The sequence below is a fragment of the Euleptes europaea genome, chromosome 1, assembly GCF_029931775.1.
Source record: "Euleptes europaea isolate rEulEur1 chromosome 1, rEulEur1.hap1, whole genome shotgun sequence".
Taxonomy (NCBI): domain Eukaryota; kingdom Metazoa; phylum Chordata; class Lepidosauria; order Squamata; family Sphaerodactylidae; genus Euleptes; species Euleptes europaea.
Window position 1 is genome coordinate 80727569 of NC_079312.1, and position 144179 is coordinate 80871747.

At 42.1% G+C, this 144179-nt stretch overlaps 2 protein-coding genes across 2 annotated transcripts; one reads left to right on the top strand and one right to left on the bottom strand.

The window, feature by feature from the left end:
• Positions 1-12625: 12625 nt before the first annotated feature.
• UBLCP1 (ubiquitin like domain containing CTD phosphatase 1) lies at positions 12626-30679 on the bottom strand. The gene is made up of 10 exons (XM_056857082.1): positions 30503-30679; positions 27808-27899; positions 25947-26032; positions 25751-25866; positions 24924-25022; positions 23048-23085; positions 21340-21438; positions 20167-20283; positions 14847-14974; positions 12626-12895 (listed from the first exon to the last, which is right to left on the bottom strand). Exons 1-10 carry the CDS (start codon positions 30654-30656, stop codon positions 12868-12870), a joined length of 957 nt encoding a protein of 318 aa, XP_056713060.1. The 5' UTR covers positions 30657-30679; the 3' UTR covers positions 12626-12867.
• Positions 30680-40148: 9469 nt separating this feature from the next.
• On the top strand, positions 40149-120507 carry RNF145 (ring finger protein 145). Its single transcript, XM_056860785.1, has 11 exons — positions 40149-40186; positions 59706-59919; positions 81462-81570; positions 91006-91097; positions 107544-107779; positions 111137-111312; positions 113038-113178; positions 114616-114798; positions 117181-117328; positions 118311-118667; positions 119892-120507. The coding sequence occupies exons 2-11, from the start codon at positions 59736-59738 to the stop codon at positions 120324-120326; spliced, it is 2061 nt and encodes a 686-aa protein (XP_056716763.1). The 5' UTR covers positions 40149-40186; positions 59706-59735; the 3' UTR covers positions 120327-120507.
• Positions 120508-144179: the final 23672 nt, after the last annotated feature.

The following is a 144179-nucleotide window of genomic DNA, read 5'->3' on the forward strand; positions in this document are numbered from 1 at the left end:
TTGTGTCTGTACCCTTGTTTATGCTTGGGTCTGTTTGCTTCTGTAATAGAGTTCATTAGTACTTTCATACTTATTTGGCCACGGTGCTGTTCATTCTTTTTTGCTTAGCCTGTTTAGCACAAATATTGCTTTTATTGTGTGTGTGTGTAAAGTGCCGTCAAGTCACAGCCAACTTATGGCAACCCCTTTTTGGGGTTTTCACGGCAAGAGACTAACAGAGGTGGTTTGCCAGTGCCTTCCTCTGCACAGTAACCCTGGTATTCCTTGGTGGTCTCCAATGCAAATACTAACCAGGGCTGACCCTGCTTAGCTTCTGAGATCTGACGAGATCAGGCTAGCCTGGGCCATCCAGGTCAGGGCTCACTGCTTTTATTACCTTGAGTGTATATGCAAACATACTGGCTCAGTTCAAACATAATGCCAAACCATGGCTTGTTGTCTCTACCTGAGCAAGCCTGGCTTCTCACAGTCCTACCTTCCCTTTCGCTACCCCCTGTGCACTATCATTTTCTCCTTCCATTTTTGTTGCATCATAGTTTACCTAGAAATGATCACTGGAAACCACAACCAATGCAAGATATTGTAATGCAGGATGCAAGACAGCCATCACCCTCATCCTCTGCTTCTGAGTCTCCGATCAAATGGTCCACTAATAATGTTAATGATCTCTTGCCATTAATGAACTACCACTTTTTATTTAGAAGAGTAAGTCTCTAAGCCCTTTATGTTGTCAAGAAATAAGAGACAAGCTGTACATCTACATTAAGAAGGGCTAGAAAATAACTTTGCTCTTTTTAATGAATGTTGGTAATTTAAAGGAACTGGTAAATCATGGCAATAGATTATTATAATGTTATTGTATTATAGAAACTGCTGATTCAGTACAAAAAAATGAACAGCCCTCCAACAGTAGGGAGAATTGCAGCCATTGGGTAGGGGCAAGGGAAAAGGCACCAGTGTAGATAGGATTTTTAAAATGTATATCTTCCTGTCCACACACCATGCAAAGTTACTTTGACTACGATGGTTCCAAAAATTTCATATCAAACTAGGTTTCGGAAAGATCACAAAAAGGACAGCAAAAATCCAGAAAGTGGACAATTAGGGGAGGACATTGTGTGGATACTTCCAAAGAAACCCTGCTCTATTTTGGGTGCCACACAGAAGAAAAGTCTCCATGTGGAAGCAACCTGAATGAACCTTTGGTCTGATCCAGCAAACATTCTTTTGCAATGTATTAGCTCTGCTCACAAACATCTTTAAGCTGTTCCGAGACAGTTTTCTCTAAACAGAAAAACAAGTTTTGATCTAATTTAAAATTTGTAGAGCCAAAGGGGGGGATCTTTTTAAAAACCTATATTAAAAAAGCATTACTGTCTTGTAGATTGACTGCAGTTATTACAAGAGGCTTTCTGAGAGGGGCGATCCTAGAAGATGCACCTTGGAGTATTTTCCAGTATGTGGTTCCAATGGCCAAACATACACCAACAAATGTCTGTTCTGCAATGCAGTCATGTAAGTATAGAAGTGTTACTGTTGAATAACTGAAACTGAGATAAATTGTACTTTCTAAAGGGCATCCTCCTCCTAAAGAGACTAAGGGTTCGTTTGCATGGTCATTTGCTAGCTTCTATAAGCTGTGCATGATGCTTCCCACCATGCATGAAAGTAAATGTACAAACTATAACTAGAGTTGCCAGGTCGCTCTTCGCAACCAGTGGGAGGTTTTTGGAGTGGAGCCTGAGGAGGGCGGGGTTTGGGGTGCGGAGGGACTTCAATGGCATAGAGCCCAATTGCCAGGCAAACTGATCTCTATCGGCTGGAGATCAGTTGTAATAGCAGGAGATCTCCAGCTAGGACCTGGAGGTTGGCAACCCTAATGATAACACATTTCAAAAGAGAGCGCCTCTGAGCCCACTGGTCTTTCCTCACATCCTTAAAACCAATGGGCAGTTTCAAGCCAGAACAGGTCTGCATGCAGAAATCCAAGGACCAGCAAAAGCATTTAATGTAGATTTGTTACTGCCAATCTGAGATGCTATTTTTGGTTTCTCATTCTTTCTCCAGGGCAAGTCAAGGGAAGATTCGTTTTAAGAATTATGGAACTTGCTGAACAGTTGCTGCCCATGATATATGTAATATCTGCTTTGCTGATTTTACCCGACCCTGTCCACTTCTAATCCACTGCACCCCATATTCTCTTCAAAGTTCTCCTGATCTGCTGGTTTAAATAAAGATTGCTCAGTAATATATTTGCTTACGAGGAAAGGTTCTTCTGGAAGTATCTGTAATGACCCTCAAGTCGAGTCCTGCATGTAACGTGAAATGCATGAACAACCACTTCCTATCAGAATTGACTGAAAATAAGTACCCACGGGGTTCTGACATTCAGGCCATTTATGCATGGGTTGTTTCTGCTGGATATGCTACTCTCTCAATGCACAGTATTTGCAGTCGTATTCTCAAATCACTCTGCACAGTGGCTTTCTCTATCAAATAAATTCCCCGAATACTTGAGATTGCTCAGAGTAAATTTCTGTATGTGGCCAGCAAAAATACAGGGCTTCTGAACCAATGGGAGCGGTCACAGATGTTGTTGTTGTTATGTAGCTCCTTTTTTAATCATGCATGCGTTCTAGTGTTAGATTGGTAGCGAAAATGGCATTTACATCGGCATACACATGACTCCCTCCCTCCTGCAAATACTGCTTTTTAATTGGCTGTGATTTTTTCGAAACACGTCACCAGCCCTGCAGTGGGATTCTCTCAATTTCACTTAACCAAGTAGCCACTTAACTGATGGAGGTGTGAATTAAATCGAAAAAAGGGTCCTATTCCACATGGCACCCAAAATGACCAAAAAGGAGAAATGTTCAACAATCCACCATTCAATTAATTTTTTTCTCACTATCTGAATGCAGGGGACATAAGAATACTCGCCTGGTCATTTGTATTATTTCATCGTTCTGTCGCTAGACTTATACTCGCAAACACAAAAAATTAAAATGATTTTTTTTTTAAAAAGGACAAGTTAAATGGTAAATGGAGAAATAAGCAGCCTCTCCAGATTGTTTGTGATTATTCCAGCATTCTCTCACTAGTCTTGCCCTCGCAAACAAACAAAAAATGGCTTCAAGGGGAGGGGTTAGTTGAAGGGGAAAGACAAAAAAGGAGGTGGAAAGAATGTGTGTGTGGGAAGAGAAACCTGAATGAACAACTATGCACACAAACGGCAATCGGTTTGGAATCAATGCAGACATTTAACTCGGGCTAAAACAGCATTCAGAAAAGGCAGAGGAAACACGAGAGAGTGAGTTGACTTCTAAAGGTCGGAGAAAACATGCATAATTAAAACAAAGCCCCAAAGTAGTCAGGGAGTGATGGCAACAGAAACAACCCATGCATAAAAGTTGTGTTTTATATAAGGCTAAGTCTGAAGAGGATTCCCCAGTACAGCCACTTTGATCACAAAGAGGCCAAACAAGGATGAGAAAGTAGAATCAGATCATGTGCAAATAGTTCCAGCACAACAGTGCTACTATCACATGAAGCTGCCTTATACTGAATCAGACCATCGGTCCATCAAGGTCAGTATGAACTACTCACTGGCAGCGGGTCACCAGAGTCTCAGGCTGAGGTCTTTCATATCACCTACTGCCCAGTTCTTTTAGCTGGAGATGCCAGTAATTGAACCTGGGACCTTCTGCATTCAAAGCAGAGGCTCTTCCACTGGGCCACAGTCCCTCCCCATTCAATATCTGATGCTCACTATATATAGGTAGCTCCTCTCTCCCTTCTATTTCCAGTGTGGCTTAGGAAGTAATCTATTTCAATAAAGGAGAACTGTTGTCATATTAGGATCAGTCTCTTAAGTTATTCCTTTTGCGGGGGGCTTCTGTATTCTAACTCTTCTGGCAGTTGCAATGTCCATTATGGCTAAGCATATGGATCTGCATGATCATACAGTTCCACACCAGCAACAATGCCTCCAGGAAACTGGTTTTTATTGTATTGTGCACTGCTTTGAGTACTGCTTTGGTTTCAGAGGATGCGATATAAAAATGGTAACACATTAAATACAACATTAAATACTGTAAAGGAGACTTTAAAAAATACACTCGGGGGAAATGTCTACAGATTCGGCTATCAAAATGTCTCTCAACCCACAGAAAGCCTTTTCCTTGAACAAGTCAATTGCTCAAGAGGGTAGTGAAGAAAGGTGAACAGACTATGGAAATGAGTAGTTTTAGTCATTGTAACCAAGCACAACATGGTAACTAATTGTTGGTGACAGAGCAGGACTTTCAAAAGACAAAGCCCCAGTGTCTCGAACTAACCAGCCCTTTCTTCATTGCCCTGCTTCCCCCTCAAATTAATAAAACTAGCCTGGGTGGTAATTATGGAATAAAATTCTTCAGTTGTTACTGAGGCTAGTTAGAAGGCACCTTCTGCCATCTGGTGGAATTCTATGAAGAGAAACCCTTATTGGGCAAATGGTGTGAAATACAGCAATTGTCAGATGCCTCTTACTCTCTGCAATAAGTGAAAACTATATTGCATTTGCTTATTATATAGTCTGGCTGCCCACATGAACATCTCCATTTCAGAGAGCTGATCTACAGGTCAGGCTTGCTACAAATTCCAGAGGCCCCAATTTACCTTTCAAATCTTCCAACTGAGGTAAGTGCTTCACTTTGTCCAAGAGTTCTTAGGGAGATCATTGCAACTGTTGTCCTTTGACATAGGCTGTTACCGCACTAGGTATTCCCAGCGATGTATCAACAGTTTGAAAATGTTATAAAAAACATCGCTTTAAAAGGGTTTTTGGATGCCACGGCTAAAAAATAGTTGGAAGACATCTTCACAGCTAAAGGGGCCAAACTAGGGGCGAAAACGCACGGTCGCTTTATCCTCCTTTAATCCCTGTTTTAGCCGGGATCGAACGCGCATTAGGTGAAGCACACGCAATCGATCCAGGCTGAACCCTGGATGAAACAGGGATCAAAGGAGGATAAAGCAACCGTGCGTTTTCGCCCAACGTGCGAACAGTATTTTTTATAACAGTTTCAAACTCTTAATACATCGGTGGGAATACATTGAAAGTGCGAACCAAATTTTTTATAACATTTCCAAACTATTGATATATCGCTGGGAATACCTAGTGCGGTAACAGCCTAAGTCTTTCCCAGCAGAGATGCAATGCACAGTGGAGTATATGCAATTACATGATAATGCTGACAAAGGAAAGTTTGTTCATTTACCATGAATTTCCATTTTCAGTAGTAGAGGAAGGGGGTAGTCTCTTCTCATGGGAACAGAGACTTCAGTGGTCTCAGTAGTCACAGGCAGCGTCATAGCTCTTTGATGACCCCATGGGAATTTCCTGAGGATCCCAGTATTTCTTCTGTAAAGCCCATCATTGAAAACGATGTTAACATTAAACAGAAACACTCCAACAACCTTCAAAAGATCAATATTAGATAGTGTGAAAAGGAAGAAGAGAACATCCTGCCAGACTCAGCCTAAGCCTGCAACCACTGGTGCTGGCTATTTCAATAGAAGCCACCTTGAGGTTCATAGACCCAGAAGACTGCATTCACTTTACACAAGCATCACAGGTAGGATGGGGAGACTGCCCCACCCCTTTACCATAATTAATGGAAAGGTATGGTAAGTGAAAAAATGTTCCTGTCTCCAGTAGTTGGGGTGGGGCAGTCTCTTCTCATGAGTTGTAGAAAAGCAGTGTATCCCTAGGGTGGAACCATGAGTAGAATTAAGTGAGGGTTGCAGCCTGAAGAATTTTAAGTCCATTGGCTGTATCCAATGAAGACAGAGTGTCTGTCTGGTAGCGTCAAGTAGATATGTGCACAAATTTTCATGTAGCTGAACTGTGTGTACTGAAGGAACAGACCTATATGCCACTAAGATAGCTGCTCCCCTCTGGTAGTGGGTTGTGATTCCCTCCACAGGTTGACAGCCCATGGTCTGATATGCCAGGGGTATACATCCCTTGAACTTCAGAGGAAGACATTCGAGACCCTAAGGATTTTCCCGAAAGGAAGAAAACAACAATAGAGACTCTGTTATTTCTAGAGTTTCCTGTTCTGCCCATGGATTCCCAACTTGGAAACTGAACATGGTATTTTATAATGGACAAGGGATTTTCTTCAAATGGAGAACATTCAAACATGAAAGACCATAAATTAGCTAGGTAAAGGTAGTCCCTTGTGCAAGCACTGGGTCATTACTGACCCATGGGGTGAGGTCACATCCCGACGTTTACTAGCAGACAATGTTTACGGAGTGGTTTGCCATTGCCTTCCCCAGCCGTCTACACTTTACCCCCAGCAAGCTGGGTACTCATTTTACCAACCTCATAAGGATGGAAGGCTGCATCAACCTTGAGCCACCTACCTGAAACCGACTTCCGTTGGGATCGAACTCAGGCCGTGCTTTTGACGGCAGTTATTGCAGCTTATCACTCTGCACCACGAGGCTCATAAATTAACTAGCGGACTACATTATGTATTTCTGTCTTTTCAGGCCAAACAAAACACTTTGTTCTGCAGGTTTGTCTAGAGTTTGGGATATTTTAGGTAACTTTCTCTGCTAACTGAGAGCACAGAAAGTTGCTTGGGGGTTGTTATGCTCCACAGAAAGCAAAGATGACACTAGAACAAAAGGTGAGGACAAACACATTTTATGCAGAGAGGGGAAAGTGATATTTAGAAAAGCTTGGAAGCAATGGCAGACTGCCAAGCCTTAAAATGCCTTCCTATTAGCCCAAAAGAGAAAGGCAAAAGATCAACTGTAAAGCCTCTGTGGTGTGTCAAACCCCTTCCAAGTGTGTTCCGTTTACTGCTACAGGAACACACATATACAGCTATTGCAGCCCCTTCTGCACTCAATCCTACCATTCAGGGAGTTAGATGCTGAATTTAATAAACAGGCATTGGCAGAAAAACAGCAGAAGCAGATTTTCCCCTTCTTCCAGCACTCCCTGTGGCACCCTGAAAAGCTTCTGCTGAGGTTCAGGAGGCCCACCTAAACAAATTGCCATGCAGCATGGAAAGGCAAGAGAGGATTTCACCCAATGCCCCCTTCTGCCTGCAGTGCCCCTCCCCCTCTCTGGGCATTTGGCCACAGCAGAGACCCATCTTATTGAGCGCACATTGTTTCTTTGCTAGGTTGTAATCTCCTGCACCATTTCAGATCTGCTACCTTGTTCCCTGGGAGAACCTCTGCACTTTTTACAGAGGTATATGGCAGACAGAAATTCAACAAGTATATCGTCAATGGGGAAAATTGCATGTCCTGAAGCTATGAAGGCCATCGAGGAAAAAGGGACAGGTCACTCTAACTGCATTCTCAATAATAGTAACTGAACCTCAGCCAGGTTTCGGCCAGGGAGGGAGGGCTAGAAGTGCAATAAATAAATAAATTAAATAAGCCTTTACAAAACTACGGCCACATCATCACAGTACTGTATGATATTCTTACGTCTGGCAGTTGTACAAGCTTCTTGCATATATAGGTGCAGTATAACCAATTGATGGGTGAAGTGGGAGTTGCCACCGTACCTACTGACAGGGCTCCTGAGCCTTTAATAGGTACATGATGGGTCAAAATTAAAGTGACACTTTCACTATCGTTGTGAGATTTTCTTCTGCAGACACAAGACTTTGAATACCTTTATCATACACTTAGTTCACACTAACTGACATCTGTGCAATTCTAGCTCCTAACTCATCTACAAGAGGGACCCAATATGCAACTTGTCACAACACGAATGTACATGATGCTCATCTATTGCTCAGCATATTCCTAGCCAATGGACTGAGAAATGATCAAAAGTGCAGGACTGAACCAGAAATATCTACTTCAACATTTATAGCTCTGTAAGTGCTGCATCCATGTACTTGAACTCCCCCATAGAAATTGTAAACGTTTGTAACTAAGGTACCCTGGAATTGGTGCGGCCAGCCCCCCCCCCCCCCGCAAAATGCAGCAAGGAGGTTTATGAGATAACATAACAAGTTGTTTACAATTGAGGCCTATATGAGAATGCCACCATTCAGAACTGGTGACTTAAAAAAAAAAAAGCAGAATTCATGTGTAGCATGACTGGCCCTGTAGGTGTACTCAAGACATATTCAGATGTTGTCCCTGATAAAGGCAGCATAATTAGATTGAAGGAAGCACAGGGCTCCTATAAATGTGTAGAAGAGGATTTTTGGGGGGGGGCAGGTACAGCTGTTCATCTCTGCTATGACCAACTACTGCCTCAGAAATACCTGGTTCTTAACATTTTTAAAATGTCTCAATTTCTGCTGCATCTGGTCCATCTGCTCAGTAACAGATGCCAGTGTGGTGTAGTGGTTAAGAGCGGTGGACTCTAATCTGGAGAACTGGCTTGGGTCCACATGAGTGGCAGACTCTAATCTGGTGAACCGGGTTGGTTTCCCCACTCCTACACATGAAGCCTTCTGAGTGACCTTGGGCTAGTCACAGTTCTCTCAGATGTCTCTCAGCCCTGCCTACCTCACAAGGTGTCTGTTGTGGGGAGAGGAAGAGAAGGTGATTGTAAGCCGGTTTGAGACTCTTAAAGATAGAGAAAATCAGGGTCTAGAAACCAACTCTTCTTCTAACATTGGAGCCCTTCCACATACTTACTGCACACTTTGTCTTCCCAGTGATCAAGCTCAACAAAAATTATACAGATCAATATCTATTTATAGCATTTCCAAAATGCCTTTCCACCAATGGAAGCATGCAAGGCAATTAAGCATATAATTGAAGAGGAACAGAAGTGGGAATGATGAGCTGCCAGAGGTGATAACCTTGCTCTAGCCTTTCCTTCATAAATCTGTATTATCAGTCACTTCTGCATAGATCCGTGCCAGCCACTACTTGGAGCCTCTTAACCATGAAGGAACCTTTGAAGTAAGACACCCTCTAAGATTGTCTGCATTTATAATTAGGCATCTCCTTTATGTCTTTTTCCGAGTAATGGTTCAGAACTAATAGACAAGGTAAGCTAGGCTGATATTTTATAGCCACATAAAGCTGTATCTGGGTAGGTTAGCAATTCATATTTGTCAGAAGCTGCTGCAATAAGCACTTAAATTCCAACATTCATATTCTTGCCTCTTGCATTAGGGCTGATTAGAGTCTGCCAGAATGCCTGTAATAATTTCCTTCTTGGTTCTGAACTTAAATCTCTACATCCTTTTAAGAAGTCAGGCATTTCTCAGTTCTCAGATGAGTTATATAATAATTTCAGAAACAACACTATGGATGCATCATGACAAAGATTCTCATTTAGGAACCTTTAGAGTCAGAGGTTATCACCAATTGTAAGCCAGTTCCTGACTTCTCTGTCACACTGGCAAATCAAGAAACTGAAGCCAGGATTAAGCTATGCAAATAGAATTAGATTTGATTTTCAGCTGTTCCTATTAAGCTCAGTTGGACAAAGAAAATAATAAAACTATGGGGAAGAGAGATTGAAAAGGCATGGTTATACAAATGTCAAACTATTGAGAGTTCCTTGTACATTTACACCCCAATATTAATAGTAAATTTTAATATTAGGATGCACATTAAAGGAACACTTATGGGAGAATTATTTCACTTCAATGAGGAATCAAGATGTCCATATGTGGGGAACTGCTTCCAAAAGAAAAGAAAAAGGACAGCCCAAATGGCTCAAAATGGCACCATGGGGGGGGGGGGAGGAAAGCTCCCTCCCAAAGTCATTTTCTAGCACAAAAACTCTGTTGATGGGGAGTTACTTCACCAATTTTTGTTGCTCCATAGGAAGTATCTCTGTGGCTGCAGGGAACATGGACAAACTAGTGTAAACAATGAAGAAATGTCTCATGTTGTTTGCCTCTTATATAAAGTAGATTAATCAGTTGGTTAAAAGGCAAACACCTTAGCCCTAGTAAAATTTGCAGACATTTCTGAAGATGAACGTATTAATACAGTTTCTATAATGGGAAGCCAAAACAGTATACCCTTTCCTTTATGCTATCTGTTAGGTAAGAATGATACGTTACGAAGTTGCATCTTTGATGTTTAGAATTCAAATTTTAATGAGTATGCACTATTATTTACCCTTGTCTTAAAACTTTCTGAAAGCAGATATTTTTTTATTCCAAAAGATTTTCCTTTCTACACATTTAGCTCTGGTAACATAGTCAGCATATAGTAAGCAATAAAATGTGTTTTAATTTTTCTGTTGCATTTTCATAGAATCATAGAATTGCCAGGGTCATGTAGTCCAATGCTAGTAAACTGCAATGATAAAACAAATCATAAATATCACCAACCTTGTTTTAATGCAATATGCTACAGCTTCATTAACCATTATTGCTTTTTGCTAATATTTACAGATTTTTCAAGGCTCCTTGGCAGCTCAGAATATGTATTTTAATTACAGGTGCGCCCTCTAGTGTCTTTAAAATACCATAATCTTTTAACACACCAATGCACATTTCACCATGTATGTTAACTTTCCCCCCTCTCCCACCTTGTGCACTCATTTCTCCATCCACTCCGAAACATCAGAAATATACAGAAGGCTAGCTGCATGAGGTAGCATGGAGCTGGTGATCTCAAGGAGAAAGTAGTGCCTTCAGAGATGCTGTGCTGCCAAAGACCCAATAAGTGAATAAAGATTTAGAAGCTGCCAGATTTGCACCAAGGAATTCAATGGCAAATTTGCGATTATGTAGATAGGAGAACAGCTCTTAGACAGACAGGAAAGTATCTCTTATGTTTTGTTCCAAATCCTGAATACTCAGCAAAGTTGTTCATAATTGCTAAAGTGATATTAGAATGGCACTAAAATGCCTTGAAAAATCCTTATTCAGCAGTTGTAAAGAATAGGGCAATATCATAGAATAAGTGTTTACTTAAAAGCACATAGGGCAGTCATGGTATCTGATCTCTGTAGGAAGCATGACAGACTTGAACCATTAATACCACTTAATGGCACACAAGGCCTCACAGTTGTCTTCCACATGGGTTATCTGCCCCGAATTCAATGCTTTTGGAAGTGTTTTCCCCCAGTTTCCCTGCAGCATCATAGTGCATTCCTGCACTTCTGGGAGTTTCCCCGGCTTTCTCAAACCTCCTTACCTCTGAAATTTTTGGAAAGATCACATTGAAGCCTGGACGGCTGCTATATGGGTAGGAAAATGCGGATTCTGTCCCACAGGACAGCCATTTCCTATCCTGATGCTAAGGGTATTTAATTTTTTTTAATCAGCAGTTAAATATGATTGTATCAATATACGATTGTACCAACAGGTGTGGCAGTTTCTCTTAATTCCAGCTTTCGTTTTTTAAAAAGCCTCTAGCAGAAATATAAGGAAGTATCTCCAAAGAAATTGGGCTAGAGGCCTACTTTAAAAAACGTGAAAGCTGGGAATTCAGAAAATGATACACTTATTGTCACAACAGCATATTGATATAGCAATATTCTAATAACAATATTCTAGTGCCAATTAAAAACAACTGTAAAAGGCCTCCAGGCCCAGGAGAGTGGCTGCTTCTGGGGAATTGGGGCAGGCAGACTGAGGAAACCTACCACGTGGAAGTCCCACTGCGCTTTATCTGCGATTGCATCAGAAAGGGGAAACCACAAAATCCTGTCCCTGTATGGAAGACACCAGTGTGTAATGCTGTACATCTACTTAATCACTACAGCAATAGCCTTACATCTGTCAGATTCTCTGGGTTGATCTTACCACTCCTTCCAGGAGACTTTCACTGGAAGAACCTCTTTTGCAAGAGGGCTACACATTTAGCTGAGTAGAGTGGTAGGAGTCAACACAATGTGAACAATAAGTCAAAGCGTGGATCTACCAAACACAGACACAGCCTGCTATTTTATCAATATGTTCAAGAATGACCACACACGTTTTAAGAAAAGGCATTTATTATTAGCAAACCTGCTATAGTTCCTTAAGAACAATATATGCAATCTTTATTCGAAAGGGGCAGTCTGCTTTCAAATACAAGAATGACATGACGAGGAACTGTCAAGTAATGTGAGGCAATGGTCACATCAAACTTCCACAGTACAGGCTGAAGCAGCAGCACAAATTATCATTTTTGAACAGCTGTGGCTGAATACGGCCATTCAAAGAGGCTGTACCCTCACAAAATTAACAAGAACAGAAGAACTAATATTCATGCTTTAAGGAATTAGTACTCTGCTCTCTTCAGGTTTAAATCTTTCCTCTGACCAGAAGTATTTTTTTGTAAAAAAGAAATGCTTTTCAACCAAGCATTGTTATATCCTTTAAAAAAATCCTCCTATTCTCCAGTCATATGCAATCCAAGTTTTATCATCAAGATCTACACACAAAGGCGCTTTTGCCCTCTAGTGATGCTTTCTGCCATAAAACTGTCTTGCACAAAGGAACACTTGACATACTAATACATAATTATAGACAGTGTACAGTTCATAGACTTAAATACCATAACAGGGAGGGAAGCGATTTCTATAACCGAGAATGGCAAAACTGGATCCACAGTATACTTCTGGGTTTGTATGGGGTTTTTTCCCCCAGTCTAACCCCTCCACCAGTTTCAGAACAGTGTGGCTTTAAATCTTGGGAATACTAGAGTAGCAGTACAGATGATATTATTTCAAATGGTAACACCAGAGAAAAACACAAGAGCAATTGTTTTCATTTTCTGCTGTTTGCTGTAATCTTCAGACAGAGCAAACCAATAGTAAGACCATGTGTAAAGAGTCACTCTGGTGGCTAAGTCAGTGTCCAGCACTATTTATTCTAGCTTACACAGGAGGAAAGGTCAAAGGATCTCTACATTCTGCTTCACAAATTAAAGCTATTGGCTTTGTTTCTTTGAAAGGTACCTAGAGAAAAAAGACAAACAGAAGATGAGATCAGATGTATGTGTAACACGCTGTTAACAAAGAAAGCATAAACAAATATTTATAAAAAGTCATTCTCTAATGAAAGTGCTTAAATACAAAGTGGTATTTTCTCTACCCCAAAACTGTATGACAAATTTTTTTTTAAGGAACAGCACGATATAATAATCTGGCAGGACAAGCAGCAATTCAAATTAATGTATTATTTGTTGTCAATCCCAACAAGCTAAATAACCTGTAAAAAGGTTTCAGGAAACTTGCCTTTGAGAAGTCAAAAAATGGCATGTTTAAACCCAAATATAAATATGGGGGGACAGTCTTTGGAATTTACATAGGAAAAAGAACATTATCTGTTAGTCATCCTTCCAATCAGCTTTAAGAACATAAGAAAAGCCATGCTGGATCAGACCAAGGCCCTCAAGTTCAGCAGTCTGTTCACACAGTGGCCAACCAGGTGCCTCTAGGAAGCCCACAAACAAGACGACTGCAGCAACACCATCCTGCCTGTGTTCCACAGCACCTAATATAATAGGCATGCTCCTCTGATACTAGAGAGAATAGGTATGCATCATGACTAGTATTCATTTTGACCAATAGCCATGGATAGCCCCATCCTCCATGAACATGTCCACTCCCCTCTTAAAGCCTTCCAAGTTGGCAGCCACCACCACATCCTGGGGCAGAGAGTTCTACAATTTAACTATGTGATGTGTGAAGAAATACTTCCATTTATCTGTTTTTAATCTCTCACCCTCCAGCTTCAGCAGATGACCCCACGTTCTAGTATTATGAGAGATAATTCCTTTATTCCTTTAGTAACCAGTAACTTATTCCTTTAGTAACCAGACTGCCTATTTTCGCTTGCAGAAACCAAGGTGTTTATATTTTGAAATTCCATAAATATGCTAGTCAATATAATGTTATATGCTAACAAATTTATAAATGATGCAATTTATGTTGTTAAAGCAGTAAAATGGTTTTGGTTTGACAGGAAAATGTTGCAAATATTTTAATTTTCCTCAAATAGGAAAAGGGTTTTTTTCTCAGGACTTCACCACTTTTGCACAGTATATCAATCTTTTCTAAAAGCCTGCAATGTAAATCTAGATCACCACACAACCTTTCAGCATATTGGAAGGCTATGTGCAGAGAAAGACACTGGCAAACCACCTCTGTTAGTCTCTTGCCACGAAAACCCCCAAAAGGGGTCGCCATAAGTCATCTGCGACTTGACGGCACTTCACACACACACACGGAATTGAGAAGGAAGCTTGCATCCAAATGCTTCATCTAACAAGAGAAAGGGGTGCAAACGCCTATAATGGTTGAAAGAGTTCATGCTGTCAACCAGAAATAGGAAAAGTAGGCAGCGGCTCAACTCTCAAGAAAAATGTTTTTAACGGTAGCTCCTTTCCTGTTAAACTAAAACACCAGTATGCATTTCTACCAAGTGAACTGCAGTTAAATATCAAGCAAGATGTTAAATATCAAGCAAGATGCCAAGCCACGTACAGCATATGCAGCTGGCAGAACCTGAGAGGTGCACAGCATTACAGCCTGAATCAGCAAAAACGTTTTGTTATCAGTAGATGCCACCAAGGTCACTCTTCATCGTGCAACTATATTCTGAGGAAAACCCTGCTTGTACATGTTTCGGCTGCTGCAATTTTATTGTGATCTAACAACATGCCATGACTTATTCCCCACCCCATATTAAAAAGCAAAGTACTACTAAATTGGCACTTTAAGAACATATTCAAGCTTCCTGAAGGCCAAAGCTGCAGATGACAGGCAAATCACTCAATTTTGGCAACAGATGCACATCTCCCGACTCCTGCTGATGGAACAGACATCAATTCTAATTGGGCCAGAAGGCAGGGCAGGCTGACATTGCCATAATACAGTACTGGGCAAGAACAATATTAATCCTTACCTTTCCCAGTGCTTGTGGTTCAGCTCTAAAAAGTCATCTAATTTTGCTATTTCCTTGAGGTACTGAGTAAGTTTTAAAAGCTCTTTATCTTTATCTCTGTTTAAATGTGCCTTCATGAAGGGCTTTATCTGTTAAGACAGAACACAGGCATGAATGACTTGAATTTTCAGAAAACGCGTACAAAATTTTCATTACGACATTGCGACCTTCACAGTCTGAGCCTAGGGCTAAAGCTGGCTACTGCTACCTCTACAATCTGGTCTATTGCCTGGCACTAAATAGCTGTCTTGCCAGGCAGCCTCCACCCATCATTTAAAAGTCAACACCAGCACCTTGCATTGGGCCCAGAAACAGTAAACATAGGCCAAGGCTGGACTGTTATGGTCTCTACAACCCACTCCAGTCAACATCCTGGCTGCAGCATTCTGCACCAACTGAAGTTTCCAAACACCTTTCAAGAGCAGCCTCATGTTGAGCTTGTTATAGTGCATATAGTGATCTAATCTAGATGTAACTAGGACATGCACCATGCTGGCCAGATCTTTGCTGATCAGGAAAGACGGTAGCTGGCTAACCAGTTTAAGCTAGTAAAAGCCACTCCTGGTCACAGCTGCCACCTGCTTATTCAGCTGTAGGACCGGGTCCAGCAGAACCCCCAAGCTATGGACTTGCTCTTTCAGGGGGGAGTGCAATCCCATCAAGAAAAGGGGGCAGCCTCAGTTCCCAGGTCAGTCCTTCTGCTCACCTGCAGCACTCCCATCTTGCCATGACTGAACTTCAATTAGCCTACACAACCATCTCAGGCACCGGGTCAGGGTTTCTATAGTCTCCTTGGGATCAAATGTAAGTGGAAGACAGAGTTGACTGTCACCTACATATTGGCGACAGCCCACCCAAATGTCCAGATGACCTCATCCAGTGGTTTTATCTAGACGTTAAAGAGCATGGAGGACAAGATGGAATGCTGCAGGTCCACCCAGGTCAGAGGCCAAGAAGTTGAGCAGCAATTTCCCAGAACCACATTCTGAAACCTACCAGTTAGGACCAAAACCACTGCAAGACAGTACCTCCCACTCCCAACTCCAAAGGGCCCTCATATTCAGGAGTAAAGCAAACCATTTTTCTAGCTGCAACCAGGTGCTTTAGAGCAGCCTAACCACACAACCAGGGGGTAGTAATTCCATTGCCTATTCCACTTTTCTGAGCACTTCTCTTTTTTGCTAGAACCACAAATTAAGAAAAATGTAGACTAGCTGGAATACGTCCAGAGGCAGGCAACAAAGATAGAGAGGGGTCTGGAGACTAAGTCCTATGAGGAAAGGTTGAAGGAGATTGGTATGTTTGGCCTGGAGAGGAGACGGCTGAGAAGTCATATGACAACCATCTTAGAGTACTTGAAGGGCTGTTATATAGAGGATGGTGCCAAGTTGTTTTCTGTTGCCCCAGGTCAGACCAGAACCCACTGGGTTGAAATTAAATTAAAAGAGTTTTTGTAGCCCTTTCTTACATGCCCAGGGTAATGCCGATTGCCACTTTGGGGTCAGGAAACAATTTTCCTCCAGGCCAGATTGGCCAGGGATCCTGGAGGGGTGTTTGTTTTTTTGGCCATCTGCTGGGCATGGAGCAGGAAAGTATAAGCACTGCAGGTGTGGAGGGAGAGATAGTAGTGAATTTCTTGCATTGTACAGGGGGTTGGACTAGATGACCCCGGTGTGGTCCCTTCTATTATTCTACTTTCTCACGCCCTCCCCCACTGCTGCTAGCTCTTTCTGCTCTCCCTACGATAATTAGCATTATGCTGCATTTCTACAGAGTGGCGCTGGTAGTGGATGCTTCCCTCCTTTCCAATTTCCAGGAAGAAAGAGAAAGATACCCTCACTGCTCAGTCCCCAAACACAGCCCTTCATCTTGGAGATTATGCACAGAGCAATTTTTCTTCCAGCTTTGGAACTAAAGGCTCTGGTTTCAGAAGGCAAGGCGAAAGTACCCTGCAGGCACCATCCATAATTCAACCTGCATGGAGCTGTCAGTTGCTGTCTCACCAGATAAACCAAATGTGCTTGGCCAACTGGAGATGATTTTTTACTTGCCACATATGGTCAAATGAGTAACCAGTGGAGGCCTGCTTTGTGATTAACTCACCTCTAAAGCTGTCAAAGTACACAGTAAACTCGAAAGCTATTTTGGGCAGCCCAATCCTGAAGGGGGAGCAGATCTGCAGCAGCCATGAGGGGCATGGCCACCGCCTCCTCAGAGGCTTCCCGGCCACCATGGAGGCAAAAAAAAGGTTAAAAAAATAAAAATAGAGGAAATGGGGGAAATCCCCCATTGCCTCCAACGGGGCAGTGCCACCAAAAAAAGTGTTGCAACACCACCACAGTGCGAGGGCGCATTCCTGGGGTGAAGAAGCTGCCTAACGGCAGCTCCTCCCCCAGGAACATCCCTCCAAGCCCTGTTGGTGTGGCTGCGCTAGCAGCGGGGGACTGTTGCACCCGGATGCCAGTGTGTTTGCCCCCCTGCGTCGGTGCACTGTATTCTATTATAAGGTGGGACCTATGCCGGCGCTGGGTCACGCCAGCTTCTAAGGAGCTTCGCCTCCCCTTCAGAAATGGGCTCTTAAGTCGATATATATTTAGACATTTTTTATGCTGCCTGTCCACATAATCTGCCCATGATGGCTTACAAAATAAAACGTAACATAAAATATTAAAAGTTATTAAAACACAGCATTAAAAAGCCAGCCAAGCATAAAAACAAATAATTGAGTAACTTTAAATGAATTTAACTGTTTTCAGGCAAAATGACCCTATACAAATAAGAGTTAAAAGATCAGGCCATCAACTGAAGATTTAGATGATAAAAAAAAAATTGGCCTGGCACCTGAAAGAGAGTAGCTTAGGCACCAGGCAAGGCTCAAGGGACAGGGCATTCCACAGCCATTACCACTACTGAAAAAGCCCCATCTCCCGTTGCCACCCACCTCACCCATGAAGGTGGGGACATAGACTGTGAGGAAGATCTTGGCTTGTTTTGCATGCAGAAGGCCCCAGGTTCAACACTGAGCATCTTTCTTTTTCTACTTTAAGGGGTTTTCAGATGAGAGGGTGGAAAAAGTCTCCAGCCTGAGTACATGGAAAGTATAAGCATATATGGCAGAGTATATGGGCAGTATAAAAAAAAAGCTTCATTTGCTTTCGTTTAGCTCTAATCCAATACCATGTTCTTTGACTGGCAGTGGCTCCTATACAGACCACCATCTGAAATGCTTTCAACTGGAGCTGCCAGGGACTGAACCAGGAGCTTCCCACATGCTCTACTCCCAACCAGATATGTTATTTCAGATTTTGGTTTACAGATCCTTGCAAGTTTGTGACATTATACTGATATTTTCTTTTACAAGGAAAATTACTGTTCTACAAAAACATAAACAACATTGACAAGAGACTTGTTACAGTCTTCGTTGCAGTCATCTCTGAGGGTGACTATGTCCTTCTGAGAGTCTTACAAAACTCATTCCATGCACTGCTTGTCACATTTATCAAAAGCTTGTGGACAATAAGCTAATCCCGCACAGAATGGCTTATTAAATTCTGTTGCCTCTGGTAGAACATCTGATCTCAATTCCTTCTACAGCAACATTGCTCATCAGTGGTCACCTCCAATTTGTCTTGCTGTCAATGAAGTCTGAGCTGTAGTGCACCAGCTCTGTTTTCCCACAGGGAGGCAATGATACCGTTCTGTCAGCATTGCACTCCATCAAGTCTCCATCCAGATGAGTAGTGTTTTAAGGCAATTTGCGCTCAAAACTGGATCGGCTTTACAAAGGGCAATACTGGTATCATGAGAGTCAGATATCTCTTCTGGGACAGTGACGTGGGAGGAAAGAAGTCACTAAAATTTAACTGTTGACACCCATTTTATGACTTGTATAGGCTGCACCTTAGCTTCATTCAAACCCTATTCTGTTAAATCCTGACAGAACTGCCACCAATTTGATTATAGCAAAAATAGAATTTATTCTGCTGCTAACCCCTAACTCTGTTTTTCAAATGGAACCAATGGCAGGTATGAAAGAGAGCAACTATAGCATAGTGACCAACAAACCAGTGTATGAACCTGGTTCCTGAAGTCTACCATGAACTCACTGACTGGCTTTAGGGGTTGTGGGTAAAATAACAGTTTGCCTAATCAGCAATACAGGGATAATATTATGGAACTACTGTTAAAGATTACTGATATAACATATGGGAAGTGCTTTGAACATGCAAGATTGCTTGCATGCGAGACATAGCTGAATCCAGCGAAGCTGAAGCTGAATCCAACAAAGACGGAGGTAGTGTGGCTAGGTCTGGGTGGCTTGGGGTCGGGTGCCGGCTCAAAGCTCTTGACTGCATGCAACTAACCTCTGCACCTGCCGTCAAGAGTTTGGGTGTGATCCTGGATGCCTCCTTATCTATGTAGGCCCAGGTCGCAGCAGTGGTCAAGGTGCCATTTTTCCATCTCCGCCAGGCCCACCAGCTGGTACCCTACCTCTCCCACCTTGATCTAGCCACGGTGATCCATGCGATGGTCACCTCTAGGCTAGATTACTGTAACTTGCTCTACGTAGGGCTGCCCTTGAGACTGACCTGGCAGCTCCAGCTGGTACAGAATGCGGCAGCGAGACTCCTTACAGAGGTCTTGCCCCGAGAGCATATACAGCCAGTGCTCCTCCAACTGCACTGGCTCCAGCTGGAGTATCAGATCAGGTTCAAGGTGCTGGCTTGGACTTTAAAGCCTTATATGGCCAGGACCTTTGTAACTTCGGGACTGCCTCTCCTGGTATACCCTCCAAAGATCACTACAATCATCAATTAATATTTTGTGCAACCTCATTAAATCTTTGGATTAAGATGTATAATTTAAAGGAAAACGTAGCACGCTGTTAATCCAAAAGTCCAAATATGAACATGTTCTTGGGACAGCCAGTTCTATATAAGAAGAGGGACGGTCAACATGTGCAACAGAAAAGTTCCTTTGCTTTGGTCTGAACCTCGTGATTCCTACTGGCTATACTATGATGGAAGAGGGAGATGCAAAGACACTGGCCATGATAGCCCAACAGTGACTTGCCACCCAACAAAACTAGATCAAAGGCTTGTAGGGATTCATTTTCCCCCCCCCAAATGATAGTTTCCACATTTTCTTTACTAATACATAAAACTAAAGGTGTTTTTTTGTATGTAGCCCTTTAACTAGTAAAATCACTTATCAGTTTAGAACCTAGTCAGGCTTGTGTCTTTTACACAGTTTGTATCTCCCCAATAATGTTAAAAATTACCTTCAGTCCATTTTGTGGATTCATCAGAAAATTTCGTCCAATGTCATCAAACATGATCGTATTTTTCTTATTGTAAAACTCTGAAAATTTGCCCCATATAACACCCAGAGGTTTCACCTGCAGAAGGAACATTGGAGAAATCCCTCAGTTAGACCCCAGTTATTCATATGTTACTTTCATTCTGCAAAGTTCTTTAGCAACCCTCTCATTCAGACCTCAAAGCAATCCATTTTACAAACAACTTTTCTTCTTCAATGTTTTCATCCAACCTTTCCGCAGGAAAGTCAGGATAACAAACCTGGATGAGGCAATTCCATTTCCCCCCCACCCACAACCTTATGTGGTAGATCAGGCTGAGAGAAAATCTTTACCTGAGTCTGACAAGTTCAATTCCCGTTCTCTAATCACTTGTTCCCAAGTCACCCAGAAGCCACCCCAATATTTTATGTATGTGTGTACGCATTTTAAATCATGTCTTTCATTCATTTGTGCAACTGGTAACTTTATCCTCTATTCATGTTTATTCTGTACAAAATCAGAGGCACCTACTGAATTCATTTACTATGGAGAAGCACAAAACCCATTAACCATTAAAAACATTAAAAAGAGCCTATTTCATGGGGAAAATAGGACATATAATTTAGATTGAAGAACACTGATTTCAGAAGCTACAGGAAGTATAAAGCAGCAGAATGTCTCCCTTGCTTCCTCTGAGCATTCCATATTCGTTATTTCAGATACATTCAGGCAAAGAAATTCTCTAACATTTCATAGCTACCTACCATTAAGCAACCTGAGCTTCTAAGAGGCAGCATGCCCTGTACAGAGATATTAAATTTATACACGCGGTATCAGACATTCCACAATAAGGTGACAACACAGCAACCGTGTGTCAAGCCCTATGCTATAAATGAAACACACATGACCTGCTTCTTTGAGTCATTTGTAAATACAGACACCATATTGTTTGCCATTTGTGTCATACTAGGTCTGAACTGTATACACTGACATTTCAATCAAAATGTTGGAGGGTGGTTGTTCTTGCCTTACAGGGAGAGGCTGGCCTCCTGGACCCTTTCCACTTCCTAATTTCTCAAACTTAAAGAATGGATTTTGCTGCTTCCAAACATAAACAATCATGTTTAGCAAAAAATAAAAATAAAAAATTCTTACATCAATTAATCCTCGCCTTGGAGTATGCACGGTTATCATGGCAGCACTGTCCAACATGAAGGTTATCTTGTAGTTTGCATTGGTGCTCACTCCCAGCTCCTGCATTGTGAAGACAAGTGATGATATTTCACACAAGGGTTATTTCAGTGGCTGTGATTTACAAACCTCTCACAATTTGCTTATCAAGTAACGAGCAGTAAAGGATGACCCAAGCAGTGCTAAAAATAGAGGCTTACTTCTCTCTCCAAGGAGAATTTTTTTTATTATGGAATCAAAGCTACTCTTAAAAGCTGTTATGAGTCTGCACTGACCATACACAGTGCAAGCATAAAACTGTTTTATGGAGAAGACAAGTTTGGCTCTGACTCACTGCTTGGGGTCGTGCTCTTCTGGCGAGAGAAGAGGACTGTGACATTGTTACCCACACAGAACCAATTGAACCAGTTGCTCTAATAAGCCATCAATTAAAATTCAGCCACTAGAGCAGGGGTCCTCAAACTTCTTGAACCTGTGGGCACCTTCTGAATTGTAGCAATGGGTTCAACCACAAAATGACTGCCACAAGAGGCAGAACCAACCAAAAAATGTCAGGGGAGTGAGATTATGCATAACTTTAATAGTAACTCCAACATTTCAGGCAAAAGCTCTGTTTAACAGGATGCTTTTTAAAATTTAACATACTGTTTAAAAATATTTTCCTGCATACACAACAGCTTTCCTTCATTCATGCAGTGAAGATCCTTGTGCTGTGATGGCAGCTATTGCTGAAGCAACATTTTAAAAACCTGCACAGCCACGGCCAGTCAGAAGCCCTGCTGGGCAAAAGTGCCACCTGGCCTCACCCACTTTTTGAAAACACTTTGAGGGCACCAGGAAATATGCTGGCAGGTACCATGGTACCCACAGGCACCTGCACTAGACAGTACTCAGGATTTTATTATTTGCCACTTCATTTGTGTTACATTCAAGCACAGAAAGCATGAAAAATTAGTTACCCTAGAAAGGGCATTCAAAAGATCAAAACAGGTTGTTCCTAACATTAGCTTTGGGACAGAGTGGCTGTTTCTGCAAAAAGCCTGCTGAAGGAGAACAAGCCATTTCAAAGGGTAAGAAAACATCTCCATGGTGAAACAATCCTGTATTTCTCCCTCTCACTCTTTTTACATAAATTATTTCTAAAATGCAACACTAAGGTCGCCAGACATACTATAATGCAGAGACTGTTTTTGTAACAGTATTAAGATTCAAAGCAAGCACAAATAAATGGGTACAACCAGATGTTATATGCAGAACCTGGAATGCATGGCTCCTGGAAGATTGCCTTTCATGTTAGATCAGACTAGAGTGGATAGATTCACTTTAATTATTAGGGAAGGAGGTGAAAGAATCCAGATAGACTGGAAGCTCTGGGTATCTTGGATCCAACTATGTGAGAATCTAGGGCATCAGAACATGCCAGTATGTCTGTCTGCTTCTTTCTCCATCCTACCTCTGTCTCCAAGGACCACATAGTGCTTTTGCATTTGTAACATACATTCCACATATGGACATAAAAGCTGCCTGTTACAGAGTCAGATCACTATCTACTAAGGGTGAACACTCTCTATTCTGACTGGCAGCGGCTCTCCAGAGTCTGAAGTCTTCCACATCACCTGCTGCCAGATCCAAGCACTAGCAGAAGTACAGGTGTGCACACACAAAGGATTACCTTCATTTTAGCTTCAATCCACTTCATATTAGTAGCAGCTGAAAGAAAAAGACAGACTTTCCAAGTAAGTGAAACGAACAAAGATGATTAAAACAGTTTTTACCAAGATCATATCTAGGGTGCAAAGTGAGAGCCAGTATAGTATAGTGGTTAACAGTATCAGGAAAATATCTCGGAGACCTGAGTCCAAATCCCCATTTGTGCCATGGAAGCTCACTGGGTGACCATGGGCCAGTCACACATTCTCAGCCTAACCTACCTCACAGGATTGTTGTGAGGATAAAATAAAGAGGAGAATGGTGCAAGCCACTCTGGATCCCCATGGGGGAGAAAGGCAGGGTACAAATGAATTTAATAAATAAAACTAAGTCATGAAACCTATTTTTTTTTATCAAAGTACTTATACTACCTAGAACTGTGTTTTATCAAGCCGTTTCAAAGGTCTTATTTCCATTTGACTAGGTCAGGGGTCTGCAAACTGCGGCTCCCGAGCCGCATGTGGCTCTTTGGCCCGTTGAGTGCGGCTCTCCGAACTTGGTTCGGAGCCCCTGTTCTTGCGCCCGCTCGCACCGGCAGCCGGGCTGCGGAGCCGGCACGCCTGAGAGAGAGAGAGAGAGAGAGAGCGAGCAGGCGCGCTGTCTCTCCCCCCCTCCCCGCCGTGGAGAATGGCCAGGTCCCCCTTTCCCTTGCCCTCAATGGTTGGGAGGCTAAAGCCTTCCCTCCCCTCTAGCCGCATGATTGCTGGGCGGGCGGCTCGGCGGTTCCTGCCATCCTCCCGCCCGCCTATCAGCTGTTGGGCGGGGTAGGCTTCCTTTGGTAGACCTGGCCTCCGGCTGAGTCCCATTAGGAGGCCATGTCTACCCACTGGCTTTCTTGGCGGTAGACCTGGACTCCGAGGAGGGGAAAAAGTCCCCCTTCAGAGGCCAGGTCTACCAATTGGCTTCTATGGGCCTCCGGAGGCCAGGTCTACTGCCAAGAAAGCCAATGGGTAGACCGGGCCTCCCAATGGGACTCAGCCGGAGGCCAGGTCTGCCAATAGGCTTTTATGGCGGTAGACAAGGCCTCCAGATGGGGACGGGGAAATGGCAGGGACTTACAATTTAATTTTTATCAATAAATAAGATCACTATTAAGTATGATATCAAGTTTTATTCAGTGTAAGGTAAAGGTAAAGGTCCCCTGTGCAAGCACCGGGTCATTCCTGACCCATGGGGTGACATCACATCCCGACGTTTTCTAGGCAGACTTTGTTTGCGGGGTGGTTTGCCAGTGCCTTCCCCAGTCATCTTCCCTTTACCCCCAGCAAGCTGGGTACTCATTTCACCGACCTCGGAAGGATGGAAGGCTGAGTCAACCTTGAGCCGGCTACCTGAAACCAACTTCCGTTGGGATCGAACTCAGGTCGTGAGCAGAGCTTTGGACTGCAGTACTGCAGCTTAACACTCTGTGCCACGGGGCTCCTTTTTATTCAGTGTACCTATAGTTTAATTAAGACCTAAAGCTTTAATTAAAGTTTATTAAGTTAATAAACAGTGTACCTACCTATATAGTTTAAGTTTAAGAAATCTGGCTCTCAAAAGAAATCTCAATCGTTGTACTGTTGATATTTGGCTCTTTTGACTAATGAGTTTGCCGACCCCCGGACTAGGTATTCTGTGCTGACTGTCCAACAGGACCTAAATCTTTAAAATATCTTCTCTTTCACAACTAACGAACAAACTGTTTGCTCAAGGTATTGAATGCACTAGAAGGATTTCGCATCAAGCACTGCGCAAAACAACAAAGATGCAAGCCTAGTCTTCAGCAGATTGCTACACTGCAAATGACAACAGCAACCCAATAAAAACACTTTCAGTTTGCAAAGTAAACAACTTACACCAAATTACAATATCATAGTCTTCATACGCAGATGTCAGGAACTCATGCAAGTATGGCCTCATCAGTTCAACTCCAGTCTCTGCACATGACCTATGGTCTGAGAAGACAGGTGGCAGATTTACTTCAGTAGCCTAAAATCTCCTTTGAACAGCAGCATCTTTTCTTTACTTGTGACTTGCACAGGGCAGTGCCTCTCCGCAAAGGAGCTCAAGAACCAACTCACAAGTTCCTAGAATCTAGGCAGGGTGGTGGTGGTTTGCTTTTAAAGGTAAAGGTAGTCCCCTGTGCAAGCACCAGGTCATTCCTGACCCATGGGGTGACGTCACATCTCGACGTTTACTAGGCAGACGATGTTTGCGAAGTGGTTTGCCGTTGCTTTCCCCAGTCATCTACACTTTACCCCCAGCAAGCTGGGTACTCATTTTACCGACCTCAGAAGGATGGAAGACTGAGTCAACCTTGAGCCGGTTACCTGAAACTGACTCCCGTCGGGATCAAACTCAGGTCGTGAGCAGAACTTTTGACTGCAGTACTGCAGCTTACCATTCTGCGTCACAGGGCTCTGGTTTGCTTTTACATAACTATAATACCTACATCCCCCTAGTGGTGCCCTGCAGGTGAGACTGAGATTGAACATTTGGGGGAAAGCTGACTTTTAAAGAAAAACTATAGTTTTGTTTCATTTTTTTTGTAGCAAAACCAAGATCAAGCACACAAGTGTCACTGCACTGCAATAATTTCAAAGAGATTGAAGGGCTAGGGAATGCTGGGGAAGATGGCCATGCAGGGTATACACAGTTTTTGAAAAAGAGGCACACTACTCACCAAATAGGGTGTAGTCAACATCCAAAACCAATAACTTCTTCCCTTCCCTTGGAGGATTCAATATTTCCACTTTGTACTCTTTAACTCTGCGAGAGATTTTTAGAAGATTCTCTTCCCTAAGAACAAACAATTTAAACAGCAAGTATGTATAAACAGTTGTATATATAATTTATTTTTCTAAGTAGCTACATCTCACCTATTCTCCACTTCAACAACTTCCTCTTCAATATCAAAATCATTGACCACATCTTCATTGTCAGGGGGTGGCCCAAGGACATCTTCCTATAAGAAAGGGGTTTTTTTTTGGGGGGGGGAAGGAAGAATGAAAAGAAACTTGCTTTCTACTCAGGATGTTGTACAGAAAAATGATACACAATGCATTACTCATTTTTCCCACCAAACACTATTTTTAATTAAGGCATTCTCTCACTTAAGAGCAGTATACATAAATAAACTGTTATCATGCTGCATTAAATAGTGCCTTAGATTATTTCTTAAAAAGGAACAATTCCATAAATAGATCACATATAAACACAAAAATGTGTGTGTGTTAAGTGCCATCAAGTCACTTCTGACTCATGGCAACCCTACGAATTAATTTCCTCCAAAACGTCCTATCGTTAACAGCCTTGCTCAGGTCTTGTAAACTGAGGCTTGTGGCTTCCTTTATAGAGTCAATCCATCTCATGTTGTGTCTTCCTCTTTTCCTGCTGTCTTCAACTTTTCCTAGCATTATTGTCTTTTCCAGTGACTCATGTCTTCTCATAATGTGACCGAAGTACGATAGCCTCGGTTGAGTCATTTTAGCTTCTAGGGACAATTCAGGTTTGATTTGATCTAGAACCCACTTATTTGTCTTTTCGGCAGCCCACAGTATCTGTAAAACTCTCCTCCAACTTATTTCAAAGGAATCTACTTTCTTCCTGTCAGCTTTCTTCATTGTCCAACTTTCACACCCATACATAGTAATGGGGAATATCATGGCATGCATTAATTTGATCTTGGTTGCCAATGACATACCCTTACATTTCAGAATCTTTTCTAGCTCCTTCATGGCTGCCCTTCCCTGTCTCAATATCTGGATTTCTTGGTTGCAGTCTCCCTTTTGGTTGATGATGGAGCCAAGGAATCCCATTAATAGAGCGAGCAATATAGTAAAAGGCAATTGTTTGGAATTCTGGATGTTTACAGCGTTTATTAACATACCTGTACTGCAAACAAATATTTTCTTTAAAAGCATCCTTGACTTCAGAAAATAAGTGAGGAATGGGTTGCACAGAGGGATTTCTAGATTTGCCTGAAATGGGACCACTTTTAAAATGCATGAGCTGAGAAGAACAGTACAATCCTATGCAGATTTACTCCAGCCCAAGTTTGTTGATTTCAATAGTTTGGCTGTAGTAACTCAGCACAGGATTGCTGTGTTACTAGTCTTATGAAATCCACTCTTTCTCAGCCTCAGCCCACCATCTGCAATTAGGGGTAATACTACTACATACTTTACAGGGCTGTTGTAAAGACTTATCACAGGTTAACACGTGTGAACTGTTCTGAACACAGAAAGCGCTGTATAGGGGATTATTAACACTGCTGTCATTAGTCTATGGTCAGCCTATGGGATATGTCAGGGTATAAAGTAAAATAATTACATCTTGTTTTCCAAACAACATACTCCACCATGGGTCGGACCCAGTCAGCTCTGCAACTGGTGAAAAAGGGATAAGGGGTCCCTTCTGACCACCCAAAACAATGCTATGCTGGAGGTGATGGGATCTGCATGGATAAAAATCATGTGGGATGGGGGCTGTGGTAAGCAGGGGAATTGGGCAGGATTAAGTGAAAAAGCTGGCTGGATTCAACCCCATATATACAACCTGTATTATGAACTAACTTTCCCTTTATATCAATTGAAAAATTTCACATACGCTAATGACACTGCATGCTCTCATTTATGGGTATAAAAGCAGACCCTTCAGTCATTAATGAGCAACTGTGTATTGATAGATTGTAGTTAGAACACAACCAAGATTCCTTTTATACATGAAGAAATATTTTACCAAGCTTTCCTCACGTGTCCCCATCATCATAATTTTAGTATTTGGTTTTAGTTTTAGTGTTCCAAGCTTAACATCATTCTCTGCTTGCTTGCCTGTAAAATAAACAGATAACAGCTTCCTCAGTGAAAATAAGCAATTTCCTCTGCTGGCATTCTTTTCTTTTTGTACCTGCAACATGCATCCTCTTTAAAACACGCATATTGATTTAATAACATACTGTAACCAGGGAATACTCTATTTTCTCTGACACTGCCTGGCTATTTATTTAGTTACACTTACAACCCACCTTTACTTCCCAATTGTTGAAGTCAGTACATATACAAATATATAATCAAGAAAAAGCAGTCAAATCATTAATGAAATCAGCAAAACACAGAACCGGCTTGTTAAAACCATTTTTACAATAAAACCAACATAGCAGATCTCGTTCAAACCAAACAGAAAGTAATCAGATCTCTTTAGAGCAGAACTGCATTGCAGAGTTTTCTAAAAATGAACAGGGAGGGCTCCTCCAGCAGGGCATTCCATAGGGACAGGATAACACACTGTGCTTGGGCAAAAGTAGATTCCATAGTCCAAATGGAAGGCACAGAGAGCAGAAGCTGTTGGAAGGGGTATAACTGGCACATGGGAAAGATAGCCTTCAGATACACAGGCCCTGTGAAGAGTTTTAAAGGTAGGAACCTTAAATTGAGCCTAGAAATAGGCAGAACTCTCTCTAGAACAGCTGCAATATATTCAAACCTTCCCGCTGCCATTAGAAGACAAGTTCCCTCATTTTAAAGGAACGGAAGTTTCCAAGGTGTCTTTAAGGGCAGCCCTATAGTAAACCAACCTCAAGGTTATAGTAGCATGAATCAGGATGGCCAGAATAGCTGGATGCATCAAGAAGGCAAGACAATTTACAAGATGGCACTCTTAACAGCTATACCAAGCCATACCAATTTTATTTTTTCCAGTGAGCTTATTAGACGCCCACAACTGAAAGAACTTCAGAACATAACAGAAGGGTACTGGTGGCCTAAGAACGAGTATTTATATGCATTGGCTGTATTCATTTGTTTGCAATTACAGAGATCCAGAAATTCTTGGGCTTGCATCCTCCTTCCCTTCTCCACACAGAGCCCAAATTGAAGACTTCCTAGTTTGCAAGAAACTACAAGTTATTGTGATATTCAACCAGGGTACTTAACAATTTGCAGCCAGTTCCTTACCTAGAACTGGGATTCTAAACCAGATTTACAGTGCAATTATATGCAAAGTTACTCCAGTCTAAACCCATTGAAATGAATAGGCTTAGACTGGGGTAACCCTCTTTAGGATTGCAGCGTTAGTACCCCAGTTTGTAGGGAAGAAATAAACAGCATAATGCTAAAATATCCAAAAGAAGATGACATAACACATGTTCCATTACAGTTTCTTTCAAACCAGAAAGTCTTTAGTGGTGGTTCTGCATGTGAGGGGAGGACAGAGAAAAAACACCAAATATTTCCTGGGTCATTCTCATAATGAACAAACATCATGTGATGTCTGAATGCAGCAAACCAGTTTGAATACTTAAGAGATTCAGCAAAGGTTGGTAATTTCAACCAGGTCCCAAAGAGTGGCTTAGGCACATGTAAGGGCCTTTGCTAACTCAGTAGAATTATAGCCTTTTCCCCACCTTTGATCAGCTAGCCCTGATGCCATATTACACAGCATTTTAAAACTATCCACAGTAAAAATTGCTAACTAAAATAAAACAGGGAGGAGCCCCGTGGCGCAGTGTTAAGCTACAGTACTGCAGTCAAAAGCTCTGCTCATGGCCTGAGTTCGATCCCGATGGAAGTCGGTTTCAGGTAGCTGGCTCAAGGTTCACTCAGCCTTCCATCCTTCTGAGGGTGGTAAAATGAGTACCCAGCTTGCTGGGGGTAAAGGGAAGATGACTGGGAAACCACCCCACAAACAAAGTCTGCCTAGGAAACGTCGGGATGTGACATCACCCATGGGTCAGGAATGACCCGGTGCTTGCACAGGGGACCTTTACCTTTTTTAAAATATGTACATCGCAAGTTTCCTAGACCAGTTTCAGAGTTCTCTGGATGCTTTTTAGGTTTTTGCTTCAGTAATTTATGATAAGGGTAGATAGTAGGCTGATCATAGTGCACTGGTGGACCACTGCAATTTCTAATGGACCATTTAGTGCCTGACAGTTACTGAAATTCTGGCAAAGAATGCTGGACTCAGTGGATTTTGATCTGACCAAGCAAGATACACGTTCATAAGCAAGAGCACATTTTCAGGATTACAGCACAACTTGTGTTCTAACTACTGAGGGATCCTTGCTTTGTAAGTGACAACACATCGGCAGACACATTACGGGTTCTAGCTAAGAGAAGTACTTCATCTAAGTTTTCCCCACCCTTTTAACTCATGCTTAAGGGATGGGCTCAGCATCTTTCATTGCAGAAAAAAAAAAAAGATGAAGTAGGATTTGCACAATGCAATTCTATAAAGAGTTAATCAATGCTTTAAGATTGGAATATCTCTGTACACGGGCACAATGTAACTCCCACTAATAATTAACTAGAGCATCAATTAGTTAGACTAATTTATTAATATTAAAGGGTGTGACTTTGCATATGTGCCAGTCAACTTACTAGCCAGATCTGCATTGCAACCTCACTGAACAGGAAGAAAAAAATTTTTAAGTTACCTTTCACTTTTAGTCCAAGAAGCTTTTGACGTTCTGGCAGCACTCCAGTAAGCCCCTTGAGAGACTGCTTGAGATCTAACACAGTGTCCTCTTCCGACAGGGTAGTTATTAAGAATTCTTGCCCACCCCATTTTATGATAAGGGAGACAGCCATCTTTGTAACATACGCTCAAAACAAAGCCTATGAAGAAAAACGGTGACATGACAATTTTAGAATTTTACACTTCAGAGTTTGCTGGGAAAGCAGCCTGGATACTATATACTAAAAAACACAACAGTCTATGACAAACCATACACATTTAGAAAACACTTCAGATAGTCCCTTAAAGGACAGAGGGGGAAAAGGACATCACCAGAGAAAACAACAGCACTTGGTGTTTAGTAGGGTTACAATCTCCAAGGGTCTCCGCTAATGCTTCCTCAGTTTAGGTGCAGACCAGTTACAGTACATGGACAGCAGTGCCCAGCTAAAGAAACAGCATCATGAGATGGTCACAGCAAGCCTCACAACAGCTAGCTTAGTTAATGTCATAATGTCTTATATTAACCCTATTAAGGAGGAGTGTACACAATCAGAAAATAAGCTAACATCAAAGAATCACATACTTCTCCTGACAACACAAATATCAGAAGTAGACAACCATTTACAACCTAAACTTATTGGACCTTACAAATTCCTTCAGCAAACACTGGTCCCTGATCCTTCGGCAAAAAGAGTCTGCACAGGATCACTACATGCAAGTACAATTCAAGAGCATCCAAGCAGCTTTTACTTTTAGCTATTCATGCCCTTCCAGTTGGGTGTTACAGCACAGGACTTTCATCTGGCTATACTACAACTACCACTGCAGTAAGATACTATAAGGACCATTCATTTCAATATTTGGTATACTAAACATCCAACCTAACAGCATATTTGATGTGCATGGGGTGTTTTGAAATAACCATCACCATTATGTTCCACAGACATATAATAATCTTGAACAAGAGAACCTCCCACGTAAGAGTAATCTTGGAAGTCTAGTGTTAAAGAGTTTTATCTTATTTCAGAACATCCTTGCTTTCAAACATAAGGGCCTGAACTTTAACAATCCTGAGAAGGCAAGTTTACCTTTAAAAACTACACAGACAGTAGGCTTCTACCAGGTGTACTTTTCACTATAAGCAGTGGAGGTGATGGAGACAGCCACACATAGCAGGATTTTACTTTCTATGCAACTCACCCTCATAAAGTGCATAATATTTTCCTATTAAACTGTGCCAAGAGGACTGCAATGTAAACACTGACAGCCCAATCCTCTGCACCTTTACACCAAAGTAACCCCAATGAATTCAAGAAACTCCAAACTCAATCTGTATAGGAATACAGCTTGGAAGGCAAAGCTGTCTCAGGGTCCGGCCCTAACAACTCTGCCAGCGGGCCTATGAGGGACGGGTTCATTTGGGCACTCCTTGCCTTCAAGGCTTAGTAGCCCTTCTTGCCCTGGCCGGCCTCAGGTGAACTGGGGTGGGGAGAAGGACCCCCACTCTGCAAGGATAACAGGACCAGCAGCTGCAGCCGGGGCAGCTCCCACATACAAGCACGCAGGCAGGCAGGCGGCGCTCCCCGTGCTCCGCCAGGCATCAGCTGAGCCAAAGAAGGGAGAGCAATCACCCCCCGCCTCTCACCCTCCACGAGAGCCGCGGGAGCCAGCCGCACCGGAACCAGAACCCGACCGCTCCGGCAGCTCATGAACCGGAAGCAGTCAACTAAAGTACCCGGATGTAGCGGCCGCCGCGGCAGCCCGCGTACACAGCCCGGGGCCAATGTAAATAAATGTAAACCAGTGCGTACGCCACCCACGTTACCAGCGGCAAGGAGTGGGTGGCGACCTTTGACCACCTTGCCTGGGAACCCGGATGGAGCGGCGGCTCAGCTGGGTCCTCTGTTGTCGCCCGGGCAACGACGCCGAAGAGTAGCTCTCTTGGGCGAAGAAGCGCTGGCGGCGAGAAGGCCCGCTTGAAGGGTGGCGCGCAGGACCAGGAAGAGGCACTGAGGGCTTCCACCGGGAAGGCTGCCTTCCCATGTTCCTAAGCTGAAGGCCCTTTTCGTAGGACAACGTTGTGGGAAAGTCAGGAGGGAGAGGATTTCCTGTTACTGAGAGCGGGATTTACAAAAAAGCGAGTGGTAGCCGGCTTGTTTTGCATTGCCGGCCGTTCCTTGTGTTTCTGCTGGAACGTACAGTACAAAAGAGGGATGGGGGAAGAAGGAAAAAAACGGTTGCTAGCAACTACTGCTAGTCTCAGTTTCAAGAACGCTGTGAGCTGCAGCCTGGACTTTTTCAGCATGCTCTGAAATATCTCTTCTGCCCCCTTTTATTTTTTTTTGTTCTGAAAAGCCAGCCTGATGGAAAGTGCTGAGGGACTCAAAAGCTTGCACTCTATGTTGTGAGAATAACACTGCTGTTGTGTTTTGAAAACTAAGAATTGAGCTGTATGGATGTGCTCCTCAGCACAGGTAAAGGGTATGTTTGAATAAATGTGCATAAGATCAAGCTACATGAGTCCCTGGAGGAAGAAGAAACGGAGTTGCAAGCAATTCTAAAATTAAACGCCAGTAGGCTTTAGGCACATTTTGACTTGCGCACCATTGTGCAGTCCTGAATACAGAAACTGTACAGATACGACAAGATACTTGGCTTCTTGTATAGATGTGATACTGAAGTTCCATATCCTTTGCAATATAGTGATAACAATATATAGTGCTGGCATGATAATGAAGCACATTTCTGCCCCATATTTCACCACGCATAGAATTAGGTTGCAAGTTATATGCATGTACAGCTGTCCAGGTTAAACTTGGGCATTTGTCATGGCCCTGTTGGTATCTTTTGTACATCTCACACTCCTAAAATACTATCACATAATAGTAGCTGTTCTAGTTCCAGGGAGAGAAAATTTTAAACTACCTGCTGCACCCTATCAGTTCAATATATATTGCTGGCCAAGAGATATAATAAAAATGTAAAAAAAAAAAAAACCCAACACTTCCTTCCCCTTCCCTTTAACATCTGCTACTTGGTCACATCTTGTATAATAGTAGCATTTCCTTGGTCTTGCAGAATACTCCAAGGGACTCTGTTGACCCACATATACATAAAAGCTGCCTATAGAATCAAGGCAGTGTAAAACAAACCTCTGTGCCCTGTTATTATCTGTAAACATTCTGGGTTGTTTGCCCTCCAAGATTTGAGTTCAACAATCATATGCATACTTATGTGGGAGAACGTCCTGCTTAAATTAGTGATGCACTAAATCTTTTAATGATCTTAAAATGAAACCAAAAGTAACTTTGCAAAACAATAGAAAATATTTAGAGCATTAAAAATACAGACCTGAGAAGGGTTTTGATGTGTTTAAGTACCTACAGAATTCCTGCCTGTACGTTGAACCTGGCAAACAAAGTAGCTATCAGAGCATATTTCTGGTCCTGAAAAGTGGCAATTTCTGCACCACAATGTGGCGCTACTTGTAACTGGAATATTCCTCATGATGTTCATGGCTCTCTGCTTTCCATCCATGGGGTGGGTTTATGAGACAGCTGAGAGAAGCTTTCCAGAACTCAGCCTTTATGTTCATGGTTAGTACCACAAAGCTCTCACCATATTTTCTAAATACTGCATCTTATGACATTAAACGGAAACCTCAAAATTTCTCTCCTGCCATTTGAAAGATATGTTGCATTGCTTTCCGTGCCATTTTTGTCTAACATTCTCAAAATCTCCTCAAAGGAATATGCTTTGTGACTAATTTAAGGTGATAGCTCTTGTCCAACCCGTCATCAGGCTTCCACATTATCTCTCAATTCTGAGGAAGTCTTTTGAAAGTTTTAATGAGATTCCTCTGTGCACTGTAGGCTTTTATTCTTCAGATCTCAACAGAGCTTTTGTTTATGAAATGGAGTGACTCTTTCTCTGTTGGTTGCTGAACGTTGAGAAATCCAATTTCTATAAAGCTGTTAATAATGCTTTAAATTATAATTGAATGCAGACATTGTAGCAACAATATATGAAGCCATAGGAGTTCTTTGAAATGCTTGACAAATTAAAAACATTCTAAAAGGACACAATAGTGAGCAATTGTAAAACTGTCCGCCTAGTTTCCCTCCTGGAGGATTTATGCATTTCTGAACAAAAATGTTTTCCAGAATGAAATCCTATCCAACAGGACAGAGGCTGAAGGCCATTAATTTCAATTCTTGCAGAAAACAAGATTTATTATAATAATGTGGGAAACCATACAAATGTTCTGTCAAGAATACTGAGAGGGACATGGGATGTAGGGAAGTACAGAGATAATCCCCCGATGTATAAAATTGTGGGTGGTTAGAACTGGTGGTGTCTGCTTTTGCTAGCACTGTAACACAATTTGGTTTCAGTACTCTTAAGCAGGGATAACCAACTCAAGGCCTATGGGCCAGATCCAGTCTTGAAAGCATTTCTGTCCAAATCAAAATGTAGCAAACCTTTATATAAGTTTCACTGGTAAGAGATTTTTTTTTCCAGAAATGGTGGAAGAAAGGGGTTTCACTTTTAAACATTACAGCTCCTGATCAGGTCGTGTGTGTGCGTGTTAAGTGCCATCAAATCACTTCTGATTCATGGCGACCCTATAAATCAGGGTCCATACAGGGAATCTATTTGTTTGCCTGGCAATAAATATCTTTGGTGTTCTCCTGCCATCTGTTCAACTACAACCTTTTTATTGGATGCCCATCTTGAGACTTTTGAGATTCAAGATGCAAGAATGTTTTATCACTGTCATGGGATATTAAATGAATATTGTATTAAGGTGGGGCTTGATACTACTGATCTCAATTGTTTTTATGGCATTGATATCTCATTCCATCATATACAGTGTTTGCTGAATGAATGCTGATGTACATTTTCCATGAATAATAATTTTTAAAAGAGTGTCAATGCATTGTTGGTCATGCATATCAGTGTTAGATGTTTTGCAACTAAAGATCAGCTATTTATACTGTTTACTTCAGTTGCTGAACAGATAGCTGGTTAATCCTGAGTTACATCCTTCTAAGCCCATTGAGTTCGATGTATTTATAAGGATGTAACTGTTTAGGATTGCACTATAAATATTCTCAGAGGTATCCCAGTCTTGGCACCCCACACAATCTCTTGCCCCTAAATAAAGCACTGTATGAATGAATCTATATTCCATAATAATGAAGGCCTGAGTTAGGGTTGCCAGTTGTCTGAAGAAGAAAAAAACTCCTGTCTATCTAATAGAGGCTTAATGAGATGTTATTTACCTCCATGTCCTGAAGAGTTTCAGCTACTCATTTCCACATATTAAGCCTCTGTTAAAGAGACAGAGCATTTTTTTTTCTCTAGGTAGTTTGCAACTCTTGCGTGGCCAGTGGATGACATCAATTTGTGATGGAGCTACGATGGTATTAAGTTTGTTTGGCAAACTATTAGGGCTGTCACTCAATTAAAGATGTAGCAACTACTCCAAAGATGTTAATCAAGTCTGCATATTTTTGCATATGAATAAGTAGGGGGTCACTAGGGGTGTGGGGGGAGGTAGTTGTGAATTTCCTGCATTGTGCAGGGAGTTGGACTAGATGACCCTGGTATTCCCTTCCAGCTCTATGAGTCTATAAAACAATAGTTAAGAACAAAAGCATTCCTTTGTTTTCAGATGATGCATGTACATGTTGCAGTAAAAATAAACAAGATACCTTAAAGACTGCCATGACCTGGATTGCCCAGACTGGCCTGACTTCCTCAGATCTCAGAAACTAAGCAGGGTCAGCCCTGGGTAGTAATTGGACAGGAGACCACCAAGGGATGCCAGAGTTGTTGTGCAGAGAAAGGCAATGGCAAACCATCTCTGTTAGTCTTTTGGCTTGAAAACCCTACAGGGTCACTATAACTCAGCTGCGACTTGACGGCACTTTACACACACACCTTAAAGACTAATAAGATTTTGTTCCAACATACATTTTTGTGGTCTAGAGCTGATTTAATGAACCATGAACAGACAAGAGATCTTCCTATGAACCTGAAAAACGCTCCAGGTTTGCAGGAAAATAACATTATTGCATTGTTGGTGATCCTCTAGCATTCAGCCCAGATTCTATGCTTTCACCACAAACTTTAACGGATTGCTAAAATGTTGCCTCAAATGCACTGATATTAACTCTGATTGTGCCAGAATGTGTCAGGATAATGTGTCAATTGCCTTCCCCATTTTCCTCCCTCCACCCAGCTGAGCAGTGTTGGGAAGGGCCCACTGGGGGTGGAACATTCCCCACCCCCAGTGGTGACATGGCAACTCTAGGCAGGGCCCTTTCCATGGCTGTTTTGGCCTTTAAAGGGAGGATTCATCAGGACCAAGGCCAGCGACAACCACCAGGGAACTTGTTACCACACAATTTACCCAGGATTGGCTGCCTGCTACTGTTGAACAGCAGCCACCCCATGATAGCCAGTATGGTATAGTGAATTTCAGACCATGATCTGGGAGACCCAGGGTGAAATCACCACTCTGCTGTGGAAGCTCACTGGGTGACCATGGGCCAGTTACACATTCTCAGGTTAACTTGCTTCTCATTGGGGAGAAATGTGGAGTATAAATTAAGTAAATAATCAATAGAGCTGATGATGAAGGGCAGGAAAAAAGGGATGATTGGTGGGTTAATAAAAGAGAAGGAAGTCAGAAAAGGTAAGGAGGTAGCATGAGACTAGGGATACATTGAAAATGAGGTGCCCCCTGCAAATCCTTGTGGGATTCCCCACTGCTCAACTGAAATGGGCCCAGTCTAGCAGCTAGCACCATACAACTGGGACATAATTTTCCTGGGTAGAGGCTGCCAGGAAGAGGGAAGGAGGTAAAGCTTAAGGCAGGGGGCAGATAAAGTTGGGGTGGTGAGTGGGAAGGAGAGAAGGTAGCAGGAAAAGAAGAGGCTAAGAAGGATTTTAGGGTAAAGGAGGAGGAAACGGTAGCATATGGGGGAAATGAGATGCCCTCCACAAGTCCTTGTGGGTCCCAATTCATTCAATACTAAGAACACTAGTACTACCTAGCATTTATATATCAAATTTCACATAAACATGGCAACAAAGTTTTGGATCTGCATAAAGTTTGCATTTGTAACACTAAAAACAAGACAGGAAAGAGCTCCAACCTTAAACTCTACAAAGTGATCCCCAACACAGTGCCCATGGGCAGCATGCCACCCCACAATAGGCTTCCTAGCACCCTTTTACTTCTTTGACGGAGTATCTCTGTTTCTACCTTATTGTAAAGCAATCTGCATAGCTACCTTATTTTTCTTTGGAGTTCTAGATAGAACTCTTCCAGAAAGGGAACCTGTAGAAGTGTCCCCACAAGGAAAAACCACAGGAGAAAAAACAAACCAACCAAGCCTTAAAAGATAATTAAATCAAACAGACACAAAACTATAAGACAATATCAGCAACATGAAAAAGGGTGGCAGGGGGAAAGAAGACTAAAGCTGAGATAGAATAGTTTTAAAATGAAAGAAAACATAGTATGGTCTGATCTAATCATTTTTATACTTTTTAACTGATCAAAGATTGCCCCTCCCATTCTTAGGAGAAGTGACAACTTTATCTTGCTTATCCAATTTCTTTTGAGGGTTCAATTGACCAGTATCTTCCAAGAAAACTCCCTTTTTCACTCTCATCCAGGGAACCCTTTAAATCGTCCATCCCATTTCTATCACACCCAGCTGTGGGTACCAGTTTGTTGACTCATCATATAAAGTGCTTCGGCATTATGTCATCAGTTCTACAGCCAAGACACCCCACCTCTATTTTCTCATTAGCAAACTGCTGAATTCTCATCTTCACCTGGGTTTCATGAATCTCCAAGCTCATGAGATCACATGCTTAGAATGTTTCTACTTTAAAACCTCCTTCCCCCATCATAGGTAGGCCTGTAAAAGACCAAATTTAGGATTCTTTTGAAGTAACCAGACTTCCCTTTTGGGGGTCCCAAGATCAGGTTTAGGGTGTGGACTAACATTGCTTATTGTCTTAGATACACTTGCTATTGCAATAACTATGACTGACTATGGTAACAGTTTTTTTTTCTTTTTTAAAAATTTCAATGTTCCTGGTAAAAACTAATAGTTACTATTAAGTGCTATTAAGACCAAGTTTTCCCCAAAAAATTAGAGATGGCGGTTAATAGACATAATCATCTTAATGGTGAGATTTCCAGTTGCATCTTCAAATAGTCTGAGCATCTAATACACTCAAACACATGCCCTGTACTGAAATGAGAAGCCCCCAAACTATTTAGACTAAGCAAACAGGAAGGAACTTATAAAAGTATAGGATCAGACTGCATGCTGCACTGAAACCAATAGAACTCAGTTGTGCTTAATTCTCACATCTTCTGCATGGAGAGGGAAAGGATGGTTCTCTTGCCCAGACTGGGTCGGAGTGTTGACGGATAGCCTCTAGATGGGACAGGGAAATACCATTGCTATGAACATTTACTTGACAGAGAACACAGTGGGACATTAGAGTAAATTTTGCACAGGGTGGGGCTGTCAGGCTTCAGTCTTATTCAATTTCTTGGGATTAGACCTTGCTGGCCCTAATTTGGATAGCCTATGCCTGCTTGATCTCATCAGATCTTGTATGCTAGGCAGAGGTGTCCTGATTAGTACTTGGTTGGGAGACTATTGAGGAAATCCAGGGTTGAAATGTGGAGGCGGGCAGTGGCAAACCACCTCAGAACATCTCTTACCTTGAAACAGTGACTACAGTGAGAAGGATAGGACCAGGCTGTAATTGCCACAAGGAAGTGTGTATGTAGAGCAGAGGAAAATACAGAGAGGGTTGGTCGGTCGTCTTTGGCATGGGGGGGGGGGAGTCCAGAGGCACTTTAGAGACTAACAGAATTTGTTCCATCCCAGTATAAGGGACCTCACTTCACCACATGCACTGAGCTGTACATCCATCAGCACACTGCTTAAGTGAGCTCTGACTCACCAGAGGTTGTGGTGGAATTAATTGTTAACCTGTAAAGCGCCCCCGGACGCCTTTTTTTATTTTGCCGCTGCAGATTACCCGCCTGTCTGGCGGGTGATGCATTCCTGCTTGTTTTATCTCTCTCAAAGGGGTGGGGGTAGACTTTGGCTCCGAGGGATCCGAGCCAACCCAGCCCGGCCGCCAGAACCCTTCGGCGCAGTGAAACGATCTGCTAGCGCCGAAGTCCCCAGGAGGGGGCGAGCCAGAGCCCCGCCTTCCCCCGGCCACCGCGCGGCTGGCGACTTTGTCTCGGCGGAGCCGTGCGCATGCGCCGCTGCTGACAGGGCTGGGGAAGCGGCGGCGGCGGAGGAGGAGGCCGGCCGCTCTGGGCGCTCGCTGGCAGGAGGCGCAGCGCGCGGCGAGGCCATGGCCGCCCGTTAATGGGGCCGGGGAGCTCGCGCAGGGCCGGCGCTGGGAGGCGTGGCGGGACGGAGACGACGATGCTGCCCGGGGAGGCCGACCGCTTGCTGCTAAGCCCGCGCAGGCCAGGCACGGAGCCGCGGCAGCTGCTGTAGGCGCCGCCAGGAGCGGGAAGAAGGGGACGAGCGAGCGGGAGGAACAGCCCCCAGCCCCCACCCCACCCCGGCTGGGGCCGAGGCGCGTCGCATCGGGCCAGGTGACCCCCCCTCCACCCCCTGCAGTCTCTCCTCCGCCCCTCACAAGGCTCCCCAACGGCCTTTCTGCCGCCCCCTTCCCCCCTCCCCTTTGCTCCTTTCTGTGGTCTCTGCCTCCCCCTCCCGCCAGTCGCCGCCGCCTCCTCCTCCCAGCCTTGGGGCCTGTCCAGGATGCGCCCCACCTAAACGGGTCCCCCGGATCCTTGGCGCCCCCCAAGCGGCGCCCCGCCCTCCCCGGAGCTCTGCGATCCCGCCTCCCGAGGGGCCCCCCCGGAACCCCCTCCCAGCTCAGCCTCCTTCCCCAGCCGAAAGGCCACAATGGGAGCTTCCTGCCCACGCCCCTTGGAAGAGCCCCCCCCCAGCCCCACTCCCCGTGGCGTGGGCCGCCCTCGGGTTCCGCCCGTTGCTCAGAGTTGTGAAGCGGCCTCTGTTGCGCGTCCCCTCCCCGTTTTGGTCCCCGCAGATAAGCGGAGGGGACAACTCCCCTCCGCCTTTTCCTGCTGCGCTGCCTCCAAGGCGGCGGCGGCGGCTTCTGGCTAGCGGCGAGCTGGGCCGGGGTTACTAGAGTTCAAGCCCCGCTGAGCTCGCCGGGGGCCGAGAGAGCCGAGCAAGGAAGGGGCTTTCCCGCGGCAGCTGAATCGAAGCGGCAGTCAGCAGCGCGCGGGTGGGGCCGGGGTGGGGTGGGGGTGAGGTTGTCTTTGGGTGTCTCTGGAGGAAACAATCTGGTTGCTAAAGAGGAGCTGGAATGAAATCCCAGGAGTCATGATGCCCCAGGTTCTGAGTTCAGTGATAGGGCTTGGGGTACCCTGACTTTTCAGAAAGTTGGGGAATACTGTAAAGAGCCTTCAGGATCGGCGTTGAAACTGGGTACGTGGAAACTAAGCCCTGTCAAAATGAATGAGGTCGCCGTATAACGCCTAGCGCGCTGTGGTCCTGTTTGGTTATCTATCATTGCATTGCTCTGTTGCAAAGCCTTTCCATCTTCTGTGTGAAATACAGTATTTTGAGGGAAGTGGGAAATGGAGGGGACCAAGTAGTAGTTAAAGCCAGTGCTTATGTAAGAATCCTTCCTCTTTTCTAAGTCTGATGCACAGGGTACTCTATTTGTTTCACTCTCGCAGACATATCTAAAAAATGTTTTTTAGATTCTTTCTCCAATTAAATCTTGTAATGTTGTTTTGTTGTTGTTTAATCTTTCTTACTGTGACTAGTTCAGGGCCATCCACTTGATCATACACTGACAGAAGGTTATTTATGCCTCTGGGTCAGGTATTACTTTGTCCTCTGGCAAACAGAGGGAAAGCATGTGTGTTACAGACATAGGCTGGGTTTTGGAAAAACATGAGTTTAAAGATAATTTAACATATCCCTGTACATTAAAAAATCTCTGCAGTTGAAACCATTTGCTTATGCTGTGGATTTTGTCCTGAATAGTGTACATTAAATTTTTTCTAGACATCTAGCAGTGCTGGTTAATTTTTGTTAGAACTAAGTTTAACATGTAAATAGCTGTTGCTAGGTGTTAGAGAAGCAAAGGGTTTCCATTTGTCATATTGACTTCCAAGTGACAGCCTAAAGCAGTGGTGGCGAACCTATGACACGTATGCCAGAGGTAGCACTCAGAGCTGTCTCTGTGGGCACGCACGCCGTCGCCCCAGCACAGAGTTCACCTGAGTTCGTTCCCCCAGCTGAGGAGGCTGGGGACCAGCAGTGCCTTCCCGGCTCCTCTGGGAAGCGCCGGGCTCCTTCCCAGCGCCTTCTCCGCAGTCGCTGGCTGCACGCTCCAGAAGTGAAGACAACGATGAGCCTTCTGCCGAGGACTGGAAGAGGCAGAGCCGGGACAGGGCTGGACCGGGAGTGGGTCTGCGGCGGGCTGGTTGGTGACTGCAGCACGGGGGATTGGCGGTGAGGGCCGAACGGGGGCCTGCCTGGTGTTTGTGCTGGAGCCAAGCCCTTCGCTTAGCTCAGGTTTCCACTCTGCTCGTTCATGCAACCGAAGGTGCCTCTGAGCGCGTGCAGAGGGCTGTCCCAACCATCAGCCCCCCCTCATAACAGTCTTTAAATTCGTATGAAGATAACAGTTGGAAAAAGAACCAAACTGAAGGGGTGAGGGCTATGCTCCAGCTGCTTTCCTTCCCCCGCTCGGCCGCCCATGCAGGGTTGTCAATCTCCAGGTAGTAGCAGGAGATCTGCTATTTCAGTTCACCTGGAGAAAATGGCTGCTTTGGCAATTGGACTCTATGCCATTAAAGTCCCTCAGGCTCCGCCCCAAAACCCCGCAGGTGGCAAAGAGGGACCTGGCAACCCCTAGCCCCATGTGGACTTCTAGCTGTGTTGGCACTTTGCATAAAAAAAAAAAGGTGGTGTTTGGGTTGCAGTTTGGGCACTCGGTCTCTAAAAGGTTCGCCATCACTGGCCTAAAGCTTAGTTTCTCTTACAGGGAAATATAGTGCTGCAGTTCTGTATGCAGTTTATTGTAAGTCATATTCAGCTTATTGGAACTAGTTTGCAATGCATAGGAATGATGATCTTTGAATATGACTTTAAACAAATATAATACAGTACAATTAATTCAGCAAGCATGGATTCATAGAGCAGGAATTTCAGCAAGGCTTCTACCTATTACTTTTGCCATCTATATGCTGTTAGGAAAATTAGTATCAAAGTTATGTGGAAGCAGGATTTTGTTTCTAAGCATGACTCCTGAGCTTTTAACAACTGCAAGCTAGGCAGTCATTAAGCAGCAGGAGCTTTTCCTGGAAAAGGTATCCCTTACTGAATTTCTGCTTGTCAAGTTCCTGTTAAAAACACAGGAGTTTTGCTGAGGGGAAAGTTGGCAACCTTGTTTCCATACAATGTGTTTTGTGAAACCTTGGTGGTGGTGAAAAGTGCTGTCAAGTCGCAGCCGACGTACTGCGATGTCTTATGGGGTTTTCAAGGCAAGAGACGTTCAGAAGTGGTTTGCCTTTGCCTGTCTTTGCATAGCATCCCTGGTATTCCTTGGTGGTTTCCCATCCAAATAGTAACCAGGGCCAATCCTGCTTAGCTTCCAAGATCTGATGAGATAGGGCTAGCCTGGGACATTACCCATAGATAAAAGCAAGGTGATGTGGGAAGCAAGGTTTGATTTATGGGTTCTGTATTAGCATTGCTGCATAATATAATTCTGAAATCAATGTGGTTTTGTTGAAGCAGAAATGAGAGAGTCTGCAGTATGGTTTTGTTTTTCCTGACATGCATTTTAACATGAGTTTAGGGGCGGAAGTGGGCTACATCAGTTAAGTATGCTTGAAAAGATGGTGAGGGGAAGTCCCTTTGCAGGTTATAAAATTGTTTATTTCTGTTTCCCTCAACCTCTCGTGTCTCTAGGGAAGAACTACAGATAAACCCAACAAAACAGTGAGAAGAATTTGCATGTGCTGCAAAAAAATGTATCACTTTTCTTGTGTTTTACAACTTGCTTAAAAAATACAGAACAATGTCCATCGTTTTTGGTCCTTTTTAGGGAGTCCGTTGGTTGTTCAGACTTTTATAACACTGAATTTTATATTCTGGCTGCATTATTCAGGCAGTGCATTGAGTGGTAACGTCACATCGAAGTACCTGACTGCAGGATGTGACCTTTTTCAAGTGTGGAGATAGAGTTTTAATGAGTGTTGAAGTCCTTGATAGTTGTGCAGAATCAATCAATATATTTAATTTTCAGAATGGCCCCATCTGTAGATACTGAAATTGGGAGACTGGGGCTATGAGCAGACAAGACAGATCTTTCTATGAACCCGAGAAAAGCCCTAGGTGTGCAGAAAAATCTGGAATCTTAAAAAGGAAAGGTTTACCCCCTATAAGAGAAGCAGCTCCTGTATCTTTGAGGAACTAATGCCTTTTCAGTGGCCACTGTGGCTGTTGCTCAGTTACCACACAGTATAGCCAGTCTTCAAGCCTTGGTTTCTGTCAATAAAGGGGAGGAGAAGGGCCCTTTCCAAGGCCGTACTGGCCTTTGAGCGAGAGTATTCATCAGGGCCAGACTTATCAGCAACCACCAGGTGAACTGATACCACCTGAATTGCATGTAGCTGTTTGCTACTACTCAGCAGCAGCCACCCCACAAAAGTCAGTGTGGTGTAATGGTTAGAGTTTCAGACCCAGTTTTGAATTCCCACTCTGCCATGGTGCTTGATAGGTGACCTTGGGCCAGTCACTCTCTGACTATCCTACTTCACAGGGTTGTTGTAAGTATAAAATGGAGGAGAGGAGTAAGTATTATGTAAGCTGCTTTGGCTTCTTATTGTGGAGAAAGGTACAATATAAACAAAGTAAATTTTGGTTTTTTTGAACTGGGCCATGAGTTATTTCATCTGCCATTCTTGTACATTTATAGTACAGTCCTAAGCAGAGTTACACCCATCTTAATCCAATGACTTCATTGGGCTTACAATGGTATAACTGTTTGGAAATGCACTGACAGTTATGTTGGAATATTGCACTTACCCAAGCTGTGTAATGTCAATATTTTCATTTTCCTCATTGAGAAATTATACGCCAAAGTTTTGCAACTTAAATTTACCAATTGGATTTCACTCCTTAAAATCTTAGGCCCTGAACAAATTGGCTTTAGCCAAGGTAAATCTCCTCTTGATCACTGTTTGCTTCTCTCCCACCCTATAAACAAATATGTCAAAAGAAGGAAGGGTAAGCTTTTCGTTGCATTTTTAGATCTAAAAGGGGCATTTGATTCTGTCTCGAGAACCTTACTCTGGGAGAAACTTGATCGGCTGATCCCGGACAAGAGATTGATATTTCTTATAAAGAGATTATACTCAGATACCTCTTGCCAAGTCAGATGCTCTCCCTTTGGAAGACTTACCCCCAACGATTTTAACTAATAAAGGGGTGAAACAGGGATGTTTATTGGCGCCTCACCTCTTCAATCTCTTTGTAAATGATTTTGCCCCTTTTTTGTCCGCAGTGGATGGCAACAGCTCCTGATTAGGATCAGTACACATACCCTTATTACTGTATGCTGATGATGCGGTTCTTCTATCTTCTTCCCGTGAGGGCCTTAAACATTTATTATATCGCTGCTGCGATTATTGTATAGCCAACCATCTAGAGTTAAATCATGGAAAGTCCAAAATAATGGTCTTCTCCAAATCTTGGAATGTTTTCGAGTGGAAAATTAGGGGTCGCTCCTTGGAACAGGTTAAATTCTTTAAATATCTTGGGGTTCACTACCAATATAACGCTACCTGGACTCATCACAGGAAAAGGGCTATTAACACCGCCAAGGTAAATAGTACAGCAATCTCCAAATTTTATTTTTCTGGAAGAGGAAATGAGTATATTCCGGCAGCTTTAAAAGTTTTTAATGCCAAAATAGGGACACAATTACTTTATGGTGCCCCTATATGTATCCAAGCATCTGATAAATCCATAGAACAACCCCAGTCATGTTTTTTGAGAAATGTTTTTGGAGTACCACCATGTGTTCCCTATGCGGCTCTTTGCCTTGAATGTGGACAGAATCTAATAATAACTAAAATGTGGCTTATTACTATCAAGTATTGGCTTCGCCTTCTGTTCCACTCAAATCCTTCTAGCTATGTGTTTCAATTCCTCTTAGACTCTAACGACTCGAACTGGATCTCTCATATAGAACTAAAAATAAGGTCTCTCGGCATCACTATACATTCCCTTTTTCTGCTTACTGAATCTACGGCCTTCTCAATTATAAGAGCCAAATTATTTTAACATGAGCTCCATGCATTATATGAGTCTGCTACTAAGACATGCTCACCTCTTCACCACGGAATATTTCCTAAATCTGGTGAAACTGCCACGTATTTATATCAACTGTACACTTTAGAAGTGTGCAGGGCTTTTTCTTTAGCCAGACTTAATGTATTACCATCAGCCTTACTAACTGGCCGTTATACTGGTGTCCCCCTTCCCGATAGACTGTGCCCTTGCTCTATGGAAGAGACAGAAACCATACAACATGTTCTCCTTCGGTGCCCCTTGTATCAAAGATTACGATTAAAACTCTTAAATCCTAGTTTGAGTCAGATGGAGGGACTTTCTAACTGTTCAAATGTTCGCACCCTTCTTAATAACCAGGACCCTAAAATCATAGAAATTGTGGCTAATTTTTTGTTGGTGTAATGGCAATTTGCTCTTCTTTTTAATAAGGTATGTTTTTACTGTACTCGGATGTTGGATATGCCAATAAAGGTATCTGAACTGAATTTTCATTTTCAGTGAGTTGCTTTCTTGTTACAGATACTATCAATGGAAGTAAAGCACTTGTAAGATACACCTAGTAAATGATCAGGAGATCTAACTAGGGTAATGTATGAACTAGCTGTGAGAAAATATGGATGTAGTGCAAACCTCTAGGGACAATTTTGGAAGTGTTCAGATAAGGCCATGAACATTGCCTTCCTCTTGTTGAATTTCCACTCCTCTTAAGCCCTAGATGTACACACTGACATCTAAATGTAACATGAGAAGTGGCCCCAAGAGTTTCAGTCTTAAAGCCTTCTTTCTCTCACTGGAGAAGAGTGTCAGGGTAGCATCCCAGGAGACCTGACGCTTGTCATTTGCTAGACAGCCATGGTAAAATCAGTCACTGTGGGGCCATTTCATATTGTCAGAATTCTTCAGTACCTGACCTGGAAGATTTCTACCCTGCATTTGAACTTCAGTGCTGTATTTAATTACATTACTGTAGCTGGCTCTAGTACAGTATACACTTTGCAGCAATGGTGGGGGCAGTGTTTTCTTCATAGCAGGAAGCTGCTTAAAATTTTTTTCCTTTAAGATGAGTCTTCAGTCCATGCCTATTATGGATGCCCCATGAAATCACTGAGATAGTGCTTCCTTCCAAATGGTAGTGTGAGTTGGGTGTTCCCAGGCAGTATTGAAACTGCTGGTGGGTTCATTTCAGAGACACTATGAGATAGGTGACTATTTGGCAAGCCTGCTTATAATTATCTCTTATGTTTAAGCGCTAGTTTGTGAGCTGAAAGGTAAATACGCACAGTGGGACCTACCAGGGCTTATACCATGCCTTTTGGGGATCGGGGGCAGTGAGCAGTTTGTTCCCCACCTTGCTTCAAAAAAGACTGCTATAGGTAGCCAGCCCACAGCATTTCTAAGCTGAAGATGGAATTTTGATCATTAAAGAGGCAAGTTTCTGATGTCTGGAACTGCAGTGTGGCTCTTTGTATCTAGAATCACTGAAATTCAGCAATGTAGGGAAGCTGCAGGAATTTGGAGCAGAAGAGGAATAGCCAGTGTTCCTTGCCTTCAACACACAGGTAGTTTCCTCCCTCAGAAATATCTATCTGACTTTTAAAGCCCAGAAATTAACTATCAGAGCTAGAAGGTCCCTCTTTCAGAGCGTCAGAATTTAGAGACCAACACTTTTGCTCCTGAAGCAGGAAAGAGCAAAGCGAACCTTTAAATCTAGATACTCTGAAAATTGGTTCTCAAAAGAATCTGGAATTGGCAAGTAGTTAATGGAGGAAGCCCGCCAGCCTCAAACTACTAGATTCATTTCACTGTAGAGCTGAATTTTAACACTTCCCTGCTTCATCAGCAGCAGCATAGCTCTTTGAACCACAACACCCATATTGTCCTGCAAGTAAGAATCAGCATGTTACGGCATGTTTTTTACTTGCTTCCTATATAGTCAAGAACACATTCACCCCATACTTCATTTCCCCTACATATTTAAGAAGAACGTGAGGAGCAAGCTAAAGGAAATCTGGCAGTCCTCACTTGTCAGTTATAATTGCATTATAGAAAGTTCCTGCTGAACATGGTCTGTACAGCAGAGCTAATGTGATGTAGTGGTTAAAGTGATTATCTGTAGGAGTGGGAAGGCTTGGGTTCAAATCCCTACTTAGCCAAGGAGCTAAGTATTCTTGGGTATTCTTGAGCCAGTTACTCCCCCCCCCCCACTGTAACCTTCTTCAGTGGGCTGTTGCAATGAAATATTAGAGGAGGGAGCAACCATGTACACCACTCAGAGCTCTGTGGGGTGGGATAAAAATGTAATATAGAGATAGATAATATGTGAAGTATCCCATGCTGGTGAGATAACTTAGAAATTATGAAAACGTGGCAGAAAAGCCACCTTAGAAAATGGAAATGTTGAAGGAAATTGAAATATACTCAATATTTAACTTAAGAGATCTTCACTTCCTTTACTGCTTTAAGAGCATGACATACATTATGTATAACTTGGCATATAAAACTGTACTTTTTTGTATTATGAAATGTACATGTAGAAATTAGTTCTGTTACAACAGCTACAAATCTCTCCATAGCTAGAGATGGAGTGTCAGGCTGCTGAGTCCTAATATTAGTTTTCGCCAGTTAGGAAAATAAGAAAAAAAAGAGTGGAAAATAGCCCATCAACAATTTATTGAACAGGAACGAAACTGAACAAGAACTTTCAAGTCTTAGAAAAGTCTCCTCTTCATACAGTCAGTATTATCCAGAAGCAGAATGCAGAAACCCACAATGCCAGAGGTAGCAGCGGAATGAGTGTACAGACCACAATGGAATCTTCCTCAAGCGGTTTCCATCTGTCTAACTACCTGTGGCCCAACAAATCACAATGTTATGGTCTGTCATTTTGTGTTTGTTTTTCCCCAATGGGAATCCAAAGTGGCTTACTTATTTTCCTCTCCTCTGTTTTATCCTCACAGCAGCAACCCTGTGAGATAGGTTAGGCTGAGAGTGCTTGACTGGCCCAAGGTCATCCAGCAGAGTTGGGATTCACACCTGGGTCTGCCAGATGCTAGTCCAACGTTCTAACAACTGCACCGGTGGGGTTAAACTGTGTGACAGCACTGGCCTCTTCAGCATTGCCTGACAATCTTGTATAGCAAGTATCATCGTTATAGTGGACAAAGTTAATCTCATGAAACCTGTCTTGTGTCATTTGAATCACAGATAATATATCCTTCATAATACTACAATCAAGTTGAGAACAAAATGTGGGTCTGACTTGAGAGGGGGGAATCAGCATAAATTGCTGCCCCCATTCTGAAAACTTAGGTGCCATTATGTTTTGATACTGCATGGTTGGATACATGCCATTATCCTGAACCGTTGCCTTAAGAAGGTTTTGCTCATCATTCTAAAACGGAAAATATTTCCTAAAAGAGGTTTTTCTACCCAATTTTCCCAAAATGTGTTATCACCCCCTCCCATTTTCCTCCCAACCTTTCACATCTCTGCACCACCCAGTAGTGCAGTTCAGTTGCTTACTATGGTTATGCTGTAACTGGCAGTGGTGGCTATTTGCAGAACCCTGGATCAGACTGTTGCAGATTGTGATGTTGTGCTAATGCAGCAGTCCTCCTGAATGCTCGTTTGCTAATGCAGTCCTTTTATAGGGTTGGGCTGGTTTCCCTGTCACAGAAAACTTGGGCATCAGAACTGCTATCAAACAATTCTACAGCATGTTTAGTATGCAAAATGGTTTACAGCGCTGATCTCTTAATATTGGTCATAAAATTTTAATAGTACTCAGTTTGTGGTGCTGGAGTTGCAGCCTCTGTAGCAGCAAGCTTTAACAAGTCTCCAATGTGGAGCAGTTTGTCTGCAGTGAGGAAAACACAATAGATTAAGGAAAGCATTGTAATGTAGGAATATGTTCTGAGCATCATGGATTGTATACAACAAGGTTTCTTGCTGGTGAAAAAGGGAGGAGAGGGACCCCTTTGACTATAACAAAGTTACTGTGGAATCTTCATGGACAAAAGCCATGTGGGACAAGAACTGCTGTAAGGAGGCATGTGCATTGAAGTTGATAAAGCTGATAATAGGAGACTATTACCACTAAAGGCATCTTCAAGGTAGGTGCTGACCAGTAAGTAGAAGCAGAATGGGTAGTTATGTGCATAAACCTTTCTGGAATATTGCACAAATACAGTGAGGTTTCTGTCAAATCATGTATGCTTGCTTATCGTGGTCATGCGCATAAGCATACACATTTGTTTTCAGTTTTCTTTTTTTACCTCCTTCTATTAGTTATCCTCAACTTCAAAAAGCACTTATCAAGTTAATGATGAGTAGCTAAGTCTAGTAAGATAGTTCTGTCAAGCTATTTTCATTGCACATTGCCTGGTTCTCTCCCTTCCTCCCTCCCTCTGTCTCTGTGTGTACACGCACACACATATATAAACATTCAGCAGCTTTGAGAATCATGTGAAATAGATCTGGCCTAAAATATTTACAGTTTCACTGTTCAAAGGAAATGGCACAACTGATCATGACCCGTCCAGACTCTTCCAGTGATCATCAGGGTTTAGCTGGGGCATGACTAGCTCACTAACACCCAGATCTCTTGACTAGGGCACTCTACTGTCCTTTGTGCTCAGTATGTAATGGGTTAATGAAATAATTAAATTGAGCAGTCTTAATTCACAGTGCCTGTTTTGGACTGTCAGACAGTTTGATTAATTCATTTGGCTTGAAGGTGAAAATAAAACGTTTTTCTTCATGTGATCCTGCTGCTGTAGTTGAGCCTAATTTATTATACAAGTGGGGGCCCGCGAAACATGTGCAGGAGGGGATCACATCTTCCCTTTGCTTGGGGGGGAATCCCATCTCTCCCCCCCCCACATCGCTGCCACCGCAGATAACCCGTGCCAGCGCGAGTCTCCCAGCCTCTGTTGTGGAGTCTGCTGCTGCTTCCTCCCTCTCGTCACCATTGCCACAGATGACCGGGGCCATTGAGGCTCCCAGCCTCTGCTGAAGAGCCTGCTGCAGCTTCCCCCACATTGCCGCTGCCATCGACCCAGGTCCAGTACAGCTGCCAGAGTCCTCCGCACCTGAATGGTGAGTGAATCATAGAGTTGGAAGGGACCACCAGGGTCATCTAGTCCAACCCCCTGCCCCTGCACGATACAAGAAATTCACAACTACCTCCCCCGCACATACCCCAGTGACCCCTACTCCATGCCCAGAAGTTAGCCAAGAAGCCCTCCCTCTCATGATCTGCCTAAGGTCATAGAATCAGCATTGCTGACTGATGGCCATCTAGCCTCTGCTTAAAAACCTCCAGGGAAGGAGAGCTCACCATCTCCCCAGGAAGCCTGTTCCATCGAGGAACCATTCTAACTATTAGAAAATTCTTCCTAATGAGTGCGTTGTCTGTGCATGCACAGACAAGGCTGTTTTTTTAAAATTGGAAGGATTTAAGCCCCCCATTAAAAAAAAAATTCAGATTTTTCTGCAAGGTGTTCCTCCAGGTCTTCAGAAAAACCTGTTGGGAATCAGTCTGCCCTCTATCTTAGGGTTGCCAGGTACCCCCTTGGCTCCGACGGGAGGTTTTTGGGGCGGAGCTGAGGCAGAGAATTTGAGTGATAAAAGGCCCATTGCGATACGGCACTTCCGGGTATAAACCGGAAGTGACGCAGTCCCCATTTCCAAGCTGGGCACTGAATTGGCAGGCAGTTGCCCGCCAATTGCAGCCTGGCAACCCTACCCTATCTGCACGGGGCAGAGTTGGGAATTAGATATATAGATCACATGGTAAAATAACTTCTGGAAGGTTTCAGTTGTTTTTTCAGCAACCAAGGATTATGCAGTGGAATTTCCTTAATTACAGTCTCTCTGTGAGAAATACATATTGCCCATTTGGGATTTTAATGGTACGGTCATTTTACAGGCTGTATCACTTGTGGAATGCAGAAGAACTTCTTATTCATAACAGTTTCTTTAAAAACAAGTCCCCAAATCTATAAACTTTTTTTCCCTTTCAATTGTTAGTATGTGTGATTTCTGGACAGGGCACAAAAAGGGCGAGAAATAAAAAGTTATAGTAGTTATCAACTTGAGATTCTGTATTTTTCTGCGTTGACACTTCAAGATCAATTCATTTTTCACAAATAAAATGTGAAATATAGCTTTGCTCTCAGTCAACCATCCCGTATGATCACATTTATAATTTGTTTGCAATATAAAACAAACAATATTTAGATTTTATATTTGTGTTGTAATGGCATTCACTATGTTGGATGGGCAGCTGCTGGTGATGCATGTTCACGGTTTATTGTCATGCTTGGTTGATTTAAATAATGATTTAAATCTCGATTTAAATTATTAGTCAGCAAGTCTAGATTTAAATCATAGTTGTCTACATAAAGACTTGTGGAGTATTCGGCTCAAAAGGTTTCACTTTCATTTTTATAGCTTGCCCCTCCCTCCTCACACTTGGCTCTTTCTGCAGATCTATTCCATTCCAAACAATCTTCTATTCATTGAATTTCCTGACACTTAGCACTTAAGAGGTAAGGGGTTGGTACTGTGTAAATAGATTTGCAAAGGAACAATGGGATTAAGGTATTTTTATCAATTCTGTATGTTTATTTTATAACATTTTTGCTGTGAAGAAGAGTCGTGTTATCTCTGCAGACACAAATGCACAGTTTTAAGAACTGTGATAATATTTTCTAGATAGAAAAATTGCCCAAAATTACATAACATCTTGGAAAGGAGTTGAAATTCTTTGAGGGTGTTCATGTCCTTGCCGTGGTTGTGGAAGAAAATAGGTTGCACTTTGTTGTTTGTTCATTCTCTAGTCCTGTGGACATAGTGATATGAAACCTAATGCATCTTATTTTTATATACATTAAATTATGTCAATCCCAGTTTTCTCAGTGATTCGGGGTGGTGAATAAAATGCCAGTATGGCATAAAAATACACGTCAGAATCCAGATGGTGTATTCTTGACATGGTGGTATAGAGGAAGGTATGGTCATCTGGGGTTCCTCAATGACTGCATTTGGCATGCGTTTCATTTTTAAGTCACAATTTTTGCAGGCATTACATATTTTTTGTCGATGGCAGGAATAATTCCTAGGTGACCAAAGGGTCTGAACAAAACAATTTCTGATTAGCTTGTTCCATCACTGTTTGCTGATTCTTGAGCGAGATTGGGTGACTGATAATATTTTCCTTTCTAAGCCCTCTGTAATTTGGTGTCAATGTGAATGACCTCTGCAATAGTATAGATCCAGAGAAGCGCTAAGGTGCATGGATAAATTGAACAAATATTATTTTGAACACTTTAGATAGTCAAAGTATTTGACACTTAAATTTTATAATCAGTGTTCTTTACTCCTTTCATAAGTCTCATAGTCATGGATAACATAGAGAGTTCTTTGTTGAATCCTTCTCCTTCCTATAGTAGCCAGCCCATAACCAGGATAGAAAAAGGTGCCACCTGCATTTTTTATCACCAGTATGTGGTAGTTGGAGGTGTTCTAGGTCTGAACATGAAATGTTCCACTGAGCTAACATCACTCATAATCTCTGCATTTGTGTAAGCCTCACTTAAAAGCATGTAGTTGTTGGCATCAAAACAACTTGTCATAATTAATTCCATTAGTTAATCTTGTTATGTTTGAAGAAGTACTTCCTGTTTCCTGTCCTGAATTTGTTGCTAGTCATTTCCATTGGATAATCTTGAATGTATTCATTCTCAACACACCAGTGTCGTAACTCTACAAACCATTCAAAATGTCAGCAGATTTTACTTCCAAGGAAATAGGGAATGCAAGGATAGCCACAAAGAGCTGTGTATGTGTGCCGTCAAGTTGCAGCCTAGTTATGGTGAACCTGTAGGGTTTTCAAGGCAAGAGACGTTCAAAATGGTTTGCCATTGCCTGCCTCAGCGTGGGCTGAGAGAGTTCTGAGATAACTGTGACTGGTCAAAGGTCACCCAGCAGGCTTCATGTGCAGGGGTGAGACATCGAACCCAGTTCTCCAGATTAGAGTCCCGCTGTTCTTAACCACTACACCATGTTGGCTCTACAAAGGGCTGAGTATTGTATATTATATGTTTCCTCCGTAGCTTCTGATCATTAAATCAGGGTGGGCTTTTTTTAATAGTGGACTATAGCCGAAAAAGAACAGTCCAAATGCTTGCTGTTCACCTCCCTCTTCATCTCATGCAGACACTTATTTTCCCCCCTCTCTTCCTTCAGCTCCACTGCAAGGCAGAGGTTTGGAGGAACAGGAGCTGGGTGCTTCTGCTTTGTTTGTTTTTTAAATATTTGTAACCTCCAAAGACACTGCCTTTAATTTGATGCAGCTGTCCAACACCGGGTGCATCTCCCAGCTTAATGGTGATATCGAATGCAATTTTATTTTTTTAATGTGTTGTGAGCCAGAAGTCCTTTACTCTTGTTTTCTTTTATTTATTTATTTTATTTTTTATCCCGCCCTCAAGGCTGAGCTCAGACTGGCTAACAATATAATAATCAATACATAAAATGCAGTAAAATACACTAAATTCACAATATAAAAATGAAACAATTTAACCACCCCATAAGATCATCATATTGAGACAATAAACAGATGGTGCTCATTTTTGAAGAATAGGGACCACTGTAGGGCCCAAATAACACTCAGGAGTCTCACATTTTAGTTGAAACCGTTTACAGCAGTGGTTCCCAAGCTTTTTTTGACCAGGGACCACTAGGACTTTTTTGTTCGATGCAGGGACCCCAAGGTTCAAAATAAAAATTCTGAGAATTTGAAAATAAACTTTAATCATAACTGTTAAACATTAAACTTAGAATAATATTTGAATATATATTTTTATAATAGAGAACTTTTAATTGAAAATATTAATTTATTATGGGTTTATAACTTTGTTTCGCTGACCTTAATTTAGTTCTCGCGGACCCCTGGGGGTCCACGGACCCCTGGTTGGGAACCAGTGGTTTACAGCAACCAGGTTGGGGGGCGGGAGGTAGGGAGACCAGCTTTGATGGAAAACCGTAGCTGCCCTCAACTGTAGGCCTGGAGGTATAAGTCCAGAAACTTTCATAGTAAAATCAATCTTTCTGCGACCATTTCTTTAATAGGGCTTAAGTAAAATGCATCATCATTTAATAGTCAGAAAATAGCCATTCACTGAGTCAGGGTTGGACGTGAACCAGTGAGACCTGTGATTGAATCCCCTCCTGGGCTATGAAGCTCACTGGGTTATCTTGAGCCAGTCACTCTGTTTTAGTCGATTTCACAGGTCCCTGAGATTTTTTTCCACAGAGCAAAGCCTATATCATATGCCACACTGAGCTTCTTGGAAGGAAGAGAAGAAATAAATGTGGGGGACGCCTGCTGACAGAATGATTTCTGAATTTTGCGGATGCCTTTTAGTTAGCTGGGAATTTTAATTGTGTTAACAGCTTATGCCACTAAAAATTTCTGAACCTGCCTAAGCCATTGCTCCCACATTAATCTCTAATAAGGCACATGCAAAAAAGGTCAGACTTGGGAACCTACTGCAAATGATTTGGTTGTTCTAGTAACATCTGATTTTCTCAGTGTAACGGTAAAACGGGGGTGGCAGTTCCATGAGGGCAGGTTTCAAGACCAGAAATACTTTAAACTGTGAGTAAGCAAGTCTCAATATATTTGTGGGGAAGGGGGAAACTGCCACCAGGAGTTCTCACATTATCTTTTTGTCTTCAGATTTGAAGGAGGTTTTTTTAATGATTAAAAGCAAATGAAACATGCTTAATGTTGGAATGCCTTTCTTTTCAGTGGGTGAAAGTGGGCATAAATTACCAAGAAGCTATTAAAGGCCCTTTACGTGATGTGCCAGGTTGTTGAATCAAAACAGAGGGAGGAATGCTTGCAATTCCAGACTTGTCTTGAGAGGGGGAAGTGGGAGGGCTCTGTAAATTACAGGGCAGGCTACATACATTGAACCATAGTGTGTTGTCTGGTGTTGAAGGGATGCATCTTAATCACTTAATCGTTTTTTCTCTAGCAACCGGCACAACAGTGTATCTTGCTGTGGATCAGAGCTTCAGTGGCAGTTGTTACAGCATATTTTGCAGCTGAATACCTATTGGAATCTCTCTTGCACAGCATTTTGTAGACAAAATCTTAATATGCCGTTTACGCTGGCCTGGCCATGGGCAAGATCAGCTATGCTGTGAAAAGTCTGTTGCTGTTCCTCCTCCCTTCAGCACAGCTGCTGTTTATCATCTACAAGTATTTTTGTGTGTGTGTGTATGTGTTGTCATACTGTGACCACATTGCATCTTTTCCCACAGCTGTGTTCATAGCACTTTCCCTTGCAGGTCTCAGTTCAGATTCTCACACAGTCGGCTCCTGTGAGCTTGTAATGGTTCCTGAATGGTACCTGCAAACATGGCAGATATCACAATAACTGTTTTTTTTATGAATAACTCCAAATCACATGCATATGTCAGTAGCATTGACTCATGTGGATTACAGTGTGGTAAGGCTGCTTCTACTGGGACTAGGGATGGCAAGCTCCAGATGGTGGCTGGAGATCTCCCACTATTACAACTGATCTCCAGGTGACAGAGATCAGTTCCCCTGGAGAAAATGGCCACTTTGGCAGTTGGACTCAATGGCATTGAAGTCCCTCCTCTCCCCCTCCTCAGGCTCCTCCCCCAGAATCTCCAGGTTTTTCCCAACCCAGATCTGGCAACACTAATTGGGACCATTTTTTATTGCAGGCATATTCCTGCCCTGAAGAACTGCTATATATCTTGCCTCTCGGTTCCTTGTTAGTCCTGTACTCAACTCACCACTTACTGCTGCTTCTGTTGCACTTGATTTTGTAGGGCTGTTGCATTGCCATCTACTAGATCTCGGGGCGTTTTGGAACGGAGGGAAGTTAACCAGATGACCAGCTGCTTTTAGTTGAACCCTGCTGGAATCCTTTACAGCGATCATAGTCTTTAGAGCTAAACTGATGATTCAGTGGCAGGAGTTTAGGAAAGTGGGAAACATCAAATTGTTTGAGCCCAAATTTGTAATACAGCCGTTATCAAATACTTCTCTTGAGGATTGTAGGCATGAGGACCTCCTGGCTTAGGCTGAGACCTGGATGAGGCATTTACTACATTACAAATCTCATGCCTGAGTTCAGTGTTCTTTTGGCAGTGCGCTTAATCCCCGATGCTTTCTCTCAAGTCAAAATGGAGTTTTCCATTCAGTGTTCTGAGAAGAGTTGAGGGGAGAGGAGTTGGGGCCTATAACTGCAGGTTAATGGCACTGAACTTTTTTTTACTACTTGCATGCAGTTTTTGCAACATCTAACTTTAAAAAAGAATGGGAAATCTTTCCCACCCATTATGTAACTGAATTGGGCTTTCACTGCTATCAGTCGTGACTTAAAAAAACAACCCTGAATTCTACTATTGTCAGTAAAATGCTGTAATATCTACATAAGAATGGGCTTAACCTGACTTCACAAATTGTGTGTGAGAGAGAGACATAGAGACAATAACTGGAGTTTTGAGACTTTATGCACAAATATAAAGCTAATATATAGTGGTGAGAGTGTCAGACTATAATCTGGCAGAGCTGGGTTTGATTCCCCCCTCTGCCATGAAATTTGGTGGGCAATATTAGTCAATGCTGAGAGTGTGCATGTGAGAGCTCCTTTGAGGAAGCTCAGGCTAAAAATATAGGAAGAAACAACAGCTATGAACTAAACTAATCTCAGGCTAGTGAAAAAAACCTCTGCAGTGAGATCTCACTTTGTCAATTTCCAGCACCATAGGGATTTGTTGTAGCGCTTGAGTGTTCGCATTGCACATCAAGGGCAGCACAGTTGTGACAACAGAGGGATTTAGGATCTTAGAAAACATGACATACTTTATGGAGAGTCCCCCAAGTCTTTTTATCTTATGCTGTTGTAAGAATTGATCTCAGATATGGCTGTAGGAACTTTTTTTTTTGCAGAGCATCTTAATTCAGTAATGCTATTTAATCCTGATTCTTTTTTTAAAAAACTTGAAAAATAAAATAACTATCCATTTGTATAGCATCTGAAGATATAAGCTGATCCCAAATCTGAAGTAAAATGAACACAGTACAAAGCTTTGTGACTTAACAGGTAGGGAGATCCAGGATGACATTCTTTATAGTTTGGAATCTACCTTTCTGCGGGATATTTGATGTCAAACTTTCATTTAAGGGGCTCATAGTATAGAAAACAATTTAATTACCTTTTTCCAGTGGTTTTTTTTTATTGGCGTGCTGATTCAAGATGAATGAGGAAGCTTAATGTACTGCATTTAGGCCAACCTGTTACTGTGCTGGGGCACTCCGAGAAGATTTAGAGCCTCCAAAAATCATAGAATGAGTTTTTACTTTGTATTACACTGTCACTTTTGATACAGTAATTGACTTTTATGATCTCATGGTTTATTGGAATAAAAATTCTACCCAAAACCATGATGGGATAAATTTCTCAGACATATCCCTACAGGGTCACTGTAAGTCAGCTGTGACTTGTCAGCACGTGCACACACATCCTAGAGACAAAGCTAGAGAGCTGCACAGAAGTAGGAAATATTCAAAGCCCTTTCAGCCTTCAGCTCTGAGTGCCAGCTACTGCCTGTTTCACAATCAGTCAATGTGGCAAATTGTCGGTATGGAAAACAGATAAGAGTGGTCTAAATATAGAACATAAGGAAGTTCACTGCTGAAGTTCTAACTGATTGATTACAGATAGAGTAAAACTCATTCATAGGGTGATTTCTTTTTCCTACGTACTTTTAAAACGTAATACATTGTTGCCTTTCGTGATCACAAGATGTAGACTTGCATCTGATGAAACAGCAAAGTGGACTTTCATCTCCTGCCTCTTGTTGCAGCCCAAAACCATGCTCCTGGGAGGCATGGGACCCACAGGAAATGCAGGAGGGGACTACAGTTGCCCCCCTCTTTGGGGAGGGCTTGTGGCACAGTGGTAGAGCATCTGCTTGGCATGCAGAGGGTCCCAGGTTCAATCCCCGCCATCTCCAGTTAAAGGGACTAGGCAAGTAGGTGATGTGAAAGACCTCTACCTAAGACCCTGGAGAGCCACTGCTCGTCTGAGTAGACAATACTGAGTAGACAATACTGATGGACCAAGGGTCTGATTCAGTATAAGGCAGCTTCATGTGTTCATGTGTTCCATTTATAGAAATTCTGTGTAGGATCCAACCCATGTTTTTAAAAGTTTAAACAGTTTTACTAAAGATAGGTCTGTCACTAGCAACTAGCCATAATACCTCAATGAAACCTCTGTGGTATGCCACAGTGTCCCTCACAGTACTGGATTGTGGGAATAGCAGACATTGGCCTGGATCCTTTACTTTTCCTGCATGTGTGCTTCTCTCTGGGTGCTGCAGAGGATGGCTTCCACCACAGATTCTGCTTCCTGTAGCCATAGGCATTCGTGGTTTTGCTAGACCATTATCTTTTATTGAGGTGCAAGGTGCCTAGCAAGAAGCACTTGTGACTGAAAATGGAGGACTGCTTTCACAGAACCTGGGAGAAGCACACATGGATGAAAGGTATAGGATACAAGCCAGATGATTTGCAGTTTGTACACTTTCAAAAGTGGCTGTCTCGGCACTGTTAAAGACAGAATACTGAACGTCCCGACAGGGGAATTCTTACATTAAAGAATATTGCTGGTTTCCTGAAATTTACTTGTTGATTTCTGCTTTTTACAGTCTGTGGCACATTCATTGAAAAGAAGCAGAATGGCTGCAAAGGAGAAATTGGAAGCAATGTTAAACGTGGCCTTGCGGGTTCCAAGCATTATGCTTTTGGATGTCTTGTACAGATGGGATGTCAGTTCCTTCTTTCAGCAGATCCAAAGAAGTAGCCTCAACAACAATCCCCTTTTCCAGTACAAGTACTTGGCCCTTAACATGCATTATGTGGGTAAGTTATACTTTGTTTGACATAAGCATATATTCCTTGTTAATATCTGACTAAAATAATGCTGCTTTTCCAATTCAAAACTTTCCTACTCTGTGATAGTGGCATTTTTGCAAATCATTGTGGAGTAAAAGAATGCAATCCCTGATTTATTTGCTTGAGCTCTCTCTCCCCCCTCCCTTCCAGCAATGAAGGTATGTTCTGAGCACTCCAGTATAGTCATCATTGGCATATTCCTCAGGCCTAGGAAATGATGCCCAAGCAAAGGAGCTGACCAACAGAGACTACAATTGGTGGCCTCATCATCAGCTATCAGCCTCGATTTGAATTAGCAACACAGTTGTCAAGGAGGGCAGAGGGTGCAGGCTTTGCAGTTTGTCAGCACTTGCAGCCGCTGGCGGCCTCACCTCATGGGAAAAGAGGCTTGAATGACAGGGATATTGAGGCTGTGAAGTGGCAGCTGAAATGGCTGATTTAAATGATACAAAGTCCTCGTGGCCACCAAAGGGACTTAGCATCACACATGCGCCAGGAGCTCTGTGACCTCTAGGCATGTGGGGGTCATAGTCTGATGACTGTATGCATGGAGAGAAGACTTCAGCCTCTCCCCCCCACCCCCCGAACCATTTTTGTGAACTGAAACTGAACCGGGAGCTGCGATATGCTCTTTTTTTGGACACTTGTGTGTAATGACAGCTACATGTATGTTTCCTTTAAAAATTATTAGTTTTATTTTTTAACAAACAAAAACATAAACACAGTGGAGCTTACCATTCAGAATTACAACTCAGTTATCAACTTCTTTAAATTACATTACTCTTTGTTTTCAACATATTTTTCCATGTCTAATAACATGTATTACTTGTTTTTTAAACATATATTACCTAAGTCTCTAATTCTATTTTAATTTACCGTATATACTCGCGTATAAGCCGAGTTTTTCAGCCCAAAAAAAGGGTTGAAAAATCCCAACTCGGCTTATACGCGGGTCAATACAGTAGGTGGAGGGAGGGGGGACTTGCCGCCGCCGCCTCCAGCTCGCTTCCCCGGGCCAGGAGCGGCCTGCGCGCCGGGGGGGGGTGCCGCCTCCAGTGCGCTTCCCCGGGCCAGGAGCGGCCTGCGCGCCGGGGGGGGGGCGCTGGCGCCAGCTGATCGCCGCCTCTCCTGGTAAGTAGGGGGTTCAGGGGCTCTTCCCCCTCCCCCCCTAGGGGTGGGTCTGGAGGGCCTGGGAGGCCGACCCGGGGGTTGTATAAGCCGACCCTCGGCTTATACGCGGGTGCCTAATTTTTCCCCATTTTTGGGGAGAAATTAGGCACCTCGGCTTATACACAGGTCGGCTTAAACACGAGTATATACGGTAGTTAAATTATGTTCCAACGTTTTAGCTATATACTTTAAAAAAAAGTATTCAGTTTTTCCTGAAATTCTGAGGTTAATCTATTATATATAAAAGATGTCAGTTTTGCCATAATTGCTTATTCTGTCAGTTTATTAATCCATTCATCTAAGTCTGGGTATTTCTCTGCTTTCCATTTTTGCCACAAATAGTACTCTTGCTGCCGACACCGTGTACTCAAATAGTTCATTAAATGTTCTTGATATGTTACTTGGCAAAATATTTCAAATTTCCTAGTGGAACAAATAGCAGCTCCCAGGGGCCATTTCAGTTCACAAAGGGTGAAGCCTTTTCTCCATGCATGCAGTAACCAATGCCAGGCATGGAACTCCCTGTGCACGTGTATACAAAGACCTTGTGGTGGACATGAAGACTTGGTATTGTGTAAAAGCCCCGAGTCAAGCAGAAGCGCATGGGAAAGGGTCTTAGATGAAGGGGAGTTGCCAGTGCTCATCCAGAGAAGGGAGCTAGTGATTGGGGTGTGAGCGATGGAGCGATGGTGCTGTTGCAAGGTGTGGAAGAGGGGCATGTGGTAAAGGGTGGTTTTAAACATATAACCCCCAGTCTTCCTCCTACTTGCCCCTTTTGGATCAAAACCAGTGAAGATTTTGATGTAAATTATGGATGAGCCTCCGAAGCGTCTGCTGCAGGGCCAGCTCCAACAGGTTTTTGGGGGTGGGTGGTTCTTAAAGTTGTCAACTTGACGGGCTTCCTTGCCTAGTACTCCGTACAACAGACACCTTGTGAGGTAGGTGAGGCTGAGAGACTGCCCAAGGTCACCCGGCTGGCTTCATGTGTAGGAGTGGGGAAACCAACCAAGTTCACCAGATTAGCATCTGCCACTTATATGGAGGAGTGGGGAATCAAACCCAGTTCTCTAGATTAGACTCCATCACTCTTAACCACTACACCGTGCAGAGCAGGAAGAGGAAAAATGATGTGCAGCCAACAGTGGCCACCTCTCTCACTCTCCCCCCCCCCAAAAAAAATATTCCTGTGATATGTCTGTGAGCACTGCGAGCTGCCATGGCACATAGTTCCTTTTCATTCTTTTGTGGGGAGCGCAAGTTGAATCTTGCTGGGCTGCATTCCCCTCTCCTCCGAATGATTTACACTGGGAGCTGCAGCTCCTCTTCAGTGCCATTGTTGCTGCTCACTCCTTTGTCCTGGAAGTGAGCAACCACATAGTAATGCTGCTACTTGCTCGCTCACTTGACCACTGGAGGCTTTGGGCATCCCACCTGCCCTTTTCGAATCAGCAATCAGGCTAATCAGCAATGGCCTTATCTTTGGTCCCGGGCAGCCTGACAGTGCTCAATACTAAATTTGGCATCAAAGAATTTTATTTCAAACCATTTTAGTTTGACATTCCTGATTTATATTTCAAAACTCATTTATGGTATATTTGGAAGGCTGGGTTTCCCAGAATTAATCATAATACTGGAAAATGATCAGGCCCATTTTATGTGTGTGCATGTGTTAATTAAGGGAATAGAAAGAAGTCATTCCCCGTCCCCCTAAGAATATTAAAGCTGAATCATTCCGTGAAATTAATTGGCATTATCTTTGGAATTGAAAAAAGACAGTACTGCTCCACAAAATGTGAACATAAATTGGTGGACTTCATTACTACATCATGCCAAGTGGTTGCTAACAGCCCATTCCTGAGCTGAGGCATACGGGGATGGCGGGGAAGAGGCACAGTGGTACACAGTCGTACGCCGTTAAACCAAAAAAAGCCGTTTCGTGGCTTTTTTTTGGTTTAACCAGGGCTTTTCGCCCCATAGGGAATAGCGAGGCTGCACCTGCTAAGAAGCTAAGAAGCAGGTGCAGCCTCGCCATTCCCGGCACCAGCGGAAGTGGCCAAAAGGGGATAGGGAGCCACCTAACAGGCGGCTCCTCCCCCCAGCCTGCCCCTGGAAGGCCCCCTTCGCTGGCGTGGCCTCTCCACGCCGTTGCTGGTGCCACAGAGAGGCCGCACCGGCGGAAGGGGGAGGCGCAGTCCCGCGGCGCTTGGCCACCGCCGGGACTGGCCTCGCCACCAGCGTAAGTATGTGTAATTGTGCGATTACACGTACCTACGCTGGCGGCGAGGTCACGCTGCCTCCTATAGAGTTTTAGCCCAATTCTCAGGAATGGGCTGTTAGACAGCTTTTAAAAAGTATTAGACAAAACTGTGGAAGACAGGTCTATCAAAGGCTATCAGCTATTACTGCTAGGTACAAGCTCTGTATTCAGAGGCAGTACACAGAACAAGTAAGAGGACTGCTCTGTTTTCATCTTGTTTTGATTACTATGGGCATCTTGTTGGCTGTTGTTGGGGATACAGTAGAAGACTAAATAAGATCCAGCATGGTGCTGTGGTTAAGAGTGGCGGACCGGGTATGATTCCCCACTCCTACCCATGAAGCCAGCTGGGTGACCTTGGGCTAGTCACAGTTCTCTCAGAACTCTCTGATCCCCACCTGTTTCACAAGACGCCTGTTGTGGGGGGGGATTGTAAGCAGCTTTGAGATTCCTTACGGTAGAGAAAAGCAGGGTATAAAAAACAACTCTTCTTTTTCTTCTCAAATGTGATGTAGCATAAGCTGTTCTTACAAAGTTAAGAAAACTGCCTATTTAAGACTGGAGTTAGGTGGGGCTGAAAGAGTTCGGAGAGAGTTGCAACTAGCCCAAGGTCACCCAGGAGACTTAGTCTGTAGGCGTGGGGAAACAAGCCCGGTTCACCAGATTAGAGTCTGCCGCACTTAACCACTACACCACGCTGCAGGAGAACGCTGAGTTTTCATTCTAATGCAGCTACTGGTGAAAGAGATTAGACGTTGTTATCCTTACATTGGTATGACACAATCAGGTATGATGGCCAGATAAATAGTTGTCCTCCATGGACTTGGGAGTTAAACTGTGATCTAACCCCAGCTACAGAGATCTGTTAATTTGGAGCCTATTCACCTTGCTCCAGAATATTGCTGGTTTAGCAGTATTTACGAGAACTGGGTTCATTATAGGTTGGCACCCTGGTGCTGCCTGTCATGGCTTGCAGTTCTTCCATTGTGCTTGGCGGCACTTCCTTCTGAAAGCTGGCTCCAAGATTAAAGGATGCACAGCTCTTGCCAGTTAGGCCTAGTGTGCTCTAGTGCAATTTACAGCTTTGCCTGGTTTGGCCCAGGAATTTGTTGTAATCCCATGTTCGTAGGAATGCAACAGTTATCTGCTTACATGTCTGCTGCCTGCGGCATACGGATCGTCGTTGCAGATTACAACGTGTTGCCTACCTTTGGCCTACTGTGATTTAACATGTGATTTGCCGATTAATTGTAGAAATGTCATATTTCTGAATTGAAAGGGTGTGTGTGTATAGCTGTCAGTGTCAGTCTGGTTATGGCTGAGAAGGAAGTCAGAGTTCTGTGCATTTCAGAAATGCTCAGGAATTATAGGCCAAGTCATGTTGTGTCGAATGGACAAATAGCAAAAGGCTGTTCCTTCTTCAAAGAGCTAACTGTTTAGCAGCGCCATTCTTTAAAAATAAATAAATAACATTTTTAAAATACACAATACTATTAGAAAAACTTCTCCCTTCTATAAACCCACCCTCTTTTTTTATCCTTAAGCAGAGAAGAGGGAGAAAAGGGAGGAAGAAAACAAACATGAAATAAAGCACAAGAACTAAAGAAATAAAGTAGAAAAAGGAGGGGGGAGGTAAACCTTATCCAAACAGATAGAATAAGTTTGATATCAAGTTTCAGAGAGCTTTAAAAATTAAGCCCAAATGCAGTTATATTTCATACCTGCATCCCATCTATTAAATGCTGTTTTTTTCCACTGGTAAGATCCAGTAGTTCTTCTGCTCAAGTTTCTATATGCGATAGCGTTGCAGCTTTCCTCTGGTGCAGCATAAGATATTTGGCAATAACAACGCTTAAAAGTTTCTGAACTTCCATGTAGAAAGCACATGGCCTAAAAGGAGGTTGATAGCTGAGAACAGAAAAGGTGAGTCCAGGATAAAGTTAATCTGTTTTTCCACCTCTTACCATAATGATATGATGATAAGGCAAGTCCCTCCAGCGGCAGTGCCTCCAGGGGCAGTTGCTGTGGTCTTTAAGGCCAGGTCTGTGGAATCTGTCTGGGGTCTGGTGAGCTTGCAGGATGATTTTTTTCCCACTCTACTGAGATGCTTATATCCACAGCCCTGCATCTGCATTCCATTTTAGCCATAGCTGATCTATCACAGTTCCAAGCAGAAGGAGCGATATATATATCCTGTGGGGATAACTGTATCAAATTAAAAAAGGATCATAATTCTGGAGGTTCCGTTGCAGCTACGCCATCAGCGCCAAATTTGGCATGTAGGCACTGTTGACAAAATGCTTCTGGGGGCAGCTGATATTCTACTTTAAGGCTTTGAAAGGGTTGTTACTGTTAACATGTAAGTTAACTTCATAACCCAGATTTTGCCCAGGTCTCTATAAATATCTAATTATCAAGTGTGGCTCCCATCTGCGGCTACCTAAAACCGCGGATCAGAGCCACATTTACCCCAAACAGCCAGATCAGCTGAATCAACCCTGGCGATCAATGGGGTGAACAGATGTCGCAGCCAGATCCGCCCTCACATCCAACTCCCAAACATGTTTCTGCAGACTTGCCCCCCCCATCTGAAGAAAAATCTGACATACACAAAAAAATTGGGGGGTTTAATTCCCCCCCCCCCCCGAAATAAAAAAGCATTATTTGCGCAAGTGCAGAGAACGCACTTACCTTCTGAAAAGGCAGCAGCCATTGCAGGGCTCTGCTCAGGGCCTGGCTGTAGCTGCAGCAGATGCCTGGAGTGGCTTCGGGGCCCTGCTGCCTTGGCAGCAGGCTTAAGGTAGGTGGCTGGGGCCTGGAGCTGCCATGGAGGGGAGATGGGATTTCCCCCCCCCCATGAGTTTCACAGGCCTCCCATTTGTTCAAATTAATTGTGCTTTGTCCTTTCTTAATGATGGGTCTGCCCAACAATGTAAAGGGTCAAAACCTAAAGTTGGCCCCCAAGTCCCTCCACACCCTCCTAGCAGCCATTATAGTGGGAGAATACGATTGGGTTTCTAAGATATTATGTGCCCTGTACTTTACAGCTTTGTACGGTGGTTAAATTTATTGAATTTCAAGTCTGGCCCATTCAAGCCTTTTTTCTTTCTTTTTTGCTGATTTGTCATTTCAGAATCTCACCTGTGCCATTAGAAAAGCATTGTGGGATATTTTAAGGCTGGGAAGACCAAATCATCCTTTACCCATTGGGAGTTGCAGTTTTTCATATGTTTAGTATTTTGCCTGTTCCGCATGTAAGGGTACAAGATGTGGAATCTATACAGTTGAAAATTTTCTGTGGGATATAAACTACAAACCATTGGATGATATAGGTTAATCATGGAATAATGTTCATTTTTAATATATTGATTTTTTTCCCCTCCACAATGTTAATCTTAACATTGCCATCCTAGGCAGAGTTAGATTCTTCTAACATTGACGGATTTAGAAGGGTGTAACTCTGTATACGATTGCACTGCAAGGCAATGGAAGAGGAGGGTACAGTCAGTCAACAATGACTGGAAATGTTGTGATATCAAAATAACTGTTCACAGAATACTTGTAGGTTTGGGATTGCAAGTGTAAAGGCACATTATTTATGCAGCACTATCAATGTATATAGCACTCTACAGTATAAGCAGAAATGCACCCATGAATCTGTTTACCAGTGACACCTTTCCCTGGTCCTCTGGCAAGTCGGTGACCCAGCAGCGCACATTCTCTCCACCACCCATTTCTGAGTTTTAACTTGCCATGTGATCTAGAGAGGGTTCGCGTGAAGCAGCCTTATACTGCTCTTTCTAATCTTCCCATCGCAGTACAGTTGTGAGAAATCTGCACTTGCTTTGGGGTTTGGAAAAAGATAAACAGCTGGAGAGATCACTGTGGGTTACTTTCTTCATGTCCCGAACAAATGACAGAATACACTGGCTTTCCCTCAAATATCAGAGCAGAGACTTCAGAGAAGGGAGGGGAGGAAGTGGTATGGAATGCCGGTCAAGTCAATGTTTGTGGACCTGTGAATTGTATTAAAGGTCAGATCTCTCAAGTCATTAACACAAGTATGTTGATGAGGGCACAATCTTGAAGGTGTTCTGCATCTGACACTTTCTTCTGGTTGACTATGTTTACCTTTCATGCCATGCTGACAAGCAGTTAGTGTTGTGAACTGTGTTTTCTGCAACCATATAAGTATGGAAAAAACAGACACTGCTGTGGTGACTACATATACCAGAATTTTTGTTCTTCACATAACTTTTTCATGTTTGAAATGCTCATATAGTAATGTGGGAATCCACCAGTATGCGGTTTAGATTTCCGGCAAGTCTAAATGTTCAAATGTGCAGAAATGTATTCATGTAACTTATGATCTGTACATGTTCAAATAAAGACTTTGTGAGGAACTCACAAATGTTATTTAAAATTACATTAAAAGGGTCAACAGCTATTAAAAAGACTAACGCTGCCTTCAAGTGTAGGCCCAGGGGAGCTGTGCGCCTGAATGAAATGTGCGAATGTTTGTGTGTGTACCCAGGCTTTTAGTTATGTCTTTGCTGTAAGATGACACCATGCTACTGCTACAGAAATAGGCTCCTGCTTCTTTGAGGGCATTATTCAGTTCATAAATTATTTCAGTGGACTCAGTATATTGTACGTAACTGACTGTATTAAAAAATAGAGCATACCTTAAAAAGAACCTTCAGATTGTATTGTATCATACTAGCTGACCTGGGGAAGGGTACATTCTGAAAATAAAATCTGGCTGTATACACCACTGTAGAATTTTTGAAGCTCTCTCTAGGCTTGTCTGCTTTCAGCATTAGTGTAGAAAAGCTTTGGCTGGGGGAATATTGCTCTAAACTAAAAGATCTGGCTTCATTCAGCCTTCAAATGAAGCCATAATTTACCATGACAGGCATGAGCGTGGCTTGTTTCTCATTCATGTGCCTTCCCTCCCTTTTACACAGAGCATGGCTAAGGATTCCTGATTTTAAACTAAATTTCCAGGGATTCCTTGTAAACTGGGATTCTGAACCACACAGTTTAGAATCCTAGTTTGTGGGGTGTAAAAACAGACAAACAAAAAAGTACACTTGAATTTGTATGGGGGTGGGTGGGGACTAGAGTTGCTTTCCAACTAGGAATGCTTAGTTTTGAGAGAGAAAGGAAGGGAACATTTGGCCATGAGAAACAAGCCATGTCCATTCCCGTGGTGGCAAACTGCAGCTTAGTATGGTGGCTGAATGAATTCCTGTCTTCCTTCTCTCACATTCATCCACCTTCTGTCTCTCGGATTCCTTGCTTCTGCTCAACTTCCTTCTGGTTACAGCTGTGTGTTTCCTTTCACCCAGGGAAGGGGACATTCAGACCATTTCCTCATCCTAATGACGTCGCCAAGAATGTTTGGCAGCCACGCCCTTCTATGGCCTAAAGTTCAGGGATACACCTGGGAAACCCCCACCACTAACACCCGCCAATATTTGCAACATTTCTGACATTACACTGTAACGTCCTTCATTCTGAGTCACAGATAATAACTATCCTATCCATGCTTTTATGTGAAATGCTCTGGGGACAGAGAACTGTAGTCTTGATTAAACACTTGGTACTAACTTCGTCATCGTGTTTTTCGTGCCTAGGCAGATGTTAGGTTGAGTGACGGATCTAATTTTCAAATGTTCTATTTTAGAGTGTAGCTATTTTTAAATGAACACATCATCTTGTGACTTGGTCTTGTGTCCCTTTGTGATCACGCATATGGAGGGAAGAACTTGCCTGTGGTGCAATGATCCATCACTGCCTTGAGCTTTATATTAAATGACTAATTTTCTGCATTCAGAAACTATGCAAAAGCTAAAACGGTCCTCTTGCACTCCAAATTCACCTTGCTATTTAATTTTGTTCCCTCTCGCATCCTTGTTGTTTGCCAAAGTAGATGTACCGCTGCTGCAACAGTTGGGGAGGGGGGAAGAGTATCATTCAGACAGTAAAATAGCATAACAGCTATTCACCACCCACCTTTAATTCCTCTTTGTAACTGGTGTATTGCTTTTGTGGCCAGTGTGGAATGTTACAGCAGTTAACACCTGTCTGAGCTATTAAAGAATTACAGGGCCGTAGGGGTAAGGTGAAACATTAAAAAAAAACTTTCTGACAGAGCGGTTCCTCTGTGGAGAAGGCTTCCTTGGGAGGTGGAGGGCTCTCCTTCTTTAGAGGTTTTTAAGCAGAGGCTAGATGGCCATCTGACAGCAATGCTGATTCTGTGAACTTAGGCAGATCATGAGAGGGAGGGCAGGAAGGGTTGCGTCAGTGTTTGGCTCTCCTGGCCCTTTCTTACATGCCCAGGGAAATGCAGATGGCCACTCTGTAGTCAGGAAGCAAATCTCCTCCAGGCAAGATTGGCCAGTGATCCTGGAAGGTTTGTTTGTTTGTTTTGCCATCTTCTGGTCATGAAGCAGGGGTCACTAGGGGTGTGTGGGGGAGGCAGTTGTGAATTTCCTGCATTGTACAGGGGGCTGGACTAGATGACCCTGGAGATCACTTCCAACTCTGTGATTCTATGAAAGATGGCAGGGAAAGCTTTCATGGGGAGCAGAGGGTTTCTGTGCCACAAGTGGCTGTTAGCTCTGGTCGTCTGACTGGTGAGAGTGCAGGATGGCTGGACTGGGCTATGTCAGGCAGGTGGAGGTAGAGAAGAAAAGATAGGTTGCACAGGGAGAGGGGCTCTGTATAATCCTCAAACAGCCTACCAAGTCCTGATCTCTAGGGCTCTAATACTAGGCATATTTACTCAAGAGCAAATACCATTTAATTTAGTTCTGAGGAAACATGCATAAGATCAATTTGCATGTTACATGCATTTGCTCAGATTTCTTCCTACCTATCCTTGCCTTCCTCCTTCCTTCTGCATATTGCCTTTTCTGTGTTGCTTCCTTCAGACATGTTTAAATTGGTAAACACCTTGGGGAGGTAGTGTGTTCTTTTCTGGCTTAGTTTATTAAAACCTTATGTCACATGAATAAACATATAACATGCTTTGCTACTCATTAATATTGGTCCTGGAACTGTGCCTGGAGAAAGTGGTGTATTAATAGATTATCAAGTTAGAGTAGACAGGGATGATTATGAGTAAATAAGACAGCAAAGGAAACTCCACCTTCTGCTCCTCTTGTGTTTCCTGCTCCCAACTTTCTTGGGCTGCTACCCCTTGATCCTGGCTTTAGTACTGGTGAGGTCATAACACTGTTGTTATCAGTCACATGCTTGCAGCTCAGTGGGTCACATGTTGCCCCCAGAAGGGTTAAACATGGTCTGGAAAGGTTCTAGAGAAAGGTCTAGACCACTGTTCTAGGGAGTAATGACTCATACCTTTTAGTTCTTGGAATGGTTTGTGTTTTCTTCTGTTGGAACCATATGCATAATCCTGGGGTTCTTTATTTCAAGGAAAAAAATGTTCAACAATCAGAATTATTTGTTAGTGCCAAACACATGCAGCAGTTTTTGAGCAGTGTCTCAGTATGCTGTGTTGGTTTCTCATTATACTTTTCTTCCTCTCTAACTCACTCCCATGCTCCATTTTCTCTTGTCTATTTCTTCAATACTCCACCTTTTCTTTCTTCTTATTTCTGACTATATCTGGCTGTTGTTCTAGTCTCCTATTGCCTTTATATAATTTTATTTTTCTTCTCTCTTGGGTGGTCTATGTGGGCCGTCTCAGTTCTTGTTATTTTTAGTAAGACCAATAAGATTCTTAATAAAGAAAAAATGTCCAGCAGATCTAACAGGGCAAAAATATGGAATGCCATAGATGAAATGAGCATGAATTACGGAGAGTGGCCAACATCCCAAAACTGAATCAAGGCAATTCAAGGAGGGTGTGACCTTTTAGAGATCAGCATTGAAAATGATTAACTTTCTTCATTTTGTGCAAAAAAAAAAAAAGCGTTTGGAGAGGCAACAATGAAATTTGCCTTTCTTGGGGCCTCTTCTACTTGCCCACCCTTGATTAGGGACCATGTTGTCCACACTGCTCACAATTTGGATCAGTGTTGGTGTAATGAGAAACTATAGTTTAGCAACTGGGAATGGCCCTTCAGGCCTGTATGTGCCTCTATAGCTTTTGCTTTGTGCTTTGTTTCCAGACAATGGTTTGCTTCAAGAAGATGGGGATGTGGCAGAGAAATTGAATGAATTCTTTTCTTCTGTTTTCAGTATGGAAAATGTGGGACACACGCCCACTCCAGAGTCACTGCTGAGTCAAATTGAGATAACCAGAGATGAAGTTCTAGGACTACTAAGCAAACTGATAACTAATAAGTCTCCAGGTCCAGTTGGGATATACCCAAGGGTGCTTAAGGAACTCATATGTGAAATTGTTGCTCTACTAACAAGTATAGGCAGTGGCACTAAAACCAGCCTCCATACTGGAGGACTGGAAAGTGTTACACCTACTTTTAAAAAGAATTCCAGGGGGAATCCAAAAGATAACAAGCCAGTTAGCCTAACATCTGTCTCAGGTAAATTAATAGAGGCTATTATTAAAGATAGAATTATTAAACACAAAGAAAAACAAAAAATTGCTGAGGGAATATCAGCATGGCTTTTGCTGGGGAAGTCCTGCCTCATCAACTTTTTTGAAGTTCCTTGAGAAGATTAACAAGCATGTGGATAAGGGTGGTCTGGTGGACACTATGTACTTGGGTTTCCAAAAAGCTTTTTACAAGGTGCCTCACCAAAGAGTTCTCAGTTCAGCTGTTGTGGGATGAGAGGATGGGTCCTCTTATAGATTAATAATTGGTTAAATGACAGGAAGCAGAGAGTAGGAGAAAGTGGGCAGTTCTCACAATTGAAGGGAAGTGAGAAACGAGGCCCCACAAGGATCAGGACCAGAGCGATATGTTTATAAATATGAAATTGTGGGGGAGCAGTGGGGAGCAGTATAATAGCCTAGTTTGCAGATGATAGCAAATTATTCATAATGTTGAAAAACAAGACAAATTGTGAATTGGGTGAGTATGCCACAACATGACAATGAAATCTGTGTTGGTTAGTGGAAAGTGATGAACACTGGAACAAAAAATCCTAACCTAAAATATATGTTGATGAAGACTGGCAAAAACCAAGATTGAAAGAGATCTTGGGGTTGTATGGAATAGCTCAATGAAAATATAAACTTGAGTGTGTGGCAACAGTGAAAAAGACAGATTCTGCCCTTGGCATTATTAGGAAAGGGACTGAAAATAAAATAACCAGTATTGTAATTCTCTTGTATAGAGATTTTGTGAAGCTCCATTTGAAACACTGTTTACAGATCTGGGCACCATATTGGAAAAAGCACATTGCAGAGCTGGAAAGAGTACAGACAAGCGCAACCAAAATGATTCAGAGGTTGGAGCACCTTTCCATGAGAAAAGCCTATCAACAGTCTCTCTTCAGTTTAGAAAAAAAATGGATTAAGGCAGTGGAACATGATAGGTTTATAAAATTAAGCACGGCATTGATGGGCAATAGATTCTGGACAGACAAAAAGGAAATACTCAACAAGTAAGTAAATTGTGGAATTCACTGCCAGTGAACAGTGATGGCAAGAGTCATACAGAGTGAAAGTAAGTGAGTGTATATAAGATCATTTTTTGAATCCCAGTCTTCAAGTGCAGAAGTTCCCCTCTTGTAACAGAAAGAAAGCACCATACTATTTTACCACTTTTTAAACGTTTAGTCGATTTTTTTTGGTAGCCAAATAAGCAACAAATCTCTAGTTATTTTTGTTCTATAGAAAATGCCACATATTATTACACCCTTTCAGATCTAAAGTCGTTCTTTGTGTTAGAGTAATTTTGGCAGAGGGGCTTCTGCAGAAAAAAAAACCTGATCTGGAAACCTGCAGCATAGTGTTTGGATTTTTTTTTTAATGATTGCAGCAGAGAGAATGCTGAGATATTGGTTTAAGCTTATAAGCAGCAATGTTGTGACTAAAAGCTGCTGCAGTGACCTTGACTGCAGTTTTGCCTACTAATTCCAGCATTTTAAGATTGTGCTGTTTAGACCACCTTTTATCATCATTATATCAAATTCTGAACTGGGTATGGATTAAAAACTCTACAAAATGGGACCAGGGACAGGTGGGAAATTTTTATGCAATCTTGAGGGAAGCCCAGGTTTGCAGAAAAATCTGAAATATTTGAAAAGTCATTGGGAGTTTAAAAAACTCATAAAAGCAATGTCTGTTTCTTTAATAAAAGTACGCCACTAAGATTTCGTGAGACTGTGTTTCAAAATCTTGATAGCCATCTTGGTGGGAAACACTGCTAATGTTTCCAAGCCTTAGTTAGTGTAGGGGAGGATTTAAAAAGGTAAAAGGAGGGGAGGTAAAACTTGGAGGAGGAAGAGCAAAAAGGTAAATATGGTGTCTGTGGGGAGGACAGATGCTGCCAGGAGGCAAAACAGAAAAAAAAGAGGTGAATGGGTGGTGGGAAAGACAAAAAGGACTAAGAAATGCAAGACGGAGGCAAGGAGTGGGGAAATGAGATCCCTTCTTACAGTCCCCTGTGTCTTCATTCTAATGATCTACAAAGTTCATGGTCAAATGTCTCAGTAGGGCAGGAAAACAGAGCCACCTTTAAAGAAGGCAGGTCAGGGTTTCTGCTATTCAGGGAAGTAAGGAGAAAATACTTATTTGATTTTGTTTTTTAAAAGGTTCCTTTCAAATTGACTGAGGAGTGCTGATTATTGCCAGTGCCTACCAGAAGGGTAGATGGGGGGACAGGTAAGGGCATGGAGAGGAATGGCTAAAAAAATGATCTCTGTATTGTATCATTCCTTTCAGAGCTAGACAAGCAGCTTCCTGCTCACCTAACTATAATCCTCAGCAGTTCTTAAAAAAGTATTAAAGCACTAGACTGCTGAAGGTCAGGGCCAGAAGGGCACAGAAGTGACTCATCCCAACTCTGCAGCATCACAGTATTGCACTGGGGTGTATGTTGATTTCCCGTCTATGATTCCTCCCCCAACTTGTAGAAACAAATTGTGGTGTAGAAAGAAGCAGTTGCCATGTTTTCAGTTGCACGTGTGAGATGCCTTTATGGAATGTACTGTGAGATTATTTGAAAGCACTGTCTTTCTCACTTTTTCAGTGGTGATAGCTATTTTATTTTTGCAAGTCATCAGTTGATTTCAAGTGATGTGTGCCTGAACATGCCTTAATTTTAACAGGTGGACATTGGATTTATTTGGGTGGGGTTAGAATAAGAGAGCAGTTCTGGGGCTTCCGGTGCTGACGCTGGGCTGATTGCTACGTCCTCCCAGGGGCTCCTGGGGAGAATCCAAGTTTGCGTGTAATTTGGGGTGTTTTACTGCACCCCAATCCAGCCCTTGCAAGTGGGCTGAGAAGCAGGAATTCCCTGCAGCCATATATGCGGTTTGATCTCCTGAATACTCCGAGGAAGCTTTATTAAGTCCCCCGGAGTTTCAGATGTTTGATCCCGTGGGCACGAAGGGATTGAAATCGCCAGCGCGCAACTTCGGCTTTAGAATCTACCCTCCAGCACCTTATAAACATCATAAGGACTACATCAAGATTAAAACCTCACCTCCAGACGCCCAAGTGAGTAGATAACAATCCTTCGCTTTTCACTGGCGTTATCGAATAACAGGGGGTTGAAGAAAACATTCCTGGTAACCGTTTCTCTCCCTTAATTGAACTGGATGATTTTGCTGCATGAGATCCATCAGACAAAGCAGCAGGAGCCTTATCAAACTGATCAACTTAAACTAAAACAACGAGCTTGAATGATTGACGTAAGATTTGCCAATCCGACGCGTTCTTAAAGGAAGGGGAGGGAGGAACCTTTGAGAATTTGCTTGGGGTAAAAAAGGTCCTCCAGCCACGTTTTACAACAAAGAGGATTCCTTGACTGGAAGACTCTGTGCTTCCTTCAATATCCCTCTCTATTGTTCTACAAGCAAATCAACAGGAAGAAGGTTGTAGGACCGGAAATTCATCTTACTCGTGTTACACCAAAACCATTCCTGAAGGTAACCATAGAGAAGAGACGATAGAAGGTCCGCGATGAGGGAACTCTTGGAATACTTCCTGGTTCTGCCGATCTAGAGCGTCTGGTAAAACTCGTTGGTATTTTCAACTTTAAAAAGTTATTTTAAGCTTAAATACTCACTTCTTCAACCCGAAAAAGATATTAAGCTGGTCAATGAAATATTCTCTATCAACTACATGTAATGGACTCCTGCTAGATGACCATCAATTTTTTAACTAAGTTACATATGTAAATGTCTGGAACCTCTCCCTGATCTGGCTAAATTCATAGCCCTGCCCTTATGAAATTAAAGGAAACTTTACAGAATTTAACCATGGAAAAAAAAGTACAGGACATGCTTGCTAAACATTCTGAGGCGACAATTAAACAAGTAAAACAGATATCAACACAGATGGCTCAACTGATTTCAATGATGATGACTCTTGACCAATCATCACAGGTATGTAATCAGAAGTTGGACCTGGTTACAGAAGATATAAAAGTCATGAAAATTCAAATGATGGCCACAAATACAGACATACAAGTAATGGATTCTTCTGTCCAAAAAGTCATGGAAGAATACAAGGATACAAAGAAGAAGACAGAAGTCCAAGAAGGTAACCAGTTGGTGACAAAGAGATCAGACATACAAGAAATGGACTTTTTATCTAAAAAAGTCATGGAAGGACGTGTGGATATAAGGAAGAAGAGAGCAGGTCAAGGAACACAAGTTGAAGCCATGATGGAAATGAAGCCCAGAAAGAATTATTTTTGGATACATACCCTGTCTGAGGAAATGAGAGAGCATAAAGAAATCCTGTTCCCATACCTGACTGACTTATTTCAGTTGCAGAAGGAAGTATTAGACCATGATTAAAGGACTGATTTAAATATGATTGCTGGATTGGAAGGCTTTGACAGTGTGGATGGGTGGCATGGCTATTAACGATGTAGTGGAATTAAGATTTAGACATCATTTTGGGATTATGTAAACAAGTCCTCCTTTTATAGACTATCAATTGATATAAAAGTATACTGGAATATGTGATTATTACTTTAAGGAAAATGTTGGAATGTACTAAGGATATTGGTTTTTTCTCCTTTTTTTATAAGGGGTGGACTTGTGATATGGATCTGGGATATGATTTACACTGAAATAAGATCGATTAAACAGGAAATATCCCTAAAATATTGGAGAGGATGTTGTTTAATATGATTAAATGTATGTTATACTGGCTGCAATTTTATGCAGCCAAATGGAAAGGGACAAAGGTTTCAGAATAAAGGGATTAAATCATTTAAATGTTAGAACTGGTGGAGTTGGAGAAACTAGGGAAAAGGGGAGAATTGAAGGAATCATTGTGATAATGTATAAGATCTGGGAAAAATGGAAGGTTACTTTTTACTCTGATCCAGAATGTAAAATTTTATATAACATGAAACTTTAGAATGAGATTAATACTAGGATCAGAATATGTTAACGAAGGATAATAACACTTTATTAAGAGGTAGATGGAGGTGATGGGGAAGTCAATTTATTTTTTATGTTTAATGGTAATCAAGACAACAATTAATGTAATTGTGATTGTGATATTATTTTTACATTGTTGTTAAAATTATGAAGAATTTATAGTTTAAAAACCAATAAAATTTTTTATATATGAATAAGAGAGTAGTTCTGTATTGTCCACTAATCTACATAGCCTGCCTTCCATGCTTAGTTTAATCACACCCTTCATAAATTGCCTTTATGATACTGTATTGTAATGACAACACAACACTTGGAGTTGTATTAATTGAAAGGCTGGTGTGACAGGCAGCTGCCTTCCAATGAGTTAACCTGGTCACAGAACCCCTTGATTGACAGGGAGTTTGAATAGAATTCTGAGAATGGCAGTTGGAGAGTTCTGAACTTCTGACAGTTGAGAACTAACAGTTGACTGAGATAAAAGTTAGCAGACAGCTAGGAGACAGTGGTGTGAGCTGCAAGCTGTCTGGTGGAGGATTCTCCTCAGGAGTGAAAAGAAACACATTTGAGTTTTGGATCAGGAAGGATCCATAACCAGTTATCTAGGGAAATAGCTCTAAGGTTGACAGAGTGATGTCTAAGAGTTTAATGGGAAATAGCTCTGGTGAAAGGAGTGATCCGAGGCCAGTTTAAAGGAGAAACTGGGGAAGTGTGTTAATGTTCCTAACTCCGCCAACTAAAGAAAAACTGTGTAAAATAAGTTTAAGTTTAAGAAACTCACCAGAAAATAAAAGTTTAAACACTTGTATGTGAACCATTTTGATGCATTTGGAATTACAATATATCACTTGAACATAACCATCTCAAGTTCCTCAATTCTGTTATTCTGTTACAAACCACATTCCTGTTATGAAGCTTTGTTAACCTGACTTTTCAATCCCCCCAAAAAGAGAAAAATAAAACCAATTTTAAGTTGTATTTCAAAAAGCCTCTTGAGTACCATATATTTGTGACCTTGTATAGAAAATAAGGGGTCCGTTATAGTTAGTGGCAACAGTATCATAACAAGCCTCAACAAAGATAGTGAGAGTTGTTTGTGTGAGAACGAAGTAAAATAAAAATAAAACGAGTTCTGTCATAGCTTTTATGTATGTTAAGATAGGTGAACCAAAGGCTTCAGCTCAATTTTCTTATTGCAACTTCCATAATCTCTTGCCATATCATTACATTGAGCAGTGTGGGAATGCCTGGAAATGTATCAGGGTTTGCCTTTTAGTGCTGCCATTTGTAATTAACTTGTTTGTTATACTTATTCTTCCACAGAAATGCAGGTTTGAATTGTTTAATTGAAACCTTGTCAATGAGAACCAATGTTGATCTATAAGGCTTCAGTAATTTCTTGAGAGAATGTAAGGTCAATCATGAAGAGAGTGTCTTCTGTATTAAAAATAATTATTCTTTCATCGAGTTATGCATTAACTGGTAAATCTTGGCTGCATCATTTCTTAAGGCCAAGTTGAAGACAGTCGAGGAGTTCTTAAGTCAGGCATGTGTGTGTATATACACACACGTACACTCACACAATTCATGGCCTATTAAAAAAAACTGTAGGCTGTTGGACTTTACCATTACAGGTAATATCTTTCTAACACTAGAACAGGAAAAGGTTAGAAGCTAAAATAAAACGTATAAAGTGCTTTTCATAAAAATAAAATTAGTGAAAATCAAATATACACAGCAAACAGGCATTAGATAAAAAACTTGACCCAACTACTTCAAAAATGTTATAATTAAAATTCAAAATACAAAACTAGCCCAGAGGCGTCAGAGAACGTATCATGAAATTTCAAAGCTACTGAAATATACTTAGCAGTCGCTTCCATGATTCTTCAGTTGTCACCCACAAGAATATTTAAAAGGTGCAGAACACACAGGGAAGGTAGCCAGGACAGTGGCTAGGATAGAGGCTCTTGGCTTGGCATAAACTTTGCAAAAAAGAAAAAAAAGTTAGATTCTAGTGTCTGGGCCCCACATAAATACTGTCTCTGCTGCTGAGGAATCCCGGCAAATCTGCCAGGAAGCTCTGCCAATGAGAGCACATTAAAGTGTGCTAATTAAAATAACCTATGGTAAATCAGAACCATGAGATGGAATAGGTATTTGTTATAGACAAAAGGGGTGTGTGAAGGAAACAACCCATAAACGTTGGGGAGCAGACTTAGGCTGTTACCGCACTAGGTATTCCCAGCAATGTATCAAGAGTTTGGAAATGTTATAAAAAATTCTGTTCGCACTTTCCGTGTATTCCCACCGATGTATTAAGAGTTTGAAAATGTTGTAAAAAATACAGTTTGCACTTACTTTGGCCCCTTTCGCTGTGAAGACGTCTTCCAACCATTTTTTAGCCGTGGTATCCAAAAACCCTTTTAAAGTGATGTTTTTATAACATTTCCAAACTCTTGATACATCGCTGGGAATACCTAGTGCGGTAACAGATCCTAAAATCTGCCAGTCAAGTTCTTCAGGTTTTCCAATCACACAGGAGCAGGCTTTATTTAGACCCAGAACTTCTAGTTCAGAAAGGAGAAACCCATTTCAGTGCTCTTTCTGTTTGTACTCTGACTCCAGACACTACAAAAACTATGTGAGCTAAGCTGCAGCAGCAAAGATTACTGCTGACCATGCTAATGTGGAAGGTGGTTTAATCTCAACCTGCAGCCAAAGAGTTGATGAAGCTATACATCTCAGCACCCCAAGTAGAACCCACAGAAAAGCTGTCTGAATATGTTCTACTTTGGGGCTGAAAGCCTGGATCCAAATTGGGCTGTGGACACCTAAAATTATGTCTTGTTTCATTAAAAGTGTGGCTTTTAAATCATCTCAATTGTTCTGGAAAATCATGAAGATGTTGGACATCATGGTTCCTTACCAAAAAGTCTTAAACGTATATAAGTTGGAAATCTTCAAAAAGGCCTTGGGGTATTATGGTACTTAAACATTTGTTTTGAAAACTTACAGCCCAATCCTGAACCTCTGGAGGCCAGGAAGAGGCTGCGCCAGCATTGGGATCCCCCATACCAGCGCCCGGGCCACTTACGCCATGCAGAGTGGCCCCAGTGCCAGCAGGGAAACCTAGACGCCAGCCTTTCAGTGCTGCTGCAGCAGTGCCTCTCAGCGACACTGGCTGGGCCTTCCACTGGTGTCCGACCAGCTCAAAGCTCCGCGCTTGTGCCCCGGGGGGTGTTCCCGGGGCGTGCCAGGGGGTGGAGCTGTCGATAGGCAGCTTCCTATTCCCTTTCGGCGCAGCACGCTGCTGGGACAAACAGCATTGCTGCGCCTACTTTTTTGCCCCATTTAAAATTTAAAAAGCCTCCTTTCGGCAACTGGAAAACAGGTTTGGAGGCGCCACAGCCATGCCGTCCCTGGCTCCGAAAGGTCAGGAATGGGCAGTTAGATGTGTTTACACATTTCAGAGTGAGTTTAATTTGTTCTATATCTTCTTGACTACAATTATGCTGACTTCCTCGTTTATTATTACAAGTAAATGAGTTTGGTTGGGGACTGACTAGACTGCTTCTGTGATGTTTCTCAGAATAAGCACGTGTTAGCGGCATGAATGAAGTACTGATTCCTTGGTTGCTCCAAAGCTTTAAAATATTCTTAAGCGCACATCATTGGTTGCCTTTTCAGTGAGTTTACTGTTGTTGAAGAAAGAAGATTGGGATGAGAGTAAGGGCCTATTAAGGGTAATGAGTTAAAAGAACAGTTGTAACTCAAAATATTTATATTGGCCCTAGAATGTTGAAGTATGTTTCTGGAATTATATTAGGGTAGCTAATGATGGTCCTACTAGCTAACACAGATTGGTCAGATGTTACATTGCAGGGTAATGGAATCCTTGGTGTTTTGTAATATTAAGTATGTGTGAATGCTGAAATGTATTATTGCTTTATTAAGAAAGTTTTTACCTTATCTTTCTGCCCCAATACGGCCACCAAGGCGGCTTAAAAATTAAAACATACAAATTAAAATATTAAAAGACTTTAAAACCAACACACAATACATCATTAAAACAAGTTAAAAACTAAAGCTTAAAATAAGTACAAAAGATAAAAACAATAGGAGGAGGAAGGAGGGATCACTCAGGGAATGCCAAATGAAGGCTAGCATGGTGTAGTGGTTAAAAGCAGCGGATTCTAATTTGGAGAAACGGGTTGCATTCCCCACTCCTCCATATGAAGCCTGCAGTATGACTTTGGGCTATCAAAGTTCTTTTCAAACTCTCTCAGCCCCACCTACCTCACAAGGTGTCTGTTGTGGGGAGAGGAAGGGAAGGTAATTGTAAGCCACTTTGAGACTCCTTAAAGGTAGAGAAAAGTGGGGTATAAAAATCAACTCTTCTTCTTGAAACAAAACAATCGTCACCTGTTGGCAGAAGACAGCAACAGAAGGGGACAGGCAAATCTCCCTGGGGAGAGAGTTCCAGAGTTTTGGTGCCACTGCTTCACCCCTCTTTTAAATGAAAGACATTCTTTAAAAGGTTCATATACTTAATTGTGAACTATCTCCATTTCTTCTCCAGGTTACATCCTAAGCGTTGTACTCCTAACCTTACCCAGACAACACCTGGTTCAACTCTACCTGTATTTTTTAACTGCACTGTTGCTGTATGCAGGACATCAGATCTCCAGGTAAGAATAGCAAGAATGTTTTCTTCTATAGTTTTGATTTTCAAATCTAAAAAAGTACTTTTGAATGTTCTGGCTGGAGCATATGCTTACCTTTGTCTCCTTACTTGTAAAAATATTCCTCAGTTGAAAGAGAAATAATTGATGATAATGATGTCTTTTAATTGACTATAGGGAGAATTTCTAAGGACTGTATTCCAACTGAATACATGGGAAGTTTTTCTGGACATTAGTAATGACTAGGGCTGTAACTTTTCTGAAGCCTTGAAATACAAAGGATCATTTATATTACGGAGACATTAATATGCTCTTTTTTAAGTTTGCACATTCAAAAATGCTGGGTGTTTATTCAAAGCCAATGTAAGCCCCTCTTGAAGGACTGAAGTTGCTCTGAGTGATTCTTGAGCATAATTCAGCTTTTCATCTTGCTGATGACTTAATAGTGGGTGCCATATGCTGGAGAGAATAAGGAAGAAGGCCAGAAGTACGTAAAGCATAATTACAGTGGCAGTTACAGTTCATATTGTGTTGTTTAAAAAATTGGCTTTCGGGATGAGGTTTTTACAGACTTCGGGATCTGAATTAAAAAGTTAACCATTTGATATCTGAGAGCATGGAAAACTAGATTCCACCTATTTGAACATTTTGGCACATGTTTATGAGCCAAATGACAATGTTCTGAGATTTAAGGCAGAGGGAGCATTTTAGCAGATTGTGAGGGAAGAAGCTTGGTAAGAGCACCTGTTTTCCATGCCAAAGGTCCCAGGTTCAATGTCTAGCATCTCTGGTTAAAAGGATTGGGTAGTAGGTTATATGGAAGATCTCTTTTGCAGACCTCAGAGAACCACTGCCAGGCAGAATAGACAATACTGGCCTTGATAGATTGGTCTGGCTCAGTATATATCAGTTTCATATGTTATGTGGAACTGGACCAGATTCTTTTCCAAGTACTGTGGTGAAATGATGTCCAAGCCAGTAGATTATATCTTCCAGCAAATGCTTTGGGACTGAAGACAGAAAGAAAAAATGAGGGTAGCATGATAGTTGCATTATTCAGGTATACAAGTCAGTATTTAAATAACCCCCTCCAAACGACTCTGAGGAAAGAATTCTGTCTTTTGTACAATCTCCTGGTCTTCTCTACTGACATTTATGTCCTCTAAACTCCTTGATACCCTGACCTGGATGGTTCAGGCTAGCCCGGTCTTTCCATATTTGAACGCTAAGCAGGGTTGGTCCTGGTTAGTACTTGGATGGGGGCCCGCCAAGGAAGTCCAAGGTTGCTATGCAGGGGTAGACAGTGGCAAACCACCTCTGTTCATCTTTGAAAACCTTGCAGGTTTGCTGTAAGTCGACTGTGACTTGATGGCACTTACCACCACCACCATCAGGCTCCTTGATCATGTATCATTCATCATTCATTTATTGCGGTCGATAGACCAAAACCAATTTAATATCATGTAGTATGTATTCAGTATCTCTCTGTGTGTGTGTATGTGTGTGTGTATGTGCATGTGTTAAATACAGTTACTGAGTATATATTTTCTCTGTGTGTATATACAGATATATGTACACATGTATATAGGATTGCCCTGAAATAAATTGTCCTTCGTAAACTTCCTGTTAGTTGCAGTCATAGACCAGTCACAGCTCAGGTTCCTTTTCTGTGTTTTCTGGTGTCTTCTCGTTTCCATTGGTTGTGGGGTATCGTGTGGTTTTCCCCTGCGTGCCTTTAATCGTTCTGCATATTTTTCCATGAATATGTCATAAATCTCTTTTATCTTTTCCCTGAATCATAAGGACTACAAAATACTTCTCCAAGTATTTCTTTGATCTCAAATGTATTGTGACAAAGGGTGAGGGCAGGCTCAGGGCGGCTCACATCATGTCATATCATCCAAGACATTTCAATTAAAATGCCTTATATAAAGATAACAATAAAACTACACAATAAAATCTATAATATTATAAAATCTAACAGTTATTGCCAAGAATCCAGATAGCACTCTTGATACCAGTGGTGGTAGCGAAGGAGTCAGGGGAGGAAACGAGGTAGGACAACTGAAGATGGAACAGGGGCTAGCTTTGATTGAACCATCGCTGCCCACAACCATAAGCCTGGCAGAACATCTCTGTCTTGCAGGCCCTGCGGAACTGAACTAAATCCTGCAGGGCCTGGGTCTTGTTAAAGCTCTGGTTTTAGCAGGATACATTTTGGCCTGGGGACCACTAATAGGTTGTTGTTACCTGAGCGTAAAGCTCTTTGAGCGGTGTATTGGGAGAGGCGGTCCTGTATGTATGGTTCAAGACCTTAACCATACCAAAACCTTAAACCTCGGTACTCAACTTGGAGCCAGTGCTGGTGGAGCACCGGTTGAATATGTGCTTGCCATGGGGTCCCTGTAAGCACCCTTGCCACTGCATTCTGGACCACCTAAGGTTTCTGGAGCAGTCTTAAGGGCAGCCCTGCGTAGAACTAATCTATGTGAACGTTGCATGGATCACTGTAGCTAGGTCAGGGCGAGACAGGTAGGGCACCAGCTGTTTAGCCTGGTGAAGGTGGAAGAATGCCACTGTGGCTACATTTGTGACCTGGGCCTCCATAGATAAGGAGGCATCCAGAGTCACACCCAGGTGGTTGGCGCAGGTATCAGTTGTACCCCATCAAGAGTTGGGAGCAGATGCCCTACCTCTGCCCCCCTGGCCTCACCACAGGACCTCCGTCTTTGATGGATTTAGTTTCAGCTGATTTGCTTCATGGCCTCCAGGCACCTGGCCAAAGTATCTAGGACGACATCTAGCTCGCCGCCCATCAGCAGATACAGCTGGGTGTCATCTGCATACTTGTGACCAACCAGCCTGAAACTCCAGACTAGCTGGGCGAGGGGGCGCATGTAGATGTTAAATAACATTGGAGAAAGAATTGCCCCCTGAGGGATCCCACACACCAAAAGGTGACACCCTCTGTCCCCGATTTTGGAGAAATGAGAGCAGCCATTGAAGGACTGTCCCACTTATTCCAGTGACAGCGAGTCGGTGGGTCACCAAATCATAGTCAACTGGTCAAACGCTGCTGTAAGGTCTAATAATACCAGCAGCATGACCCGCCTCAATCCAGCTGCCTCAAGAGGTAATCTGTGAGGGCAACCAGTGCTGTCTCCATCCCGTGGCCAGGCTGGAAGCCAGACTGAAAGGGGTCCAGAGTCGATGTGTCCTCCAGGAAAACCTGGAGCTACTCCACGATCACCCTTTAAATGACCTTTCCCTGGAATGACAGATTAGACACTGGGCGGTAGTTGGTAGTTCACTATGTTAACCTCCTTCCTGCTTACCTTCTCTCCTGTAATGTTTCTTCTGTTTGTTTAGTCTGGAAAGATCTCTGTTAAAATGAATTCCTGTTGCTAAGCCGAACTCTGTTGCCTCAAATTCATCTTTTTCAAGACAATTGCCTCATCTCCAATTAAATGTCATCATTTCCCCCGTGTTTCCTTTGCTCTTCAGGCTGCTGATCCCTGTTTATTCCCTTTTCCTGTCTCCACTCTGTCCTCTGTCAACGCCCATCAAGGCAGCCTCTTTATGTCCCTCTCTTCCTCAAGGCTTTTCTTGCTCTGTTTTTTTGTTCAGTTAACTCTTTGACAGCTTTCCTTCATTAGTGCTAGTACTCTGGCAATAGTGTCCTTTCCTTCTTTTGCACATTAAGCTGATTAGGCACTGCCTTGTGTCTGATCTGTGTTTTCATTGACTTAGCACCCTGGCTTTTAAATAATCTAACCATGCCTTCAAAAGAAATATTGGCCAGATTAATGCTAGGCTTGTGGACTTAAAACCTTTTTGCAATTGTGTTTACAAAAACAGTGTTTCTATGTCTAAAAGCCTACTGTGATACATGTTCAGTGTACAGGATCTACGTAGTTGTAGATCAGCAACTTGAGTAGTCACGCTGTGGTCTGTGCAGAAAGAGGCCAGTCCTGTCAACCAGAGAATGGAAAAGTGGAGGATGGAAGCCTTATCTATTTCCCAGAGTTCATCGAATGTGGATAAACTGGTACAGACCCCCTCCCCTCATAAACTCATAACTTCTAGTAGGGGTAAAATCCTAACAGTGCCCCTCTCCTGTTAGCTTGTACAACTTTATTTATATGCAAAGGCCGGAATCATGCCTGATGCTTGTTGATGTATGTCTGGATGTAATACCCTGTGTGTTAATTCTGATTTTCAGTGTGGTGTGTTCCCCCCCCCCAATATGTTTATTTATCAGTCAGTTCTCCCTATCAGAATAAACAATATGTTAAAGAACAAAGCAGTGTTAAAAATCTGTGTATTCCAGGTTTGTGAATGGCAGTTTTGTTTAAAAAGGCATTCACTTAGCTAACTGTTACTGCCTTTTACTTACTACAGTACTCAAAACACTCTTAATGCCTTTCTTTGCAAACTTGGCTCAAATCTACAATTTAACAGCAGGGCAGAGCTTTTCTGAAAATGCTTAGAATTATTTTATATGGTGTGATGTAAAATGTTGAAAACACATCACTTACATTATCTCTTGTAATCATCACAGTGATAGAGAACAGAATACTTTATGATTAAGGGATAGAAATAGACATTGTGAGGCATATTTACCCTGACTCATGACATGGAATTATGCATTTTCTTTAAAAGCAAAATATAAACTTCCAACCCGTTGTTTTTTAATTCTTGCGACAGGACCCCAATCAGTTCTTGTATGAACCGAAGGACGCTTCTGTTTGTGCAGGGGGAGAGGGTGATTTCTGCTGATTTATGACTGGTGATTCTTGTTCTCTATCCCTTGCTTTCCCAGTGCTTCTGTGACCCTCAGGAGCAGCCATTTGGGAGGTGCAGGGGGCAAAAGCGGGAAGGAGATGGTGGGAAAATAATGTTCATAAGCAGAGATTAATTTACCCTTCATTGAAGACATCTTTAAAAGTGCCCTCTGGTAGAGTGAATGACAGTGGTTATCAGAGGTCTTCTATTATCAACAACTTCAAGAAACAAGATATGGATACTCTCCCTTGAGCATATTAAATCACAATCCTTTACCTTGGGTTTTTCATGTACACTGTATTATTTTCCTCTTTCTTTTCCCTTCCAAAGTCTTACTGACACTAATGGTTTCAGAAATGTGGAAAATATGAGTATTGTTACAGCTAATGGTGGATCTTGATGTTTAGGATGCCAATGAAGATATGAAAACTAGAAAGGGGTTGTGTTGGGTCCACGGTTAACAGAGAAGACTGGTCAGCTGCATTATGCAATGAGGCTAGTGAACTACATTGTATATTTGTTAGGCCTCTAGAGCAGGAGTGTCAAATATAAGGCCCGCTGACCGGATCCGGCCCCTTGAGAGCTCTTAGCCAGCCTGGGAGCCAGCTGAGGCAGCCACCCACCACCACCACTCTCAATCTGAGCTGGCAAGACATGGCCAGCCCAACCAAGGGGCATTTATGTCTCATCTGGCTCTCTTAACAATTGAGTTTGACACCCCTGGTGTAGACACTCACAAGGATGTGTACATGTAGTCTCAAATGTACTTTAAAAACTGTGCCCATTGTTTAGTTAGTCCATATCTGATTTTCAAAAAAATTGTTTATACCAAGAATCCATCCTGAACAATTAATCTCCAAATTTTTCTCTCCTGCTTAGAAAAGTACACTTTTAATTTTAAGGATGGGAAATTTATTTTCAATACAAAATTAAGTGCTACTTTCCCCCAGATCATTTGCTGCTGGCAAGAAGAGAACAGGGGACTTGAGTAAAACGAAGATGGCAGTAGAAGGACAAAATGTTCTGTTAGACTTGGTCCTCTAGATTCTTTATTCTCATGTGTTTTAATTGCAGGTTGTAGCCTAGCAAGACCCACTTTAACATAATTTTCCATGTACTTGTTATGCTTTTTTCAAGAAATCCTTCAGTGGACAAGTAGTCCTACAAAAGGTATGCTGGAGAAGCGTTTGAAGTGATTAATACTTGAGAATACCTCTGTTTCATAACTTGGAAAGTAAATAGGAGTGGACAAGAAGAATTTGTCATCCAGCAAAACATATAGCTAGAGTACTTTTTTCCTGCCTATGCTTGAATCTGCACAGATCATTGTATACAAGTCACAAGTCTGTGCAAGATCAGCGAACAATAGGGAGGTTGGCATAGACGCATCATAAATTAACATAACGTCTTTCAATCCTAGCCACAGGAAGAAGCTTTCTCTCTCACTAAGAGCCAGTGCAACACAGTTAGAATGTCTGGTAGGGAGACCTAGTTTAAATCCCTGCTCTGCCATATTGGCATCTCTAAGGCCCACTGGAGGAAGGGCAAGATAAGTCTAATAAATAAGAAAACTCACTTTTTTAACCAAGTTCTGTTTTTATATGAAGAGATCATAATTCTATGAGGAATTAGGACTGAACTAGACATTCTGCAGAGTTCTGTGATTACTTTATCTGACTTTTTCTGTTTCTCAAAGAAAAACGCCTTTGAGAAGCCAGAAGCAAACTTGGATAGAAAGACCAGCAAAGGGCAAGGATGACTTAATCTTTCCTTGACAGCCATTCATCTGCTCAAAGTCATCTGAGGAGGAAAAGAATGATGGATGCTGTATTATTATTTTTCATCTGTGGGTGGGAAAGCAGGTTAAAATGGCCAACTTTGCGCAGACAAATGTCTGGCAGGGAAAGGCTTAAGGAGCTTCTCCTCTTCCCACCCCCAACCCATAGTCTCACTTATGCTCAATGAAAGATTGTTAGTTGTCTGTGGACTGTTTTCCTTGGAGGGGGGGGAGATCCTGGAACTGTACCGTACATACCACATACTGTTCAGATTGTGATTGAATGGAATTTAATTTGGCTGACAGAAAAAACCAGCCTCTGTGTCATACCGTATATACCCGTGTATAAGCCGACCCGCGTATAAGCCGAGGTGCCTAATTTCTCCCCAAAAATGGGGGAAAATTAGGCACCCGCGTATAAGCCGAGGGTCGGCTTATAACCCCTCCCCCCCCCCCGCAGGCTTACCTGGGCTCCCGGCGCAGGAGCAAGCGGCGCGTTCCTGGCGGCGGCGGCAGCACGACCGGGCAAGGGCCGGGGCAGCCTCCCTGGAGCTGCAGAAGGCCGCCCCAGGCCGCTCCCGGCCGCCAGAAGCGGCGGCGCGGCCGGGCCAGGGCCAGGGCCGCCGACCCAGGCCGCTCCCGGCCGCCAGAAGCGGCGGCGCGGCCGGGCGAGGGCCGGGGCAGCCTCCCTGCAGCTGCAGAAGGCCGCCCCAGGCCGCTCCCGGCCGCCAGAAGCGGCGGCGCGGCCGGGCAAGGGCCGGGGCAGCCTCCCTGGAGCTGCAGAAGGCCGCCCCAGGCCGCTCCCGGCCGCCAGAAGCGGCGGCGCGGCCGGGCGAGGGCCGGGGCAGCCTCCCTGCAGCTGCAGGAGGCCGCCCCAGGCCGCTCTTGGAAGCAGGAAGCGGCGTGGGCCCGGCGGCGGCGGCAGTAAGTTCCCCCTTCCCTCCTCCTCCCTCCTCCCTCCTCCCCCCTCCCCTACCCTACCGTATTGACCCGCGTATAAGCCGAGTTTGGCTTTTTCAGCCCTTTTTTGGGGCTGAAAAACTCGGCTTATACGCGAGTATATACGGTACTTGTCCAGGCTTCTTATGAGTCTTTTTGTGGGAAAGGCAGCAGACCCAAGGCAGCGCTTCAGTGTTTTCCAATACTGTTCTCTTTTGCCAGCTCTACATCTTTGTAGTGACTCAAGAATTTGATAGAATTTGTGCACTGCAGGGGATCCAAAAAGATAAGCTGCAATTACATTAATTGGATTGAATTCATTCTTTATGCCAATTCTAGTGTGCCTTTCAATCTTTCTTATCCTCCTAACAGACAAAGGGGATTGTTGTTCTGGTTATTGAAAAGGATAAACTTAGAGCATCAGTTTTTCTGATAAAGTTGCAATCTTAAATGTTACCCAGAATTAAATCTCAGTTAATGTAGTCATCAGTAAGCACGTTTAGGATAATTCAGTAAGTGGATACAATTCTTTGCTATTTTAAATTTCATTTACACATCACACAAAATCTCAGTTTGTGTGAGATAAACATGAGCCCAAGTAGCTAACCAAGCGACTTCACTAACTGAGACTTTTTTTCCCAGTTACTGCGATTCTGAATGATGGCTTACTCCCAGTTAAGAGTTGCAGTTACTGGGAAGTAAGCTAACCTTGGTTTGTGTTTACAAGGGGGTTGTTAGGGTTTGCAAAGGTTTTTCTGTATTGACCTATGCATAAGGCCATTCATCTCCCAAAGTGTGCTGTGTACTACTTAATTTACACTCCCATTCTAAATACCAGAGTTCTGTGGCACCTCTCATTTGCTGTTGTAAAAATTGCAGCCTTTCCTGCTCAGAATATGTCTTTTTGTCTTTTGTCATAGGTCTTAAAATCACAATCAACAGATTCTTTTTTGCTGTACATCTTTTAGGATAAACTGCTTTTTGTCTTTGATTTCAGAAAAAAAACTACCTTTCAGTTGCTTCAGTTGAGAAAAGCACATATTGCTGCAACTCATGTAAAGAAGTCACAAAGACAGTCTATCTCCTGGCTTCAGCTAATCAAGTGGCTAGCTGAACAGTTTTGCAAGACTTGCTTGTACCAAAGGCCTTCATTATTTAGTAGTTAGGACTTTACCCCAGCCAAAGTTTCTCTGCTTAAGGGTGCAAAGTGTGGGTTTATTTCATTTCTTTTCCAGCTTTTAATTGAACATGAATGTAATTTTTAAACAAAGCACTAAATTGTGTTGCAAAAATAATAACAATTTTGCTGTACTTCTATAGCTGCAAATTTAAGCTTTCTTTTTACCACCATCCACTTTCCAGTGAGTTCCTTACAGAAGCTAGGAACATGTTTTGAATACATGTGAAACATGGTTTGGTTTACAGTTGACAGAGTTCAAAGACAAGTTAAAACCCAAAAAGGCCGTTTTGCGCAAGGTGCTTTCCCTCGGTGTGCATGAGAAACCATTGTACAAAATGTATATTCTGCCATATTTGAAATCTGAGTACTTTGCCATAATTACTGTTCATATGTTTGAAAACAGCAGTGGTTTCCAAATGTGTATATTTTTGGCACAATTTTTACACCTGTCATTCTATGTGTTTTGATGCGAGTATAAGGAGATTTTCATGTATGAAGCAGCCGTTGGATAGTTTTGGTAGAGTTACAGAATAAAAGAGGAAAGGAGAAGTCAGTAGACTGTGTACTAATGGCGTGTCTTTGTAAAGCACTTCAAACTTTAATATATATTTGCCAGTAAATCAACAAAGGTATGAGGGTTTTTTCAGTGTGGTGAGGAAAAACCTGCAAAAAATAGAAGTCCTGTTTCATTTTTAAAAGGCAAAATCTTACCCCCTTCTGAATTAAAGGTTTTTAAACATATTTTCATTGTGTTCCTCAGGGATTACGTGCGGAATGAATTGGAGTCTGGCTATGAAGGGCCAATGTACTTAGAACCTCTTTCTATGAATCGTTTTATGACAGCCTTAATAGGTGAGTGGATTCTAATACTGACTGTTCAGTTCATCTCTTGCACTAAACTAGAGGTATAACATTTCTAGAAATTTTAAAGCTATTCCCCTAGTTCTTCTCCAGACATTTTTGGGGAAATTGAAATATATGTTAATACTTACTTTCCTATCAAACAAACTTATTTTACTGTGTCAACATAAAATGAATTATTTATAACTTGGCATATAAACTATGTAGTATTGGGCATGTTTTTGGAATTTAACAGTGTCACGGCCTTACAGCGTAATCTGAGGGTAGGGGACTGTGCCAGGGACAGCCCAGCAACGGCGCAGAGGAGCTGCCTCCAAAGTAGATAGATGTGCCAGGGACAGCCCTGGAATGGCAGGGAAACCATCCAACCTCAGGAGTCGGGACACTGATGCAGCAGTTCTGGGGTGCAGGGGGTGGAGCCTCTGTCCCTGCTCCATTGGTCAGCTTCCAGAGCCCCTAGGGGGTGCTGATGGGGGCCATTTTTGCAACCCTTTAATGTGCCTCAGTGTGCTGCACCAGAGTTTTTACCAGCATACGTTTGAGCTCAGGAAAGTAGCCATTTCCGGCCCAAAAGGGTTCAGGGTGCCAACTAAAGGCTGCCCTGCCCCCAGGACCACCCCCTTTTGCACCAGCACAGTTTCCTGAGTGCTTCCCCCATCATGGATTGTGCTGTTAGTTTCCTTGAAGTAAAATTGTAAATGTGCACAGTACCTGAGACAGAGCTGCAAACTGCTGCATGCTATACTACCTTAGCACATGTGTCTTAATTTTTTGCCATCTGAGAGGCAGCAAAAGTTGAAATTATAAAGTAAATTTTTTGGTAAACAGAAGAACGTATTATTTGAACAATATCTCATATATTCACAACAGGAGCAGCAATATATGTGGATATCTAGTTAAACTTCATAACATTGAACACACTGAACTCTTTAATAATGGATATCAAGTTAAACTTCATATCACTGAACACACTGAACTCTTTAATAATGTGTTATCATTATACACATTACAGTATATTTTTTGGAAAAATTAGCAACATGAATTTTTCGTCTAATGCTGTAGTAGGTTGTATAAGACGGCCTTTCTAGTCATCTTTGAATGAGTAAAACCTGGTCTTAAAAAGCATTTCACTCATTATGAAAGAGAAAAATATTTCATGGTTTTTTTTTAGTAGTCATAATTTCTCATTTTTTCCAGCAAAAAAAAGTAGTCAAAAAAGTCCTTAGGGGACAAAACGTGGGGGAAATGTCTTTTTTGTTTTGTGACCCCCCCCCGACCTATTCAAATGCGTTTCATTTTACCACTGTCATCTTCCAACCAGCCTGATGTATTTTCTGTCATCTTTGACTGATGTGTGTACAACAGTTCAGCTGCATGTTGACCTTTGTAATATCTGTAACGAAGTCCCAATCTGATTTATAAAATGGCACAAATATTTTATAAATCAGATTGGGACTTTGTCTCATTTACCGGAGTAGCTGGGAGCTGTTTCTTGTGCCACCTCTGTCGTGGTGCGCTTTGTTTAGCCCCTGGATTCAAATTGAAGATTATGTGCATTTATTTGGAATCTTCTTATCGTGTCTTCCCAAAAATCTTACCCAAAGAGGTTAACAGCGACAAAAAGCAATGCATAATAAAGACTAGTTTAAAACCATTAAAATAAAATGATAAATTTCTACAATAAAATTTGCAGCTGTGGAACAGTAATTGGTGAAATGAGCAATATAAATATTTTCAGATGGCAGGCTATAGAATGGGGATTAATAGAGAGTAAAAATGAAATCGAAGGTTAAGAGAAATCTTTCACCTAGCAAAATTCAAAGAGGAGCAAGCATTCCACACCAGGACAACCACTACTAAGAGAGCCTTGATCCTAATTGTATCTTAAGCATGTGAGGGCACTACTAGCAGGACTTAAGTAGGCTGGAGGGAGAATTGGGAATAATTGATCTTCTGGCACTTTGGCCTGAAGTTGATTAGGGGTTTGAGGGTGAGCATTCGTACTTAAAATTGTGCCCAGAGAGGCAGCCTGTGCTGATCATTAGCACAGGGGTGATATAATTCTTGTAGCTTGACAGCAATCTGGCTATTGCGTCTGATTTTATTAAATGCAGAGAATCAAGCTTTATAGCCGAGTGTTAGATTTTATTATTTTAAGATTCTATGAATTTCTTTCCTTTTGCCTTTTGTTAAGGCCCTTGAGTTGTCGGCAAGTTCTTTGAGCACCATTTGCTATTCCCTTCAAATGCTTTTCTTGTTTCTGAGTTTGCATTTGGGAAGATGGATGTCACCCCACTGTGGCCACGTCTGACACACAAGTCACCATTACTGATCCCTATTATCAGGGATATAACAGTGCATTCCTAAGGAGAGTTACTCCAGTCTAAGCCCATTCATTTCAGTGAGTCTGGAGTAACTCTCCTTAGGAATGCACTGTAACTGTACAAATTACTGTTTCTTTGTGTTGATTAAATCATGTGATTCTTCTGCTTATTTATATGCTATAAAATTCTTTTTAAAAACACTGTAAAACATTGAAGTCAAATAAATAGATGCCAATCAATTTTTTTTCAAAACCATGTTACAAATACAAGTCAATACAAAAAAATTAAAGTGAACTTTAAAGAAATATGAAATTGATTGATCCGAAAGTTTGCTTCATAAACACAAGCTATTCAAATAAGTTAACAATTCTCAATGCTGATATAAGACTGTAATTTCCACCATGATCTTGTGACTTGGATTAGTTTTTTAAATTATTTTATTTATTTTTTAAAAAGTTGATTTCTAACCCACCCTCCCCGGCCAGAACCAGTCTCAGGGCGGGTAACAACAATCCAAAATGAAGGATGTTCCAACTCTACAAATTCAGAGATTTTTTTTAAATTGATGTGTTAGTTTCTCTATGGTTAGTTCTCAAAGTATCATATTTCATTATAAGGGCCAAGGTTGTAAAATGGATAACTTCTGTATCAAAACAGATGAACAAGTAGCTTAAAAGTCCCACAATCCAGCATTCATATTAAGAAATCAATGGCTGAGCACTCATACACAGACTGTGGTATTAGGTTGATCTCCCCTCCCCTTAAGAACAACTGTTAGCACTACTGATAAAGAGTTAACGTCTCCTCTTAGAGACATTGTCAAACTAGGCTCACTTTTAAGCTTTTCTAGTCTTGGGTTTCTGTACACAAAACAAGGCTGTGCATTACTTTAAATATTTATGTATGTAGTCTGACCTGACTATAAATATCTGCTGTGTGCTTCACAATTTCTCCCCAACAGGAAGCAGAATTGACATGGGTGACAGGAAAAAGGGAATAGAGTTAGTAAAATTGGCAAACAGGATTTGTGGCACCTGAGTGTCTCAGCAGAAGCCCAGACAGGACAATGGATAAATGAGGTTGAGGCTATCTAGCAGGTTAGAAGTGTGTCAGCAGCTGCTGAGGTTTCTTTGTGCCTCATCACTCGTTTAGTTGTGAGGGGAGGAATGCTTCAGGATGCAGGAGCCAAATATTTATTTCATTGCATTTTCTTAATTTATAGTCTGTCTTTCTCACTGACAGTCAAGGTGGATATCCAGCTGTTCCAACCAGTTTGACGGCTTCTAATGTGTGTTTAATGCTATTAAATGTTAGGAACTGCATTAAATGTTGAGAGCTTTACAGCCTGTAAATTACAGATCATAATTTTGAGGCAGTGCTGAATGTGTTCTGTGCCTCTCTTCTACAATATAAGAGCATAAAAAGAGCCCTACTGGATCAGACCAGTGATTCATCTAGTCCAGTGTGCTGTTTCACACCCTGGCCAGCCAGTTTCTCTGGATGACGTAAAGGCCAAGGTCTTCCCCTGCCTCCTAGCACTGGGATTCAGATGTTTACTGGGTCTGGATGTGTAGGTCCCCTTAGTCAAACCCCGTTTTGAAGCCATTTATAAATGCCAAGCTAGAGGTGCTGGTGTTGGGGGGGGGGGGAGAGGTGCTACTGCCATTTTAAAGTAGTCTAAAAATGCTGTGAGGGCCCGATCCCGATTAGGCCTGCAGTGCGGCAGGCTGAGGTACTCCTGCCTCCCACCCAGGCCTTATCAACTGCTGACATGACTGTGCGTGCGCGCACACACACACCATAGCTGTTTCAGCACTTGAAAATGAATGATGAGAAAAGCGCTGTGAGGCAGGCCTAATTGGATCCTCGCAGCATTTTTAAATCTCTTTAAAATGGAGGTGGCATCCTCATGGCAGTTGCACAGATCCCATCACGTCTAGTTTGGTCCTAAGAAACATTATGAAACCCAAAGAAACAAATAGTGCATTCAGAAAGAAAAATTACGTATGCACAATTAATTTACAGCATAAGAATGAATATGGAGTTGCAGTAGCACAATATTCTAGGCACTTGTGAGTGGAACCCTGGCTTCTTAAACACATTACATATATTTCCTGCATAACATAAAACATTTATTTGGCTCCAAAAGGAATGGTCACTGTGGCGGGATTCTCCCCCACCCTCTTCTAGTTCGTTGTGCATGGCCCTCTCTGCCTGCTTCACTTACCAAAAAGCAGTCCAGAGAGATCTGGATATAAAAGGACCTTGCATACAGAGAAACACTCTTACACAGTCATTCTTAAACAGCATTCAAACCATATGAGCAGTAAACCATTCAGTTTTATTGAACTTACAAAAAGAATATGAAGCAAAGGAAAAGCAAAATTTAACTGAATATATATGACAGTACTTAACAAACGTACACATATTGACAGACAACAGATACAGAGGCCTCTGGGTCACTTCCAGAGAGAGAGACAGAGATGGCAACCATTCAAAGGGTCTGTGGTCTCTCAGTGGAAGGACGACGGACTGAGGATCTGGGTCAGCCTTTTATGGAGGAGAGGGTCTCAAACAGACCCCTCCCTGTCACATTCTTTAGGAAATGGGTTTTTTACAAATCATGACTAAAATTGTTTAGAAATATTTTGTTCCATAATAATTCTTTCAGTGTCCGGGTCTGTTAACTGATTGTCCTGTCCATCTATGTCCCAAAACAATCTCCTCCCTTGAGTGGACAGATAATTTGTTGTCTGTTTTAATAACCTTGCATAAATTTTTAGGCATCTGATGTGCTGTGGCAATTTCTTATGACCCTTTAGGTCAGAGTCCTGATTGGAGCTGATGTCAGTTAAAAGTCAGGTCTTGTGTGACTATAGATTATAATATTAAGGTATGCATGTGGTTATTATTTTGTTAACCCAAATTCATTTAATATAAGCTAATATGTTTAAAAATTCTCGCGACAGTCACTTTAAAACAAATACATTGTGGCAGATCTTAATTTTGTACTCGATGGCAGGAATATAGAATATGTTTTGGTGTGCTCAAAGGTAAAGTGTAAAAGCTCACCTTAGTTTCTTTGACTGATTTTGATAAAGGGGATTTTGGATTGCAGGGGAGATTAGTGCTGTAAGTAGTCTGAACAGATACCTTTCTCAGGTGTGTTCTTCTGGACTGTTTAAATTCCTCACAGTGATTTCTGAAGCTGTGCATTCCACAGGTCTTAAGTTCCTGAAAATATAACAAGAACAGAACATAAAAGCAGTTTTTAAAATATTTTCGCTGATAGGTGCAGGAGTATCTGCTAACAGGAAAGAAATCACAGATGTTACTGTCATAAATGATGACTAGCAAAGAAATATATCATAATGGGGAGACCATCCAACAAGAAGACCCTATTATTGTGACACCTGGTTCCTGTGCAGTGCAGAATTCAATGAGTGTGTGCTACTATACAGCTTCCTCTTTTATGGCCTGTGTGAAGCTCTGTCAGAATTCCCTATATTATCCATTAAATCCTACTTTAGAGATTAAGCATCCACAAGTGGGGGACCCTCAAGGATTTGAGGGAGGAGTGGCTAATTACCCCTTTCCCCACTATTTCCTCTTTCCCTTTTCTGTAAGCCCCCGTAGCCTCTCCCATTTTCCTGCCTCCTTCTCTCCCTCCCACCCATCAGCCAACTTACCTTTATCTCCCCCCACTCCAGTCTTCAGTTTCCCTCCTACCCTGCCCCTGACAGACTCTCCCTGGAAAAAGAATAGCCAAGTTACACAGTGCCGGCTGCCAGGCTGGGCCTTGTGGGGAACCTGCAAGTACTTGAAAGGGTCACCTCCATTTCCCCAAAACCGTTTCTTCTTCCCCTCCTCCTGGTAGCCCCTCATAGCCTTACTTTTTCAGACTTCCTTTTCTCCAACCCATCCACAAACCAACTTTTTAATCTGCCCTCACAGCTATATTTATTAACTTTATTTATACCCAATCTTTCTTCACAGTGAGGAGCAAAGTGGCTAACGTAAATCTCCTCTGCTCCATTTTATCTTCACAATAACCCTGGAAGGTAGGCTGGGCTGCGTTTGTGACGCTCCCAAGCTTACCCAGCAAGCTTTCATGGCAGAGTGCCGTTTTGAACCCGGGTCTCCCAGAACCTAATTTGACACTCTAACCACTACACCACACTGTCTTTCCTGTAATGGCTGCTGTTGAACAATAGTGAGCAGCCAGGCCTGAGTAAGTTATGCAGGTCAAGTGGTAGCAAGTAGCCTGATGGTTGCTGCCAGGTCTGGCCCTGATGAGTTGTTCCTCAAAGATTAAAACAGCCCTGGAAAGCTCCTCTGCCTCTACTGACAGAAACCAAGGCTGGAAGTCTTGACAATACTGTTGTGGTTGCCTAGAGATTCACAGTGAGCTTTGTCAGGAGATTGAATAAAAGTTAAGATATAATAATTTATTAGTACGTTCACTGACCAGCAAAAACAAACAAAAGTTAAGATATATATCAAATAGGCAGTGCATTTGATACCTCATAAGAAAGGCCCTGCTGGATCAGACCAAGGCCCATCAAGTCCAGCAGTCTGTTCACACAGTGGCCAACCAGGTGCCTCCAGGAAGCCACAAACAAGACGACTGCAGCAGCACCATCCTGCCTGTGTTCCACTGCACCCAAACTAATAGGCATGCTCCTCTGATACTAGAGAGAATAGGTATGCAGCATGACTAGTATCCATTCTAACTAATAGCCATGAATACCCCTATCCTCCATGAATATGTCCACTCCCCTCTTAAAGCCCTCCAAGCTGGCAGCCATCACACCCTGGGGCAGGGAGTTCCACAATTTAACTATGCTTTGTGTGAAAAAAATACTACCTTTTATCTGTTTTGAATCTCTCACCCTCCAGCTTTAGCAGATGACCCCGTGTTCTAGTATTATGGGAGAGGGAGAAAAACGTCTCCCTGTCCACTCTCTCCAAACCATGCATAATTTTATAGACCTCTATCATGTCTCCCCTTAGCCGCCTTCTTTCCAAGCTGTTTGCTTAGCAGTCTTTGGTGGGGGACTTTGTCAAAAGCTTTTTGGAAATCCAAATACACAATATCCACAGGCTCATTCCTGTCCACATGCTTATTGACGCTTTCAAAAAACTCTAATAGGTTAGTGAGACAGGACCTACCCTTACAGAAGCCATGTTGGGTTTTGCCCAGCAGACCTTGCCCTTCTATATGCTTGACAATTCTATCTTTAATAATGCTTTCCACCAATTTACCCGGAACAGATGTTAAGCTAACTGGCCTGTAATTTCCTGGTTCCCCCCTGGAACCTTTTTTATAAATGGGTGTTACATTGGCCATTCTCCAGTCCTCTGGTACAGAGGCTGATCGAAGGGACATACTACATATCTTTGTTATAAGTTCAGCAATTTCCCATCTGAGTTCTTGAAGAACTCTAGGATGAATACCGTCTGGTCCCTGTGACTTGTTAGTTTACAGTTTGTCTAGACATTCTAGGACTCAATTTCTAACTTTCAGAAAATATTTCACAAGTATATATTAATTTAAATAATCTCTCTATTATGTATGGAAATTAAGTACTTGATATAATGTGTGACTTATACATTATAACACCCATAGGGTTTTCTGTCCTTACATCTCAACTAGGTATATCACACCTGGATCATTCTTTCCCATGTCAACTGCCTGCATAGACTCTCTCTCCCCCCCCCCCCCCAATATATATCTTTACAAGTGGGGATATATGCGAAATTCACCGGAAAAATTCCCTTACTGGTCCACCAAGCCCACCGCTTCCCTCTTTGGTGCTCTGTCTGCCCAAGCCCCCCTCCCCTCAGTGCGCTCTCTGCCCATGCCAGAGTGGCATGGAGAAAAAAATGGCTGGATGAGCAGGTAGGGCAGGGGAAGAAAAAGGAGGCGGCAGTGGTGGTGGGAGGCAGGAAAGGTAGGTGCCCACACAGCCCAATGTGGTGGGGGAAAAACGGGCAGGCTGGCCTCAATCACTGCCTTTAAATGACCCTCGTGGGGAGTGTAAAAGCTTTCAATTTCTTCCTCATCAGCACCTGTAGTTTGTGCATAAACTTGAATGATGGTTATGTTAATAGGCTTTCCATGAAGTCTGATAGATATTATTTGGTAACTGAATAAGTGAGTTGTGACTCATGAAAGCTCATGCCCTGCCAGAAAATTCGGTAGTCTTTAAGGTGTTACTGGACTCTTGCTCTTTTCTACTGAAATTATTTGGTCAGACTTTGTATTATCGCACCGACTACTTGTGCTACATCTTGCCTCTCTATTAGAGCAACTCCATTTCTTCTGTGTTTGTCATTTCCTGAGTAAAACACTTTGTACTTTTCTGACTGAAAATGTCCTAATCTAGTCCACTTTAGTTCACTCACTCCTAGGATTGCAATATTTAAACGTTCCATTTCTCATTTTACAATGTCAAGTTTACTCTTGGTTCATACTTCTCAAGTTCTGTGTTCCTATTATGTGCGTCAAACAGCTTTGGACTTTCCTTTTGCATCAACAACTGAATGTCCTTTCGGCTTTAGTCCAGTTGCATCATTAAGAGTAGTGCTATTCGTAGTTGCCCTCCTTTCTTCCCCAGTAGCTGATTGACTGCTATCCACCCTGAGGATTCCATCTTCCAGCACTATATCTTTTTACATTTTGGAGTGTCATTATAGGGCAGTGATGGCGAACCTTTTAGAGACCGAGTGCCCAAACTGCAACCCAAAACCCACTTATTTATCGCCGAGTGCCAATGCAGCAATTTAACCTGAATACTGAGGTTTCAGTTTAGAAAAAACAACTCATACGTTAACATCTTTTGCCTTAAAAGAAAAACACAATAACAGAGCTTTCAATGATACAAACAACTTTTTATTGAAAGGTAAAAGTTTGCATTTGGCATGCTTTTGAACAATTAATGTGATTTTTGCTGCTGTGTGCATGCTGATAATTTGTCCACCCTTGGCTCATACTTTGTAAGTTTGAGAGCAACACATGCAGCACTCAGGTCATCTGTTAGTCTGTTTCTGGTGTCAGATTTGATACAATTCAAAGCTGAAAACAGCTGCTCACAAGCATAAGATGATCCAAACAAAGTAAGGAAAGCAATCCCAAGTGCTTTCATTGACTTAAAATTATTTGGCAGAGAATTCCACACTTTAAGGATTTCATTTTCAGAACTAACTGTGCTATCCTTTGTCATCCCTTCTATCTTCTCAAGTTTTTCACGCAGGTCATAGAATTTATTTTTCCAGATAGAGCTTTCTTGAAATTCTATTAGCTCCATTTCCAGATTTTCTAAATCTAACCAGTGTAGGCAGGAAAGATCAAGTTCTTCAAATTTGGCTTTATCTGGAGAAGTAAGAAAACACAGGGTTGTCTCCATCTTACGGAACTGTAAAAATCTGTTGCTAAAATTCACCTGTGCAGCTGCTACAATACTAGAAAATTCCTTGTAGATTTCCTGATGGCTTGTAGGATTGTCTGCAAATATTGTAGAATTTTCTAAATGCATTTTTAGTTTTGGAAAATATTTCAGCTGCCCACTTTCAAGGTCTCTTTCAAAAACCTGCAGTTTTCTCTCAAATGTTTTGATATCACAAAACATCCTTTCTGCTGTTTTCCCTACGCCTTGTAATTGTTTGTTCAGTACATTGAAGTGTTGTGTAAAATCTGTAAAAAACATGAGGTTGGTAAGCCAGGCCATATCAATGAGCTGTGGATATTCCTGCCATTTTTCCTTCATAAACAGCCTAATTTCATCCAAGCAGGCTACAAATCTCTCCAGGACTTGTCCTCTGCTCAGCCACCATACATAAGTAGACAATTATACTGTGGCTGAACCTCCTCAAGAAGTGCTTGAAACTGTCGACAATTCAGAGCACGAGCCATGATGTAATTCACCATTTTTGTGACATCTTTGAGGACATCATCAAATTTTTTGCTGCTGTCCCTGGCACAAAGAGCTTCTTGATGTATAATGCAATGGAACTGAATGACTTGATGTTTTGTTTCTTTAACAAAGAATTGTATGAAACCAGATGTTGCCCCCACCATAGAAGGTGCCCCATCACTAGTAATTGAAACCACTTTTTCTGGTCTTATGTCTTGTGACAAAAAAGCCTCCATCACAACATTGTAGATATCTATCCCTTGTGTTCTTTTAGGCAAAGACACCAGTTTCACCAGCTCTTCTCTCATGATGTCACCAACAGCATAACGCAAAATTACTGCTAGCCATGCATGATTATTTATATCTGTGCTTTCATTCAAGCACATGGAGTAACAGGCTGCCTTTTGTAAGTCAGTGGTGAGCTGCTGACTAACATCACTTGCCATGCGCTGGACTCGATCTTTAACAGTATTTCTGCTAAGTGGCATCTCAGAGATGCGTTGAATAATTTTATCCTTGTTTGGGAAATCATGAAAAAGGGAATTACTCCCAGACAACATGGCTGTTTTGATAATATCCCCATCAGAGAGGGGCTTACCATGTTTTGCTATGCACAGTGAAATTTGAAAACTGGCAGCTGTCAGATGATTTGTTCTAGAAAGAGTTGGAAATTTCTTCTAGAAATGAGGCCTGGGGGAAGCTAGGTAGACAGACAAAGATACATCCTGGCATGACAGGAGGGTCAAAGATATGGCCCAAGTCTGAGAACAAAGCCACTGTAGTGCCAGCCACATGGGACACCTGACGTTTCATGGACCTTTGTCTATCAAGGTCAGTACTGTCTACTCACTGCAAAGCAGGTGTTCTACCGTTGAACCATGTCCCCCACTCCCAGCTCCTCAAGTACTTCTGAATTCCATAGTTTTCAAGGGGAGAAAAGTATTTTCTTCTATTTAGCTCTCAGACTGAAACCAAGAGGACTAAAGGCCAAACCACACATTAGGTTGAAGATCCATTACTAGATCTCCACATGGCTTTTTCACCCTAAAATGCAGCCATAGGGACAAACCACACCGGGCTGGGAGGATATTAACTTCCTTCATTTTCCCAATTAAAAATGTCCTCCCCAACTGGGTGGCTATTGTCCCTGGTAGACAAATCTTTTTCTGTTTTCTTTCCTTGCTAGAAGATAATTGTACCTGGTGTGGAGGGGAGGGTTCAGCTGAGAAGTTAGTACCTTGTTGTCTCTGTAAAGGGCCTTTTAAAAACAGCTGCACCCTGGGACCAAGTTCAGAATTAGATATATAGGTGAGTCAGCAGGGCGTTTAACATTCTGTAAGGGGGGAAAAAACCAATGTTGATGTTTGAAAAGGCAGTTGGAATGGGGTGAAGAGAGTCAGTTGGATGGTAAGGGATAATGAGAAGCTGACAGAGTAAGCAGGGATAAAAAGAAAAAAGGCAGTGCAATCAATGTGGTAATACCTACCTAGGAAAGCAGAATGGAAGAAACTGAAGATGGGCGGGGGCCCCAAACTGAAGACGGGCAGGGCCACAAACAGCTGAGCTGCTCCGCAGCTCACGCGTGCCATACATTCGCCAACACGGTTATAGGGTTTTTGAGGTAAGAGAAGTGATTTACTATTGCCTTTTTCTGTGCAGTACTAATCAGGGTTAGCTGAAGTGGCACTGCTGTTGTTTATGGTAGATCCTCCGCTAGTGTCATCTTCCACTACTGCTGCTGCCCAGTAGCTACCCTTTGAGGATCCCTCTGTCTTATCACCATTGGAACGGTCTGTTCTCTTCTGCTGATGTGGCTATTGATCCTTGAAGGGGGTGGATGCCTCTTAGTCTGGTGTCTCAACTGTGACCATTGTTCCTTGAATGACTGTGCTAGGAGTTTAGCCTCTTGACAGAGTCTAAACTCCTTACGGTATTGCTTTCAGTTTAGCTGACACTAACAAACCCCCTCACAATGTTAAGGTATGCATCCAAGAGGGGGGATTATATAATCACTGATGTAATCAGTTATAATTTGTGCAACTGGCTCTGATCAATAGCTGTGTTTGAGACCGGGTTTACACACAACGGTATGGGATAGCAGTGTCATAGAGGCAGTAGAGTGCAGAGCCCCACTTCATACTGCATGTTGAAGCTTATATTTTTGTTACATTTCCCAATGTAACAGATTGAAAAGCAGCACATCAGGCAATTGAGGGAATAGAAAGAACCTTTCCGTTTGCTGCTCTATTTTTTTTTAAATTTGCATGGGGCTGTTTTGTTTTTGTTTTTTAAAGAAAAGGGACATTCAACTCAGCCGTCTGAAGTAGTGGATTCCATTTTACCACCTTGTGGCTCTGCAACCACATTCCCACCTTATTGGCTTGTGTGTAGCCTGAGCATATGACTACTTTTATGGTTGGCTTGCAGGGGGGTAGTTAATCCTGGCAATATATTGCAGGACATAGGCCAGGTGACTAAAAAAATACTTCTGTCAAGCTTCACATCACCAGCAGATACCAGGTTAAAATATTACTGTAAACCCTTTCTGATAGAGACAGATTGAGATCCTCCACTGCCATCCAAAAGCTCAGATCTCCTCAGGGTTTTTCTTTCCCTTTAACACTCTTTTAAGAGAAGCATTGGAGGAGGTGCTAAATTCTTGTGCAGTGTGTGCTGCTTTAATCACTCTCTTAGACAGATCATCTGCTTTTAGATCAATCACTGTCATGCTCTTCTTTGTCATCTCGGTGAGGATCATGTTATAGCTGGTTACAAATGGGTGTCGGGGAATTAGAAATCGTCAAAGTTATGGCTGTCATAAATTCTATGCTGCGTACTTAGAAGCAGTAAGCTAGACTTGGCTGAAATATACAGCCAGTCTTCTTCTTCACCAGACCCTAGGCATTAGGAGATTTCTGTTCTTTTCCTGAAGGGACTAGAGGATGTTTACACTTCAGTAGCATCACCAAACTGAGCAGTTCCCTCAAAACACCGTCCGCTTGCCTGGGAGGAGCATATAGAGGGAACCAGGCGTTCTTTGGTCTCTGGTGACACTGACTGTGACATAGCAGGATTTGGTATTCTGAAAAGGCTTATTGTGTAACGCTTTAAGACAGCTTCAATGTGTTACTACACATGGTTTTTTGAGCTCTGTGGGAAAGGGTTGTGTTTTAGATAGGAGGAAATAGTAGAATGAGCAGGGTTGCTACCTCATTGATTTAAAAATAATTGGATCAGGGATTGTTTTTAATAGTGAAAGCATAAGAATGTGAGCAATTAAGAGGCCCAGGATATGCTAATAAACAGCGACCAAGTTTTGTTTATTTCCTTTCTGCAAGAGATGACAACTTTGGCATTATGGAGACTGTGCTTTGATAAATGTGTCTAGTTTCTGACCACCTGCGAAATGCATTTAAATCCGATCATTTTGTGATGCTGCTTATTGTTTGAATGGGTAGCAGTCCTGTGAAACAGGCAATATCTCTTTTAAAATGCCATCTTGAACCAGCAACAGTTAGCAGAATGTAATTGTCTTAACTTAGCTGAATTATGTGAGTGACAGCTCAGAATGAGCAGCCCATGGGCACTGTAGAGTTATTGGAATAGAAGCCACTGACCTAGATGCTCACCCCTCTTTGTTGACCTTGGCTAATAAACTTCTTCTGACACCCTAGATATTGCTGCTGTAAACGCCACTGGAATACACTGTTTTTGTTGTGTTTCATTTTTCCGCATCATGAAAGCTTCTTGCTTTTGTAGCTTTGCAAAATTTGCCAGCACAGCCCCAGAGGAAGTTAGTTACTCTTCTCACCAGTAGGGCTCCAGTCAATCATGATTTGCTAGCCTATTATTTGGACCTATATGTAAAAAATATATTCCCCCTGACAGGGCCAGAATAGATAAGGAAGTCACCACAGAGTATCCCTTATCCAGACATCCCATATCCGGACTGAATCGAAAACCGGACCCTTCGAGCCAGCATGCAGGGAGGTCTTTTCTGCCTGCTTTCAATGTTTTCACTCACCTAAAAAATAAAATAAAAATTACAGTGTACACTGCATTGTAGGTGGAGGCTGAAAGCCTGCCATTTTTAGTTTGTTGTTGCTCTTGTTTAACAGCTGGTGCAGGTATTCTGGTGAGATAACTACGCCGTTGCTTTCTGATGGTTCAATGTACACAAAATTGTTAAAAATTGTTTAAAATTACATTCAGATGATGTGTATAAAATGTATTTAAAACATAAATGAATTTAGGTCCCATCCCCAAGATATCACAATATGCATATGCAAAAATTCCAAAATATTCCAATATACAGAAAGATACAAAATACTGACCACTTCTGGTCCCAAGAAGTCCGGATAAGGGATACTCAACCTGTAGTTGTAATGGTGGGTAGCTTTAGCCTAGGATTACATTATTTATTAATTGGGTCACAGTTGCAGTATTCAGGGGCTGTTTTAAGCCAGCATTAAACTAATGTGTACAAACTTGGCATGTTGCTTGTTTCACACATGTACCTCCCCCTTTTTCATATGGAGAATCCCTGGTAGAAACTGACCCAGGTTGCCTGTGATACAGAAATGTAGGCGTGCAGATCAGCCAGAGTTAGTTTACCACCACAAACTAGGATTCTAAATCAAGGTTTAATCCATGTGTAGAATTCCAGTTTGTGGGAAGAAAACTCATTTTGGCTAACCTGAGCTTCTCCATTCATACATCACAGGTTGCTGGAGTTAGTTTCTAACGCCATCCACACGAAAAGTGAGGTATGTGGACATGGCAACAAGCTGAATTAGTGCATGTTGAACTGGACTGCCAGGGTCCAGATTTTATGAACTGAACAGTTAATGCAAGATATTGTCGAAGGCTTTCACGGTCAGAGTTCATTGGTTCTTGTAGGTTATCCGGGCTGTGTAACCATGGTCTTGGTATTTTCTTTCCTGACATTTCGCCAGCAGCTGTGGCAGGCATCTTCAGAGGAGTAACACTGAAGGACAGTGTCTCTGAAGGACACTGAAGGACAGTTAATGCAAGCTCTGGCTTGGTATATTTACCAGGGCTGTAACTGCAGGGTGCTTCCATGCCCAGATTATTAGGAAGGTGCCCTTCTTAGCATGAAATGGCTCCTGGCTGCCACTTCTCAGATAGCTGAGTGATCAAGAGCAAGCCCTGACAGTTCAAATAATCGTTAATCAAGAGCCTATAATTTGGGTAGTTTTTAATTTCACTGCCTGGCTTCTCCAGCAAACACATGTCCAAGTTTCCCCCTGTAACTATGGGCTCTGGGAAGCCTTACAGTTTATGGACATTGGAAATCTCATGATCTTATCAAGAGTTCCGTGGTCTTATTAAACTTAGTTTTGCTACTTGTAACACAGTAAGTAGGGTTTCAGTTTTAAACAAGCTTACTTTGAACTAAGTTGTTAAGTGAAACTTTCCATAAAATGTAATGTAGGAAAGAGATTCCTCTTTTATGCCTGCAGCTGGTCGTGCACATCTTTTGGTTTGCATTTTTTTAGACTTCAGGGCACCCTGTCTGTGCTTGAAAGCTTAACAGTTTTAGTGGATTCACGCTGCAGATCATCACTGTGTAAGGCAGCCCTTAAGACAAGATACATCTCATCACTCAATACAAAGCATGCTACAGAGATCCTTTTGCGTTTAAGTGTTTTGACTAGCTGAGCAGTGCCTTCTTAGCCAACATGGTAGCTATTAAAAGGTGGATTGGGTCGTGATCTAGACGTAATACTCATTGCTGAGTTTTTATGGGGAGTAGCTGTGTTAACCAACCTCAGAACCCACACCTATTGGTTATTCACTCCTGCAGGGTAGTTAGGATGGTTGCTGCTAGATCTAGGACTTTTTCAGCAGCTGTCCTATTTGATGGAGTAGCCTGCCTGAAGTTTCTAGGAAGGCTTCCACTCCTGAGCTTCTACAAATTGTGCAGGGCGGAATTATTCAGGGGGGGGCTTTCGACACTGAAATCTAGTTTTTAATTACTTGTGTGCATAGGTTTTTTTAAGAATTTGTAGTTGTATATTGTTTTTAGTATCACTGTAACCCCCCTTAAGTACAGTTTTGGAGAAAGGTGGGGTAAAAATGTCCTAAATAAATACTGATAGAGGTGTTTTGTTTTGTTTTGTTTTCCTTCTGAAAGTCGAAGAGTCTTGCTATTTAATGCTCCCTGTCATTTTCAGGTCAGCTGGTGGTGTGCACCCTTTGCTCTTGCGTCATGAAAACCAAACAGATCTGGCTCTTCTCCGCTCACATGCTCCCTCTGCTGGCACGCCTTTGCCTTGTCCCTCTGGAAACTATTGTTATCATCAACAAATTTGCTATGATTTTCACCGGCTTGGAAGTTCTCTATTTTTTGGCATCTAATCTTCTAGTACCATATAATCTTGCAAAATCTGCATACAGAGAACTTGTACAGGTAAGATGCGTTGAAAGAAGTAATTGGTTTATGGATGTGTATTTCTGTCTATCCAGAAATTGCAGGCAGCGAAGTTGATACACAGCAGCAACAAAATCATCAGTGGGGCATAGGAGTCATCAGGCTTTAGAGTTCATAAGAAATGTTCTTCAGGATGGATGTTAAACAAAAGAAAAAGTCTGGAGTATTTGGTCTCTCCCCAGATTGTATGAATCAGCAGTTAGTCCTTGGAGAACCCATCTAATCACTCATTCCTTCTTTTGCCCTTCACTACCCCAGACTGTGCCCAGAGCTCCTAGTGTTAGACCTGTTACACGTCAGGGAGAAAAAGAGTCTGGCACCATGACAGCATACAATCCTTCCACTTGTATAAAATATATGCAACACCTTGCTAAAATAAACACAATTTATTTACTCAAGTTGGTTCACAAAGAGGACACTGTAACAAAAGCACAGCCCAGTACAACTTTAAAACTGCAAAAAAAAAAATCTTAGGGTGAATGATGTTTGTAGAAGTTTTAACTTTCTCCTTTCCCACTGTAGCTCACTGTTCCTTTCTGTGATTGTGCCCCCAGGGGTCAGTAGGTGCCCGGAAGCAGTTGGGGGGAAGTTGAAGGGGGAATTGGTGAAAATCGACCTTCTCCTTTCTGCTGACAGAAAACATGGTTAGGATTCACCCCATTCTTTTTAAGACTAACAGTGTCAGGAACTCAAAATATGACTTCTGGTTCAATCCTCTAACTAGTACAAAATGCTTGATGAAATCAAAACATGGTTATTTATCTCCAAAACCCAATGAGACATTGTCATGGGCATAGTTCCTTGCGAAGGGAATTTCAGAATGTTGGTGCAACCACCAAGAAGACCCTTCTACAAGCAACCACTTACTGTATCTATCCGATATGTGGAATTTGCCTCTCCAGAAGATTTCAGCAGATTGTGTTCATATATTAATTTTTTTGCTTCATTTAAAGGCAGTAGGAATAATTTGCCTTCCCAACGTTTTCTGTGTATAATGCTGCTCAGCCTTAGTTCTGCTACTTCATTATGCAAATTATACTATTCAATTCTTGACAATATCTGAACAATTTAGACAATATTTATAACCTGCTGTTTAGATAATAGCAAAACTAATAAAAAATAAACGGTGGTTAAGAATAGCACTGTGTAATATATTAAAGTGGTATTATGTAAGGGAACTATAATTGCCACTAATTTAGTATTTTTTCCTGAATAGCATTTCAGACAAGATGCATGCAATCAGAGTGTAATTATAGCTCTGAATTGGTTTTGTGTTAAGATTCTAATCTAGTGTAATTTAGGGTTAGGACATAACCCTTTTTACTAATAACACATCATAATCAGAATCTTGTTTCTTCTGCTAAGAACAAATATATATTGACCAAAATAAATTGGAGGACTTATGCTTTAAACACTGCACTGAAGTCAAGGCCTCGTAATGTTTTATTTAATAAAGATTTTCTGACTTTGCAGTATATTTTTGCTCTTCTTTATGAAGTTGACTTCACTCAGTTTGACTTAACTCGATGTAAATCAGTATTTGGATCAGACGTTTCTCCTGGAAGGTGACATTGGCTGCATTCCGATGTCACAGAAAGCTGCAATTAAATTCCAGTTTTCCGCAATAGACACGAAAGCTGCTTGTTCATTGCTTGGTCCTTTTCTTCCTCACACAGAGCATGAACACAAATACAGATTGCCAGGGATGTCCATATGCCTGGGCGCAATGGAGTTTCTTTGCCTTATAGAAACCAGGATTTTAAACTAAGGTTGAATCCCAGTTTAGAATCCTGAGTTTGGGGGGGGGGGGACTGGAAACAGCTGGTTTTTCTGCTCTGTGCAAGAACGGCAGGAGAGAGAGGAGTGAGGGAAGCAATGTGTGCCAGCCACGTTGGTGCCAAGCATAACACAGCAACAGTTGGATTGAACAAATAAATACTTGCTGGCCAGTACAAGCTGAAAAGTGCAAAGATCACTTGTGATTAAAATGATTCTTAAGGGTGCATCAGGTTTGATCCAGCAGTCTGTCTCCCCGGCAGTTAATTTCAGAGTTATGGGACCTGCGTGGAGTGCTTTTATTTACTCATTCATGTATTTACTTACTTCATTTATAATCTGCCTTTCTCAGTGATGGTGGGTTGGACAATTAAAAACAATGCAGTTAAACAGTGTAATGCCTACAAATAATGCATAAAAACTGGATTACAAATATTAGAGAACACAAAGACAGTAATATGTACAGCAAACAATGCAGTAAAACAGGATTACAAACAACAGTGCAGTAATTATAGTACATACAATAAACAAGTAAAAGAAAAGTTGGATTACAAAGTTAGAAAACAGCAGTAGCCAGCCAATGCATTGCTGGGCTGCAGTGAGGAGAGGGAAGGGGGTGAAATTGCCTTTCCTGCCTCTTCCATCAGCAGAGCTCTACCGATGGAAGAAAGGAGCGGTTTCACCCCTTCCTCACTGCACCCGAGCAACACATGTGGCTATTGCTCCAGACGGGCCCCGTGGCCCCAGAAGTCAACTTTCCTGGGGTCAGAAATAGCTTTGGGGCAGGGGGTGAACCGAAATCCTTGCACAATGTTATCTGATCCTTGGACCAGCTGGTTGGCTGAATCCAGCTGATCACCTTATGTTGCTTGCTCAAGCTTGCACTGCAGTTTACTAGATTTTAAAAAGAAAGAAAGAAGCCCCACTCTTTTCACTTGAGTATTTTTGACCTCTTGGTTCTGAATGTATACTCTAGATAAGCAGCAGTTCTGCCTTGACCCTCAAAAGGCACAGGGGCACTGTGTGAAGCTACTTCCTTTCATTTCACCATCCTTGATAACATTTTGATCTTCTCTTGAGTGTTTTCCAATCTTCCGTTACTCCGCAATCATCCATTATTAACACTTTTCATAGAATATCACAGAGTTTAAAGGGGTTAGGAGCCTGCCATACATTAATGGCTTATGGCCAAATGCAGGGTGTCTGCTGCAGTGAGACAAGATGGGGGGAGTGATAAAGTGCCACATCATAATGTTGTAAATTAACTATCAGACTGACTGCCAGACCTACCTGCTAATATCTGCCTTGCGAACTCTTAATTAAACACCAGCAGTAACAAAGAGAAGGGGGAAATGGTGATTCACATTTATGAAACCTGCTATTTTCTTTTAATGTTTACAAGCCAGCAAGAAGGCAGCAAAAATAGCTGGGTTTTTTAAAACTTTTCTTTCAGATGTAAACAGATTTGCAGTTGCTCCTCCCTTTTTGAGCTAAGGATGCATTCTTCAGTTGATTTTTGAAGAAGGAAAAAAATCAGTCTTCTTTTTTTGATCTTTGCAGGTAGTCGAGGTGTATGGCCTTCTGGCCTTGGGAATGTCTCTCTGGAACCAGCTCGTGGTGCCTGTTCTCTTCATGGTCTTCTGGCTTGTATTGTTTGCTCTTCAGATCTACTCCTACTTCAGCACACGGGATCAGCCTGCCTCTAGGGAGAGGCTTCTCTTTCTCTTTCTAACAAGGTACTTACTTGTGTGTCTGTAACTGGCAGTTTCCAAGGGGCAATCCTTGTGGTCTTGAGTAAATCTGCTACCTACAAGACAAAAAAGGAAATCAGCCACATGTATAGCATAACATACAACACAAGGTATATGTGCCTGATTCTTCTGCAGATTTTCCATCACAGCTTTGAAAAAGAACAATTGCAGTATGTGTGACTTTGTGCTCATAAGCCCTGTGTTATATGGTGCCTTGTATGTGTGGTAGGAGGGCACATAGAATGTCCTCGGTAGTACATAGGTGAACTGCCCTGTTTCTCGTTCTGTTCTCTTGGCTTTCAAATGGAAAGGCTGCTGCCTCTTGTCACAGCATGAGAAAGAAGGATTGCTGCATCTTCCCTCAGGAAAAGGAAATGTTATCAATCTCTCTTTTTGCTGTTGTTGATTTTGCCATTTTTAGAATAGTTATTTATGCATTTTAAAGCCTTTAAGCTTTTAAATTCTTCTGGTGTGTGCTGCTTTGAGTACCATTTTAATGACAAAAAGACAGGGTATGAATCTGTATTTGAGATACTCATATCTTGTGTTTCGACATTAAAATCACCAGAGAAGTGTCCTAAGTGAGTGGCTGAGGCATTTTTTTCATGCCAGGAAAAACTTTGGCACATGAATGCAGTCTCTCCCAGTAGAAGTATTGTGTTGTAGTGCATTCATTTCCTCCAGTATTGTGGTTTCAAAGAAACTCTTAGAATTTTATGTTCTGTTCCCTCTGAATAAAAATGTGTTGCTCCCAATCTAGCAAAAAAAAACAATCTTCATGATTAGGGGAAAAAATTTAAGTTGGTGTTTTTTTGTTTTTTTAAGGACAGTCCTCAAAACTTAAGAATATTATAGAATGGAGACTGTAGTTATGCAACACAATAATCAGCCTTGTTTCTGCTTTAACATTTTCATAGGTCTGCGCTGCTGAATTTCCTCCTCGTGATTATATTGGTCTTGCATAAACAATAACATGGAGGAAGGAGTGTGCAAACGAGCTTTAAATGTAAATCAGTACATGGGATTGCTGGGTTAACCCAAGTAAAGAGGCCAGGTTCCTCATAATGGTGTGATAGTTTCGATTTATAGAACCACATTAGAGTTGTACACACCAATTTCGGGGCTCATGCACCAGTGCAGTGGAGTAAGAAAAATGCCCTGGGAACGTATGTACACTGTTTATTTGTAGTTCAATACACATCTACCCTTAGTCAGTTCTCATTTTTTGTATCTAAAATATATACAAATGGGAGCTGACGTAGCAAACTCAGCTGCTTTATTTTGCATCTTTGCGGAATGTCTAGATTGAAATGTTAATAAGCAAACTGAAAGCTTTCTCTTTTTTTCTTTTTCTTTCTTCTTTTTCTCTTTTGGTTATTGAAGAATGATCTTTTATTTAAATGCAGTGCCCCCAGCTGGTTTGGTCTTGTTTGTGCATTCTGATGGAGCCCAGCTTAGTGAATCCAGCTGATACATGCTTCTCTTTGCTAAATTTATTTTTACAAGAATCTTTTCAAAGTCCAGAATGCCACTGGATGAATTTACTTCAGGTGAACCTATTGTTGCTGGTATCTGTAGAACCTGGCAAGAACCTTCATCTTGACATTTTGACTGAAGCATGTCAATGATGCTAGCTGCATTCATCTTTTCTAGCTCTGAACTCAAAGCTTATTGGACTGTCCTAATTCAGCTGTGTTTTCTCGTTCCTAGCATTGCAGAATGCTGCAGCACTCCCTATTCTCTCCTGGGCTTGGTGTTTACAGTCTCCTTTGTTGCTCTGGGAGTTCTAACCCTCTGCAAGTTTTACCTGCAAGGCTACCGAGCGTTCATGAATGACCCTGCTATGAATAGGTAAGTGTGCAGTGGAAGGTGTCTAACCCGTGGTACGAGCCAGTTTGTTAAACCGAAGCAGATTGTAAACATCAAGAAGAGTCTTAAAAACATAGCCTAAGTATAATATTTGGAGCACATGCATACTAATTCATAGTCCAGCCTTCCCATCCAAGTGTAATAGGTCTTGTGATCTGTTGTTGAAATACAGGCTACCATGAATCTCTTTAGCTATTGCTTTTGTTAAAGGCACGTTGCTCAACTCCTTAGCTATTACATTGTTTGGATTCATTATCTATAGATCTGCTTCAGCTTCTTAAATACAAATACATATCCTTTCCTCCTCCATTCCATTTATGTCTTAGGATTCCTTGATTTGTTACCTTTCTGTGATCAGTTTTTACTAGCTTTTTGAAATGTCTACTGTTTAAGGTTCCTTTGCTTCACCTCTTTTTCCACACCGACCGCTTTTATACTTGCTTTTTAAAAGCCTTTTTCAAAACTACATCAACCAAGACTTACTTACAGCATCTCTTATCTTTGCCCTTCCTTCTTCATCCTTTCCTGGGCAAGTTTGGTGGGTATGCATCTGCATTTGCTAGACATCTTGATCTGCACCCTGAGGGTTGGCTCCAGCAATGCATGAGCAGAAAGGCAAATACACTTAGCACCGTTCCATTTGCGCAAGCAATAGCACGAGGGGCCGAAACAACGCATACTGCTTCAGTATAATGGAATGTGCAGCAGATGGTTTGCATAATTTTATTTAATTTGGGGTTGTTGTTGTTTTAAAAAAACACCTTGTGCTATGACTTCCACACATGAAAAAGATAATTAAGGATACATTCACCTTAATTTAACTTGTGCCAAAACAAATAATTTTATTTCAGCTGTTTAAGTAGTGGAGGGGAGACAGCTGAAAACTGTTTCCTTTTCTTACAATGGCCTGGAATTATTTAGCAATTTATCCAGTTAATACACGTGATCTCTAGAGAGTGCTGAAAAAAATGTTTCAAGCCAGAAATGGTAAAAATGAGCCAAGGATGGAAGAGTTCCGAAACATTTCAGACAAAGATAAAGTGTGGGAACAAACATTCCATTACACATTACTTCAGAATGCTTCATGTGTAAAGTTTTATTCTCAATAGGTCCGTAAGGTAGAGTCACTCCAGTTACGGTTTTATAGAGGTGTAATTAATGCCGAGAGATGGTGACAAGCTCCAGCTTACTCAATGAATAAACAGGGATTTGAATTCAAGTCCCCACAGTCTTTATTGGGGTTTTGCAATAGGTAGTTCATGGACAGCTTGGGGTTTGATGAAGGCCACTGGCTGGGATCATGTGCCAACATTCTGATGTCAGAAGCCGTGGGATCCTGGCAGTGCAATTTTAAAACTGAACCAAGATCATTAATACTACAAACTTTATTCTTCCTTTCTGTGTTTTCACAATGAAAAGAGGGATGACAGAAGGAGTCACACTTCTGATCCTAGCCGTGCAGACTGGCTTGATAGAGCTGCAAGTTGTCCATCGGGCTTTCCTGCTCAGTATTATCCTCTTCATTGTGGTTGCATCCATCCTCCAGTCAATGCTTGAGATCGCCGATCCTATTGTTCTAGCTTTGGGAGCTTCCAGGGACAAGTGAGTTTCTCTTTTGCATTTTCTAATGTTAGCTGCTATTCCCCCCCCCCCCCAGTTCTTGCAGTTCTTGTTGTGTTGGTCACAAAGTTGTGGATTATAAAGTGGGGAGGGGAGCAAGTTGAAAGGATGAAAAAAATTGGGTAATAGTGAGTGGGTACTGATCAAACAGGAACAAAGGACAGTAAAATAGATTGGGAGGGAAGCACCTTATAAATATAAGGACTAAGGTGCTAAAATTATCAGGTATTAAGAATCTCATATGCAATCCAAAGAGCACTTTTGAATGCTCATATTCATCTTTTGCAGCCCCCTGTGCTCTCTAAACAGTTTACTGCAGGAAAAAATTGATCGATCACATACACATTAAAACAAAAAGATCCTACACGCAGAATGTGAGATATCCAGAAAAGAAGGATTCTAGTCTGGCATGCCAGTTTTCAGTGAACCTCTTCATCCTCACAGGTTTTATCATGTGATGAGTTGTTTTTCTAGAGACTTTCTCAGGAGCTGCTCCCCCAAATGTCATTAATCCAAGCAGGTGGCTCCTTTAGAATGGTGGGTGACAGAAGCTCTGGTGTTGTGAACAGAGTTCACACCTTGGCTTTTTGGATCATGACTCTCTCAAGTCAATTGCTGGTTTGTTCTTGTTAGATGGACCTTGCTAGTTTTGAAGGCTTTTTGTGTGAGGGTTTTACAAAATGCCCTGGTGAGAAGCTGTACATTGTACCTTTCCCATCTTCTGTGCTTCCTTGCTTTTGTATGACCTGAAACTCTTGTGAGTGAGAAAAGCTTTAATTATCTCTTCTAAGTCTATTTTGCTTAGAGGTTACTTGTGGCTGGTATAGGCTGTTTGCTACGTGTTAATGCTAAATTTATTAGCACAGGGAAAAGGGAGAAGCAGAGCCGTGAGATGTGTAGCTAGCTCCTATAAACTGGCCCTGGTGGCAGTAGGCTGTAATTCCTAGTAGGCAGTAGGCTGAAATGCCTAGTTCCAAGTAGAATGTGGAAAAGACAATCGATGGTATTGGGCTATTTTTTTTTTTTATTAAGATCCCCAACATTGTGCCTTAATATTTCTAGGAATGATTGATTCCAACATTTGAGTTTTTCAGCCTGAATCTGCAGTTTCCTTTTTCCAAGTTCTGTGTGTATTCCATCCATGTGTATTCCCAAGGATAAATAACCACTTCAAAGGAATGGGATATATGCACAGTATTTGATTAACTGCCTTCCACTGAATTAGGTCATTAATCAGAAGCAAGATGCCACTGCTACTGAATAGTAGTGATTCTGTAATGGCTGAGTCCTTCCCCCAACTTATCTGTCGAAATGGAAGGCTTGACCACGTTCAAAAGTAATAAGAATTGCTTCATTGCTGCAGAGTACGATGGTTTCCCTGGTTTTGCTGTTCTTTAAGGCCTCCTAGGCTGTTGTTGGTTTTTAGGGATAGAAAGTCAGTTTCCAGTTCTTCGTGGTGACACGAAGGACAGGTGCATCCTCTATGGCTTCTTGGAAATAACTAGAACTACAAAACTGCTATTTTATCACTTGCACTCACAGTACCATAAGGCTGTGTTCTCAAATGATGTGGCCATGGCTACCTTAGAGAAAGTTTAGTTCAGGCATTACCTGGGCAAAATTGATTAGGTTAGTTAGTGAGAAAGCCTCATAGTTTGTCCAGGTTGTGTTGCTTGATACTACTGCTTTATAGAGACTGTTGTCACTATCTGTTGATTCACTTTCTCACTTAAATAATATGTTATCTAAACCTCTTGTTCAGAACTGCTTCAGACACCCCATAGCTGATGTGACACATGCCTCTACTGTAGTAAGATCACAGTATATCACATGAGGAGTTGCTTGTCTGAAAGTATCCCCACACACACACATATGCACCATACATCTCTAAGGTGCTACTAGACTCAAATCTAGCTCTTCTACTGCAGATCAACATGACCACCCTCTATGAACTTTCCTTTGTGCAGTAGAGGGAAGATTTGGACCTTGATCCCACTCCAAGTCTCACCACATCTTGAATCGGGGAAGGATCTGAACAGCCTTTGAAATGTTTCCTGAAAGTTACTTGACAAATAGTTCAGCTCGTTGAGGTGTCGTGAGTCGATTCCTCTGCAACATTTTTCATACCTTGCCTGTGTAGCTGACCAGAGGTTTAAAAAGGGCAGTGAGACACACATGGATACTGTTCAAACACCTTCAGGAAAAATATTGAAAAATTCTCTGGAAACCTTCAACACGCGTCAGTGGCCAGAGTCTCTACTGAGAGAATGCTGTTTACTAAGTTGGTTCTGACTCTTGTTGCAGGTGCCAAGTGCTAACTCCACTTTTAAAGTAAAAAAATGCCATGTTTTTTTTTTATCCCAGGAGCCTCTGGAAGCATTTTCGTGCTGTTAGCCTGTGTTTGTTCTTGCTGATCTTTCCAGCTTACATGGCCTACATGATCTGTCAATTTTTCCACATGGACTTCTGGTTGCTGATCATCATTTCTAGCAGCATACTCACCTCCCTTCAGGTAAGCCATGTATGTAGCCGATGTGTATTAGTAAAGATGAGCAGATCCTGCAGTTCTGGCCCATTCAGTGTTGGATCCCTCTCTGCTCCTGGAGATTCAATCTGTTTCCAAACAGTGGGCGATGACCACCCAAAGTTAATCATGTTTACAATTCGGTGTCATGTACCCAACCACACAGTTCCTCCATTAGAATGGCATTTCTGTTTGTGGAAGAGGGTGCAGCAATTTCTGTTGATTTCTCCCTCTACTACATACCTGTAAGGTCTGAATCCACCTGTCAAATCCCAAACAACAGAACATCCAGACAGAGTCGTCTAAGAAGCAGTTTATTTGGGAAGCATAAGGTGTATAGCAGCAACTTACAGGAAAAGATACGAGGACTCAAGTGCGGGGAAGCGGGCAGGTTGAAACATATACATCAGAAAGACACCGTTGGATACCAGGCTGAGCCTGGTTCCCATGATAGATTACAGTTATTGCGACGGGGCGCAGGCTGTCATAACAAACCTCTGAGCTACTCGACCTTGACTCCAGCTGCGCTCTCAGCCTGGAGCTCACAATACCCCATTTTGCAGTCTGCGTTGCTGCACTTCCCCAAGAACAAAAAGCTGGGTGGGTAATTCAATGGGCAAAAAGAAAGCCCACAGATTATTTGATACATACACACCCTTAATTTCAGTCTGATGGGAAAGATCTAAGCACTTGTTTAACTCTGCTGTTGAAATCAATGTGACTTAAAAGTACTTAATTTTCACTGGACTGTGCATTTATTTGTATTGTATCTGTTATATTGATACACCTGACAATTCTCCTTTTTAAACTTTTGTTTTAAACAAAGCCGTGATTGAAGATAAATTCCTTGTTAAATAGGAATTTACTTAAAAGATTTGTTCATAATTATTCAGGTGTTTATTGGGTTATGGATATAGGGAAGTTTTAGTCCTGGGACTTAAGTCAGACAGTGCATTCTTTCATCTTCCAGGTACTTGGAACACTTTTCATTTACGTTTTGTTTATGGTCGAGGAGTTCCGGAAAGAGCCAGTAGAAAACATGGATGATGTCATTTATTATGTGAATGGCACCTATCGATTGCTGGAGTTCCTCGTAGCTCTCTGCGTCGTGGCATATGGAGTGTCCGAGACTATCTTTGGAGAGTGGACTGTGATGGGCTCGATGATCATCTTCATTCATTCCTATTACAACGTGTGGCTTCGTGCTCAGTTGGGATGGAAAAGCTTTCTTCTCCGCAGAGACGCTGTGAATAAGATTAAATCACTGCCTACTGCTACCAAAGACCAGTTGGAACAACACAACGATATCTGTGCCATCTGCTATCAGGTTTGTAACGTGTCCAAAAAGGTGATACTTAGACTGTGTCTTCTTTCATTTGGCATCGTATCGGTTGCTCGGATAAGATAATCAAATAAATCTTGCCAGGAAAGTGATTCTGTTCAGGAATGTGCACGGGTTGCGCTGTAGCCTGCCTGGTGGAAACATTTCCTGTCTTTCCACCATATGCATAACATCAGGGTTGGATCCACCAGAGCATTTCCATGGACATAAAGATTTCCAGCCATGGAGCATGACTTTCTCACTTCCAGTTGGAGATGCCCCTAAATGCCCCCAACAGAAGAAGGGGGGAAGGGGGGCAAGGGAGTTGCACTCCATGGGCAGAAATCTTTCCATCTGTGGAAATGTGCAGGTGGATCTAGGCCATGATGTGTGGGGCAGATCCTTCAGAGCCTGTGTGCACAATGAGCTGATCTACTCGATTCTTTCCCATTAGAAAAGGAAGATCATACATACTGTGGGCAGAACTCTTATGTGATACATTCATATCACATATTATATTATGTACAAGATGGCAGGTGTGTAGCTCATTCTTCTATCAAACCAGTTGCCGTGCCAGCTGAGCAAACGACCTGGGCCAGTTCCTGCACCAGTCACCATTAAATGAGATGACTCTTCAGATGTTGGAGCCATCTCTGTAATTTTGTTAGATTTATCACCTGGGTTTCAGCATAAATGATGGTTTAACGTCCAGTGCTTCTTAATGCTGGAAGAAGTCTTGGCTGCTCTATATTAAGGACTTCAGATTGATGCCTGTGGCTGGAATGGCTCATGGGCTGTCTATTGAAAATAGGATGCTGACAAGCCTGAACTAGCAACTTCTAATGACAGCGATACCAGGCTGTTCATTCATTTTGTATCCGTTTCTCTTTTGTAGGAGGTTTAGCTGGTCTTACTGGCTTCCACTCTTACCTCCGTTGCCATCTCTGTCTTTGCTGGGCCCATTTGATCTCCAAGGCCTATTCACTGCATTTTTAAAGAACCAGTTGGTTAGCAATGAAACACCATCCAGATTAGGTTTAGAGTTTTATGCCAGCAGAAATCAGGAAATGAAAAGAACTCTGGAAGTAACACTTGTGTAACACATTACACTTTAAATTCTGTGTATGCTTTCCCCCCTCATGAGTATGTATTGATTGTGAATATAAAAGCCTCACTAGTATAAGTGGTTCATTAAAAGCACCTTGATTGGTCTCTTCTTTTCCTCCTCAGGACATGAAATCTGCTGTCATCACCCCTTGTGGCCACTTCTTCCATGCGGGCTGCCTTAAGAAATGGCTGTATGTGCAAGAGACCTGCCCCCTGTGCCACTGCCAACTTAAAAACCCTACTCAGCCCCCAGGGCTTGGATCAGAACTGGTGCCACAGCCAAATCCAGGAGCAGAACAGAATACTGTTCAGCAGGAGGCCACGGAAACTCCTGGCATAGAACATCAAAAGAGGGCAAGAGACGAACCTATTGAGAATGGGCAGGCTGTCAAAGATTTGGGTACCCTGCAGGACTCTTTGGACACCAAGGAGGGGCCTGACACTCCAGATGACGCCTCTTCCTGTGAGGTCAGCCAGGCAGAAAGTGCCATGGAAGGACTGGCTAAAGAACAGGAAGAGGCGGTAACACGAGGCCTCGGGGGTTGTATCCAGAATTGAACTAGCAGAAGATGGTGCAAGCCACACTCCAGGGTCCCTTGACTCAGCAGACCCTTTGTCGTCTCGAACAAGTTTAACTCTCAGAATGCTGGCCAAAATGTATTTATGATATCCCATGCTGATTTCTGTGAGCTTGTTGGTTTACAGGGCTGCCAGTGCAATGCACTGGAAACTATTTTAGAAGCTTTCTGCCATATTGCAAAAAAGGGGCAGAAACTGAGACATCGCAATTGAATATTGTCAAAAGGGAAAGTGTACGAAAAATAAGAGTGGGAGGGGGTGGGGTAGGGATGGAGACCGCAAGGTTGGAGTGGGGTGGGGAGACAGTGTTGCTTAAGTGGAGAAGGGAGAGTCAAACAGAAAGACAAGAGAGATGCGTTTGAACCTCTGGGCTCGGTCTCTGCAGCGGCGAGAGCTCCGCCGTGATCATTGGCAAAGATTCTGCAGAGCACCGAAGGAGAGTTCTAGGAGTCCCAGCCTCAGTTGTGTTGGGGGTGGTGCTCCGGGCAGGTTGGGTTAGGGGCAGCTGCATTTGCATTTGTGTAATCTATAGCAACTCTTGACTTTTTACAACAGAGCCGTCAACACTTTAATGTTTTTGTTGAGAACATTCTGGACAGCGTGGGCTGTGTGAGGTGAACTAAAGCTCCGGTGAACTCTCTCGACTCTACCAGCAAAGTGGAGGAGAGGCGTGGGAGGAGCTTTAGGATACTGATTGAAGCCTCTCAGTGCTGTGCAGTTCGGCGCTCTGTCTAACTTCTTGCCGATGAATTGAAGCAGTATTAACCTCCTGGCAATATTTGCACCTTTTGGGAATGAGTACATAATCTGTATGATCAAATGCCGCAAATGCCACTCCTGAAGCTGTTAATAGGATTTGCACCTTTTTCCCCCCTTCTTTATTTTTCTTTTCCTTTGACAACTATGTGCGTGTATTTAAATTTTTACATTCATCATGGCTTTCAGGTAGAAATAGGGACTGGGGGAGGGATGGGAGCTGGCAAATTTTTTATGTGAATTTTGATATGAAAAGGAAATAGTCACTTATTTATACACTAGGCTTGGCTCAAACGTGTGTTTTTTGTTTTCCTCAAAAGTTGTTGTTCCTAACGTGAAATGTGACATTTTATTTTTTAGTAGTGAATTTGGATGTAGACTGACAGACATAACAATGTCTCAATAAACTACATTTGAAGATTTTTTTACATTTGAGTGGGGCGTTTTCTCTACATCATGTGTCTGAAGATAGGATGGGTAGAAGCTGCAGATTTGATCTTAAGAGGTTCTCGATAAGAAAATAAGACTTCTTCTGGAAAGGACTAAGGTCCATCTAATCCAGCTTTTTGTTTCTCAGATGCTTTTAGGCCAATCCACTTCCTGCAGTATACCAGCTTGGCATGCCTCTTCACTCATTTGTTTGAAGTACTCTGTGTGCTCACAGTTTCAGTACTGAATTAATCTTCTAATCTGAAATAGAAGTTAGCTGTTCCAGCCAAATCCCAGGAATCTCCTTTTTAAACTCAAAAGTTAATTTTCTCAGTGGTCATGTATGCATGGGAGTTTTACCTGAGGTTTGTTGCTTGCTGGGCCCACACTTTCCTGTTGGAAGTCTATGCACCTGCAGTCTCCAAGCTCAAATCAGAAAGTATTTGAGTCCCCGCCCCTTGAAATGCTGCTTTGTAATTGGCTGAGGTGAGAGAAATGTCCCCCCCAAACCCAATTGCCACATAAAAAAGCATTTTAAGGAACAAAACTTATCTAGGAAGATATTCCACTAAGGGACCAACTAGGGAGAACTCCCAAGCATGCTATTGGGGGGGGGGGGGGAATGAAGCCGCAGTTTGCCAGTTGACTTCTCAAAGATAATTGCTGTAATTAAGTGGCCAGTAGAAACAGGCTCGCTTCTGTTTAGGATTTAAAAAAAACCCATTCCTAACAATATTCAGTCAAGCACATGGTACACTATAGACTTACCTACCTTAGCATCATAAACAATCTATCCACCTAACTATCTGATGATGATATGAAGCGTATAGCACTTTTATTCTGCAATCTTAAACACAATAATTTGAACATGACTTGCTTCTGGCGGCACTTTGGTAGGGCTTGGCTGTTTGTGTGTGTTATGTGCTGTCAAGTCGCTTCTGACGTATGGCGACCCTGTGACCCCAAAAAACATCCTATCATTTGTATACAACAGTACATTGCAATTGCCTGTCCTATTTATTAAGTACATTTTTTTATACTACCCTTCCTCCAAGGAGCATTAGGTAGCATACATAATGATCCCCCCTCCATTTTATCATCACAAACAGCCCTGTGAGGTGTATGTTGCGCTGTGAGGTAGAAAGTGATTGGTCCAAAATCTCACCATGAGCTTCAAACCTGGATCTCATCAGTCTCAGTCTGACACCCAACTACTACACCACTCACAGGTCCCTCTCCATAGCCCTTTGAAGTAAGGCTCTAGCATTCTATGGATGGTGCGCTGCTCCTAAATCTGCTTACCTAGAAGCCAACTCCTACTGAACTGAGTGATGAGTGTGGTTAAGATAGAATTGGAAGTGCTGATAGTTTGGGATAGGAACCCACATCCCCACATTGACCTAATTTACAAAAAAGTAGCAAACCTAGAAAAGAGAGATTTCAAGGTTCATCGCCATTATGTATTCACTGGTGTCAAAGGCCTATGAAAAAAATATAAGGGGATTTGCAAGGTACCGTTTCTCATGTTAATATATGGGTATGGATAGCTTTCCAAAGCTATTGAGGCCAAAAAGTAAAAAGGTTGCGTCAGCTCTGAATACAATCCACAAAACAGGTGTAGGATGACAGTTAAAAGTGGCCTAATGCTTAATTTGTAGTTATGTTCCATAAATGTGCACTGTAAAAATAAAGGTAAACTGCCTTTCAGCCATGCAGACTACATGAACAAAATAATAGTTTTAAAACTAAGGTTAAGTAGGACATCTTTGCAACATCTGTATAAAAGTATAGAAATGCAATTATAAAAGTACATACCTGGATGACATGTAGATAAGTTATGAGAAAGATCTCTTCCTCCCAAGCCCTGATCTGGAATTCAATTTGGAAACCAAAATAATATCTACTAGAAATCCAGACATTAGTCTGGTGGTTCTTTTTGATTAACTCTACCTTGGATCTCTGGTTTGGAGGCCTTCGGAAAAGATCAGAGTCATGTATGGTCTAACACTTCTGCTACTACTTGAAGCCAGTGAGAAAGGAGCACAATAAATATAGAAAGCATGAGATACCCATAAATGGCTGCATTCCATTAGCTGTCCAGCCTGTCAAGCGGGAGTTCTATGTGATGTGTAATGCTATTTCTCACCCCACCCTTATCTCTAGGGCTTATACTGCCAGATAATACAGTTGGGCACCCGCTGATTCTACCAAGCAGATTGTTTCCTTCCCTGCGCTGACATATAGGGAGGAAAGGGTCTGATTCACATCAAGCATGGACACCTCAAGGGCCTTAGCATGCTTCCTGTGATATTACACGCATACAGGGGCTAAGAACCATTAGGAAGGCCCAAGGACTCAAGTAGGGACCTGCAAGGGCTTGTGGGAGCATCTCATTTCTCCTATATCCCCCTCCCCGACTACTTTCTCTTCCCCTCCCCTGCCCACCAACAAACCTTCCTTTTATCTGCCCCCCCTCTTCAGCTATATTTACAGCTTACATCATCATCTTCTCCATTTTATCTTCACATCAGTCTTGTGAGGTAATTTAGGCTGAGAATGTGTAACTGACCCAAGATCACACATGAGTTTCTGTGGCAGAGTGGTGACTTGAACCTGCTCTCCCAGATCTTAGTTGTGGGGTAGCTGCTGTTGGAACAGTAGGAAGCAGTCCATCCTTGGTGGGTCTTGCGTGTCACATGATATCAAGTGGCCTGGTGATTGCTGCAAATCCAGGACCTAATTAGTCCTCTCTCAAAGGCCAAAACTGCCCTGGAAAACGCCATGCCCCCATGCCCTTTTCTGAAAGAAACTAAGGCTTGAAGGTTGGCAATACTGTTGTGGTTGCCTAGCAACCCTCACAATGGCCACTTACACGGCATTTGCTTAAAGCGACAGGTGCTGCTTCTATTGTTTTGGGGAGTTTTAACCCTCAGTTTATTTTATTAATATTATTATTTTAGAATTCATTTTTTTCCTGCAAACTGAAGCTTTTTTCAGGTTTGTAGAAGGATCTGTCCAGGGCTCCAGTATCCACAGATTTGGTCATGTTGAGAATTATATATATTGATGACTTACACTCTGCAGAAGAACACATCTGTCACACTTTTCATGCTACCCCTCTTTCAAGGTGCTCATCATGGTATATGTAGTTCTGTCCATCACAGCCCTGTGATGTAGGTTGTGCTGAAAGTGACTGGCCAAAGTTTACCCATAGAACTTCACGGCTGAATAGGAATTTGAATCAGTTTCCCAGTCTGACACTCCAGTCACTATACCATATTGGCACCACATTGCTCCCCCCACACACACACACACACCGTAGAGTCTTTTTCAGTGGAGTCCTAGCCATCTAATGTCAGGAATGCAAACAGTGTCTCCAAAATCTCTCTCTCACTAGGATAGTATGGCAGAAAGTAACAGTGGGTACTCAGGAATACTATTTGGTTGGGATAGACTAAGCCTGCCTTCTACCCCTTGTGACCTATGTTTTTCTGGGTATAGCAGCTTTACCTCCCCCACCCCATTAGTCTTGGAAATTCCAGGCCATTTACTCAGATCATGAAAGTTTAAGGTACCAGTGAGGCAGCCCGCTGCTAACTAAGTCTTGCCCATAGTTCCAGTTCTTGTTCATGTGACAGGGATGGAGCAAAAGACCTGATAAATTGAACTACTACTTACTACCCTTGATGCAGTGGGTCACAGGCTCAAACTATTGAAGTCAACTGTAGGGTTGTGCTTATCAATAAACCCAAACCAAAAATAACCCCGAAATTAGCTGTTTCTGTAATTTTCAGGCTTCAGGTTTACTGAAAGCCGAAGCCAAAGGCTATTCCCAAAAAAGCAGAATAATTATTTGGCTTTTTGGGGTTTAGCTATTTGCCTTTGCTCAGAGGCATAGCTCTGTGCTCTCTCCCCTTTCTCTTTTTTTGACTGGTTTTGTTAGGGGCCCATAGTTGGGGCCCTTTTGAGGTTGGGGTGGTGTAATCGGAGCCAACTTTGTCTGACCAACTTTCTAGGTATAACACCCAACAGAAGACTAGCCTGCATAGGAAAAGAGTCGTTTAAAAGATGGAGTTCACCATACCCTCCAACTAAAAGCACCAGCTTCAACAGCTGCTGACCACCAGACTTCTGAAGGAGACTCCCTCACACACATGGATGAGCAATCCTTCAGACAACCCCCGTGGTTGAGACTTCGGCTGGCTCTGATATCACCACCACCCTGAAAACCTGCTCTGAAACTGAAGGTCGCCCTGAGTAGAGGCTTCATTTTCCCACACCGTGACCATCTCTTGGAATCAGATTTTTGGTGACCACAATAAAGGACTGTTCACAGGATGTCATTTGCCACCAAAAGAAACATTTCCCATGCCTTATTTCTCTTGCATTTAAGCCTTTTCCCTCAGTTTGGAAGCTAATTTGCATGGACATCATGCTATGCGCCCCAGATACAAAGGCAGCCCCCAGACTTTGAGGCACCAGGCTGTCAATCTGCTCTTTCTGCCAGTCTTTTGGCAATGCTGAACTTCTAAACCTGAAAACTGATGGACAGCTCGGCTCACAAATGCCTGGAGGATGGGGGCGACCCCTTTGCAGACCCATAAAATTGCACCCCTTGTCCCAAAGTTCACCAAACTTCAGTGTCCATCTAGGGAGATTCCCTTGCAGCCACACTGCAAATTTGGGGGCTCTACCTCCAAAAATCCCCCCCAGGAGCTTCGAAAAAATCCCCATAGACTATAATGGGCCCGAATTTTTCAGTAAACCTGGTAATAAGCCAAATACTGAAATGTACTGGTATGGGTATTTGGTTTATTCCGGGTTTACCAAAAAAAAAAAAAAAAACATCGGGCCCAATAAACCTAAACATGAAATTTACCATGTTTTTTTGTTGTTTGTTTTTTACACAACCCTAGTCAATTGACTTCTTACAATACTTTCAGTTGGAATACTCACCCATTCAGTTCATATTTTGTCAGTCACAAGCGAATTTTTCATTGAACAGTTTGGCTGTTTATGAGCAATTCAGACCTGTTTTTCAGGCAACTTTACACATATTCAAACAGTACAATGTTATTGGCAGTGGTTCATTCACATGCACTCTCAGTACAAGGTAAATCTTATTTTCCGCCCAGCCTGTTTTTGCTGCATGCTGCTCTACAGCCCAATGTATAAACAAACAGTGAGCAAATCATTCAGCCCAAGATAGTATATTTGTATGTTGCATACCTTTGTATGTTGTATTCCTTTTTTTTTAAGAGTCTTACTCTTTGGCATGCATTTAAGTCTGTGTCATTGACATTATTTCGCTCATGTGTATTTTTGCACAGCCTAGTTTCCTCCTCACATCATTTAATTGCCTGACCCAACCATCCATGGTTGATGGCAGACAGGCAACCAGGCTGAACATTTAGCTTAGGTGATCATGCCCATCACCTATCAAGAATGTGTTTGCCACAAAAATGGCAGCATTTGTATTTTCACCTTAGCATTTTGAAAACCATCCAGCTCTTATTTTTTGAAAGTTTGTAGTTGGCACTACAGAAATCTTTGCAGGAGCAGATTTGGACCGCAGTTCAAAGAAAGGGCCATGTTAGCCACTGCTTGATAACTTAAAGGAAGAGAGGTGGAGGATATAACTTGCTTTGTACTTGGGAGTAAAATGTCAAAGACCTTCTTTGTCAAGACCTCTTCTTAGCTTTCCTAGCAGGGCCTTCAAAGCTGAGAAAAGAAAACAGAAGTTCCAGTTGGAATGCAGAAGGATTAAATTTTTATTTATTTCCCCTGCTCTGAGTTTGTATTGTTCAAGTTTGAAAGGAAATGTCCTTGAAAGATGAGTTCCTCCATAAACTATTTCAGCTTCTGTTTGTCTTCAGATGGAAATTATTTTCTCAGAGACCCTGCATGTGAGGAAGTGGGTGTTGATAAGTAAGGCAAAATAAGAAATTACAGCCTGTAATATCAAGGAGCACTCTATTTCCAAGCCTGGAAGCAAACAGTTTGTGGCTATTAATGTGTTTTATTAGGCTTTGACTTTGTCAAGTAGCTTTCTCAAAAGCAAGCTAAGCAGTCTGACTCGTTTGAAAGGAAGGCAAGAGAAGTCTTGCTCACATTAAATGCTTCATCCCTGGCTAGCTGTTCAAAGGACTGCTAAGGGTATTTGACAAACCAAGGAGCCCCTGGTCCTCCGGACACTTCTTGGGCAAGTCGCCCATAACCGTAAGAATTAGTCCAGGGATGGCTGACTTCTGTATTCTCAAGGATCATTCTGTACTCTACATGCTTCTTCAAACAATCCAACCCCTCACAGATGTTCAGGGTCTGTAGTCATTGCCTACACCAAGCAATGGAGCACTTATGCATAAATAATTGAAAGTCTTCCTGAAAGATCTCATCAAAAGGCAGATTGGCACTGATTCGCCTTTCTAAAATACAAATTAAAGAGAGATTCAATAAAAATTATATGCACACACAGACTCGGTGCTTCTTTTCTTTGTAACTGAAAACTGCGAACAAATTTTTCCTACCACACCTTCATTAAAATTTGCTCAGATATATACAGGGAGTGGGGGTGGGGAGGAGATTAAATTATTCTGGTACCATGGTCTGCTCCATGGCCGCCAGTTGAAACGTGGAAGGTTATGTTTTAGAGCAAGGATCACTCATGATTCTAAATACCCACGAACAGTGTAATGTTGGGATGTGACACCCTTATCTACAGTAAGTTCCTATGGATCTAACTGTGGATTAGGTTAGGGTGCCAGATATTCAGACTGTATATTTTTAGCAGAGATCCAGAGGTGCAGGTGATTAGCAAAGTGCAAGTAATGTCAAACAGCACAACAGATTTATGGGGTTTCATAAAGTACAGTTTGGTTAGGTAGAACTTCATTAGGAAAATGTTTTCCAATTAATTACCTCCTGACTCAGTACCACTTAATAGAGTATGGGAAGGGAAAGGATCCTAAAGCATATCCTGCCCAAGTGCTGTAACTAATCTTTAACTCTATTAGTATTGCCCATGAAGAGTGAGCTTATCTGGGACCTTTTCTAGCTAGTGGGTGGGGGGGGGAATAGCAGCTACCTGTTTCTCAAAAATATCTGTAATGCTACATTAGAATTATACAGATTGGTTGAGACATGCAGTAGTCCCCACACAAGTATTTTGGGAGCACATTGGTGGTTGCTAGCCTAGCCTAGCCTAGCCTGATCTTAGTTAGGCTTCTTCCTCACAAGTCTAACTAATTCACAAGCCCTAATGATGGTCCTGGGTGTGCCTTACAGCATGACCCCATGCCTGAGCAATTGCTAAGTTCATTGAGAAATTCAGGAACTATTTTGCCAGTTCTCTGCACTTACCTAGTGCCATGTATACTCACCAGTTGTTGTCTCTCTGAGCTAGGGATGCCATCCTCTAGTTGGGTCCTGATGATCCCCTGGAATTACAGCTCATCTCCAGACTACAGAGATCAGTTCCCCTGGAGAAAATGGATGCTTTGGAGGGTGGACTCTATGGCATTGTACTTCACTGAAGTCCCTGTCCTTCCCAGGCTCCATCTCCAAATCTTCAGGAGTTTCCCAACCTGGATGGATCTGGCAAGGCAACCCTACTCTGAGCATGGTCCTTTCAGCTCTTAGAAACCAAAAAAACTAATGCTTAATGGAGACAGTGAGACACAAAATTTGAATATAAATGAACATAGTATGATTGACAACCTCTAGATGGGGCCTGGAGATCACCCAGAATTACTGTTGAGTTCAGAGATCAGTCCTGGAGAAAATGGTTGCTTTGGAAAGTGGACTGTATGGCATTATACCCTGATGAGGTCCTCCCCTGCCCAAACTCTGCCCTCCCCAGGCTCCATCCTCAAATCTCCAGGAATTTCCCAACCCTGAGTTGGCAAAACTAATGAGTAGTGTCACCCATTCTGTGGGCAGTAAAGTTAAGTAATATTTTACCGAGTCCTCAAAGTTCTTGTCAGAATTAAGGAGATTAATATGTTCCTTAGGCTTATGTAGCAAGATGGTATCTGTTTGGGAAAACTGCTTGGAAAGTGTGTTTGAACATGTGAATACACTTTAGATTCCGAATTAATGAAAAAAGAACAGAAAATGCCCAATTCATTCCATTCATTAGAGTAGCAACAATGAAAAAACCAAATGAACACATGCCATTCAGTTCCCCCCATTTTGCATTTATTTGATATAAAATTGGAACTTTTCCTCCTAAATAAATTTGACAGTGATGGGGCCAGTCGCTGAAATTTTCATCCCACTTGAATGGGGAAATAATATGGTAAAGGCAGAAATTTGTTCTTATCTTTTAATTGCCTTACAAAATGGGGATGCTTTTTTATCTTCCTAAATCTGGCAGACAGCATCCATTGGGTGACCACTACATTAAACATTTTGTTCAAATTGAATGGATAATAAAGAAGTTACAGCCAGAAATGTTCAACCACTGAAAATGAAACTAATAATAGCAAGCATGAGTATGCGTAATAATAAAAAATTAAGCTTTTGAAACAAAAATAAAACATTGCAATCCTGCTGTGAGATGCTGTAAAGGAATATGGAACCTGAAAAACTTGTAGGAAAGATGAGTTCTTATACTATATGGGGTGGAGCCAAGATGGCGACTGGATAGTAGCTGCAGTCTTATGCTCCGCAAGTACAACAATATTTTCTTTCTCCTTATCCCTTATTCATGCCACCTGGACTATTTCTGCATACTGCTGGGAGAGTTAGACAGCTTCTGCATTTGTGTTTTGGTTGGACGGACTTAAACTCTTATCAAGTTTAATATGGGAGGTGGGAAACGCCCAAGGGAACAGGAGGAAATATCCTCTCCTCCTGCCAGCAAACAGACAACAATAGCTGACTACTTTCCCTCAAGGAACGTTACAGTTTTTAATGTGCCTACTGCGAATCGGTTTACTCCTCTGGAAGTCAACATAAATGAGGAGGACAGTGTTGGTGTAGATGAAGATGTAAATAACTCAGCTGTTCCCTTTAAGGATTCAGATAAGAACGAAGAGCAGATGGAACAGGCCGAAGTTATTCTGAAACTTTCTTAACGGCTAAAACAGTTGATATTATTTTTGCCCATCTTGGTAACATCACAGCTGATTTAAAAAAGCTTATGCAAATGGTACAATCTCTAACCGATAAGATGCAGACTCTATAGAATCATAAGGAACACTAATTATCCTTGGCTTTCACCCCTTACCTCAGCAACTGTAAGTAGGGCTCCTGAAGAGTCAGCAAAGAGGGAAATTGAGAGGAAACAGCAATGCAAAATTTGCCAACAACTACTGATTCTTCAACCTCATAAGATTTGCTTAACAGTTTACAAATACAGAGGGTACTTGCCACCATGGAATTCTAAATATCTGGCCACCAAACATCTGAGTAAGTTGCTCAGTATGAGTGGCCCCAATATAGACATTACTCGGGCTGAAACTGTAAGCAACTGGAATCAGGCCCAGAGAATTATGCTGACCTTCAAGAGTTCAAGAATTCCCTCAACGTTGCTGAGACAAAAGGATATGCTGAATAGTAAAGGAATTTTTCCAGTAAGAGCCTTTTCTAACTTACTGATTACTCCCCTCCTCCCAAACCAGCAGACTGTTTGTGGGAGAAAGAAATGGGACTTTGAGACGGGAATGCTTCAGCAGGATTTGGCCTTGGTGCCTATTCCAGCTGAGAGAAACCACACTACCCAGGCAGAGATGGATAAAAACCCTATTGAAGAGAAATCACCAGTAACTCATACCAGTCTGGATTGTAAGGAGCTTAACAACATGATGGAAGAGGAAATACTCAATATCTTTCCCTCTCTCTCAAGAGTTGATCAAGAGGATATCATTAACGGGCTGGATGAGTTTAGGAGTAATTTATTGAAAATGGGGGATGTGCCTGTGAACCAGACTGATCTCCAATCAACTGAGGACATCCTGCAGTGCTCCTATCAACCAGTGCTCCCAATCATCTCCCCGCATTTTAATAAGGGAAAGGCATGTATTGAGCCTCAGCAGAGGGATGAAATTGAATTACCTTCGATACATCCCATAAATGCTGTTATGAACTGGTGTGTTGGTAAAAACGGTTCAATATACATAGACTCATCTGGACAACTGGATATGATATCTGCCGACTGACTGGATGGGGCATTACTACTGAACTCTGGAACTGCACCACAAACTCTTTCATTGGTCTCCTGGAATGTTATGGGTTGGGAGGCAAGGATTAGGGATCAGGATACATATAATTTTTTAACTAAACTTGATTTTATACTTGTACAGGAGACCTGGTGTTTACATACTCCAATACTTAATGGTTTTAAAACATACGATTTAGCAGCTGATCCCTCCCCTCATGGTAGAGCAAAAGGGGGTTTGGGGATTTTAGTTTCCACAGCCCTGAATATTAGAGTTGAAGTTTTAGCTCCTTATTTGAAGCTTGCTATGGCTGTGGTCATATTTTATAAGCAGATATATTAATATATACTGTCCCCCTTTTAAAACTAAATCTCAAATTGAGACTGTATGGGCGGGGCTTGAGGCTTACATAGGACATCTTATAAAGGTCAATTCGACAACTTATGTGATCATTGGCGGGGACTTTAATGCCAGGGTGGGAAGGGATGACAATAGCTTACACATGAAATACAAGGTTTGCTTTCCCGAAATTAGGAATCCAGTTCTTCCATTTCCTAGATCCTCCAAAGATTTAAAATCAAATTATGCCGGATACAGGATGACACAGATAGCAAACAGCTGCAAATTTTTAATTTTAAATGGCTCATACCCTAACGACCATCCGGCGGAATTTACTTATTGTTCAGGAACTAGGAAGAGTGTTATAGATTATATTATGGTATCTGACAACTTTGTTCAAGCTGTTGAATCCTTTGAGGTGTCCTCTTTTTATGATAGTGATCACTTACCACTTATCATGATGTTTGAATCCCCAGATATTAACCTGCGCATTATAGAAACACACAAAGAGACCCTTACTTACGAGAGAAAACACTGTAGAGTCAGGTGGAATGATAGAACTGATAAAAGTATTAAAGAACTCCTTCAATCGGGTCCTCTAAATGCCTTAGCTCAGAGATTACTAGATGATGAAAACATTGACACACAGCTAGAATGCTATGAACAGATAACGGATGAAATATACAAAGTGATTACTAAGCCTAACTATATACTTAAAAAGAGGATAAATGTACACTCCAAAACCTGGTTTGACAGTGAATGCAGGGAAGCCAAGAGGGCCCTTAGTGCCACCTATATTAAATATCGATGTAGTGAGAATGAGGCCTTGATGGGGGTAATGAAGAGCTTAAAGTCTCATTATAAAGCCCTCATCTGTAAGAAAAAAAAGGAGTCAATGGAGTTAGCTTGGCAACAGCTAACACAAGCAATAAGGGATAAAAACTCATCGTTATTTTGGTCCTTGACCTCGAGCCGTTTAACCAATTCCGCTATGGCGTTCAATAATACTATTCTACCTGAAGCATGGGAAAAACATTTTAGATCCCTCTACTCTAGCTTGGAGAGCTCAGCCCCCTCCACTGAGAACTTGAATAGTGTCCCATGCTGGCCCCCTGTGCAATATGCAGAGGTGAGGAATCTTATAGGTACACTAAAGAACGGTAAAGCTCCGGGAAGTGACTTAATCTCTGCAGACCTAATTAAAAGGAATGTGGAATGGTGGACACCCCTCCTGGCTGCACTATTCACTGCAGTTGATAGAACAGGTAGGATCCCTCCTGATTGGGGCCTAGCAATAATTGTCCCTATTTATAAGAAAGGTTGCAAAGAAAACCCAGCCAATTATAGACCTATAAGTCTATTAAACATAATTAGTAAGTTGTACGCAAGACATCTGCAATGGAAATTTAGAGATTGGTTAGAACAGGAAAATTGCCTTTCAGAAGAACAAGCCGGATTTAGAGAGGGTCGCTCATGCTTGGACCATTGTATGATTATGGAGCATTTAATAGCTAAATACTCCTCTAAATCAACGGTCTCCCTATATACAGCATTTATTGATCTTAAGTCAGCTTTCGATTCTGTGTCTAGAATCATCCTATGGGAAAAACTGGAAGCAACCAATATAGATAGGCGACTGTTATTTCTGATTAGAGCCCTACATGAAAACACCTCTATTAAAATAAGATGTAATCCCCAGGGTCAGCTGACCAAGGAAATAAGAACACTAAAGGGAGTGAAACAAGACTGTATATTGGCTCCCTTACTGTTTAACTTCTACATTAATGATCTTGTGGATTATTTGAGAAGTCCAGTGTTTCATCCCCCTAAATTAGCTGACAAACACCTACATCTTCTTCTTTATGCTGATGATACAGTAATATTATCTAGAACTCCCATTGGTCTCAGAAGGGCCCTCCATGCATTTAACCAGTACTGTAAGGAGAACTGCTTGGAGATCAATTATTCAAAAACAAAAATAATGGCCTTTGCTAAGAGGCCAAAAAACCACTCATGGCGTATAGACACTACCCCGATAGAACAGGTACATACCTATAAATATCTAGGTGTAACTTTACAAGAGTCTGGTTCGAAGAATGCCCACTTAGCCCATGTCTCACTGAATGCTCAGATGAGTGCGGGGGCTATTCAAAGATTTTATTGGTCTAAGGGGGGTAGGAATGTGGCGGCCGCTATTAAGCTTTTTAATATGAAATCCTTGGCTCAATTGTTATATGGAGCCCCACTCTGTATAATGGCAAATAAGATGTTACTTGAAAAAACTCAATCTAAATTTTTAAGAAATATCCTCCAAGTATCTACTGGAGTGTCAAATGCTGCCATTCGACTGGAGGTTGGAATGGTTACGGTCGAGGCTAGAGTTTGGATCGCTGCCATTTTTTACTGGCTTAAGCTGATTTACTTCCCTGGGCGACTTGTTTCACTCACCCTGGCAGATACCTTTGTCTCCCCTTGGAGTAAGATGATTGAGCAAAAACTGAGCTTCTATGGCCTGTCGAAACAACTTTACAAAACAAATGACTATGCTCAGGCAAGAGAAATTGTTAAACTCTGTATATTGGATGTCGAAAGACAGCACGATATGAATAGGCTAAGGAGCCCTCTTTATGATATAAGTGGGTTGAATAGGGTGGTCATGATGCCATATATTAAGTTATTGGATAACCAGGAATATAGGAGGATTTTTACCTTGTTAAGATATAACATGCTACCCACAGCTGTTCTAGAGGGAAGATATAGAGGCGTGCCATATGGAAGTTGTCTATGTGAGTGCGGTGATGGCTCTGTAGAGACTTTAGAACATATTCTTTTTGAGTGTAGAATATATAGGCAGATTAGAGAATCCCTGATTGTGCCTATAATTGCATGTTACCCTCATGAAAATAGAAGGTCTCTTCTTTCAATCCTGCTATCGGATAAGCAGCAGGAGATTACCTGTAAAGTTGCCAAATTTGGTTGGCTGGTTCTTAAAATTAAGAAAAGGCGGAGTGGCGTATAAAGATGCCTTATGTAAATTCGTATTTTAATAAGATGTTTATTGGTAGTATGTAAGCTATTTTACTTATGGATTAATTGTGTTCTTATTTATATTCTGATCTATGACTGTTTTAAATAAACTTGACTACTTGACTACTACATGGAAAGGACGATTGGGGGTGTATTGACTTCTTTTCCTTTTATTTCCCTTCCTTTACTGGATGGGTTGGGTTATTTCGTCTTAAGTTTTTAGAATTTTGACAGTAATGTTATGTTGTATGCCTTTCAAAAGTAAAACATATACATATTACAATAAACCATTTTCTACCTTCCACAAAGTGAAACAATTATCTAATTAAAACTACATGAGACATAAAGAAAGTTGAGTTTAAATTGTTCCTAAGCACAGAGCTGTAGAGCCCCATGGCGCAAAGTGGCAAGCTGCCGTACTGCAGTCAAATTACTGCTCACGACCTGAGTTCGATCCCAACGGAAGTCGGTTTCAGGTAGCTGGCTCAAGGTTGACTCAGCCTTCCATCCTTCCGAGGTCGGTAAAATGAGTACCCAGCTTGCTGGGGGTAAAGTGTAGACGACTGGGGAAGGCACTGGCAAACCACTCTGTAAACATGGTCTGCTTAGTAAACGTTGTGATGTAACGTCACCCCATGGGTCAGTAATAACCCGGTGCTTGCACAAGGGATTACCTTTACCTTTAAGCACAGAGCTATAGCCCTTCTGTGCCTGGAAAAAATGTACTAACTGGAAATAAATGATATGCAATGGCCCTAGGAAATAAATGCATTTGTTCGTTTCCCAAAGTTGTCCTCAAACTTCTTGAGCAAATTCCAGTACTTTCTGGTGGGTTGCCAGTACTGTTCATGGCATGTCTGTGAGCATGATCCATCTATCTAAAAGGTCATTCTGCCAGAGGATTTCCACTGTATGGCTGCACCACATTTGGCCCTCTCAGAGTGTGGTTCCCAAAATCCCTGGGCATGATCTCAGGAGCAAGGGGTAACACAGTGCTGACATCCTGAAAGGATTAAAAATCCAGGTATGGATGGCTTCTTTATCATTCAACAACTGAATCAAGCTACATATTAAAAGAAACAGTCTCTCCCACACAAGCTTACATGGGTAAAATAATGCATATAAAATAAATTACTAATTAACACTATTCAGACTCATTCCAAATAAACAATTTGTTTAAAACAATTAAAGAGATTAGTAGTACTGGTTTTTGTTGTTCTTTGTTCGGCATGATGGAGCTTGGCAATGGTTCTCTCCTCCATTTCTGAAACTGTTGGCCTTCCTTAATCAGCCGCAGATGTGTCAGTGTTAGAGTTACATACATGCTAGATCAGGGGTGGGGAACCTTTTTTCCGCCAAGGGCCATTTGGATATTTATAACATCATTCGTGGACCATACAAAATTATCAACTTAAAAATTAGCCAGCCAATACGTTTCTCCATGGCCCGGGTAGGAAAGGGTTAACACAGTTTCTTGGGTGGTCCTAGCAGCTCCATAGCTAACAACTCTTCTGCAAGGGGGAGAAAGGTTCCTTTTCTCGGCAAAACAAACTCACATCTGCCTTGAATAGAGGCTATTCCTGTCCGCGGGAGGGTGCGGATCACCAGTCTTAGATCCTTCTGAGCTCGAGATCTGCCAGGACCCACGAAGGGCCAGACCAAATGATTTTGCGGGCCTTAAACGGCCCCTGGGCCTGACGTTCCCTACCCCTGTGCTAGATCATCCTTCTCTCAAATATACATGGAGTTGACCGAAGCTTGGTCATGTGCTCTAGTGCAGGGGCATGTTTGTTGCACACACACCATGTGGCAATAGATCATGTCCTAAATATCTATCTTCCCGATTTTCCAAATTGGCAGTTGTTATAAATCTTTGTGAAACTAATTCCCAACTACCTCAGCTGTCCTGAAGGCAAGATGTCCTCCTTGCTTTACAGTTTGGTTCTTCCTTTCAGGATTCTTATGAGGCAAGTCAAAATAGGTGGTTATTATTACCTTTTAGAAATGTGAATGCATGAACACATTAACACATGAAGCTGCCTTCTACTGAATCAGAGCCTTGGTCCATCAAAGTCAGTACTGTCTACTCAGACCGGCAGCGGCTCTCCAGGGTCTCAGGCAGGGGTCTTTCACATCACTACCTGCCTGGTCCCTTTAACTGGAGATGCTGGGGATTGAACCTAGGACCTTCTGCATGCCAAGCAGATGCTCTTCCACTGAGCCACGGCCCCTCCCCGGGACTAAATGGGGGGGGGGGAGAAAGAATTTACTCAAAATCACCAGATAAATTGGCCTTCTTAAAACAGAAGGTAGAGTTAGGCACTTAATTTCACTGATTTCCATGTACACCTCTTTCCTTTATTTCTGTAACATCTCCTATTAAAGGAGTTTGTCTTACATAGGTGCCTATGATAAAGGCACCTGCTTTTTGTTACCACTAGATGGTACTATGGTTTTGGAAAACAACTAGAAATGGTACAGTTCCTTCTGTTGCAAATATCAGAAGTCTCAGAGGAAATGAAGAGATTTAATAAATGCTGTGTTTATTCTTTTCCCAAAGTATGTAAACATCTTAGTGCAGTTGACAGTGTTGTGACTTTGAAAAATGTTGATTGGAATTAAGTGTGAACACTGAGCTCTCAGCTTTGTTTGCTTTTGTTATGCTATTTCTCCATCTTTCTTACAAATGAAATTCAAAGTCCCACAAACTAGTACAGAAAATAAGTGAATGTCCCTGGGAGCACCGCTGTATTTTTTTTAATGTTTTTTTTTTTTAAATTTTGGAAATAGTTTCTTTGGTTAAAATGTAATCTATTGCATTTATCTATTGCTCCAGTGGCACAATGCCCAAAATCGGGCAAGCTGATCTTAACTGTTAGGGTTCTAGTGCCTAGGGTTAGGGTTGAATTTCATTTGTAAGAAACTATTTTTGCAGTTTCTGACAGATTCTGAAATATTCATTTCACAGCGAAACATATTTCCCTCAAGAACCTAATCACTTTGCCTCCAGTTGTAATATGAAACCTCATTTCCACCATAATATTAGTAACCTCCAATCAAAATGTTGTTAACATATACCCACAAGAGATGTAAAGAATTAGCATTTTTTAAATGTTTTCCCCTGAAAAAAATCTGGTACAAATGACCTGAAATTTTAATTTCATTTTTAAGAAGCAAGACTTACCTTCTACTAATTAGAGTTTCAGACTAGGAGAAACCAGAGTTCCCTTCTTAGCCAAGACTCTCTCACTGGATAACTTTGGACCAGTCCCTCCCTCCTAGACAAACTTCTTCACAGGGTTGTTGTGAGGAGTAAATGGGGATGGGAGAGCCATATATGCTACCCTGAGTTCCTTGGAAGAAAGGTGGGATGACAATAGGGTTGCCTACCTCCAGGTACTAGCTGGAGATCTCCTGCTATTAACACTGATCTCCAGCTGATAGAGATCAGTTCCCCTGGAGAAAATGGCCAGTTTGGCAATCGGACTCTATGGCATTGAAGTCCCTCCTCTCTCCAAACCCTTCTCTCCTCAGGCTCCATCCCAAAAACCTCCCGCCGGTGGCTAAGAGGGACCTGGCAACCCCAGATGACTATTATATACTGAACATCTATATTTCAAAAGAAAAAATCCTGGAGCTGGAGGCCTGGGAGGAATGGGGGGGGCACAACTCCCTTGAGTCCTTTGCCTTGAGTTCTAGAGCATGATGATTGTTTTTTTTTTAATCCCTCTGCCTTTTTTCTTTTAATGGACATTCAGCTGTTGTCAATGTTCTGTACCTGTTGGGATATATTCATTCCTCATCAGGCTAGGGGTTTTTCTTTTGGTTAATTTGTGAAGTTATTTTTTTATGCACACCTGGGGAGTCCAAGTAGATGGAGGCCCCTACTTGGTTTGTGAATGGCCCCATTGTGCTGCTTTTCTCATTCATTTATTGTTAGAGGACTCAGTCATTTTTCTAAGTCTCCATAAATTATAAGAATATGCAGTGTGTATCAAAGTTATTAGAATAGTGTTGCATTTTGATGCTTTCCTTTCTAATTTCCAAAGTTGCTTCAAAATCCACTATGTTCCCAAATCTTACAGCTAGACTTCTAATCTTGAGTGGGAAAAAAATGACTTCTCCTATTAAGGAATTCAAACATTCAAGACCAAATGTTATTGCAGACTAGAGCCAACTCCTTTTTTTTAAAAAATTATAAAACTGGAGTATGCAGTCATTCATGTTAATGCTATTTCTTCAGGAGTGTTACTTACCTATCCATATCCATGTTGAAAGGCATATGTATGTGAATGCAAAGGTCAACTTAAAGCTATGAGAGAGGACACAAGAAAAGATGTTATGAAGCCTCATAGGCTGGCCAAGACATTTTTGTTTCGTTTGGTGACTAAAGGGATCCTCTGCATCTCGAGGCAGTCAAGATATCAATGAAGTTGATTGGCTTCAATGGGTCATTCTCAATCCAAATCATTGAACTATTGTTTTTGCATTAAATATTTTTTTTTCAGGGTTTTCCCCATAAAACAGAGCCATGCAGGGGTTTCCTGCCCTCAGATACCTAGATGTTAATGCTAATTTCAAATTTATTTTTGAAAAATAGGGTACTTCTCATGTGCTGGCCAGAGGTTCTTATTTTCAAATGTCGTCTGTAATTTATGAATTAATTCACAGTGCAAAGGCATCTGCTTTGAATATGGTCTTTTCTATTTCAAAGCCTTTTTTTCCTGTGAAAGTCAGAAGATTCTGTTCTCAATGGCAAAGTAATTATACATCTGCAAGCCAATTTCTTACTTTGGTATTTCCTACAGATAAAGATTTATGAGAATGAAATAATAATACTGAGGTCAGGATTTCTGCACTTCAATGTTACCCAAAGGGATTCTTAGGAGTGCTCAGATTTTTACCCCGTTCCCACAGGATACTAATCAACACACTGTCCAACTTCAATTACGGCTTCAGAGAGTTGATTCTCCCCCCTCCATCAATTACTCTGAATTTTAAAAGCCAAGTTATATACAAAACTCTCTATCGTTTTCTAAATTTAGGCTGTTTTCCTCTTCTTAGGTTATCACGTGCATGCAAATAATGTGCTACTCTCAATTAGAATACAGTTATTATAATAAAGAAAACGGCTGAAGTACATTCAGTGATGTCTTGTTCTGTACTTAGATAAGAATGTGCAATGGTCCAGCTTCTGCTTCTCCTGCAAATTCCTCTTCAAAACTCATTTTGCAAGCAATCTTCCCCAACTACTGGCAGGTAGTGCATGTGTATACCATGGACTGCCAATTTTTTTTTAAAAAAAATCTGTGGGTTATAGATCAAATCAAGCCTGAACTGACCCTAGAAGCTAAAATGACTAAACCGAGGCTATTGTATTTTGGTCACATTATGAGAAGGCAAGAGTCACTAGAAAAGATGGTCATGCTAGGAAAAGTTGAGGGCAGCAGGAAAAGAGGAAGACCCAACAAGAGATGGATTGACTCAATAAAGGAAGCCACAGCCCTCAATGTGCAAGATCTGAGCAAGGCTGTCAAAGATAGGACATTTTGGAGGACTTTGATTCATAGGGTCGCCATGGGTCAAAAGCGACTTGACATTACTTAACTTACACACAAACCTGTGTAACATTGAGCCATATCATGGTGTCATCTAGCTTGGCATTGTTTCCTCTGCTTGACAGCCGCTCTCTCCAAGTTCTCAGGTGAGACTCTTTTCCAGTCCTGCAGTGATTCTTTGAAAACAGAAATACCAGAACTCAAACCCAGGACTTTCTGTAGACAAAGCATATGTTTGTTCAACGGATGCATTGGCCCCTTCTGTTCAATTTTTAAGGCAAACCTCTTCTATTGCAGAATGAGAACAAGCAACTAACTAACAAGCAACACCACAAACCAACCAAGTAATCAAATTAGTCTCATGGCTTCAACTTGTCTGCTTATTCTGCCAACATGTTTAGCTCAACACTGTTATAATGTGAGCCTCTCAGGCTTTCTTGGTTTTTGTATCTGCAAGAATGTAAATTCATGAGTTGTTCCTTACAATCTACCAAGCCAGATACAACAAAGCCAGTAATATATTGTGACTTTCCAGGACCATGACAGCTCCATGATTTGTTTCAGGTGTTATTTCAAACTACAAGGCTTAGGTTGGTTCCTGGTTCCCAGTTCCTTATTCAAATTTCCTACTTCCTCATTCATAAATCCAATCACTGAAGGAAGACATGCACTGGTGCCCAGTCCAAACACTGGTTCTGGCACCATGAGTGTCTATTTGGGTTTCTACAAAGAAGTCCCTTTCAAACCACCACTTAATTTGAATCTAGCACAAACCATAATTGGCCATTACATTTAAATAGCAACACTTTTGTATGTTCTGCAGGTGCACTGCCATACTTCTCAAGGGGAGCAGTAGGATACAGACTGGTTGCATCTACCTCCAATCTCCCCCCCCCCGTGCCTGCCTGCCTGCCTCCCTCCCAGACAATGCAAGCAACAGCTTTGCCAGCAGACATGTTGGCATTCATGGAGAAAAGAGAAATGTGGCATGGCTAGCCTTTGTCTCTATCATTTACTGATTCTCTTTCCTTGTTATCCCACCTGTGAAATTGAAGTCAGAAATCAAGGTACCAAAATCACTGCCCAAAGTTTTTTGGCAGATGCTGGGAACAATTCTATTCGGATTCAGAGTATTCATGATGTTAAAATAGAGGCATGGTTCAGATCTGATCTTGACTACTGAAGCTCTAATTTCACATGTTTATTCTTGAAGTCCTTTTTGAAAAGGTAGCAAATGAAAATATTAAGCAAGCAAAAACTACTGTTTTTGACCTAGGCATTTATGCGCCACAAATGCTTTATAAATCAGAGAATCACTGCAAAACAAAACAAAAAAATGTTACTATATTAGTTAAGCGGAAGACCAACTTGGAGACATGGGCATGGTGTTGGAATAGGGATCTGCTGCAATAACCTCAGTACTAAATCCAACACCCATGGTTGTCTTTGTAGGCCCCATCTTCTCCCCCCACCCCACCCCCGTCTCAATACAACCCTCTCTAATATGTGCATCATCAGCCAATTTCTCCAGCTGCAAGCTGACAGTGGGGGAAAGAATTCCTTTAAACCCCCTCCCAATATAAACAACAACAGGAACTTGAGGGAAACCATCCACCTAGCAGCCTTTGTTCGTGAAAGCATAGCCTACTGCAGGATTCTTCCTTTTGTGCCTGAGACAAGGTAAATGAGAGAAGCAGATAAAGTGTCTAGCAGAGGAATTCTGCCAACGCCTCCGTAGCTGTTCACACTGAGCAGGAAGGAGTTAAAGAGCCCTTGTCTGTCTCTAAGAAGCTGCTCTTCAATTCAAAAGATTACCACTATTGAATATCATCCGTTCTGGAGTATTATCACAGTGCTAAGACAACAGAACAGAGTCCTCCTTCACCTGTGTCTCGTTAACAGTGCAGTCCTGAGCAGTGTTACGCTTTTCTAAGTCCACTGAAGTCAAGGGATCTTAGAAGGGCATAACTCTGCTTAGGATGGCACCATTTGTGTTATACAATTGTCCCCAGCAGCATGGAGTGAAGCCTGTTGAGAAAAGGCTCATAAGAGATCATACCCCTAAACGCCTTTTCTAAAAAAGTAAGTGTAAAAAAAATAAAACATAAACCCTCAGCACCTCTCCATCTTGACAGTACTGGAGCAGACAGAATGAAAGGCAGTCTTTAAAACTTTGTCATGCTAGGGTTATTTGAACAGAGAATTTTTGTATTTAACTCCCTCCCATAAAGAATAACATTAAGGAGTAACATGGGAAAATATGACTCCTGGCTCTGATGATGTAATGGTTCTTTGTGGTGACATTTTTAAGAGCCCTCGGGGAGCAATGACAATAGCAGCGTAAGAATGTGAGATGTTCTTTGTAGTAAAAAGGAAACAAATAAATGTCCCCATTAAACCCTGTGAGGTCAACAGCCGTTCTCCAGACCATTTGATTCATACTTTCACTGACACTTCTTTTCTGACTTATCTTTTGGAAGGAACATAAAATAAAGGTACTGCTCCCAACCTTTTGTACACAGAATGTGACAAAGGGTGTTGAATCTGGGAAAAAAATGTAGTGGAGTGTGGAAAAAAAAACCTGCCTTTGTAGAAAGCCTTTTAAAGAGGCTTTGCTAGGACTCCTTTCATCAAAACTCACTTGTTTGACGAACTTGGTTTTATATTAAACATGGTTCCCAAATGTTCTGATTATTTGATGGAAATTTTTGAAAATGTCTAACAATCACATCTAGTCATGCCATCCCCAAAGGATATCATAGAGATGAAGACGGCATAAAAAAGATGACCTCCAGGGGACTGCAGCATCGGTCTTACAAAGAAAGTTAAAGTTTAAAAGAAAGATGCCTGTGGTATGTGTGGAAGGGAATATGCTTGTCTCTCCCCCTAGCACTGGAATGATGCCTGGCACTGCAGATGTCTGCTACTGCTCCCCCAACCTAGGGTGCTGCTGTGGGTTACCTCTGTCTTTCCCCCAGCCTGCGGCTCTCCCCGCACTTGTAACTGCAAGCAAAACTTGCATTTGTACCTCTGTACCTTCCTCTGGGAATATTAATTATTACGGAGAAAGGGAGTTGTGAAGGAAATCACATACTAGCCAATAGCAACAGGACAGAAAGGTTCAGGAAAATGGGAGCCCCTGCTTATAGACTCAAGGAAGCACTTTCTATGCAGCTGATTATTGTTGGAGACACAGCAGAAAGAAAGAACTATCGGGGGGATTTCTTCTGTTGCAAGATTGTTTGACTGTGATGGTTGGAAAGGTTCTCAATCAGTTTCATTCTCTCATAAGTCTTTCCCCCTTATTCTGAGTGAGAGTTCTGATTGAACTCAATTAAACCCAAAACAACATCCATGTAATCCCTTTTCTTAGGACCAGCCAAAATGACACAAAACAGTATTCAGGCTTTTGAGTTCTCCAGAATTCCTTTGCAGGCTGTGTATTCGGAGGCGGGGGGAGAGATGTTTTAGGTTGGGATCTTAAGATCTTGTCCTACAACTATGTATGAGAGGCTGGCTTTGAAATTATGCTGGTGTCAGACATTCTGGGAAGAAGAAGTTTA

Coding starts and splice junctions, on each gene's coding strand:
- RNF145 (XM_056860785.1), top strand. CDS start 59,736: ATGGCTGCAAAGGAGAAATTGGAAGCAATGTTAAACGTGGCCTTGCGG. Junction 59,920..81,461: donor CCTTAACATGCATTATGTGG/GTAAGTTATACT, acceptor TTTCTTCTCCAG/GTTACATCCTAAGCGTTGTA. Junction 107,780..111,136: donor CATACAGAGAACTTGTACAG/GTAAGATGCGTT, acceptor TGATCTTTGCAG/GTAGTCGAGGTGTATGGCCT.
- UBLCP1 (XM_056857082.1), bottom strand. CDS start 30,656: ATGGCTGTCTCCCTTATCATAAAATGGGGTGGGCAAGAATTCTTAATA. Junction 21,439..23,047: donor GGATTGAAGCTAAAATGAAG/GTAATCCTTTGT, acceptor TTCACAATGCAG/GAGCTGGGAGTGAGCACCAA. Junction 12,896..14,846: donor AACCACAAGCACTGGGAAAG/GTAAGGATTAAT, acceptor TTTTTTCTCTAG/GTACCTTTCAAAGAAACAAA.